At 40.1% G+C, this 144,179-nt stretch overlaps 3 protein-coding genes and 3 non-coding genes across 6 annotated transcripts; 2 read left to right on the forward strand and 4 right to left on the reverse strand.

Moving 5' to 3' along the window:
• Positions 1 to 24,555: 24,555 nt before the first annotated feature.
• On the forward strand, positions 24,556 to 24,664 carry LOC141645137 (small nucleolar RNA R71). The gene has a single exon (XR_012544724.1). It is a non-coding gene; the product is annotated as a small nucleolar RNA R71 (small nucleolar RNA).
• Positions 24,665 to 31,030: 6,366 nt separating this feature from the next.
• Positions 31,031 to 32,648, reverse strand: LOC141643152 (3-ketoacyl-CoA synthase 5-like). The gene has a single exon (XM_074452193.1). The coding sequence runs from the start codon at positions 32,587 to 32,589 to the stop codon at positions 31,228 to 31,230; it is 1,362 nt and encodes a 453-aa protein (XP_074308294.1). The 5' UTR covers positions 32,590 to 32,648; the 3' UTR covers positions 31,031 to 31,227.
• Positions 32,649 to 39,760: 7,112 nt separating this feature from the next.
• LOC141641484 (uncharacterized) lies at positions 39,761 to 40,963 on the reverse strand. Its single transcript, XM_074450143.1, has one exon. It carries the CDS (start codon positions 40,961 to 40,963, stop codon positions 39,761 to 39,763), a length of 1,203 nt encoding a protein of 400 aa, XP_074306244.1.
• Positions 40,964 to 47,344: 6,381 nt separating this feature from the next.
• On the reverse strand, positions 47,345 to 78,754 carry LOC141641485 (uncharacterized). Its single transcript, XM_074450144.1, has 5 exons — positions 78,569 to 78,754; positions 49,242 to 49,470; positions 48,697 to 49,076; positions 48,399 to 48,540; positions 47,345 to 48,297 (listed from the first exon to the last, which is right to left on the reverse strand). Exons 1-5 carry the CDS (start codon positions 78,752 to 78,754, stop codon positions 47,345 to 47,347), a joined length of 1,890 nt encoding a protein of 629 aa, XP_074306245.1.
• On the reverse strand, positions 52,030 to 52,136 carry LOC141644485 (small nucleolar RNA R71). The gene has a single exon (XR_012544100.1). It is a non-coding gene; the product is annotated as a small nucleolar RNA R71 (small nucleolar RNA).
• Positions 78,755 to 128,851: 50,097 nt separating the features above from the next.
• On the forward strand, positions 128,852 to 128,958 carry LOC141645517 (small nucleolar RNA R71). Its single transcript, XR_012544998.1, has one exon. It is a non-coding gene; the product is annotated as a small nucleolar RNA R71 (small nucleolar RNA).
• Positions 128,959 to 144,179: the final 15,221 nt, after the last annotated feature.

Raw genomic sequence — 144,179 nt, forward strand, 5'->3', positions numbered from 1 at the left:
ACTTGTCGAGGAAAAGTGGGAGATTGTTGGAATAAGTGTCCTCCGACAATAATGCGATCACAACTGTTGATCATAATGATCACATGTTCAAATCTCATTTTAAGAATACAAGAGGGATGTAATATTTTACAGTCAACTAGTCCACACATATCGGTAATGATTGGCTAACTAGAGTTTGACATTACTGTCGTGCGACGGTGGTGATCAGTACCTATAGGGAAATACTCTTAATTGATTATTTAATTAATCGTATGCCGATACGAGTTAATTAGTAATTGTGAATTACTAATTATTTTTGTATGTGACATATTTATTTAATATGATGATTTTTAATATGTTAAAAATGCATTATAATGTAACATGTCTTGTAACATGTCACATATGTCACAATTGACAAATGACAAAAATAAAATGGACTACCATTTTATGGGATAACCGGTTTTATGAAGGGAGTAGTGGGGTTGTGTTTTTATATTTTAAATGACTAAAAACAAAATGATTACCTACCTAATAGTAGCCATGCAAACCTATTTTCTTGGGAAGAAAATGAGCATCATGTATTGGCTCCCCTCCACCCAAGCCCACCGGTTTTCCATAAGGAAAACAAGAGAGTTTTTCTCTTATTTTTCATTATATAAGATAGAGAATATACATGATATATTTCTCTAGTTGTTATTGCATAATTTTCCTCTACATTTTGAGAAAGAATAAGAGAGCAAAAACCTCACAAATACTCCCCTCTTGGACCAAAATATTCAAGAGCAATTACAAATTATTTTTGTGTCAAATTTTAAGTAAGACTAATATTATTACTAGTTCATAATAATATTAGTTATTAAGAGTATTCCTTAGGTATATGCTTTTGGGAGAGGTTCTAACTTGAACCTTGTTCATCCATTGTTGGAAAGCTCAAGAACTAACAAGAAGGAGATCTTGTTGGTGCCCATATGGCCTAAAATAAGATGGTGAGAAATCAATTTTTCCATCTCTTTTTATTAAGTTTGCATGCATAAGATCTTGTATTTATTTTATGACTAAATAAATTAATTCATATATGAATATGTATACTAATGAGATTAATGAATCCTAACAGTATACTCATCTAACTAACTACACTCGTCTCGTGACTCATCAAGCTTATCCCGTCTCCCGCGTACTATCCAAACAACATGTACTTAGCCTACTCCCCATATGACCAAAGAATATCATATGGATCGACACAGGCCACCCCAAAAGAGACAGGTGATAATGCACAGACACACAAACGTCAGTTTCAATAAACAAATAAAGTGCGACACAACTCAAGTGTGTAAATATGCAACATGACTACTAATATGAATAAGACGCTATCAAACAACCACCACAACGGTACCGGGACACGCCCAGACGTACCCACTGAAAGATCATAGATCCATATTAGACTCTCTAATAAAATTAATTTATCTCATAAATTGTCATTTAGGTGATCTATGTAACATGCATGCTAATATGAAAGCATAAAAAGAAAGTATAAGGAAAAACAATTTCCTTACATTGAATTTGTGGTAAAAAGGGCACAAACTAGTTCACCTTACTAGCTTGTTCTTGAGCTTATTCCAAATGGAAGATCCTCCTTGCAAATTTTCAAAAAGAAGATCTCCTTCTTGTTGCACCCAAGAACTAACCCAAAATAATAACAAGTATTGACTAGTAACTTGTTAATTTTATACCCTTGATAATATTTTAATTTTAATAACTTTCTTAGTAAATATTAATGTATGTATACTAACAACTTAGTAGTGATTAATAATTATTTTAGAGAGATGAATAAAAATTGTTCACATGCAAGTAGGTAGAGTGAGTAAGTGAGGTAGTGTAAATTGTGAACAATAGATAGAGTATATAGGAAGGGAAGTGGCGGGTGAAGGTGGAGTGAGGGAGTGGAGAAATTTTGTCTTATGTTTTTATCTTACATCACATGTAAACACTTACATAAGATAAATTATGGAAGTATACAAAATAAGGTGAAATGATTATGTGAGTAATCATCCACTACTCTTATTTTACACGGACAACTTGACCATTTACGGGTCTATGTTGGTTCTTATATTTGTCGCACAAATCCGTGTAATTTGTATTTTAAACATCGTATCATGTTTAAATACTTCCATAATTAATTCGTCCAATTCACTCCGTAAATATACGTGTACCACTACACATATTATTTACGAACTAATATTAATCAATTAGTACAATGTTAGTAAATTAATAGTTAATTATCTAAAACCCGTCTCCCAAAACTTATTATTCAATTATCGCCTTACTAAATAATAACTGCCGCTTCTCGAGTTCGCAACTCGAAATCTCTCTAAAAATAATCGACTAACCTCTTAGTCTATAAATCAAGGGACTAAATAAATTGTATCTCATACAATTAATTAGTTGTCTATTGGGGTTCGTTCCTTTAGGTGTGACCGAAAGGGGTCAGTTGATCACCGCCGTCTCACGACAATAACGTCAAACTCTAGTCAGCCAACCGTTATCGATTTACGTTAATCAACTGATGAGGATCAAATAATTAAATATCTGATGATATTCCAGTAATGAGATTTATTATGTTAACGCACTATTGTAGAGGACACTAACTCCAACGATTTCCCACTTGTCCGACAAAAGGTGTGCGCTACCAATTCTCTTGTCCGTTTTAATCTCCCACTCAATGCAAGGTGTCTTTCAGGTCGCACTTGCACATTAACACATCGCGAGTGGTTTTCTTGATCGGGAGTGTGACTACCTGACCAGAACAATCTCTCACAGATTACTTCCGAGCGTGGCCACGCATTTGTAGTCATTAACTCCTCGAGTGGCCTTGAGATATAGTTACCCAACGTGGGTGGACAATTCATGTATGCCCTATCTATCCTATTGCACAATAAAGCTCACCATGACCTAGTAAATGCCCTTTTGGCCTCCTTTCACGGCACGACCTAGGACAAAAACCAAAGTCACTCGGAAACTGCACTTGCTCAAATAATAGTCTCCAGTCAAAAGAATCGACTCATTAGAACATCTTAGAGATCCCCGCCACGACCAGGCGTCTATAATAGAACTTAGGGACTCTCTAAATGGTCACTGTCCAGCAAAGTGTCACACACTCTGCCTATGTAATCGACTAGTCATCACGTATGACCTCATGGTGTTGAACAACCATCAATCGACTTACAATCTAGTCACTCCGAGACGTCACCTCATTAAGTGACTAGGGACAAAATACAATGTTCATCTTATTCACTTGAATAGCGTTCAACATTGTCTCCACAACTTATTCAGATAAACAAGGTATTAAAATTTAGTCACACTAAATAAAAGATTCATAAAAGAATGAATACGAAAACAATGAATGTGATTATCATATATATAATAAAACATACACTATCCAACTATTACATATCCATAATCTAAAGAATCTGGTACTCGTCTCAATCCCATAGCGACGACATGACCATCATGCTTAGCCTTTGATAAAGGCTTGGTTAAAGGATCAGCAATATTATCATCTGTCCCAACCTTACAAATGTCAATTTCCTTCCTTTCCACATAATCTCTAATTACATGGTATTTCATTTCAATGTGTCTAGATTTGTTACTAGACTTAGGCTCTTTGGTTTGAAAAATAGCTCCACTGTTATCACAATATAGAGTGATAGGATCTTTGGCGGAATGGACTACTCCTAGCCCCTCCATGAATTGCCTAATCCAAACAGCTTCCTTCGCAGCTTCAGACGTTGCAAGGCACTCAACCTCTGTTGTAGAATCCGCAGTAACACTTTGCTTGAAGCTCTTCCAGCAAACAGCTCCTCCATTTAGCATAAACACATATCCGGATTGGGATTTCATTTCATCCCGGTCGGTTTGGAAACTTGCGTCCGTGTAACCTCTTACACGCAGCTCAGTTTCTCCTCCAAACACTAAGAACGAATCCTTAGTCCTTCTCAAGTACTTAAGGATGTTCTTTACGGCTATCCAGTGACTCTCACCAGGCTTGGCTTGATACTGACTTGTCATGCTCAAGGCATACGCAACGTCGGGAAAGTGAAAATCATAGCATACATGATAGACCCAACAGCGGAAGCATAAGGGACGGTCTTCATGTGTTCAATTTCCTTAGGGGTGGAGGGAGACTGTGACTTGCTCAAAGTAATCCCTTGGACCATAGGTAGAAATCCTCTCTTGGAGTCTTTCATATTGAACCGGTCAAGAACTTTGTCAATATAAGCTTCTTGACTCAATGCTAGTATCCTCTTGGACCTATCCCTATAGATCCGGATACCCAAGATTCGTTGTGCCTCTCCCAAGTGAGTGATGGAACATCATTTCCAATGAGCAATATGTCACCCACATATAGGACAAGTAATGCAACCTTTCTCCCACTAAACTTCATGTATAAACACGGTTCTTCCACACTTCTAGTGAAACCGTATTATTTAATAACATGATCAAAGCGATGATTCCAACTCCTAGATGCTTGCTTAAGACCATAGATGGGCTTTTTAAGCTTACACACCTTCTTAGGGTTAGATGTATCCACAAAACCTTCAGGTTGTATCATGTACACCTCTTCTTCTAGAATCCCATTCAAGAAGGTGGTTTTGACATCCATTTGCCAAATCTTATAATCATGAAATGCGGCAACCGCTAAGATTATCCTAATGGACCTAAGCATAGCGACTGGAGCGAAGGTTTCATCATAGTGTAAACCATGAACTTGGGTGAAACTTTTTTCCACCAATCTAGGTTTGTAAACATCCACATGTTTATCCACGCCGAGCTTAATTTTATATATCCATTTACACTGAAGGGGTCGCACTCCCTCAGGTAAATCCACCAAGTCCCATACTTGGTTCTCGTACATGGAATCCATTTTGGACCGCATGGCTTCTAGCCAAAGCGAGGAGTCGGGACTAGACATGGTCGATTTGTAGGTAGTGGGTTCATCACTTTCAAAAAGTAACAAAACACCATCCTCTTCGATGTTACCAAGGTAACGGTCAGGTGGATTAGAAATCCTACTTGACTTTCTAGGAATAATTACCGTTTCAGAGGAAGAGGGGATGCTATCCTCCACGTTCTCCTCTACCTCATTCTCGGTTTGTGGCTCTCGAACTTCTTCAAGTTCAAATTTTCTCCCACTCTGTCTCCTAGAAATAAACTCATTTTCTAGGAAGACAGCATCACGAGCCATAAACACTTTGTTCTCGTGTTTATTGTAGAAGTAATAGCCACGTGTTTCCCTTGGATATCCTACATAAAGACATTTGTCAGACCTGGGTGCAAGCTTATTGTCAGACTTGATCTTAACGTATGCTTCGCAACCCCAAATACGCATGAATGACAAATGAGGGACTTTCCCTGTCCATATCTCATATGGAGTCTTATCGGCCGCTTTAGTCGGGCTTCGATTTAGTGAAAATACTGCAGACAAGAGGGCAAAACCCCAAAATGAACTAGGAAGCTCATTTAGACTCATCATTGACCGAACCATATCAAGTAAAGTTCGGTTTCTCCTTTCGGCCACACCATTTAATTGTGATGTGCCAGGAGGAGTCGATTGTGATACTATACCACAATCTTTTAGGTGTGAATCAAATTCAATATTTAAATAGTCACCACCACGGTCGGACCGCAGGGTCTTTATCTTTTTATCCAATTGGTTCTCTAATTCTTTTTGGAACTCTTTGAACTTGTCAAAAGCTTCACTCTTATTCTTCATTAAGTAGACATACCCATATCTACTTAAGTCATCAGTAAAAGTAATGAAGTAGTGAAAACCTCCTCTAGCGGTGATGGTTAATGGTCCACACACATCCGTATGTATGAGAGCCAAAACCTCACTAGCTCGTGTCCCTTTTCCCGCAAAAGGTGCACGAGTCATCTTGCCTAAAAGGCAAGACTCGCATGTACCATAAGATTTGAAACCAAATGGTTTGAGCACTTTTGATGAAGCAAGTCTCTTAATGCGTCTTTCGTTTATGTGGCCTAAACGACAATGCCAAAGGTAGGATTCGTTTGGATCACCCGTTTTGAGCTTTTTAGTTTCCACATGATAAACGTCATTAACATCATTTAAAACATAAATGCCTCCAATGGAAATGGCCTTGCCATAAACCACATAATTAAAAGAAAAAGTACAACACTTGTCCTTAATCATAAAACAAAAGCCTTCCGCGTCTAACGCGGAAATGGAGATGATGTTGTTAGTTAAAGTTGGTACAAAATAACACTTATTTAAATACAACTCTAAACCACTAGCTAAAGTGAGCACATAGGTCCCCACGGAAACGGCGGCTACTCTAGCTCCATTGCCCATGCGGAGATCCACATCACCTTTTGCTAGTACTTGCACGTCCCTTAAACCCTGCAAATGGTTACAAAGGTGAGAGCCACATCCGGTATCAAGTACCCAAGTGGAAGTACAAGCATAATTAACGTCTATCACATAGATAGAGGAAATCATACCAATAGGCGTCACACGCCCTTCCTTGAGATCCTCCAAGTATTTGGGACAACTCCTCCTATAATGCCCCTTCCCATTACAATGGAAACATTCGGCCTCGGAGAGCTTGACACTTTTTACCTTGGGATTGCCATTCTCAACGGCCTTCCCCTTTCCCTTGTCATGTTTCTTTGACGATTTCTTGAATTGGGACTTTTCTTTCCCTTTTCCTTTCTTAACTCCAAGAGTCATGTTCTTTAACTTCATGGTTAAAACATCTCCCTTTTCACTCCCACTAGCCTCCATATCCCTTTCCGCTTGGGCGGGAGTGCATGAATTTCATGGTAACTCTTATCCATGTCATTCATGTTGTAGTTTACCCTAAAGTGGGCAAACTTGGTGGGGAGTGAGTGAAGGATACGATCCACAACAAGAATCTTAGGAATCTTACACCCTAGACGCTCTAGGATGTCAACATATTCGACCATTTTGAGTACTTGGGGACCAACCTTTTGGCCTCTCTCAAGCATAGCTTCAAAGAAGCGTGCCGCCGCATCGTATTGATGGACTTTTGGTGTTTATGAAAACATAGTGATCATACGAGTGAAAATCTCGTACGCATTTAAAGAAATGCATGATAGCTTGAGCTTTTGGGATATTGACCATATCAACACATTCTTGATATCATTCAACATCCTCACATAGTCATCATAGGCGGTCCGCACCGCCGATGAAGCTCTTGCACCGGGCTCGATTGGAGGAGCATCGGTCAAGTAAGTGAGCACATTGTCGGACAACGCGGCACTTTTGATGTTGGATTCCCATTCAAGAAAGTTACTACCGTCATCTTTTAAAATACATTTGTCCATTACGGACCTTAGCCATGAATCTTTGCCTAGTGAAGTAGTCGATGGAGTTGATGAAGTTGTCATTGCGAATTAAAATGCTACAACAAAAAGGAAAAATTAACATTCATTGTTTTAAAAAAAATTACTTGTAAAAACATGTTTAGCAAGTTTTAGCATTTATATAATGACCTCCCACTAAATTATATAAATGATTCCAAGACCCAAATATTAAACAAAAATGAGCATCGCTTGGGCGAAACATCCCATAATTGCGTAAATTCGGTAAGTCACGTTGACTAATTCTACCTCTTGAACTCTTGGTCGACGAATTTCCTCAAATTCATCTACTAGCCCCGGAACACAAGACCGTCTTTTATCCCGTTGAGTCCAACCAATTTTAGCGTGTGATAACCGTTTACCACCCTACTTACCCAAGGTAAAAAGAGAACACCCCGCTTGGGCGAGCGTGGCTCTAATGAACAAGAGATTCATAGGTGTTACTAATTGGTAAGGCTAATCTCAATTTTAGTTATGTGAGAGATCTTGTCAATTTAGTCATAAATTCCTTATAAGTGAATTAATTCGGTGAATGTAAATGACGTGAATTGACAACCGCGAAAAAAAATGCATTGACGGATTTTCCGTCAGTATTAAAAGATTCCTGACGGAATTTCCGTCACAGTTCTTTTGGCGCCTTTGACTTGGTCAACGCGCCAATAGATACTGACGGACTCTTTTTTCCGTCGGTAGGGCCGTCAGTAAGCCGCGTTTTTCTTGTAGTGTGAATGGCGATTTTGGCATGCGCGAAAATAAAACAAGCAAACATGTAAGCATATGAATAAATCCTAGTATGGCCACCTAGTTAATAAAAACTAGTCTATTACATTTCGGAAACCAACTCCTTGGTCCCTTGCCTCTTCATTCCATAAGTGGCTCTTCCTTGTGGGATTTGGAACACCTTCCAAAAATAGACTCCGTCTCGTTGTAATCCGTCTTTTGGAAACGCCGGTAAAAATAACTATTACAAATGAATTACATAGCTATTCCTATTATACATTAATTAATAAAATAAATAAAACTATTAATTAATTACAACCCGACGATACGAGATCGTATTTAATTACAAACAAATTGATATTCCCATTCATTTCGGGTAATAACGATTAAAATTAACTAGGCCATACTAGGTACAACAAGATAAATACTTTAAATAAATGACAATCATTCCTTCAACTTAAATAAATATGCTTTAAATGCTGTAAAATGATGCCAAAATCGCCCTATCTAGCATTCGTTGGTATCCGTCTCGGTTTATGTGGATTTAATCGATTTTTAACATGTAAAAATCAATAATCAACTCTTAAATCTCATTTAAGTCCAAACTAATGGTCCAAACTGTTTTGAACCTCAAAATTAGTCCTCACTAATTTTATGATAAATTATTAGTTTGATTTGGTGATATTTTTTCTAATTTAATCGATAAAATCATAATATTTAAGTAAAAATCCAAAATAATTGAAAAATTACCCAAACAATTGAAACAAAAATTTTTAGTATTCTGGAACACTCCCAAGAACACCAAAATGGGATAAATTTTGTGAAGAAAAAGATCGATATTTATCGGTTTTTAACCAATTGATACCCGTCGTTGTGAGTACCAAAAATAAGATTTATAATTTCCTATTAAAACTAACCTAGGCTAGTGGTAACAGGGTCGAACCACAAGGAGGCGAATGTAATTAATAGCTGTCTAATTTAGTCTAAGGTAACGAAAGTGGGGGTTTAATTGATTTGGTCTACATACAATGACAAATAAAGACAATAAACAAAATACGGATGAAAATAGATAATAAAAGGGGTGCAAGGATGGTCGGTTCGTTATAGTTTGGCGGCAAAGATACTAAACAGTCTAAATCAAAACACATGAGGCGGGAAATAAAGAGGTCCTCTCGGTCCACTCTTAACAAATAGCATCTTTCGATCTCGCTATAAGTCCCTAATATCACTAATACTAACTTTCGTCCTGAAAAGTGACTTATAATCTAAACTTTACCTATCTTTCGATCTCAGCATAGTTTAGTCATTTTAATTGGTGATCTAACAACTGTCCCTATCTCTCGATCTAATGGGTCAGTCATATCCTAAACATTCAACTAGTCGTGTGCACTCGATTCGTCAAATTAAGAATTAAAACAATTAAAACGAAAATAAAAACCTCACGTGGTCAGTCGATCGACCAGGCATGGCGGTCGATCGACCAACACGCGAATCAGGCCGTGTTCATCATATTGCCGCCTACGCTATAATTCCCCTACATCCTAGCACAAACTAATTAGCTACTCATACTAACGATGATAACGACAATGAAATTAACGAAATAAGTAGAAGAATTCATGCTTAAAACGAATGAACAAACAATTAACAATAATGATAAATTGGGTTCGGGAGACTAACTAACAATTCTAAATCTATGAATGCGAATAACGTAATAAACTGGAATAAGAAGAATACCAAGATCGCAGAAGAATTGTAACGGAATGATTGAAAGCACAACGAAAATCCAATGCGAAATAGTTTCCCAAACCCTAATTATTTGATAAACTAAACTGATAAAGAACCTAATGAAAAACTGAATAATTGAAGTTCTTAGTCAGGTTACGTTATATAGCAAACTAACGTAACTAAATCCCTAAACCTAATATAGCTTTGGGCTTTGTATTTCTCGATCTTTATGTTTAATCCGCGTATCAGCTCGTAACTTGGTCGATCGACCATGTTGCTCAGTCGATCGACCAACCTATAATGAACAGTAGCTTCTGATCTCGTGCTCTGGTCGATCGACCATAAGCATCAGTCGATCGACCAAGGTTCTTTGTCTGAAGAGTGCATTCGACGAATTCTGCAGCAGCGCACCGATCTTAAAACAGCTGCCATTTCTTCGTTCCTTGGTCAAATCAGGCGTTCTACACGGCGTTGGAAAGCTAAGAGGATAAGCTTTCACCTCCAATTGGAATCACTCGATTATCAGGTTTAGAACTCGAGATATAGCCATCTGAAGCAGGCTGCAATGTCGAGAAGCACTTCTTCGCTTGTTAAACTCGTACGCACCCATGCTTTTGCTATCTTTAGGCCTTGAAACGCGCACCAAGCTCATTCCTCGAGTCAATACTTCATGTCAAATGCAATGTTAATTACTTAGGGACGGATTCGGCTCGATTTCCGCTCAATTCTTCATATTTCTGCAATAATAGACAAAAACACAAAAGTAGAGGAAAATAGGGAAATAATGGCATATATTGCACATTTGAGCTCTGAAATGCGTGTAGAATAAAGTGTGAAACATCATATTTTAGACACGCATCAATCTCCCCAAACCAAACCTTGCTTGTCCCCAAGCAGGAACTAGACTCGATGTAATAACCTAATGGAACGAGTTCAATCTCAGAGCGAAATGCAACCTGTCAAGCCTAAACCAGTTTAATGCATAGCCAACAATCAACTAGTGTATGAATCATGCAAACGAATTATAAAGTCGTTAAAAACAGCTGAACCGTCAACTGTAGAGACTTATCAAATTGGACTCTCGCGGGTCGCTCAAATCTCTCATAAGAACAGGTGAATATGTGAAAGATAGAAAGAATTAAATTTGTAAAGACTCTCACCTAACTATGACCTATGAAGACATGCCAGCAATAAAATATGAAAATGATCTCTTATAACCGTACATATGCATTCCAACCAACAGATGACCAATGACACATGCCGAGGTATAAATATGGAAATGTGAGGTATGGGTAAAAAGAGGCAAAACGTTTTATGGAAAAGTGGAGGTACAGGTGATCAAGCTAGTACCAAAACGGAACCAAATGGCAACATCCAACTTCTTGCTCATAATCAAACGAAACGGTGCTATAGCAAGCACAAGACTCACAATCTCCAAACTAACAAATCAATAAACTCCCCATAGGATATAGATGAAACATGGGAGCAAAAATCGCCAAAAGATAAGGATTAAATTATGCGAATTGACTTTTTTTTTCTCGGATCTTCAGTCGATCGACTAAAATTGGCAGTCGATCGACTGCCTTGAACAGTACAGAACTCTTTTTTTCTTTTTTTTTTTCTTTCTTTTTCGAATCTTTTCTCATTTTTTTTTTTCACTTTGTTTCTTTCCCTCCTTTATTTCATCTTCCCAATAACGTCTCAACAGAGCATATGCCACCAAAAATGAGTAACCACCCCAAGAAAACAGACTACTAGCTTGACAAAGGACAGGCTAAATGTAGGATGTAGTAAATGGGACAAAAAGGATATTTTTGGCAGTGTGGAGTTTATGGGCAAAATGAATAAAGGGAAACCTCTACCACATGTGTCGACAATCCACAAACCGAACGCATACAGGTATTAAGTAGATCAAGTTCATATTTATGCAAATTAAGGAAACATGTCTCATAAGGAGTACAACTCACATTCCTAGATAAACCGGTCATGAATGTCACCAGTTATAGGCTCTAAAACTCAGAAATATGATGTAGCTTGCCAATTTTCTAAGTCAGGTCTCAAGTCCAGCAAATAAATTAACGAAAACTCGTAGATATGCATAAACGATTCTACTAATAACATGTTAATCTAGCAAGGCTCAGGCAAAGCAGGTGTAAATGCGAAATCATCATAGAAATACTACCGTTCCGACTCGACCTATATGCTAAAATAGACGTGCATTTTATGGGAATTTTTTTTTGAAATTTTTTGAAATTTTTTTTTTTTTTTTTTTTTGAATTTGAATTTTCTGTATATATAAGAGAAATGAAATAAACAATGCAAAACAGAATTAAACGTGAATGCAAGCAAATGATATGCGACACAAAACCCTTCCCCAAACCAAATCGCACAATGTCCCCATTGTGCAAAATCATATAATGAAGAAAAGAGAAATGGGAATTTGCGAGAAATAAATAAGTATGACATGAAGTGGAAATCGGGAACTCACAAGACTTTGAGCGCAAAGAAAGGAAACCTCCCAAACCAGCGTGAGCTAGGAGGTTTCAAGAGAGATGATGCTACCATAAGTGCACGAAAAGACAGAAAAATACCACGCATAAGACTGAGAAAACAATTTTGGGACGGTGAAATCGTGCATACATGAGAGAACAGAAGAAATAAATAAATTTTACGGAAGATAAAAGGGAGTAGAGAACTCCCTTAAGTCCGCAAATCGACCAAACACAGCAGGGGAGAGGTCGTGAACAAATACAACAGCAGCAGTGGTCGATCGACCAAGAAGATCGGTCGATCGATCAAGTGGGCGTGAACAGTAGCTCCTGTAAACCTGCAAATCAGTCGATCGACCATATTAGCGATCCGATCGATCAAAACACCTCTTGCGACATCTTAATTCTTCGTATTAGCTCAATAACTAGAGCTACCGAGGTCTAAAACCTGCAAATGCACAATAATACGCGCCCAAAATTGCGCAAAACCCAGAATAAAGTCTAAAGTACTTAAAAATCCTAAATAAGCGAAATAAAATGCGAAGTCTCGCGCACACAAAATACTAAAAAGGAAGTCTAACAAAATGCAACAAAAACAATGTTTTATGAGGAAGCAATTGATCAACTAATAGTTGATCAAGAACGGCCACGGAATGGCCCACTACTAGGCTTCTGACTGAACGCAGTGGCTTCAGAAACCGTCAAATCTACTCCCGGCCTCCACAACATGGCAACGGAAGAACAACAACGTCTCGAGGCATCCGGATCCCAATTTTTCACCTCAGCGCACAGCTTCTTCTTAGACGGCATATCCTCATCAGGACCTCCTCCTGGATCATATATCCGGCAAAGTGCGACTTCAAGCTAGGAACACCCAACTCACCTCCGGGTCTTTGAACTTGCCAAGACCGTAGAAAGAGAAACAAAGCGATGTTCCTCCAATTTGTTCCCAAACCGGGACGGAGGCGTCAATCCTACAAAGAAGAAATGGTTCAATGAAGGAGTAGGAAGGTACACATAATCGACTAAAGGAGTGGAATTACCTCTAATCGGATAGGAGTGGTCTTCATTTACCTTCTCATCGTCATCCGGAATAGGCGTTGGTGACGATTTAACAATTCCCAAGGCTGCAGGGGTTGATCGAACAGCATCACTACTCGATCGAGTAGTTTCCTCCTCCAAAGATAATCGGTCGATCGACCATCGGTTCCGATCGATCGACCGCTCTTCCTTCGCAATGTCATTCGTTCGACCACACAAATCGCTTGATCGAATTCTTCATGTGGCACAGCATTGAAGTCTTCAATTGACGCTTCATCGTCCTCTAAATCATCATCCTCCGAGTCATACACATCATCGTTTTGCTCGGCAGCTACTTGAGCCAAGAGAAGCTCAAGTCTTTTGAAAGAAGCTTCTCTCTGTTCAGCGATTTCTTGCATTTGGAGTTTAAGCATCTCCATCATAGACTTCATTTCCGCACTCTCTTCAGAAGGAAAAGGGTCTTGCTGAGGCGGTGCAAAGGAGTATGAAGGCTCTTGGAAGCCTTGCTGGTAGTACGGATGTGGTGGCACATAATGACCTTGTTTATAATGCCAGTAAGCATAGACTTGGTCCATATCTGCTCGGCATATAGCAGAATCATGCCCCTCAGCGCCACATCTCCCACAAATCTCCACCTGCTGCTCCCAAGAATGGAACATGAGTGGACTCTCCTGAAGTACTGCAAATAGACAACACTAAAGAAGGAGATGAGAACTGCCTCAAGGTACTCAGTCTTCCCTTGAGGCGAAAAACAGACTAAAATAAAACAACTAAAAATTAGAACTATTGCCTCCCCGGCAACGGCGCCAAAATTTGATACCCGTCGTAAGGTGTCAAAAATAATATTTATAATTCCAAACTAAAACTATAGCTAGTGATAGTAAGGGTCGAACCACAGAGAGACAAGGTTGATTTCGTTTGCTATTTTTTCAGTCTATAAAGTAACGAAAAATTGGGGTTTTTGAAATCGATTGATTAACTGGCTAAATGCTAAATGAATATTCTTAACAAGATAAAAAGAGGATGGGGAATTTCGGTTCACCATGGCAAATAACAAGTCAGTCAAGCAGCAGAGATCTCATAATACGGTCTCAGGGAAAATAAGCTAGTCTTTCGATCAAAGCTCAAATAACCTCACGGTCTAATAATCCCTAGAATTTATCAAAGTTTTCACTCCAGAAAAATTCTAAATCTAGCGATAAATCAATTACCAATCTTTCGACCTAGCAAAGAAATCCATCGAAAGATGACAAGACCAATACGGAAGAACTCATGCTACACAACAATCCTAATTTTATACCATGGCTCACCTAATTCCCAATCAAAGGAGTTACCTACGCATAATCGTAACTACACTAATTGCGAAATTAATAATAAAGAACAACTTTGACATAATGAAATTTAATTAACACAAAGGGGAAGAAATCAATTGCTGAAATTAATTGATGAAACAGGAATTAAAATAACAAGCAAAAATAGGAAAAAGAAGAATTGCATAAAAGTCTTACTAATTGAATATCAAGAACAAAGCATTCCAATCAAAGGTTTCCGTCTCAAGCTAGATCTGAAAACTGAGTTTTTTCCAGAATGAATAACATAACCTAAAAGTTCTTTGCGTACTCGATAAAAAGATACTGAAAGTTAATTACAAGTTGGGCTTTTAAAAGTCTAACACGGAAAATTAAACATCAGCTCGAAATCAGGTCGATCGACTGGGAATGCAGGTCGATCGATCAACATGCGAATAAGAATTCTCGTCGAGCTCCAGTGGTCGATCGACTGAAAGGCTTAGTCGATCGACTGATAATGCTGTGCGGTGGCTCTTGATGCTTCCAAAATGACTCTTCACTCCTTGCACGCATCTCAAGGTGAGTGGATGAACTCTCCTTCCTCTTAGCTTCCTTGAACTCGCTTCCGGAGGATGAACTTGGCTTGATTTAGCCTACTTCCACGCATTCCTATAATAAATCATAGAAAATGCAAAGTAAACTGTTTTGGGAGAAATAGTAGCCTTCAGCTATCAATTATGCATGAAAATACGTGCCAAAACCGCAGATAAAGTGTATAGAATATGCACGTATCAAATCTCCCCAAACCAAACCTTGCTTGTCCCCAAGCAAGCACTATGACCCGTATGAAACTAAATGAAAAGGACTACATTTCAGAGCTAACTACAAGTCAATGCCAAACCATTTAATGCCCAAAGTCAACTACTGCGAGGCTTAAATCAAGCGAACAAATTTATGCATATCATAGAATTAAGTCGGGCGTTCGACCTTGCAAGACTCATACAATCGGACTCTCCCGGATCGCTCTTCTCTCAGCAAAGCAGATGGTAAGATATTATGTAAAGAGAGGGAAGAAAAATATAGTCTCTCACCTAGACTGCGACCGACAAAACATGTATGCCTGACTAGCATGAATAACGATTTTATTTACCGTACATACGCATAACCACCGTCAAGGACTATCACATGCCGAACCATTGCAAAATTTGGAAATGTGAGGCTAAGTGGGAAAGAAGAGGCAAAACAATTATGGGAAAGTGAAGGTAAGAGCCAAGCTAGTACCTAACGAACTATCAGAAACCGAATCCCGTTCTTCCAACTCAACAAAAAGAACATGCCTTTATCGACTAGGCAACACACAAATCCAAACGGACGCCTCCAAATCAAGAGGTAAACACATGAGGCGTGTTTTATTTCAGCCAAGACTTATTATTTTCAAGACTCTCTCTTTTTTTTTTCATTTTTCTATTTCTGTTCCTTTTTTTTTTTTTTTTTTTTTTTTTCGAAATTTGAACTGGTGGTCGATCGACCACTGAGGGCTGTCGACCGACCACCCTGCACACTTCAGAACATTCTGCCCAGGTAACAGCCTCCTCTTTTTTTCATTTTTTTCTGAATTTTTTTCTTCTTTCTTCCTTTTTTCAGGCTGAAGTAAATCCGTCACTTCTCAAAAATACCCGCTCCAACATTACAAGAGCGAACCAAAACAGCTTAAATCAACAAATTCCTCTACTACTCCCTAGCTTGGCACAATGGTAGGCTAATTATGGGATGTAGTTGAGGGCAACTGGCAATTTTGGCTTATAGTGGAGTTAGTGGGGTAAAATGAGAAAGGGGAGGATGCAAAAGTTCTCTAAACATGCAATACCGACCACAAACCAATGCGTATAGGCAATAAGAAATCAAAACTCATACACGTGCAAAACATGAAATGAAGGGAGTAACTACTCTCAATCCTAAATTAACCGGTCATAAATGTCACCAGTTATAGGCTCTATATCTCAGAAGGTATAAGTAGTTTGCCAAAAGTAATGAGTCAAGTCTAATTGCCCGAAATGGATTCCATAACGAAATTTGAGAGATCACTTTTAATTCTTGCTAAGCAGCTATGAAAGGGCAAGGAATGGCATATTTGACTAATAGAGCAGAATCATCATTAAAAACTCCAATCCGACTCAACTATATGCAAAAGTGAACGTGATATTTTTGGTTTTTTATGCATTTTTTCAATTTTTTCTTTGTTTTTTTTTGAATGGTGAAAATAAAAACAAATGCAAACAGAAATGCACAAAACATGTGACTGAAATGCAATAAAAAACAAATGCAGATGCAAAACAAAAGGCATATGCAAATACCCTCCCCAAACCAAAACGCACAATGTCCCCATTGTGCTCAACAGCAAATCACCAGCAGAAAAATGGGAGAATAAAAGCATAAAAGTAAAAGGAAGCGAAAAGAGAAAGGAAAACAACTCACAAAATACGACCTCCCCAAACCAGCCAAAAACGGGGAGGTCACCAACATCTAATCTCCACCCTCGTAGTCAGAGTCTCCGTCCTCGTCAGACCCCGACTCACTCTCCTCCTCCTCAGCAGCAGGTGTAGCTCTCCTGGAAACGGAGGGAGTGGCTCTCCGGGAAGTGGAGGGACCGGTAGAGGTGGTGGTAGGAGGGGGTCTCCTAGCAGCCTGAGGGTAGCCACCCACAGGAGGAACAAAGTAAGAAGGGTGAGCCCAGTCACCCTGTGGAAGCAGCCCCCCTCGAGCTAGCTCGCCGTAGACCGGGAATAGGGCGATGGCCGTGTCCAATCTGTGCTCGTTGAAGCTCCTGCATAAATCACCCAAAACACGTGACATCGCCCTCTGGTCCATGACCGGAGGGACAACCAAGGGAGTAGGTGGTCGAAAAGTGGAGGTGCCAGCAGTCGGCGTAGTGGAGGTAGGGGGTGCCTGTGAAGAGGAGGCATGAGCCCTCCTCGAAGTGCCAGCAGAAGGCGTGGCCGCCACCAAAGGAAGCCTGTAACTAGGCAAAGGTGGCCTAGCAGCCCCCTCAACAGTGGTGAGGGGCAAGACAGGAGGGTAGCCGGTGACAGGGATACGGTCACAGATGAAAGAGTCAATCTTCCACCGCATCTGTCTATCGACCCAATAGACACCCCTCGCGTAGGGGAGGTCCATAAAACGCAGCTCTGGGTCAATGGGATCCTCCTGTCGAGGGAAAAGTAAAACAAGACGGTTGGCGATACGTGTCACCAAACCGCCACAGGCAATGGTGGTCAAGGCGCCCTCACTTACAGTCTGAAAGTGAGCGGCGGTCAAGTAGGCAATGTTATAGATGCGGGCTCTCCGACGCTCAACGTTCAGATAACCCGCCAAAATTGAAAGCTCAATATTATTAACATTGTTCGACTCTTTACGGCCAAAAATGGTATTACCCATTAGCCGTAGAAAATAACGAAGAGGGGGCAAGTGAACGGAAGTGCTCGTTCTCCTCGACCCGTAAGTGTCACCAATGCAGGACCACATGGCCCGGTGAGTGTCAGAGGGGTCCGAGGTGCGACCCTCGAAGGACAGACCCAGAAAACCCGTAAAATCAGCAAGGGTCAGAGAGTAATTAACATTAAAAAGTCGAAAGGAAATGCAGGGGTTGGTCTCATCAGCCTCAAAGGCTTTGGTATCAAAAGCGTAAGAGGAAAAGAATTCGAGGGTCATGACATAATATGTGAACTCAGACATGTCCACAAGACCCGTCATACCCGTCCCATTTAGCGGGGACACGACCGGCTCAGAATGTGACCTAGTCTCTCCAAAGTGTCTTTGTGGAGAAACCGGGTAGTGTGACCTTTACTGCACGAAGCAAAGAAAGAGAATTTAGCGCGCTGAATAGGTTTTTCAAAGATAACCTGCGGATAGTCAGGTAAACTATCCGTAGTGGTTTCTATCATCAGAGGCGGTCCGTGCGGCCGCTTAGCAGGCCGTTGGCTCGACTGTCCCTCTTGCATTGGCGCTTTTCCCTTTGTCATTGTTATTCCTGCAAAAGAGTCGAATTAGCAACAACAACCAACTCAAGGTACAAATTCCGGAAACCCGCATCAAAATCAGACCATCTACCCAAATAAGGGTTTCGAAATTTTTAGGGCAGGCGGAATTAATCGCTCCTAGTTGCTAATTAGTGTCGAAAATCAAGGGGTAAAGGCTAGAATAAGCAATTAAAGCATGTAAATGAATAGAAATCACACCCTAAAATCATTTTCCCCAAATCGATTTTTTCGACTCAAGGGGTCAGTGCTCGAAAAATTAGCATGGATCTTCAGCAAAACTCGAACAAATAGCATAGAAATAAGTTTAGAAGCATACCGTGATGATTTCTTTGAAGATTAAAGTAAGAATGGCAGAGAATGAGGCGGATTTGCAAGAGAAAACGCGAAAAAGGGGGAGGGAAAAGGGGTTTGCTCTTTTCTGATTTTTTTGAACAATGAAAGAATGAGGAAATAAGGGTTGAAACTTCCCTTATCAAGCTGACCCTCGAACTCATGATCTGGTCGATCGACCGGTTTTACGATCGATCGACCGATCCTTCATAATCCTGGCTTGGACTCTCAGGTGGTGGTCGATCGACTATGTGACCCAGTCGATCGACCACTACCCTATGCACAGTAGCCTCTGTACTCCTCGCTTCAGTCGATCGACTGAACATCCTAGTCGATCGACTATTTAAGCTGGCAATTGGGATTAAAATCGTCAAAATTTATTTTGCCATCATAACTTCCTGTCTGTCTCTCGCAAAAATCCAGTAGACCACTTACGCACTTTGCATAAAATAAATTCCTGCATAAATTATCAAAGGCGTACAATTTTCCCAAACCAAGAAATTGCAAATGCATGAAAATAAAGGAAGCAAAACAAGAAAACTTAAAAGCAAATAGAATGAAACAACAAAACGGAAATCCTAAATTACAAAATAACTACAACCTGGGTTGCCTCCCAGTTAGCACTGGTTTAAGAGGTCCCGCACGACCTTGTTACCTCACTTCTCATCATCTGATATCGGATCGAAGTACAAAACCTCGACCTTCCCAACATATGCATCTGATCCATGGTAGTGCTTCACATATTGGCCATTTACCTTGAACCTTTCTCCAGCTGAGGTCTCCAATTCAACAGATCCGAACTTTGTGACAGCTGTGACCGTATAGGGGCCGGTCCACCTGGATTTCAGCTTACCAGGAAATAAACGGATACGAGCGTTAAAAAGAAGTACCTTATCGCCAATATGGAACTCGCGCTTTATGATTCTCTTGTCATGCCAGCGCTTTGATTTCTCCTTGTAGATCCTTGCATTGTCATAGGCCAGCAGCCTAAATTCCTCTAGCTCATTCAGCTGTGTCATGCGTTTCTCACGAGAGAGGTTAGGATCCAAATTCAAATCACAAATAGCCCACCAATACTTACGCTCTAACTCAACAGGTAAATGACATGTCTTACCATAAATCAATCGGTACGGTGACATCCCGATTGGCGTTTTAAACGCAGTTCTATAGGCCCATAAGACATCAGCTAATTTGAGACTCCAGTCTTTCCGTGATTTAGAAACAACTTTAGCTAAGACTTCTTTCAATTCTCTGTTAGAAACCTCAACCTGACCACTAGTTTGGGGATGATACCCCAAACCTCTACGATGTTGGACACCGAATTTAGTCAATAAAGCACTAAGTTGTTTCTCTTTAAAGTGCATTCCCCCATCACTAATGACAACCCGAGGGACACCAAAACGAGGGAAAATAATCTTTTTAAACAATTTAATCACGGCTTTTGCATCGCAATGGGGAGTAGCAATAGCTTCTACCCACTTGGATACATAATCTACAGCTACGAGGATATATTTATTACCTTGACTGCTCGGAAAAGGTCCTTGATAATCGATGCCCCAGACATCGAAAATATCGACCTCAAGAATGCCTACCTGTGGCATCTCATGTCTCTTGGAAATATTCCCCGATCTTTGACAAGCATCGCATTCAAAGAACAAAAGCTGCGACAACTGCATGCAAAGTTGGCCAATAGAAACCAGATTGGAGTACCTTAGCTACGGTCCTGGACGGACCGTGATGACCACCATAAGCAGAAGAGTGGCAAGCCTCTAGGATATCCTTCACCTCCCACTGAGGTACGCATCTCCGGATGAGACCGTCTGCACATTCCTTGAAAACATAAGGATCATCCCAAAAATACTGTCTAGCATCATAGGCAAACCGCTTCTTTTGCTGCCATGAAAGCTCGGGTGGTATCCTACCGTCACAAAGACAAAGTTAGCAAAATCAAAGAAACCACGGAGGTGGATAAGACCCTGAAGTAGTAATAGCTAACAAACTCTCATCGGGGAAAGGAATCATTAATAGGCAAAGAGTCCTCCCTTTCTCGTCACCGTGCAGACGAGATAAGTGGTCAGCTACCACATTCTCTGCTCCTTTCTTATCTTTGATCTCCAAATCAAACTCCTGCAAAAGGAGTATCCACCTCAAAAGCCTCGGCTTCGCATCTTTCTTAATAAAGAGAGTCTTCAACGCTGCATGGTCAGTGTAAACAATAACTTTAGAACCTAACAAATAAGACCGAAATTTGTCTAAAGCAAAAACAACAGCTAGAAACTCTTTCTCAGTGGTAAAATAGTTGACTTGAGCCTCATCCAGAGTTCGGCTCGCATAGTATATGGCATTCAAAGCTTTATTCTTTTGTGTCCCAGAACTGCACCGATAGCATAATCGCTGGCATCACACATGATCTCAAATGGGAGGTCCCAATCAGGCGGCTGAATGATTGGCGCAGAAACTAGGGCCTCCTTTAACCTGTTAAAAGCGACATGACACTCATCAGTAAATTCAAAGACAGCATCCTTAAGAAGCAATTGTGTAAGTGGTTTAGCAATTTTTGAAAAATCCTTAATGAAACGCCGGTAGAAACCAGCGTGACCTAGGAAACTCCTCACTCCTTTAACATTCACGGGAGGAGGTAATTGCTCAATCACCTGCACCTTTGCCTTGTCAACATGTATACCTTTATCAGAAATCAGATGCCCTAACACAACTCCCTCATTGACCATAAACTGACACTTTTCCCAGTTTAAAACAAGATTAACATCTATACAACGCTGCATGACTTTATCAAGGTTAGCTAAACAACGATCAAAGTCCTTTGCCATAAACCGAGAAATCATCCATGAATACTTCCATAATATTCTCTATATAATCAGAAAAAATCCCCATCATGCACCTCTCAAAGGTAGCAGGGGCGTTACACAATCCGAAAGGCATTCTACGATAAGCAAAAACACCCCTGTGGGACAGGTAAAAGTAGTCTTACTCGATCGTCCAGGATGAATAGGGATCCGAAAGAACCCGAATATCCGTCTAGAAAACAGAAAAATTTGTTAGAAGCAAGTCTTTCAGTCATTTGGTCAACAAAAGGGAGGGGGAAATGGTCTTTCTTAGTGGCGGCATTTAACTGTCTATAATCAATGCACATCCGCCACCCTGTCACTACTCGAGTTGGTATTAATTCATTTTTATCATTTTTAACCACGGTAGTCCCTCCTTTCTTTGGGACTACCTGAACTGGGCTAACCCACTTGGAGTTGCCAACTGTATAAATAATACCTGCATCAAGTAGTTTCATCACCTCGGCCATAACAACTTCCTGCATCTTTGGGTTCAACTTGCGTTGACCCTGTCTATAAGGCTTGTGGCCTTCTTCCAACTCTATCCTGTGCATACAAATATCAGGGCTGATGCCCTTAATGTCATCCAAAGAGTAACCCAAAGCCTTCCTGTTTTTCTTAAGTACACACATCAAAGCAGACAGCTGGTCATCGTTGAGCTTAGAGCTAACAATAGTGGGCATGACTCCGTATCATCTAGAAAAACATACTTAAGATTAGGGGGAAGTGGCTTACGCTCTGGCACCTTTACCTCTACAGCATAGACAGAATCAGCTTCAATGGTGTAGCAAGTGTTCACCAAGTTATCGTTGGCCAGGCTCAAAAGCATCTCATCTTCTTCCTCATTGAGCTCGTAGCTCTCCATTGAGGCAACCAAAGCATCTGGCTCCTCAGCATTCTCCACTGTATTACCTGCACACTCATCTAAATGGGTTAGATCAGCTAAGGGATCCTTGGCTAAGGATTCCCTCCAATTACAAGTAACAATCCTGTCAACAACATCAATAGAATAACACGTATCCTCATCAGCAGATTCAGTTGCCTTGTGAGCAAGACTGAACTCAATGGTGTCATCCCCTACCTCTAAGGTGATGGTTCTGCGTTTGACATCTATCACAGCCCTAGCTGTATGTAAGAACGGTCTCCCTAAAATGATAGGTATCTGACTATCCTCTGCAATGTCCAAAACAACGAAATCGACAGGAATAAAAAACTTGCCCACTCGAACGGGTACATCCTCTAGAACACCTATAGGTCTCTGAGTCGATCTATTTGCCATTTAACGGTAATATCGGTCACCTTAAGTCTACCAATGTTTAACCTTTCGCAAACAGAATACGGCATGACACTAACGCTGGCCCCTAAGTCACAAAGGGCCTTTCCAATTACGTGGTTTCCTATAGTGCAAGGAATTGAAAAACTACCCGGGTCCTTTAATTTAGGTGGTACATTAACTTGTGGAAGAACATTACATTCCTCTACAAACGCAACATTACCATTATCACGAAAATTTCTCTTACGATTCAAGATATCTTTCATAAATTTAGCGTAAGAGGGTACCTGGGTAATTAAATCAGTGAAAGGAACCGTTACCTCGAGATTCTGGACCATCTCCAGAAACTTACCAAACTTACGCTCCAGCTTGGTAGCTTTCAAACGCTCCGGATACGGGACTGCAACACTGGCCGTAGGATCAGTAACCTTCGGCTTCCGTAGGTTTAAAACCCCCGTCAAACCATCAATGAGTGATGAATCATGCAAACTAGTTGACGGATTTGCATCCTGCTCTGGAGATCCAGTAACCTTCGGCTTCCGTAGGTTTAAAACCCCCGTCAAACCATCAATGAGTGATGAATCATGCAAACTAGTTGACGGATTTGTATCCTGCTCTGGAGATCCAGTCGATCGACTGGTATGGGTGGTCGATCGACCATGTAAGCTGGGCGTGAACAGTTCCTGTTCAGAATTATCGTCATCAGGTGTCTCAGTCGATCGACTGAGGATGTTGGTCGATCGACTGGATGTGCTGGGTGTGAATAGTTTCTGATCAGAAACTATTTTGTCTGACAGTTCAGTCGATCGACTGGGAATGCAGGTCGATCGACCTGAATTACTGGCATTCAGACTCGTTTTTGCATCAGAATTCAAACGAGCCTCTTCATCAATTCCCGAGTCTTCCTTTGGCTTGTCGGGACTTTCATAAGAAAGGCCACTTCTGAGATTTATGGCATTGATCGTCTCAACCGGCCCTTCACATTTAATTGAAGAATTAGCGGCTTGCTTAGCCTCCATATTCTCCAATTGTCTCACAAAGTTCTGTGAGGACTCAATCCCGGCTGCTTCCATATTCGCCACTTGAACCAAAAGGAGTTGGACCATCTCCCTTAACTTCTCAATCTCATCTGAGTTTTGAATAGGAACTTCGACTTTCCCTTTGGAAGCTTCAGAAGTCTCGAGTTTCTCGAGACGGGTAGAAATGGAAGTTATAAGTGACACAACAATGATCATGTCTTCACTTTGCTTTCGTGACTTACCACGTGAACTTCCAAACTCACCTTATGGATCGCCATCTCCTCAATGGTGTTCCAACCTTTACTTTGACCGGTATTATTTTGGAACCTACCATTAGCAATTTGCATCCAAAATAACTTTGTAATCATCATATAAAGCATTGTAAAATAGATTGCAAAGATACCATTCTTTGAAACCATGATGGGGGACAGCTCGGACCAAACTTTTGAAACGTCCCCATGCTTCACAAAAATCTTCGTCGGCTCCTTGCTGAAAACTCGTGATTTTACTCTTCAAGGCATCGAGTCTTGAAGGCGGGAAGTACTTCTTGTAGAAGGCTAGTGCTAAAGATGTCCAATCGGTGACTCATTTGCTACTCTATCGAGGTAGCGATACCAATCTCGCGCCAATCCTTCAAGGAGTATAAGAACATGAACCCCTTTACTTCATCTTGAGTTACCCCCTCCGGTATAGGTATTGAACAACAATAGTCCGTGAAAATTTCCATATGTTTCAAGGGGTCTTCATCCGGTAGACCCATGAATCGATTCCGTTCCACTAAATCAATATAAGAGGAACGAAACTCGAATTTACCGGTAGAAGGGGTAGGTAACTGTTGCCCCTTTGGAAGGTGGTGCTCCTTTGGCTGAAAATTATCATATATTGTAGCCATAGCTTCCAAAATGAGAGTACTCAAGTCTTCCTCTCAAAAACCTGTCCTCTAACTGTGCAAAAGCAAAACTAGAAGCAAAGGTAAGCAACGGCCTCAAGGAACAAAAGTTCCCTGAGACAAAGAAAATAAACTAAAATAAAGCAAACAGAATTACACCGTCTCCCCGGCAACGGCCTCAAGGAACAAAATTTGATACCCGTCGTTGTGAGTACCAAAAATAAGATTTATAATTTCCTATTAAAACTAACCTAGGCTAGTGGTAACAGGGTCGAACCACAAGGAGGCGAATGTAATTAATAGCTGTCTAATTTAGTCTAAGGTAACGAAAGTGGGGGTTTAATTGATTTGGTCTACAGCTAACAGCAAATAAAGACAATAAACAAAATACGGATGAAAATTGATAATAAAAGGGGTGTAAGGATTGTCGGTTCGTTATAGTTTCGGCGGCAGCATACTAAACAGGTCTAAATCAAAACACATGAGGCGGGAAATAAAGAGGTCCTCTCGGTCCACTCTTAACAAATAGCATCTTTCGATCTCGCTATAAGTCCCTAATATCACTAATACTAACTTTCGTCCTGAAAAGTGACTTATAATCTAAACTTTACCTATCTTTCGATCTCAGCATAGTTTAGTCATTTTAATTGGTGATCTAACAACTGTCCCTATCTCTCGATCTAATGGGTCAGTCATATCCTAAACATTCAACTAGTCGTGTGCACTCGATTCGTCAAATTAAGAATTAAAACAATTAAAACAAAAATAAAAACCTCACGTGGTCAGTCGATCGACCAGGCATGGCGGTCGATCGACCAACACGCGAATCAGGCCGTGTTCATCATATTGCCACCTACGCTATAATTCCCCTACATCCTAGCACAAACTAATTAGCTACTCATACTAACGATGATAACGACAATGAAATTAACGAAATAAGTAGAAGAATTCATGCTTAAAACGAATGAACAAACAATTAACAATAATGATAAATTGGGTTCGGGAGACTAACTAACAATTCTAAATCTATGAATGCGAATAAATTAATAAACTGGAATAAGAAGAATACCAAGATCGCAGAAGAATTGTAACGGAATGATTGAAAGCACAACGAAAATCCAATGCGAAATAGTTTCCCAAACCCTAATTATTTGATAAACTAAACTGATAAAGAATCTAATGAAAAACTGAATAATTGAAGTTCTTAGTCAGGTTACGTTATATAGCAAACTAACGTAACTAAATCCCTAAACCTAATATAGCTTTGGGCTTTGTATTTCTCGATCTTTATGTTTAATCCGCGTATCGCTCAGAACTTGGTCGATCGACCATGTTGCTCAGTCGATCGACCAACCTATAATGAACAGTAGCTTCTGATCTCGTGCTCTGGTCGATCGACCATAAGCATCAGTCGATCGACCAAGGTTGATGTACAGTAGTGCATTCTGACGAATTCTGCAGCGCGCACCGATCTTAAAACAGCTGCCATTTCTTCGTTCCTTGGTCAAATCAGGCGTTCTACACGGCGTTGGAAAGCTAAGAGGATAAGCTTTCACCTCCAATTGGAATCACTCGATTATCAGGTTTAGAACTCGAGATATAGCCATCTGAAGCAGGCTGCAATGTCGAGAAGCACTTCTTCGCTTGTTAAACTCGTACGCACCCATGCTTTTGCTATCTTTAGGCCTTGAAACGCGCACCAAGCTCATTCCTCGAGTCAATACTTCATGTCAAATGCAATGTTAATTACTTAGGGACGAATTCGGCTCGATTTCCGCTCAATTCTTCATATTTCTGCAATAATAGACAAAAACACAAAAGTAGAGGAAAATAGGGAAATAATGGCATATATTGCACATTTGAGCTCTGAAATGCGTGTAGAATAAAGTGTGAAACATCGTATTTTAGACACGCATCACCAATAAACATCAAAACAAAGTGAAAACACACATGCAAAATCACTTTTGACATTTAAATAATATTATTAAATGTACATAAATTTATCATGGGCAGAATCAAAAGTTTCGAAATTATGATTAATTAATTTGGCTTTTATCGACTTTTATCTCATAAAATCAATAAACATGCAAAAAATTCGAACCAACCTTCAACCTTTTGCATACAAACAGTAGAAAACATGCATGAAATACCATAAAAAATCCATGCACCGAATCAACTTTTAACTATTTTTAGTCAATTTTTAACTAAAATGCGACATTTTGACTCGGTTTTCTACCAAAAAATCATTAAAAATAGCAAAATAACTTTAAAAATCACCAAAAAATTCCGCAAACTTTTTACTATCAGTAGGTATGCATGTCCCAAAAATTTAGGTGATCTAGGTAACATTCATGCTAATATGAAAGCAAAAAAAGAAAGTATAAGGAAAAACAATTTCCTTACATTGAATTTGTGGTAAAAAGGGCACAAACTAGTTCACCTTACTAGCTTGTTCTTTAGCTTATTCCAAATGGAAGATCCTCCTTGCAATCTTCAAAAAGAAGATCTCCTTCTTGTTGCACCCAAGAACTAACCCAAAATAATAACAAGTATTGACTAGTAACTTGTTAATTTTATACCCTTCATAATATTTTAATTTTACTAACTTTCTTAGTAAATATTAATGTATGTATACTAACAACTTAGTAGTGATTAATAATTATTTTAGAGAGATGAATAAAAATTGTTCACATGCAAGTAGGTAGAGTGAGTAAGTGAGGTAGTGTAAATTGTGAACAATAGATGGAGTATATAGGAAGGGAAGTGGCGGGTGGAGGTGGAGTGAGGGAGTGGAGAAATTTTGTCTTATGTTTTTATCTTACATCACATGTAAACACTTACATAAGATAAATTATGGTAGTATACAAAATAAGGTGAAATGATTATGTGAGTAATCATCCACTACTCTTATTTTACACGGTCCACTTGACCATTTACGGGTCCATGTTGGTTCTTATATTTGTCGCACAAATCCGTGTAATTTGTATTTTAAACATCGTATCATGTTTAAATACTTCCATAATTAATTCGTCCAATTCACTCCGTAAATATACGTGTACCACTACACATATTATTTACGTACTAATATTAATCAATTAGTACAATTTTAGTAAATTAACAGTTAATTATCTAAAACCCGTCTCCCAAAACTTATTACTCAATTATCGCATAATTAAATAATAACTGCCGCTCCTCGAGTTCGCAACTCGAAATCTCTCTAAATATAATCGACTAACCTCTTCGTCTACAAATCAAGGGACTAAATAAATTGTATCTCATACAATTAATTAGTTGTCTATTGGGGTTCGTTCCTTTAGGTGTGACCGATAGGGGTCAGTTGATCACCGCCGTCTCACGACAATAACGTCAAACTCTAGTCAGCCAACCGTTATCGATTTACGTTAATCAACTGATGAGTATCAAATAATTAAATATCTGATGATATTCCAGTAATGAGATTTATTATGTTAACGCACTATTGTGGAGGACACTAACTCCAACACCCACAACCACCACGGTACCGGGACACGCCCAGACATACCAACAACCACACTGGTACCGGGACACGCCAAGACATACCAACAACCACAAACAGGTACCGGGACACGCCCAGACGTACCGGGTCCAGAAGCCAACCGGATCCCCTGCCAGACGTCGTGTCTCAACCACACGCGTCCCTCCAAACTCAAGCCATTAATGTGCACACCCCTCTCGGAGTGGGAAGCTCCAAGAGGCGACTCAAGCGTAAGACGGTCTCCTAACCGTCTTACGTCTCCAAACAATCAACAACAACAACATATCCTCCACACACACAAATACAACCAATACATGAATTATAACCCAACATCTCATAACCATCCTCTTAATGATGAAATTAACTATTAAACATGTTTTAATACAAATGCCTAATTTATGTGAGACTAATTACAACATAAACAACACCACATTATTGAAACCGAGTAGGATTAACCTACCTTTTAGCATAATCCATAAGCTAGTCGAAATCACCAAGTATTCATCTCATAAAACCGCCTCATCCTACATAAATCACATAATAACTATCACAAATCATTCTATACTATAATACAACACAAAACCCCATATTATTACCCACTAATTATCCATATATTAACAATAATTACTAATTAATCAACCCAATCAAAAACCCCAAAAAGTTAGGGTTCATAAGACTAGAAAAAGGGGTAGATCTCAACTTACAAGGTGAAAGGATGATGGAGAAGGTGAAAAATCATCTAATCCAAGGTTGAATCCCATATAAATGTGTTTATGAGGATTTTAGAGATAAGGGAGAGAGTTTGGAGAGATAAGGAGGAAGGTGAAAATGATTTTAGGGTTAGGGGAGAAAGGGATAAATCCCGTGTTCTGAAAACAGCGGCACTCGATCAAGTGGAGAGTCTACTCGGTCGAGTGAACTTCACTCGGTCGAGTGCGACACAGTTCTCAGCAATGACCAGTTTTGGTAAAACATTCATATCTCAGTAGTTTCTTGGTCATTTAGGACGTGTGAACTACCGTTGGAATCGTAAGAGAATAAACTATTACCTCCAATTGGAATGACATCAGTAGCATGTCTAGATCTCAAGTTATGATAGTTTTAAGACGACCCTTCTATAAGCAGACATTATAACAACTCCACTAAGTTTAGTATTGGTTATACTCGGTCAACTCGGTCGAGTGAACGCCTTAGAAACTACGAGGTATTACAGTAATTCTCACCTATTTCTGGGGTGGCCTATGTCGATCCATATGATATTTCCGATCATATGGGGAGCATGCTGAGTACATGTTGTCTTTGGTAGCACATGGGAGATGGGACGAACCTTGATGACATCCGAGTCGAGTATAGTTGGCTAGAAGAGTATAGTGGTTATGAGTTGTACCTTTCCATTTATTTGTTTATAGTTATGTAAATCACTAAATACTTTATTTATAATAAATGTTTCTTGATTGTATCTTCGATTCACCGCCTCGGAAAACCTAGATGTTAATAACATCTCCCAATTACTTGGTCGGGTAAGAAGGGAGTGTCACAATCAGGTTGAAGGCTTGGATTATGGTGAAACATTTGCACCAGACGTAAAAATGGTGCCTATATGTGTTTCTTTAGATGTGGATGCAATTAAGAAGTGGGAAGTGCATCAGATGGGCGTACATAATGCGGCCTCTAAATCCTATCTTAGCAATTGCTTTCATATGAATGATTTAGGACCTCTATAATATTTTTTGGGAATATAAGTGGCACGGAATGCAGAAGGCAATTTTCTTAATCAACGCAAGTATACCTTTAGTATTATTTCTGAGACGGGTTTCCTGGGCTCCATGCCAGCACCTACTCCTATCGACAAACACCATCAGCTAGGTCGTGCTCAAGGAGCGTTTCTTGAGGATATTAAGCGTTATCAGCGGTTGTTCCGGACGGGTTTCCTGGTAACAATAATTCGGTTTTCCGTAAGAGAACGAAGCACATCGAAGTGGATTGCTATTTTGTACGAGATACTATTACAGACGGGTAAATTCGCCCTTCACATGTTTCGACGATGAGCAAGTGACTGCCATATACACTAAGGCACTTGGAACGCAACAATTTTGTTTTCTTTTCTTTTTCGCAAACTGGACATTCTTGATTTACATGCGCTAGTTTGATGGGGGTATTAGGCTTACATATTATGTATGTATTTTGCTAAGATGTTCTGCAAAGCCAAGTAATGGATCTCCTTACATAGTTATATTGTATCTATATATACTCTTTTGATAAATGAATGCAAGGCTAACCATTTAGCCGAAAGAATGAGATACGATAGGTCGGTCCTATTCCAGAGGATCAATTTAGTTTTCTTACCTTATAAAAAAAAAGGCTAAGTAATTATTCCCATCTTAACATTATACTACATGACCAAGCAAAGAGGAGGGAATCAATTATTAGATGACAAGTAGATCAAATTGTTCATCAAAGACATGTATGAAGCAGAAAGGTAAACAATTAACTAAGATACCCAAAATGGAATAGGTAAACAAATGACTGTGCGAGACAGAATAATATTTTAGATTAACAAATTACAATAAAGAACTAAATAATGGAAAGAGTTTACATTTGAGTTTTGTTGATAATGAATTGCTCTTAACATAAAAAAATCTTAGCAAACAATTTGTGATACACATCGTTTGTTTACCTCCTTATAACTCGACCTTATCAGGAATAGAAACAGGATACCTGTGAACACAATCTTTCCAAGGACCATACCCATCTACATTTGCTTCAATATTCCTGTTACACTTCCATACTACACTGTTACATTTAAATCCACTCCCAAATGCTATTTGCCAAACATGATCTCCCTTTTTCATCCTTTCTTTGGCTTCAATGTAACTTAATTCATACCATATTGAAGATGAACTTGTGTTCCCAAATCTATGTAGTACCATCCTAGAGGCCTCTACTTGATGGGCTGATAACTTAAGCCCCTTTTGCAGCTCGTCAATGACCGCCCGTCCCCCGGCATGAATGCAAAAATGATCAAACACTTTGCCAAAGTTAGGAACATAAGGCCCTAAATATTTCCTAGCTAAGAAATGGACTACGAATCGGATCTTTTCGGATACGGGTAAAACTAATGGTCCAAGTGAGGTTATGTTAGATTTGAGTGCCTCACCTGCTATGACTAATAAATCCTTCGATAGTGAAATACCCAAATAACCCTCGGTGTCCTCTTCTTGAGTTACACTATTATAGGCCATGTTATTGGACCCTAAATGGGTCCGAACTATATGGAGGAGCTTATACTTGGCCCGGTGTCTTTCGGAGGATTTATTAGTCAATAAAACTGCGCTACAACCCATACGAAAAAGGGCAGCCGGGATCAACATGGACCGTTCTGAGCCTAAATAACAATTAGGTGTTATAATCTCGGTACTAACGACTAATGCATACGAATTAGGGCAAACTTGTAGAAGTTTACGACCCAAATCGACCGAAATTGGGCTAGCACTACACCCCATCCCAGAAAGACTAAAACTCTTAATACTACTCCTCATTTTGTACTTGTTCACTATGATAGAAGATAGTGAAGGTGAAGGGCAAAAAAGACTACAATTTGTAATAAGTATGCCAATGTCTTTCGGCTTGATCCCGGTCTTTTTAAAAAGATGGTCGATCGCATCAAAAATTAGAATATGAGCCTCGTCACGAGCCATATCAATGGTGGGTTGGGGTGGTATGTAGTGGATTACAAGGGGAAGAGATGTTTCTTCACCTACACCGGCTCGTTCTAGGATACGCAATTGAAATCGAGCTGCTTTCGGGTTGTGTTTGTACATGATCATAGTGTGTTCAATGATGGCTGCAAAGGGAGCTCTAAATTCTATTGAAGGGAGAGAGCAAGCATAGTCTAGGAGGTAGACAACTCTTTGTTTTGTGTTAGAGTATAATATGAATATGAATATTAATAATAAAATGAGGAATATAAATGATGTGGAAATAATATGGGAATTATTACTAAATATATTAAAGGAATCAAGTATAATGGAGGAAACTTCCATTCTATTTTGCGTATGTTGTAATTTGCTACTTTTCTGTTTTTGGTTGGGGAGTATATGAGAACACGGACTCTCTATATATAGAATGTCTAGTGATATACTCCCGATCCATGGGAAGTTTTTATACGTATACAGTAATTTTCTTGTATGACGATTTTTTCCGTATTTGTTTTGTAAAATGTAACCATTTTTTTTGGTAAATAGTGACCGCTTTGAAAAACGTTGTCATTTTCTTCAATCCTAATCAGAGAATTTGTGATACATTTACTCATTGCTTGTCAGTTGTCACTCATTGCACAAGAGAATTTGGTATAAAGGGAGCCACGAAGATAAATATGTTGTTGAAATTAAAAGTTATATCATATAGATCAGACGTTGCTTTTCACTGTTTTCCTTTTGCTCGGGGTGGAAAGAATACTTACTATCATTACGAATGAATATGACATTTTACTTGGATGAACATATACACCTAACTATTTATTTTGATGAATATCATTATGACAAAAATTAAAGTATGTATATACGAAATTTGTCAAGAAATCATCTCAACCAAAAACTTAAGCTCATGCTTGGAGTGCCAAGATCGATCTTTTAGTCACATGGCTCTGATACCATGTCAATTAACCATCTCAACCAAAAAACTTAAGCTGATGGTTAGAATCTCAAGATTGATTTTATATTCTAACAGAAATTTGATGTAACGAAAATTGTAAAATAAACATTTGGAAATCTGAATAGTGGGTATTGTCTTATGGTTTATACAAATTTTATCAACTGCATTGTAGGAGTAATATTCCGTATAGAACATTTAAGAGAAAAATCAACTACCACAATTAAAATTGACAACTCAGAAGAGGCTTTAATTCTACCCGAAATACTGTGCTACTGCTTCTCCCCAACATACATTTCGTTCGTATATGTTGTAGTAGTTGGCAATTGGCATCAAAACCACATAATAAGATACACAGAAAGCGACTTTATGACCTAAATTATTCGACATAGGTTATAATATTAAATCAATGATTAGTCCGTACCCCGTAAATGCGTGTTCACTGAAACTGTTGTGGGAGAGCAATGCAGATATGCAAGCGTCATGATGCTAGGCGAAGTGGTGGAGTACTGCACCTATTTGGTTAGAGTCCAGTATCCCGAAGCATCATTAGCTTACTATGCTCTTACCTGAGTAGCATGGAGCATGTGACATTCTATGTTGATTTGGCTAAATAACTGAATAAAATTGAAATAATATACCTTAAATGTATTCAAATTATTTATTTACCTTTTTCTTTATTTCGTAATTCTTTATTAGATGTATTTTAGTTAAAATAAGCTAAAGATTGAGAATTTAGGACAAGGGAGTATTTGATACGGAGTATTGTAATTTGACAAATTATACTCCGTAGGTATCTTTATGAATTAGAATTTGTGGCATGTCATAAGTTTAATGTCCCATGATCAATTAAAATAATGTTAAAAAATCAAAGGTGATTATATGATGTTACAAGTCACGTCTCATCACAAAAAAGAATAATTGTACTCTTTCCGTTTCGGTTTCTTGTTTACCATTTTCATTTTATGTGTCTCATTCATTTGTTTATCTTTCTACCATTCTATATTAGCGGGTGTTTTTTATGAATATTTTGATCATTCACATCTATAATGATACATTTGTCATTCAAAAACACTAGTCTTAACCGGGACGGAGAGAGTATGAATTAACAGTTAGTCTTGCTTAAGACGGTACTATCCATCTCTAGTTTAAAACGAGTTAATATCACCATACATAAATATATAAGACAAACGTTTTACGTTTTCCAATGTATTTTACCTTTGTTTTACGTTTTACGTTTTCCAATGTATTTTACCATTGTTTTCCAATGTATTTGACCCATTTTAAGTTTAAGACGATATTACGTCTTAAACAAAAGGGTTATGATAAATACAACCCAATGAGTTATATTTAAGAAACTAAAAAAGGAAATAAATACTTAATTTATGCATTAATTATATTGATTCATGTGTAATTTATTCTCTAATTTCTAAATTAATACCAAATTTGGAAGGGTATTAAATGACGCAAAATCTCATTGAAGACGGCGATATTCGTCACAAGCTTGTGACGAATAACGTTTCCTCTCACAAAATACTCATGAGAGGTGAGTGGGGAAGCAAATGGGGTGTCCCACCTTGTCCCCTCTCCTTTTTTGTGAAAGGTCTTCAGCTTGTGATGGGATTAACCCATCACAAGCAAGACATTTTAATTAAATGATTAAATACAACCCATTAAATTGTATATATCATTTCCCTAAACAAAAATGTCTGATGAATTAATGGGGTGTTGGTTATAGTGGTCGCATATTGTGAACACCATTATTGTACGTCCCGATATATAGATAGAGGTCATAATGGTGACTTGATGAGGTCCAATGAGGGGAGGTTGGGAAATTACTAGCCAAGTTTTTCTACTTGTTTCTCTCGAGTTAGATATGCAATTATAGCATTCATTCGTAAAACCATGCATTTAAACATACACTCTATGGCCCAAGCAGCATTTAAAGTTAGAGGTGAAATATCGATTGAAAATTCACGGAATGGGACAGTAAAAATAATCGAGTAATTTATTAGACATAAAAATTTAACGAAAATTTCTCAAGGTATATTTGTGGTTTGTTACTTTGTCAATGATACCTTCATTTTTAAAAATGTGTTAATGGTATTCTTGAGGTTTGTTTTGGTAAATTTCTACCAATTTAGGGTTAAAGTGGTCTTAGTGTTAGGTCTATGTTACGATTTGAATGATTATTTTATGTTTTCCTATATGAACGACTTAAACGAAGAATACAAGCAATTTTAGTGACGCGGAAAACCCGATGTGGGAAACAACCGCGGGGGGAGACGGAATCCCACCAATATTTTCACTATAATTCGAGAGGAAATACAGTTCGTATGCTTGCTATGAGTGCTAGGGTGTAGATCTTGTATTTTCTGATGATCTTTCGTCTTTGCATTGAGGCTCTTTATATAGGGGAGCTCGTTGGACTAGGGTTTCTTGCTTTCCCTCCAAGTTATCCCTAATTTGACATTGGGTAGGACTTTCCTTCTTCGGATCTCGCAAGATGTTGGACTCTCATAAGCTTCTCCCGCGTGGACCAAAGCCCATATCCTACGCTGCTTGCTGACGCTGGCACCCTGACTCCCTGATACCCTGCATCCCGTAACGCTCCCGGGCTCTTTGCCCCAAGTCGGCCCCATATCCAGATTTTGGGCCTAACAGTTTGCCCCCAATTTTCTGCGAAAAGTGCAACCCTAATCATTTGAGCGGGAAATTGCAGTGTATCGTTGAGTGACTTCTCGCATACTCCATTTCAATTCACATTTCTGAAAACCCCAACTACCCCTTCCTATTTAATCTCATCCGCCCACCATTTTCTCTTTCATCATCATTTCGCCTCCTCAAAACCTTCAACTTTCCGTCTCCCCAAATCCCTTCTTCGTCAACGTCCTTTCACTGCCAGCGCCGCCTTCATCCGTCCTTTCAGGTACTTTCGCTTCTCTCTCTTCGTTTAACATGGCTAAGACCCGTTTAACATCATCTTCCTCCACCACCATCGACCTCGAAAACGATGACTTCCCTTCACAGGGAGTCCTCAAAAGACCGCATTCCGGCGACTCCCACCTAACCCAAGAGGATATACCTAGGATCAAAGCTCTGCTGGGGTTGGGTGACGATGTGGTGATCCTCATCCCCAAACCTGGCCAGAAAGAAGACGCCCTCCGCGCGGGGTGGATATGCTTGTATACCTATCCCTTCGCCCTTGGCCTTAGATTTCCTTTTCCCCTGATGATTCAAGAGTTCATTCGTTTGAACTCCCTACCCATGGCCCAAATCGCCCCTTATGCATGGAGAATCCTTTTGTCCACCGTTGCTCTGAACAATAGCCTGGGCGCGGAGATTGGGTTATCAGATCTGGCCCATAGGTTTGAGTGTCGGTCACTGGGGCACGGCCAATATACTTTCAGGGCCGTGGAGAAGACTGAAAACTTCCTCCAGTCGGCTGCTAAAGGGAAGGACGACGGGTGGTATGAGGATTTTTTCTATGTCAAGCTTGATTCTCTCCCCATTCATGCTGATTACCTGTTCGAGCGCTGGATTTTTGCTAAGAGTAAGTATATTTCGCATATCCATTTTTTATTGTTCTTGTCACTTACTGTTCTTACTCTTTGATCTGATGCAGAACTCACGAACCCCAAAAAATCCGAGGACGAGGATACTTCTGTTGCCAAGCTCTTTTCCACCCCTGAGGACCGCAGGCTGTTTCCCCTTTTGCTCTCTGGCCTAGCCGACTCTACTACCAAGGAAACCATGTCTTCTGGTAAACACCCTTCAATCTCCTGGAATTTCTTACCCCCACTGGTTCTTTAGTCTGATCCCCTGCGTTCTTGCGCCCCTGCAGGAAGTGCTAGACCGTCTGCCTCCGAGATCCTGATGCGCCATGCCATGAAAAGAACCGCTGATTCCTCCAACTCCCCTGCCTCCTCAAGAAGGAGCTCCTCCTCTAGGCCTGCTCCAGAGCCCATTGAAGTGACCCCGATATCGCGTGCACCTGGATCCCCTGTTCACACTGACGAGCTGCTGCTCCGCCTTCCCGCTGAGTTTGGGGACGCTGATCGTGCCAATTACTGGCCTGCACTGGAAAGGCTTCTGACCCCGGCTTGCTCCAAGGCGTTTGACTCGAACTCTCCCCAAGATATGACCGACCTGGCTGCGGAACACTGCTTCCTGGTGAGTCTCCTTTCACTGCTTCTTTTTCTTCCTTTACCCTTGTGCTTCCACAACTAACGTTTTTTCGTTGCAGTCTTTCCAATCCTCCCTCTATCTTCGTAAGATGCTGCAGAGGGCCAAGGGTGAATGTCTGGCCTCTGTGGGAAAGAACAAAGAGCTCACAGCTACCTGCGCTAAGTTGAGGGAGCAGCTCCATGTGGCCTTAAAAGAGAAGGAGGTAGCTAAAGACCAGCTGGCGAGGACCCAGGAGGCCAACTGCGTTCTGACTGCCGGGCTGACAAAGGCAGAGGCCCGCGCTGAAGAGATGGCTGAGCTAGCCAAAAATGTGGGGGCCTATACTGCTTTTGAGGGGCGGATTGACTGCATCCGTGCTTATACTGAGGGGAGGCACACGTCTGGAACCTGGAGGAGGAGCTGGCAGAGTTTGCTCGTGCATTTCCCAATGGCATGGACCTGAGCGCCCTGTTTCCACCTCGGGTCAAGCCGCTAACCCGGAGCCTGAGTATACAGCCATGGATATTTCTGGAGCCATCTCTGGGACTGTCGAGGAGATCCTGGCTGGGGAGGCTGGTGATGGCGCCGCTGCAACTCCTGGGGCTATTCAGGCACCTGCAACGGAGGAGCAAACAGAGCATGGGGAGCAGAGCAATGGTCAGGAGGCAGTTATCGAGATGATTGACCTCTCTTAAATTTTATTTCAAATTTTCTGGGGACTTGGCCCTGTGTGGCGCAAGTTTTGTAAAAAACTCTTTTTCATTTTCTTCCTTGTTTTGGTACGTTTTGTACTGCGGTGTGGAGTTTTTAACTTTTGATGGCGCTGCTAAAGGTAGCGGTGTGCCCTTTTTAAAGTAGCTCGGGCCCAGGTTTCAGGCCCTACTTTTGTTATACTGCGTTTTTGCCTTTGATTTTGGAGTTTTGATTCCACATAGATATACCTGGGAAGCGACTGGCCAGTGCACGGCTCTCTGTTTTCGGCGACAGACTTTTGATAACATATTTTACCCATGACGTAAAATATCTTATCACTAGGGTTAGCTAATTAGAGCGTACCTTCATTGAATGTTTCTGACTAACAAGGAATGTTGCGTTCGTTGTGGTTCCAGACGTTTGAAATCGGTGCGTGCACTCTTTGATCGATGACATAGCTATGGGATTACTGAGTTAACGTTAAGGTATGGGTGGTCTTAGTATGTCGTACCCTGCGCGCTACCTCGGCGTATGCTCTCCACGTGGCTTGACTTAAGATAAGCGTCTTCGTAGCCTCACGTGGCAGGGGCTGGACCCTCAAAGTGTTCCTCGTCTGACAAGTAACCAACATTAGTATCAAAGCCTTTCTTCGTAGAAGCATTTTAAGGTCCAAAGTAGCGCAAATTACCTGGTGCTATCTCATGGTGTTCCAGGGAAACACCTGGATCCAGGAAGCCACAGCCTGGACTACTTGGTTTAAAAACGACTCTATTTGACTAAAAAAGAAGAAAAAAGTTTAAGGAAAAAGGAACAAACAAAAAATTTTCTGAAACACACTGACACCTAAGGCATATACTAACCCCCACCCCTTTTTTTTTTCTTTTTTTTTTTTGCTTCACGGACTTTCGAAAGGTCCTTTGTACACTAAAGTTTTGGCACTTTGTCAGACAAAGTACCGTTTCAAGTGACGGATGTTCCAGGGTTTATCCAGGATTTGACCGTGCATGGTCATCAACCTGTATGCCCCATTCTTGATAACGCTTTCGACCTGATATGGCCCCTCCCATGTGTAGGCGAACTTGCCTGCTTTGTGGTTCTTAGTATTTTCGAATACCCTTCTGAGTACGAGGTCCCCTACTTCAAGGGTCCTGATTCTGACATTCTTGTTATATGTCCTTGCTACCGACTGTTTATATGATGCCGTGCGTATGTAGGCACTCTCTCGTAGCTCATCAACTGTATCCAGGCTTCTGGCCATTTCAATTTTGTTCTGCTCTGCCGTCTGACAGTCGTATCTGTGCGTGGGTACCAGAACTTCTGAGGGTATCACCGCCTCTGCTCCGTATACAAGGCTAAATGGAGTTTGGCCTGTTGCCATTTTCGGTGTTGTTCTGTCTGACCAGAGTACCGGTGGTAGTTCATCTGCCCATTTTCCCCCCAACTCTTCCAACCGTTTTCTGAGGTTCTCCACAATGATTTTATTGCTGGACTCGGCTGGGCCGTTGGTTTGTGGATATCCGGGGTGACTTTCTCGGTGTTATGTTCCATCATGCACGAAGCCCTTGGTGTTATCGATATGAATCGGGACCCGTTGTCGCATATGATCTCGGATGGTATCCCAAATCTGCTTATGCTGTTGCGCTTGATGAAAGAGATCACCTGCTGTTCTTTTACCTCTGTCATTGCCTCTGCTTCAATCCACTTTCAGAAATAGTCGGTCATAACTAACATATACACTCTGTTTCCTGGAGCCCTGGGCAGTTTACCTACTATGTCCATGCCCCACATCATGAATGGCCATGGAGAGATAATCAGATGCATTGGTTCCGCTGGCTGGTGGATTGCTGGAGCCGCCTTTTGACATGACTCACAGCGTTTAGCGTGATTTACGGCGTCTGCGCGCATGGTGGGCCAGAAATACCCTTGTCTCAAGATTTTGTTTGACAGACTCCGTCCTCCAGCGTGGTTCCCACATTCTCCGCTGTGCACATCTTTCAGTACCGTTTCAGCTTCCTCCTTGCTTAAGCACCTGAGGCATGGTCCTGCCAATGATTTTCTGAAGAGAATATTATCAATCATGATGTATCTGGAAGCTTTTATTCTGAAACTTTGTGCTTCCTTTCTGTCTTCAGGGAGTGTCCCATCCCTCAGCCAATTTAGGTATGGAACCCTCCAATCTGTATCCTGCTGGCCTACTGCGTAAACCAGTGTTCTGGCTCCTTGTGCACACTGCATGTGTACATCCTCTTTCATTGGTTTCTGATCTGGCTCTCCCTGGATGGTTGAGGTCAACACATGAGTAATCGGTATGTTTGACAGTTCTGCGGGCTGGAAGGTGGATCCCAACGTGGCCAGAGCATCTGCCTCCACGTTCTGCTCCCGCGGCACCTGAGTTATCTTGAATGTTCTGAATTTTGACTTTTGCTCTGTGGCTATTTTCAAGTAAGCTATCATCTTTTGATCACGCGCTACATACTCGCTGTTTACATGATTTACCACAAGTAAGGAGTCACTGTATACCCTCAGGTTCCTCACGTTGAGCCCTGACGCCATCTGCATCCCAAGTATAAGAGCTTCATACTCGGATTCGTTGTTGGTTGCCTTGAACTCACACCTAATGGCTTGCACTATCATGTCTCCCTTAGGAGATCGAAGGACCGGACCTACGCTAGCCCCTCTCGCATTTGAGGCTCCATCAATGTACAAGGTCCATATTTCACCATCCTGATTCCCTGTTATCGCCAGCATTCTTTCTTCTGCCTCCCTACGGGTGGCGGGGCAGAAGTCAGAGACGAAATCCGCTAGGGCTTGGGATTTTATCGCCGTTCTGGGTTCAAATTGCAAGTCATAGCCACTAAGATGTACTGACCACTTAGTCATTCTGCCTGAAAGTTCAGGCTTCCTCATAATAGTCTTTTGCGGGTAATTGGTTATGACATGGATGGTGTGAGATTCAAAGTACGGTCGCAGTTTATGAGAAGCAGTAACCAAAGCCAGTGCTAGTTTTTAAAGGAAGTGTACCTGGTCTCTGCAGGAAGCAGAGACTTGCTAATGTAATACATGGGATGCTGCACTCCTTCTTGTTCCTTGACCAATACTGCGCTTACAGCTGCTTCCGTGACTGAAAGGTACAAGAATAGAGGTTCCCCTTGCTCCGGTTTCGCGAGCAATGGTGGCGTGCTCAGGTAGCTTTTGAGTTCCGCGAATGCTTTTTCATGCTCCTCAGTCCATTCGAATTTTTGATTCTTCCTCAATATATCATAGAACAGTTTGCACCTATCTGAGGCCCTTGATATGAACCTATTTAGGGCCGCCACCTTCCCTGTCAGCCTCTGCACGTCTTTCGGCTTCTGGGGTGATTCCAGCTGGAGTATTACTCTTATCTGTTCTTTGCTTGCCTCAATTCCCCTCTGGGTCACCATATACCCTAGGAATTTTCCTGAAGATACCCCAAACGAGCATTTGGACGGGTTAAGTTTCATTTTAAACTCCCTTAATGTTTGGAAGGTGTCCGCTAAGTGCTCCATGTGCATTCCTGCTTTTTTGGACTTCACCACCATGTCGTCTATGTATACTTCCATGGTCTTTCCTATTTGTTGTTTGAAAATTTTATTTACCAACCGTTGGTACGTGGACCCGGCGTTATTTAGGCCAAAGGGCATGACCTTATAACAATATATGCCTCTTTCTGACATAAATGCTGTTTTCTCTTGATCTTGTGGATGCATCTTGATCTGATTATAACCGCTCCATGCATCGAGGAAAGTGAGTACCTCGTGTCTTGCAGTAGCGTCCACCATTGCATCGATATGTGGCAGTGGGAAGGGATCCTTGGGACAAGCTTTGTTTAGATCTGTGAAGTCTACGCACACCCTCCATTTGCCGTTCTTCTTGGGTACCACTACTACGTTAGAGAGCCACTCAGGGTAACTGACTTCTCTAATTTTATCTCTTTGCTTAAGACTGTCTACTTCTTTGTTGATGACCTCATTTCTTTCTGCCGCAAATTTTCTTCTCTTCTGCTGTACTGGGGTGCAGCTTGGATTCACGCTTAATTTATGCGAAATAACGGATGGGTCTATGCCCACCATATCATTGTGGGACCAAGCGAAGCAGTCCATGTTGTTCTTGAGAAATTGAACTAGCTGGCTGCGCAACTCTTCGCTGCAAGTTGCCCCAATCAACACTGTCCTATCCGGGCGTGCCTCGTCCAAGTGTATCTGATCCAGTTCCTCTGAGGGAGGCTCCTTATATTCTGTCGAGGTGCCCCGGTTCTGTAATTGCTATGAAGGGAGCTTGGTTGTAGCCTTGAGGGCTTGAGCGTAGCAGTTTCTGGATTCCTCTCGATCTCCTTTTACTGTGACTGTACCCCATGGTGTTGGGAACTTGAGACATTGGTGATATGTTGAGGGCACCACCTTCATCTGATGCAGCCATGGTCTTCCTAGTATCACGTTGTAGGTGGTTGGACCCTCAATGACTAGGTATCTTACTAGTTTGTTCACTCCTTCAATATATGTTGGGATGTTTATCTCACCCACTGAATGCGCGGTTTCACCACTGAATCCCACCAGGAGCACAGATTTCTTTATCAAGTTTTCTTTATCAAAACCCATAGTTTTGAGGGTTTCGAGCATGATGAGATTCACAGATCTCCCTGTATCCACTAATGCTTTTCTTACGGTGCAATTGCCAACGGATAACGTTATAGTCAGGGCATCATCATGTTGCTCTGCACCGCTTTCTATGTCAGTCTCATCGAAAGTTACCGGGGGTAAATTACTTTGGCTTACCCTATACGAAGTTTCTGGACGATCCCCTTTACTTCCGGTGGCCTTCCTCTTAACGGCGGAATATGTCAAACCTGATAGCTCGGATCCGCCTGTTATCACGTTAATAATTTTCGTGCATATGGGTGGAGCAGAAGGAAGCACCTGATTTGCTTCTTCCCTCCTATCCTGCTTGCCCCCACGTGATAGCAGGTGATCCAAGTTTCCTTTGCGTACCTGAAACTTTACTTCCTTTCGCAACCTGTAGCAGTCTTCTATTCTGTGACCTATGTCCTGGTGCCATTCGCATCTTTTGTTGTTGTCTCTGTCGTCTTTGGGTCGGTCCTGTGTGGGAGGCTTCAGCCACCTTACCTGATCGCCCAGGCTCCTCAGTGCTTTCAGCAGTCCTTCCATTCCCGTGTTGAATCCGTATTCAGATAGTTTAGGAGGATGTTGGGAGTCGTCAATTTCTTTGAGTTTTTTCGCTACCCCCTGCGATATTGGGTCCACATGCGGTTTAGCTCTGTCGTCTTTCTTTTCGTTGCAAACTTCGCTTGTCTTGTCGAAGCTTGCTATACCCTTTCTAGCCTTTGTATGTCTTCTTCTAACCTTAATGCCGCCGTAGCTCTCTTTGGACTTCATCGAATCTTTCACAAGGGTACATCGTTAATTCTTTGTATAGGCTGGATTCCTTATCAGTGCCCCGCTGAAGGCGTTGATGGCGGTGGGACGTATCGCGACCCGTATTGAGACTTTCTCTACATTGAACTGGTGACATAATCTTTGATTGATTCACCTATTTCCGGACGATCCTGCATGTGTCGCTTAATTTGCTTGGGTGTTCTCCTTCCGGAGAACTGTTGGTTAAATGCATTGACTAAATCAGCGAATGAACTTATGGTCCCGTTAGGCAAGCCAACGAACCATTGTAATGCTGCTCCGGTTAGGGTTGAACCGAATCCTTTACACATACATGCCTCCTTTGAGGCTCCCGTGGCGGTAGTAACCATCATCTTCTGCTTGAATTGACTGATATGATCACAAGGGTCTGTGGTTCCATCGAAGAGGGTCATCGTTGGGACGCTAAATCCTTTTGGTAAGGCCACTGTAGCTATATTGTCAGTGAATGGTGAGTCAGCATAGCTTTCTGGTGCCGCCATCTCCATAGGCAGAGGCATTCCTGGGACCCTCCGGAGAAGGCTCCGTAGTTCCTGTTACTGCTGTTCTATGTATGTCTCTCTCCCGGTGAGTCGCAGATGCTCCTGTGACTGACGTTCTGCTCCTCGTACGACGTTTTGCTGTTCCAGGACTTCTGTTTGACGTGCCTGCGATGTTGCTGCCGCCGGAGTGCCTTCCCAGGTATATTCAACTTGATTCGTAACTGGCATCCTGGTTATTGGGACCGCAACTACAGCCCTGCTTCTTTGATGTCCTACCGCGCCTGACGTAGGTGTAGGTTCTTGGCGTGCTGGTTCCTCATCTGGCGTTAATGCCCCCAGTCCTGTTGGGACTAAACCGCCTCTTGGCTGTGGTGTTCCATCCATGTCCAGCCTGAGTGCTACTTCACGTGGTAATACCCGTGGCGGCCTTGCAGATCTGTCTTCCTGCATCCAAGGGGCCGTACTAGCGGCCTGGCTCCTTAACTTGTTGATCTGCGCTCGGAGGAGATTGTTGTCTTCTTCCATCTGGGATCTCATGCTTCGATTTTCGCTTTGCATAGTCCTGATGGTCCTAGCTAATGTGTCCAACCCGCTTATCATGATGCTGGTGGGGCTTGGAGGAGCCTGAATCTGTTGCCTGGGTTATGCTCCTCTTTCAGACTGCACGACTTCCTGCTGTCCCTGGACGACTCCTGGATCTCTAGTCTGAGCCCTTCCCGAAGATGGGCTTTCTGCTACCTGGGAACTCTGACTTTGCCTGGCTGCTGGTATCTGAACAGCAGTGGTGGTCCGGACCGAAGTTGTACGTGCTGCCGCTGCTGCCGAGGGAGATGGTACCTGTGTCGCTGCTGTCGAAGAATATGGTACCTGTGTTGCTGCTGTCGAAGGAGATGGTACCTGTGTTGCTGCTGTCGAAGGAGATGGTACACCGCCGACGTTGCCTGAGGTGGTTTCCTTGTGTCCGGACATGTTTTGAATGTTGAGTAGACTTACTAACGAAGACGACCACTATGCCCCACGGTGGGCGCCAAACTGTTTTGGTAAATTTCTACCAATTTAGGGTTAAAGCGGTCTTAGTGTTAGGTCTATGTTACGATTTGAATGATTATTGTATGTTTTCCTGTATGAACGACTTAAACGAAGAATACAAGCTATTTTGGTGACGCGGAAAACCCGATGTGGGAAACAACCGCGGGGGGAGACGGAATCCCACCAATATTTTCACTATAATTCGAGAGGAAATACAGTTCGTATGCTTGTATTTTCTGATAATGTTTCGTCTTTGCATTGAAGCTCTTTATATAGGGGAGCTCGTTGGACTAGGGTTTCTTGCTTTCCCTCCAAGTTATCCCTAATTTGACATTGGGTAGGACTTTCCTTCTTCGGATCTCGCAAGATGTTGGACTCTCATAAGCTTCTCCCGCGTGGACCAAAGCCCATATCCTACGCTGCTTGCTGACGCTGGCACCCTAACTCCCTGATACCCTGCATCCCGTAACGCTCACAGGCCTGCTGCCCCAAGTCAGCCCATATCCAGATTTTGGGCCTAACAAGGTTCAATATTTATATCAATGGTACCCTTTTGGTCAATAATGCAAGTTAAATTAGACTAATATGGTATGATTAAAGCTTAACTAATTTTAACGGGTCAATAAAAATAATCGAGTTATTTATTAGACATAAAGTATGACTTCAAGGTTTTTGCTATTCCGGGATAAAATGTAAGGAAAGGATTGGTGATTACTCAAAATATGATACAACATCGTGCATTGTTTATTTTGCTGAATGAAATGCTAATGAGAATAGAAATATGTTTCCGACAATTCTTGACAATGCTTCATTTCATTCAAATCAAAGGTAAGGTTACACTTTTTTTGGGTGGTCTTCGAGCCGCTATTTTACCGTATTTTTCTTCATTTATACGTGTTTTTATTTTACAAAAAATAACATTTTATGAAAGTTTTTTCATCACAAATCTATCTATATATAAGTTTTGTCTTTCAAACTTTAATACTTTTAACGGTATTCACGATCAAAGTTTGTGAAGTTTGACACCTAAAAACTGAATGTACACTTTGGTTTGAATGAGAGGGTATATATTAATTCGCTGTTTGTTCTATCTTATTTGTTTTTTTTCTATGGTGTAAACCATTCGTTTTATTCTGGATCTGAGGTGGGTAAGACTACTTAATTCACAGTTCCATGCTTCCATGGATGCCTTGCTTTTACGTGCGGTGTATTGGAGTAAACTGATGTGGAAAAACTTTATTCTGCTTTTGTCTTATTCATTTCATATAAATATATTTAACCAGTTTTAATTTTATTAAAAATTATATCAGTCTAAAAGAAAATTGCATTTGACAAAAGAATAAAGAAGTTCAGTGGTGGTCATTGTCTTTGTGGTACATGTATCACATGTCCCAACATTTGATTTGTCTAGGATGAAATTAAAGATACTCCCTCCCATCCAGACCAAAAGTTACAGTTGTTTATCACACTTGTCGAGGCACGTTTTGTAACGTGCATATCTTTAGTTACACATTTTTAAAAATTATAAAAATTTGATATTCTTATAGCATTCATGACGATAAATCAAACAAGATCTCACATGACTATATTTTGTCTTATAGATTAAGAATAATATCAAAGATTCCCTACGACCATGAATAGTGCCAAAAAGCAACTGTAACCTTTGGTCTGGATGGGAGGGAGTACTATCTAATCTCCTTCTGTTTGTCTACAATAATAATGGTATCATCCGTCCCATTGTATACGAACACTACCAGTCTAAAACTATCGACGAATAGTGATCCTTTCATAAAATATAAGTAGGAGGGCAAGCGAGGAATTCATTTCCCACCCACTTATACTATTCACTCTCATTTTATAGGAGGAACATAATTCATGTACAACTTTAAATGGGTGTCCATTTAAAGTGAGAATTTGTGTAATGGTATAGGTGTGGTGTAAAAGAGGTGGTAAATTTTTTTTTTTTTTTTTTGACAGATGGACAAGTAATAGAATTACATATTAATGGCTCTCTGAGCTAATCTATGAGTCATTTTATTACAACTGCTAGGAGCATAACAAAAAGAAAGATAATGAAAATAACAGCCTACCCTCATAATGTCACTAACAATGACTTTAGTGTCAATGGTAACCGAAGAAAAACCCATTAATTGGGCAACAACCTGCAGACAATCCGAATAGACACGCACGTGGAGAAGTTGGCGTCTTTTAACCCAATTAAGAGCTTCTAGGATAGCTAAGGCTTCAGCTTCAGAGGCCGATTGCGCATAACAATTCGATTTTAAGTTCTCGGAAACGGAATGTCCAAAATCATTACTATCCTTAACAACTCATCCTAAACCCGAAGAAAAATTCGATCGCCAAGCAGCATCTGTATAGATAAGATAATGATTTTCACAGAAATCAAGGCCAATAAGAGGAAAGGTATTACCATTATGAAGAACTTTTAAATTAAAATCATCATCATCCAAAAGACAAGTGTTGTTCAAGTCTTTTCTTGAAATCGCTCTCTCTTTTTCCGCAGATATCATCAAGCTCAATTCATGCTCATACAAACGAATCGAGCCGAAAGGAGACAAGGGTTCATTGCTGAAGACGTGCGTATTCCAAGTGACCCATATAGTCCAAATAGTGCACATGAAAGAAATAACTCCATCAATACTATTTTCCTTTCTTAATAAGCTAAGCCAATTAGTAATCCATTCTTGAATGCTAATATTTGAGCCACTATTAGCATTAATATCAAGATGATTCGCACTCCATAGTCTCGACACAAACTCGCAATCCCAGAACAAATGCTCCAAAGATTCAACACATTCTCTGTCACAAAGACGACAAAAGAAACCATCACCAATACCTCTCTTTTCGAGTTCACGGCCAAAAGATAAAGTTTGTGTAAGAATTTTCCAGAGCAGAATAATCCATCTTTTAGGTTCAGGGAGATGCCACAACCATTTTTTAATAAAAGCCCTATACCTTGACGAGATACGAGACAAGTCCTTAACACTAGTCTTCAAATTCCAATAATCCTGCCAAACGTCAAAAGAGCCTTTCTTGACATAGTAATTACCATTATTTGACACCTTATAAAAAACAAAATCTTCTTTGTTTTCTTTACTTAACGAAATGGCGAGAATTTTAGCAATAAAAGAATCCTCAAAGTAGCACGTTACCATGTCAACATTCCAAGTACTGTTTGCAGAAATAAGCTCCTTAACTCTCAACTTACTAAGGGAAGATTCAACGAGCAGAAGGTCATAATGTTTCGGAATAGGGATCGAGCCTTCCACCCAAGAAGAAGTCCAAACATTTAAACTGGACTCAAAATCAACCATTCAGCAATGTGCTTAGTAAAAGTTTTAGCGCCCCAAAGGATTCTCTTACAGATCCATGAGTCCTTACTCCTGACAGTCTCAACGCGATTAATACAATTAGTCCAATCAAGATCCAACTCAACTCCAACGGTTTGACTAATAAGAGATGACGGATCACGAAGCATATTCCACCCGATTTTAGCAAGAAGAGCCTGATTAAAGCATCGGGTATTTTTAATTCCCAGTACCCCAAGACCTTTCGGTTGACTTAAAAATAATTTACTACACCAACTGATACTCTTAGACGTCCTAGATCCTCTCCACCAAAATTGTGACAATAAAGAATCAATCTTAGAAGTCACATTTACCGGCATTTTAAACATCGATAGAAAGTACGTGGAAAGAGAAGAGAGAATAGAAGAAATCAAAGAAAGGCGACCAACCGACGAGAGTAAAAGACCATTCCAGGAGGACGTTCTCTTCTTAACATTATCAATAAGAAAGTTGAAAATGTCTCTTTTAGACTTACCATACTCAGAAATACTAATATCAGTTGGAAGCCCCAAATATTTTACCATTTCAGCCGTAGGCGAGACAAGAAAATATTTGAAACAATCTTGTGGAAATGAGAGAGACGAGCTTGGACTAATGATAATGGCAGATATTGCTTCATTAATTCGTTGTCCTGAGGACTGAAAATAATTTGATATAGTAGAAGCCAAAGTCGAGCACGAAGAAGAAGATTTCCCTTCCAGGAAAAAAATGGAATCATCAGCAAAGAATAAGTGTGAAATATCTTGGTTTCCTCTGCAAATTTGAATACCCTTAATAGTACCATGTGTTTCTTCTTTACTAAGGCATTGAGATAACACCTCGGTACAAATCACAAAAATTTAAGGCGAAAGTGGATCACCTTGTCTCAATTCGCACTGAGGAAGAATCTTTTGAGAAGGAATACAATTGATCAGAATCTCATAAGAAACAGAAGAAATACACTTCATAATAAGTTCAATGGTCCAATCAGGAAACCCCATCTTTAACAGAGTAGCGCGAATAAAGTGCCAATTAATCCTATCATTGGCCTTACTCATGTCAGCTCTAAACACCATCTTCCGATATTTACCAGATTTAGAAGAAGAAATCTTGCGAAAAAGATCATTAGCAATAAGAATATTGTCACCAATATTACGACCCGGGATAAAAGCATTTTGAAATTAAACCTCAAGCTTAGGCATAACCTTATGATGTGACCATAATTGGCGCATATTTGGCCCCCGAATTAGCCTTGTTTTCATGCTTTTTAGTGCTTATTTGGGTAATTTCCTATCTTTAGTTCTTTGTTTTGCATATTCTTTGAGATTTTGATCCCTTGGTAGGAAAGGAGTAAGAATCTTGCATTTTCATGGCAAAACAAGACTAAATTGATCGAATTCAATGACCAAGCATCAAGGAGAGACAAGATTAGAAGGCCTTTGTACATATCATAGTAGAAGAGCAATGTTGAGGAAAGATCCTTGAGTCCCCAAGGAAATCCCCAAGGAATTTATGAAGAAAAGGGAAGAAAAGAAGAAGTTACTATCCGATCGACAATCCGAGCGGATTGTCAACAATCCGTCCGTCCAGCCCCTGCACAATCCGAGCGTCCCACGCCAGAATCCGCTCGGATTCCCCCTCAACAATCCGCCCGGATTTCTCAGAATCCGCTCGGATTCCACCGCCCAAATCCGTCCGTCCCGACCTTATTCCGCCCGGATTTCTTCACAGCACGGATTGTCTTCTTCAAGCTACGAAAAGAGAAGCCCTTCTCTCAGAAAATACCGGGTCCTCCTTGCTCAACTTAAAAAGTATAATTACTAGTTTAGCCCTTAGTTAACCCTAATGCATCCTCCCTAATTTTCACTATAAATACCCCATTAGGCTAATTAGAGGAGCATGTTCTTCTTATCAATAATTAGTGTAGTTAATATCAATCAAATCTCTCTTCAATATTGTAATCAAGTATTAATCAAGTTTTAATCCAAGTTTTAGTTCTTTAATCTCTCTCTTGTTCATCCTTTATTTTGGGTAATTGAAGATTATTTGGGTTATTATTAGGAGATTGACAACCTCTCAATCAAACATCAACTACTTCTTTTATTCTTGCTTTATTATTGGAATCATTAGTAGGTATAATCTTTTAATCCCCTTTTAATTATTGTTAATTACTTTCATTTATTCATCATGTTTCATATTGTTGGTATGATTGACAACCTTGCTAGCATGATCAACATGATAATGAGTGAGAAGTCTCTTAGCTAGGGTTAATGGGTGATTAGGGGAAACCAACATGGGGAATGATTCATGCTTAAATTAATATGCTTTCATGTTTTATTTGCTTGCTTGTTTTGATCTCAACTCATGCACATGTTATATTTGATGAAATGCTAAGCCTATGAATCCTTGCATTTACTATCATCTCCTATCTTTTCAATGAGACTTGTAAGACATAACCCAACTCGAGTCTCATTAGACCATGCATGTTGTTAAGTAGGGAAGATTAAGTCGACTTGTAGGTGTTGTACAATCTAATCGATTCGGCTCCGGGACCCAAACTTTCCTAGGATTGTAAGATATAACCCAACTCAATCCATCACAACAATAATTGCTTGCTTATAATTTGAGAACATGTTTGTATGATCATATCCCATGATTCCCCTATGATCCCATGACACCCTAGTGCCTTTAATCAATTGTTTACACCCCTTTTATTCATCTTGCTTGTTTATTTTCATTGTTATTCTAGTTTAGTAACCTTCTACATCAACCCAATTTGTGACACCCCTTAGACACCACTAGTTACAATAGAAATCTCATTTCAACTCCCGTCCCTTGGGATCCGACCTTTACTTGCCTCTTTAGTAATTGTAGAGTTGCTTGTGGAGCTATAAATTGTGTTTTGATTCGACCGTGACCAACGACCACATCTTGATTTGTGAACACTTAGCGGGATCGCATCAAAAATGGCGCCGTTGCCGGGGACGGTGTTTGTTTGACTTAGATTTCCTTTTTGTTATTAGTTGTGTCTTTCTTCGCCTTGAGGAAGTAAAACTCCTCAAGGTTTGTTCTAATTGTTTTTGAGGTTTTTGATATTTTGCATGTCTAGAAGGTTACAAGGTGATTTGTTACCTTTTGACCGTGAAATCGAAAGAACCTTGACGAACAATAGGAGACTTGTTAGGAGGAATTTGAGAGGTGTTGGTGAAGTTGTTCAACCCACTAGTGAGTTTGTCAATCCTTTCGCAATAGAAGGAGAAGAAAACCCATTACACAATACCCCACAAAATCCACCTACAATGCCAAAATTTCGTCACACTCGTACCCACCGAGGAGAATCTACCAAATGGTACTCCTACACCGCAACATCTCACCGGAAATTTTATTGCCAAGTCCGCCTTCATCCAACTAGTTGAGAGGAGCCAATTTGGGGGGATGCCTAGTGAGGATCCTCATTCTCATATGGAAACCTTTTGCGATTATTGTGATGCTATCTCTCAAACGGACGTGACTCAAGACCAAATTAGATGGGTCTTATTTCCTTTTTCCTTAATCGGACCGCTGAAGCAATGGTTGAAGGGCCTTGATAAGGCCACCCTTGGAATAGATTCTTGGAAGAAGTTGGCTCTAGCTTTCTACAAAAATTCTACCCACCGGAAAAGACCAACATGCTAAGAGCTCAAATTACGGGTTTTAAGCAAAGGGATGAAGAGTCTTTGTATGAAGCTTGGGAGCGGTTCAAAGGTATTTGTCGCTCATGTCCTCACCATGGACTTAGCGAATGGTTTTTGGTGCAACAATTTTGGAATGGTTTATATGAAGATTCTAGGAACATTCTCAATATGGGATCAAATGGAATGTTCACCGAAGTTGATGACAATCAAACATGGAACAAGATTGAGGAAATGGCGGTCCATAACTCACAATATAGTAGACCTCGCAAGGCTACTAGAGGAGGAAAGCATGAAGTGGACTCCGTTACTCAATTGGGTGCTCAACTTACTGCTCACATTGACACAATCAACTTGAAGTTTGAACAAGCTATGGCTAGACTTGAGGAAAACTCAAAATCATCGAAGCATCATGTTAATGCCATGACGGCATCCTCATCAATCCCAAGTGGGATATGTGAGAATTGTGGAACTTTGGGACATGACCAAGGTGAATGTAGGGGAACAAATGAACAAGTGAATGCTTTCCAAGCATACAAGAGTGGTACCCCTTATTCCAACTTTTACAATGAAAACACCAAATTCCATCCAAATCTCTCATACAAAAGCCAAAATGTTCAAAACCCTCAAACAACATACACTCCACCACCCATGAGAAACCAAAATCAAAGACCCTTTTACAATCAAAACCAAGGTTACCAAAATAAAAATCCATACAATCACCAAAATGACCAAGGTTTTGATGTCCAAAAAGCGGTCCTCCAAATGCAAAAGAATCAACAAGAATTTTTCACTCAAATGCAAAAAGATAGCCAAGCAAAGGAAACCACCATCAACAACATTCTAGCTCACACCAAGATGTTGGAAACACAATTGACTCAACTAGCATCTTCAAGCTCACAAAGACAAAAGGGGCAATTACCACCTCAAAGTAATCCCCTAGACATGAAAACAGATTAGTGCCATTCACTTGAGAAGTGGCACAAGGTATGAAGCACCGAAGAAGCAAGTTGAGGATGAAGTTGTGGAAGCTAGTGAAAAGGAAGAAATTGTGCAAAACTCCAAAGATGGAGAATCATCAAAAGAAGAAAGTTCAAAGAAAAATGAAGACAAGGCCAAAGAGAAGGAGCCCATTGTGATTAGACTTCCTTTTCCAAGTCGTCATGCCAAGCCCAAATTTGATGATCAACTTGGAAAGTTCATGGAAATTGTGAAGAATTTAGAAGTCTCAATTCCTTTCACGGAATTAATCAATCACGTTCCGGCCTATGCGAAGTACATGAAAGATATCCTCACAAAGAAGAAGTCGATCCGGAAACTTGAGACTATCGCCTTCACTAAGGTGAGTAGTGCAATACTTCAAGGGAGTTCACCTCCAAAGTTAAAGGATCCGGGAAGCTTCTCAATACCGTGTACCATTGGCGACACGACGATCAAAAAAACCTTATGTGATCTAGGGGCTAGTGTGAGTGTCATGCCATACTCGGTGAGTAAAAGGTTGGGGATGGGAGAGCTTAAATGCACCAACATCACACTCCAAATGGCCGATAGATCGACGAAGACACCATTAGGGATATGGGAAGATGTCCCCGTGCGAATTGGGAAGTTTTTCATCCCGGTGGACTTTGTCATTGTTGATATGGAGGAAGATTCCAACATTCCAATCATCCTAGGAAGACCTTTCCTACACACCGCGGGTGCGATGATTGATGTGAAACATGGAGAGCTCACTCTAGAAGTGGGAGATGAAAGCATAACTTTTAATCTTGACAAGACCATGAGAGCTCCTCGTTTGCATGAACCATGTTTCATGATTGATCATTATAGCCGAAAAGATGAGAAGAAGAAATCGGAACTCCAATGGAAGAAGAAAGTTGAAGATGCTCCATTCAAAGAGCAAGTGAATTGTGACAAGGAGAGTTTGCAAAGCTCATCAAAATCAACCAAGGAAGAAGAAGATGGCCTCATTGGCCAAGAGAAGAAATTGGGAGAGTTGTCTCCATCTAAGCAAGAGATTTTCAATGATCAACTCAATGAAGTTTGTGGTCTTTGGGACGACGAATTTGAAGGGATTTTTAATCCCTACATTGGACATGCCATCGATCATGATCAACAACAAGGGCCACGGTCCATTGAGAACCTCTACCATGATAATGAACAAGCTTTTGATTACTTCTTCAAGGTGTTGAGCAACATCAACAACACCTTGAACATGCCCCCTTGACATCTCATCAAGAATGAGAGTTTGGTGGAGTCCTCCCTAAACCACCACTTGTAAATATTTCTAACTCCCTAACTTACATTTCAATTCTTGTATTGCATTTTTGTCATCTTTGGATTTTTATTTACTTTGATCAAAATAATTGTCATGCTTGAGAGAAGTGAGGGAGGGACTAACAATTTCAATTGATGTGTTGTGCTTTACCTTAGTGTGGGGATGATAATTGCCTAGGCTATCCATGCCTTAGTAGTGCTCCCACAATGAAGAACACAAGACTTGAAGAAAGAATGGAAGAATGATAAAGGGAATGCGCTGTGCACGGGTGAAACTGGATCCGTGTACACAGAGGAAGAATCCGAGCGGATTCCCAAGAATCCGCCCGTCTTATGCAATCCGAGCGTCCTGCAGAAAAGACGCCCGTCCTGAACTGCGCTGAATTTTGAAATTTTCTTGACTGTTAAAGAATCCGAGCGGATTTCTAAAAATCCGCCCGTCTTGAAGAATCCGTCCGTCCTGGGAAAAATACGTCCGTCTTTGCAGCTGAGGAAAACAAGCAAATTTCTCGGGACAGAAATTCGTCCGTCTTTGAGCAAATCCGCCCGTCCCGTGTTCAGCAAATCCGAGCGGATTGTCACAAATACGCCCGTCTTTAGGCGAGCTTTGCAAAGCCCAGAAAGAGCAGAATCCGCACGGATTGTGAAGAATCCGCACGGATTGCCCCTGCAGATTCGAAATTTTCGGCCTCTTTAAAACCCCTCCCACCTTCATTCATTCATTCATTCATTCATAAACACTACCCACAACATCAAAACCCTCATCCTCTCCATCATAAAAACAAAAACCCTCAACAACATTCAACAAAAACAAATCAAACCACCCTTCCAACAACAAATTAATCACTCCTTCTTCAACAAAAATCAAAACCAAGAACAAAATCTTCAACCTTTGAGTCGATTTTTGTTTTCATAAAGGCAAAGCCTTTCACCTTCAAATCGATTTGGGCATACTACAAATTGAAGATTTTTCACTCTTTTCTTGGTTAGTTCATCAATGGTAAGGACTAAGGGAGCAACAAAGGCAACAAAGGCACCAAAGGCTAAGGCACTCTCACAAAGGCAAAAGGCTCTTCAAACAAAGAAAGCTTTGGCTATGGTGGTAGCAACACCAAACTTGGAAGTGCAACAACAACAACAACCTTCTATGGGAGCAACAACACCTTCTACTCCGGTAATTAATCAAGTTTTGCATTATCCGGAGGTAACTTTTATTTCCGATACCCATAGAAATACCTTTGTCAAGTTTGCTATGAAATCTATTCAATCCACCAAATTCATATGTGAGGATACCTTGGGAAAATTGGGTGTTCTTGAGCAAACAAAAGCCTTTTTCAAAGCCATGGGGTTGAAGAAATTGTTTGAAACAAAGGAATTGACATACCCCTCCCTTATCTTGGAATTTTTAAGTTCTTTGAAAGTCACCAAAGTTGAGAATAGGGAAAATCTCGAGTTTCGTCTAGCTAATGTTAGTAGACGCATTACCTTTAAGGAATTAGGTGAAATTTTGGGTCTTAGTGATGAATCGCGTTATCTTAAGCATTATGGAAAGTATGACCCCGAGCCTCTTTGAGAGGCAATCTCCGGGAAGAAATTTGAGGATTTTCATGCATGTCGTGCTCTTTTGGTCCATCATCCGGGCATAAGAGTATGGCACAAGGTTGTGGGAAATACCATAATTGCTAGGAAAGACACCAATCATTTCACAAGACTTGATTTTATTCTCCTTGAATCGGCTTTGAATATCGGAAGAATTCATACCAAGCCTTACAATTCTTTGAGGCTCTTGGTAGATAGATGGCTCAACGTCGATAGTGGGAAGAAGGGCACGACCGTTATTGTCAATGGCGGCCTAGTCACGGTCCTAACTAAGCACTTTGATCCTAACTTCAATAAGGATAACAAGTACAAAGCAAAGGAAGGTGGCCATCTTATTGATATGCATATTATGATTCACAAGTTCAAGTGGGTTGCCCAAAACCCCTTTGACACTAAGTATGGATGGCTAACTAGTAAAGCTAGATCGTTCACCTTGCCCTCGAAGATTTGTCGTCTAAGCGTCCACCGGACCAATTATCTACTTCCCCTTTCCGAAGAAGCCGAGTATATCATTCAACAACAAAAGGGTGATCTTGAAGCTCCCTCCTCTTCCATTGTCATACCACCTTACCCCTTTGAGTATGAAGAGTTCAAACCGGAAGGAATTGAAATTGGGAAAGACTATGTGACTCTTCTCATGCAAGCAATGCACAAGCAAGCCTATAAAGATCGGAAAAATGCTTATTTGGCTCAATATCCACCCCTCCTACATTTAGCTAGGCAAGGACTCCTTGATCCATCTTGTCCTTTGCCTAGTTGGGCGGATAGAGAAGTCTTATTTCCGGGTGCATCTAGGGGCGTTGTGGGTGGCAATGAGGTTGTTGGAAATGATGAAGAAGTTGATGATAATATTGAGGAAGAAGCAAGTGAAGGAGAAAAGGATGGTGAAGATGATGAAGATAAAGATGAGGAAGAAAGTGAAGAAGCAAATGACAAGGAAAGTGGCAATGTGACCACTTCTCATGAGGGAAGTGATGATGATAGCATGATGGAAGACTAGCAAGCCTTGGAGACTCCTACTCTCCCATGGTTTGTCTATATCTCTTTGTATTTTATTTCATTTTGATCATTGTTGGTTTAGTCCTAGCAACACCAAAGACTCACACCTCGGTACCATTGAGGTGTTCTTATTTTATTGTTCCCATTTGTAAAATCCAAAATGACAAATTAGTTTCATGCATAGCATAGTGTGTGCATGAACTATACCCATCCTTGGACATTAGCAATAGTGTCTCACTCGGTTTGGGGAAGTTAATGCATACGCAACGGGAGGTAATCTAAATTATCCTCTCCGTCATAACAAAAACCATGCATCATGTAACATAGCTTAGTGTAGATTGCATTTAGTATAAAAATCATGCATCATCTTTGCATAATTTCCATCATTTTGGCCATTGAGGACAATGCCCATATTAGTGTGGGGATGGGAATTCTAACATTTAACTCTTATTCAAAAACCATAAAAATTGAAAAATTTCAAAAATCATAAAAATTGAAAAAATTGAAAACCCAAAAACAAGTTCATTTCCTTTGTATATATTGTCTTGTATATATTGTGTTTGTTCTATCCTTGTTCACATTGATTGACTACGCCACATCCGAGACATGAGGATATTGAAGACCGCATGGTATGATCTTTCCAATCTCCTTTTTCCTCTTTATGTTAATGACTATGTGGCTTTATTTTGATTGATGCGGTATAACAATGTGAATCTAGGACTTGCATTTAGATTGTTTTTCATATTAGTTGGTAGAATCATTTGCATTAGGATGTTTATATGCTAGTTGCATCATGGCATGTAGTTGCATGTTAGAAAAATTTTGCGAAACCGTCTACTTGGGAAGCTTGACAAGTGTATATAGGCCCTAGTAGATGCTTTTTATTCTTAAAACTTTTCTTGTTAGAATACTTGTAAAACACCCTAGGATGTGTCATGCTAGTATCCTTTGACCCATGGTTTAAGGCCTAGTCAAGAGTACCTTGTGGTGTGATAACTCCTTGGCTACCGTTTATTCCAAGGTGACCCTTGAAACCATGCAACCATCATTCATCCATGTTCTACCACATTTTGTCATCAAAAAGGGAATGGGCACAAAAAGAGATCAATTTGAGTTCAATGAAATGAAAAGTGAAAGAAAGTTTGCAAAAATGCATCAAATGAAAAGAGGAGCAAAAATAGAACCCCTAAGCTTCAAATACAAGGCACCCTCGTTACTAATTGGGGTGACTTTGAAAATGTTCAAAAAGAAATGCAAAAAAAAGTTGTCAAGTATTGAAATGCCAAAAATCAAAAAGAAATGGCAAAGAAAGTGTTCTCAAATGTCAAATGCCACAAGAAATTTGGGGAGAAAAACAAAAACAAAAGCAAACTCCCAAAGTGAAACTCAAATATTTATTGATCCCTTTATCCATCGTATCCATTTTTGTGCATGGTAGAGAGGGGACGACCCTTCTTCTTGTCTAGGCAAGAGGGGGAATTCCGCGATCCTCCAGTGTTTCTAACACCATAGGGAGTCTACTCTTGACAAAAGCATTTAACGATTTAGGACAAAGGTACCCTAGCTTGACACAACTTGGAGGTGATTTATTGGTATCCTTCTAGGCTTAGTAGTTTGAATAAATTGCATCTATGAAGGAGTGTGTACCCTTGAATTGTTTCCCTTGTAGATAATTTCCGCCACTTGATGAGGGAGTGGCTATTCTTTTTGTAGATGCATCCATTATGTGATTTTGTGTGCTTAATGTTTGGATGTGTCGCCATTTTGGCAAGACCCACCTTGCCTTGCAAGAAGGCATCCTACCTCATGGTTGTCTTGTTGTGAGTTGAAGGGGCGGAGTGAGACCCGCTAATTGTCTCATATCGGCTATATTATTAGGATAGTTTAGTATTGGTCCTAGTCTTTCTCACCTCTTTACTCGGGACGAGCAAAGGTTCGGTTTGGGGATATTTGATGTGACCATAATTGGCGCATATTTGGCCCCCGAATTAGCCTTGTTTCCATGCTTTTTAGTGCTTATTTGGGTCATTTCCTATCTTTAGTTCTTTGTTTTGCATATTCTTTGAGATTTTGATCCCTTGGTAGGAAAGGAGTAAGAATCTTGCATTTTCATGGCAAAACAAGACTAAATTGATCGAATTCAATGACCAAGCATCAAGGAGAGACAAGATTAGAAGGCCTTTGTACATATCATAGTAGAAGAGCAATGTTGAGGAAAGATCCTTGAGTCCCCAAGGAAATCCCCAAGGAATTTATGAAGAAAAGGGAAGAAAAGAAGAAGTTACTATCTTGATCGACAATCCGAGCGGATTGTCAACAATCCGTCCGTCCGGCCCTGCACAATCCGAGCGTCCCACGCGAGAATCCGCTCGGATTCCCCTCAACAATCCGCCCGGATTCCTCGAATCTGCTCGGATTCCACCGCCCAAATCCGTCCGTCCCGACCTTATTCCGCCCGGATTTCTTCACAAAGACGGATTGTCTTCTTCAAGCTACGAAAAGAGAAGCCCTTCTCTCGAGAAATACCGGGTCCTCCTTGCTCAACTTAAAAAGTGTAATTACTAGTTTAGCCCTTAGTTAACCCTAATGCATCCTCCCTAATTTTCACTATAAATACCCCATTAGGCTAATTAGAGGAGCATGTTCTTCTTATCAATAATTAGTGTAGTTAATATCAATCAAATCTCTCTTCAATATTGTAATCAAGTATTAATCAAGTTTTAATCCAAGTTTTAGTTCTTTAATCTCTCTCTTGTTCATCCTTTATTTTGTGTAATTGAAGATTATTTGGGTTATTATTGGGAGATTGACAACCTCTCAATCAAACATCAACTACTTCTTTTATTCTTGCTTTATTATGGAATCATTAGTAGGTATAATCTCTTAATCCCCTTTTAATTATTGTTAATTACTTTTATTTATTCATCATGTTTCATATTGTTGGTATGATTGACAACCTTGCTAGCATGATCAACATGATAATGAGTGAGTAGTCTCTTAGCTAGGGTTAATGGGTGATTAGGGGAAACCAACATGGGGAATGATTCATGCTTAAATTAATATGCTTTCATGTTTTATTTGCTTGCTTGTTTTGATCTCAACTCATGCACATGTTATATTTGATGAAATGCTAAGCCTATGAATCCTTGCATTTACTATCATCTCCTATCTTTTCAATGAGACTTGTAAGACATAACCCAACTCAAGTCTCATTAGACCATGCATGTTGTTAAGTAGGGAAGATTAAGTCGACTTGTAGGTGTTGTACAATCTAATCGATTCGGCTCCGGGACCCAAACTTTCCTAGGATTGTAAGATATAACCCAACTCAATCCATCACAACAATAATTGCTTGCTTATAATTTGAGAACATGTTTGTATGATCATATCCCATGATTCCCCTATGATCCCATGACACCCTAGTGCCTTTAATCAATTGTTTACACCCCTTTTATTCATCTTGCTTGTTTATTTTCATTGTTATTCTAGTTTAGTAACCTTCTACATCAACCCAATTTGTGACACCCCTTAGACACCACTAGTTACAATAGAAATCTCATTTCAACTCCCGTCCCTTGGGATCCGACCTTTACTTGCCTCTTTACTAATTGTAGAGTTGCTTGTGGAGCTATAAATTGTGTTTTGATTCGACCGTGACCAACGACCACATCTTGATTTGTGAACACTTAGCGGGATCACATCACCTTACTAAGTCTATTCAAAATACACTTGGTAACAATCTTCATAATAACATTACACAACCGGGATGCTCACTTTAGGAATAAGACAAATCAAGGTGCGACTTAGCAAAAACACAAACTTCTCATAAAAAAGCCAAAATGTTCAAAATCCTCAACCACCATACACCCCACCTCCAATGAGAAATCCTACTCAAAGACCCTACTTCAACCAAAACCAACCTTCTTACCATCAATCCAATGACCAAGCCTTTGATGTCCAAAAAGCGGTCCTTCAAATACAAAAGAGTCAACAAGATTTCATTGCTCAAATGCAAAGAGATAGCCAAGCCAAAGACACTACCATCAACAATATCCTTGCTCATACCAAGATGTTAGAAACACAATTGTCCCTATTGGCCTCTTCAAGTTCTCAAAGACAAAAAGGACAATTGCCTCCTCAAGGTAATCCTCCTACAAGATATGAAACTATCAATGCCATCCACTTGAAGAGTGGTACAAGATATGAGGAACCTAAGATGCCAATTAAAGAGAATGTTATTAAAGAAAGTGTCAAGCAAAGTGATATGATGGAACCATTAAGGAGAAATCCTAAGGTAGTAGAGCCAACTACCAATGACTCATTGAAGAAGAAAAGTGATGAGAAGGCCAAAAAGGTTGACAAAGAGCCTATTGTGATTAGACTCCCATTTCCAAGTTGTCAAGCCAAGCCAAAACTTGAAGAGCAACTTGGAAAGTTCATGGAGATTGTGAAAAAACTAAAGGTTTCTATACCATTCACATAGTTGATCGACCATGTTCCGGCCTATGCAAAATACATGAAAGATATCCTTACCAAGAAGAAGTCCATAAGGAAGTTGGAAACCATTGCATTCACCAAGATAAGTTGTAATACCCGCCCTGTTTAAGGACCCTTTGACCGACCGTTTGACCAGAGAAGACCGTAGGAGGGGATAGGGGAGAGGATAAAGGACCTATGTATTGTTTACTCGACCTAGTAGGGCTACTCGGCCGAGTAGTGGTAACACTCGATCGAGTAGGGCTTACTCGGCCGAGTATGAAAGTACTCGACCGAGTATCGCCGCTGTTGACGCGTTATTATAAAACGCGAGTTGGTAAACTTTATTTCATTTTCGACGTTTCCCCATCTTTCTAACCCTAATATATCTCTCTCCCTTACCTATCAACACCGGCCTCTCTATGCTCTCTCACCTAACCTAGACACTAACCCAAGAAGGGGGAATGGTTCATCCTTGGAGTCTTCGAGTCGGGATGTCATCGTTGCCGACTTCGGTCCGCGTCTTAAGGTAAGGCGTTGTTACGTTGTTGTCTTTTAGTAGGTTTTTGGGGTAGTCTTGTAATAGGACGTGGTTACTATTTGTAGGATTCGTCTCGGAGTCTTGCCTGGCTAGTTGTCGGATGCATTTTCATGGATTAGCGATAAGTTAGGGTTTCCCTACTCGGTTTACTGTCTAATTGATTTAAGATTATGTGGTAATTGTTTGTACGATTGATATTGTGATTATTTGCTGTTGTTGGATTAGAGTTTAGTGTTGGTGTTGTGATGGTTATTGGTGATGTTCGCGAGGCGCGTCCCCGGCTAAGTGGAGTCACTTGCGGGAGTAGCTTCACACCCTTGATTCACCCTCTGTGGAACCATCCACAGGAGGAGATGTGCACATTAATGAACAAGGTTATCGCTCGTTGATGAGCGGGGATTTGGTAGGCAAGGCTGCGGCCCCCCACTGGCAGGGCTACACACTTTAGTGTGTAATCAGTTATGAGATGTGATTGGGAGTTGGAGGTGGATGGTGAACATCTGTTTACTTTTATCTTACTTGTCTTATTTTATTATGATGTCAACTGACCCCGTGTTGTGTTTTCAAAACTGTGGTGATCGATTCGGGGATGGTGAGCAGTTGGTTTAGCAAGTGCAGCTGGTCTTGATGCTTGCGGGGCTTGAAAGGGAATCGAGCCATCACGCTGCCGAACTAGATGTCACCGCCACTCATGCTTAGTAGTCTTATAGTTATTCATATTGTATCTTACCACGCTGTTCTACGATGTAAAATCTTGAACTATTTAGTAAATGTTCTTTTATTGTTTATTTGATCTACTACCTCGGGCAACCGAGATGGTAGCACCTTCATACACTGGGGTGGTCCTTTGTAAGGCACCTTGGTGTACGGGGGTGTTACAAAGTGGTATCAAAGAGACGATTTTGGAACCTGAACCAATGAACCAAATGAATATAGGGGTCAAATTAAAATGAACCTGGTGTATATGTGTTGGGAGCCCCTTATGTCGGTTTTGGGTGAGAAGGCGCCCTCATCTCAGAATCTCGGACCCAATCATACTTAAACCAGCCACCGTGGAAGGGTAGATGTATAGGAGTGTTTCTGTGTCAAGGGTGTGTGTCAGATGTGCATGTTTGTAGTAGCCTGTGTGGTAATGTGTGTTTAAAACTATGGGTGTGGTATTTGTAAATGGTGAATCTCGTGAGTTTGTTGGATGAAATGATAAGAGGATTGCGTAATTTAAGCCTGGTGATATATGATAAGGGAATTGCGTAGTTGCATATGATAGACCTCGCGCATGACATGTGCTTTTATGTGGTTTCCAAAAGCGTAACGAGGTATTGAATTTGTATAGAATTGCATGATAAGGTATGTTGACTTAAGTTCATAGCTCGATCCAATCTATTATGTAGTCAAGATTGATTGTGTATATTCGTGGTAGCATGAATTGTTTACTATGGTTATGTGCATAGAAACATGTGTCACTCATAAATATCGTAACGAAGTTCTATGATTTGTGACGTGCCTTGTTGTGGTAGAATTAGGGTCTAACGATGACGAGCTCAATTATGTGGAACTCTGAATGTTGTCTATTTTTTTGCAGGAAAACTCTTGATAACTTAAGATTTCGTTCCTGTTCTGTTGAACTCGGCTGAGTAGAGTTGATACTCGACCGAGTAGGCCATACTCGGCCGAGCAAAGAGGCACTCGACCGAGTACTCGGACTGGCAGATTACACGTGCTACTGATCTCTGAGTACTCGACCGAGTAGATTGAATACTCGACCGAGTGAGCTATACTCGACGAGTAAACCCGATACTCGACCGGGTACCCGTTTATCGCAGCCCAGCTCGGTTTATTTCGAAAATCCTACAACTCCTCTTTTCTCCATATTTCCGCCTCATTACCTCTCATATTCCTCAAAACTCTTCAAAATTCCTTCTCTCTCAAAACACTTGGGTGATTCTTGGTAGTGATTGCTTTTGGATTTTCTACTTGCTTGTTCAAAACCTCAATCAAGGTAAAGTACTCAATCAATTTCCTCACTTTTCTTTCAACATATGGTAAAAGTTCCTCAAAATTTCGAACCTCTAACTCTTGTAATCCCAGTTTATATGCATCTACTTTGATATTTTGGGTTCTAGTTGCTCTTAAACACTGCCTATGTATACTCTAAAACGGTTTTATGCTTGAAATCACCCATCTTATGTTACAAAATTTTTCTAGGGTTTGCTTCAAGGTTGATTTTTGGTCCCTTAGGTTGCCTTAGTGTAGATACCTCATTTCTGCACCTCCCACAAACCACCCGGTGATGATTGGGCCGCATGTTTGGTAGGCGAAACGATTTGTGATAGTTCGTAAGTTTATCGTCAAGTGATTGCTCAAACATTTATGTCTACCTCTTAATTGTCATCTACGCGCTGATACGGTCGTTTTGACAGTAATTAGATTACATTTGGAGTCCGGGCCTAAAACCGTCTTCATTTTCGGATAACCGCTAAAACCCGAGTCAGAATGTTCTGGAATGTTCTGGATATTTCAATTCCATATTTCACAATCTTTTAATCTTTGGTAAAGGATTTCCCGTAATATTCACACAAAATATTAAGGAAAATTAGATTAATCCGTTATTCCATAAACTAAACACGGAAATCTTTCTTCCGCAGGAGGAAACCACCTGGGAACAGACGTAGCAGGTGCTGCGCCTCTTCCAAGGGACGCAGCAACTGCTGCGCCTCTTCCCAGGTCCTTTTCTGCATATTTTTCGTATCTTTTCGTATCTTTTCGGGATTCACTTCCAAAGTTTCACCGAAAACCCTAATTCCTCCACGTGATTAGTATAAATAGGAGCCTTCGCTCCACATATTTCTCACGCGAGTGTCCGCCCTTTTCTTCTCCCTTTGCATTCTAGACCACGTTCTTACTTTTTGGCGTCTACGTGCTTGAACTTTCGACCACGTAAGCTCGGATCCTTCTGAGTACCAGCCTCGTTTTGCATGACCGACCAATTTGACCAACTTTACAATCAATCAACTTAATAAATCTTAATCGTTTTCCTCTTACGAGGGCACTTTCGTTACATTCAAGTCGAGCATCACTAAATCGTAAACTTAGTTCATCTCGTTTCGTCAAACATGTAAGTCTGAGGGTGTAAATCCTTCTTTATTTATTGTTATTTACTTTTTGTATCATTAATGTAAGGTTTATGTCGAAAGTACTACTAAAAACCGATTTGTAAAACCATGTTTAAAACCCTTTTTACGGATTACCAGAAGATGACCGTCGAGAAAGGACGCAGCAACTGCTGCGCCTCTTCGAAAGGACGCAGCACCTGCTGCGCCTCTTCGTGAGGCTGCCGCAGTTCCTGCTTCCTTTCTTCTTCCTTTGTCTTTTGATAATTCGATCGTTTTGTTTCGTTTTCAATTGTTCATTGTTTCTTTAACACGATAATTTTAAGCATAGTAATTTAACATATCGTTCATCACTGTTAGTATATAATTCATTGTTAATTCCCGACTTTAAATCCCTTATAACCAATATTTGCGGGTTTTCGTCATTAAAATCAATCCGGGTTGTAGAAATTCGATCCTTTCATATCGAGTTTCTGGAATTCGACCTTTGATATATTTCCATCTGTCTATTGTCATATCCGTCATTAGTTCTTCATTAATTCGTCATGATTCACCCTATTTAGTTCACCCGTGTCACTAATCAATCTTTCATTCATGTAATTATTTCGTTTGCATTCGTCTCATCCATGTTTTATCGCTTTTATGACTCATTCACGTGTAATTAATGTATTAAATCACTTTCATCCGAGTCGAATATCATAATCAATCATTAAATTCACCCGCGAAAATTAACGATTTGCAGTTCCGGCTTCACAGCCAGAACTCAGCCTTGGAACAGACGCAGCAACTTCTGCGCCTCTTCCAGAGGGCGCAGCTCTGCTGCGCCTGTTCCAGGTTGATTTCTGTCCCCGAACTCCCTTTCTGCCTCGACCTAGTTTTAGCTTACGTATTAATCTACTATTATTCGTATTATCACCCTAATTCCTGTTCGTTAATTTGTTTATTTATTTCTTTTTTCAAATTATCCGTTTTAGAAGTATTTTCGACATAAATCAATTAACCCAATGTAATTATTGTAATTTTCTTTATTATTGTAATTTTCTTTATTATATTTTTTTGTATGCCTTCACATGTAATCAATCTTAATTCCAACTTCGACCCAATTGTATGCTAAATTAATTGTTCACCGACATAGTATTAATTCTTCACATGCTAGGATTAATCTAATGGATGTTGCATTGCATGCATATAATCGACGATATATCGAGTATAGATAACTTCCCTAATCATTAGTAGAGGCCGCTATCGAGGCGGGCGGGATTAGGTGTTCGATCAAAAGAGCTTCCTAATACGTACCCTCACCCCTTACTCCAGATCTCTGTGAACATCCGTGTTCATTGGCATCCACGAGAGTCATTCTAGACATAGAATGCTAAGGGTAACGAGTTCTTGGTGTTCATATCACTACTTTGTGTCTTGACATGGCACGAGGTATTCGAACGGTTTCCAATTTTCCACAATAAATTGGTGGCGACTCCACAAATGCAAACGCTTGTTTCCCAAGCGCCCCCGTGGCCCATGTCCACAGTTTGGCGACTCCGCTGGGGATAATACACTTACGTGTAGCCAAAAGGGTGAAACTTGAACAAGGTTAGGAAATAGTTTGTACGAGACAATTGTCGGTTTTCATAACTCGGTCTTCCTAGATCGTTTCATTCGGCCTTCCTAGGCCCAACCCAACCCAACCCATTCGACCAATCGTCCCGTCTAAACAGTCCTATTTCTTATTTGGGCCTAAAGATGGATAGCGATTGACGTCATCCATACCATGGTGCTTACTCTGGTTTGTATCAAGGACTTTCACTACTTGAGGAAATGCACTAGGAATCGGCCTTACTCTTGTTTGGTACGAGCCTCTCCACAGACTTCGGGTTTGATTATTCGGTATGGTAACCCACCCTTTAAACCAAAACCCTTTTAAATGCACTCAGCATCCCGTTATAATGCTTGTATAAATGTTTGTACCTTACGTGATCACCATTTCTAAACGAAACCATGACGATTTTTGTAAAATCAAAATCCTTTTAAAGTGTAAATTTCGAAAAAAGGCCTATGATTAGCGCAAAACCGAGTCAAAACTCTGTCCATTTGTCGAGTCAAATTCCGGGCCCAAGCCCATTTCAAAACCTCACTTCGAGTCCACTCCTACAACTACACTAAAGTTGACTAGGACTAACATTTTCCAAATCTTGTCATTTCTTCAAAAACTCACTCAACACAAGTGGCACACACCCACTTCCCAAGTCAAAACATTTCTTTCTTAGTAAGTGTGTTAGAATGGTCGATCGTGTTTTGATTCGTCGTCGGTCTCTTATCCAGTTTCCAAGATGCCTGAAACAAGCGACGCGAACTTCAATCAACTCTAGGATGGTAATGATCGAGTCCTAACCGTGCTAGATCAGCTCCAAGTTACTCAAGACCAAGTGTATGATCGCCTTGACACCATCAAGGGCCGGATCTATACCGTAGAAACGAGGTTGCCTCCTCGGGAAAGTGAAATCGTTGATGACTTCGTGAATGACTTCAGGGATGAAAACACTCCTATGGGTATGACTGCAGCTGAGAAACGACTCCAATACTTAGACGATCAATTGATGTATCTTAAATAGGATGACATTTATAGGGAGAATAATCGCAAGTATGAGGCCGTGAGTTCCAAGTTACCAACCAACTTCAACATGACGGATATCCCTAGATTCAAGGGGCACGAAAACCCTTTGAATCACATCCGTGCTTTCAAGGACTACATGTCTATCAAAGGCATCAAACCCGAGATGTTCTTAAGGATCTTTCCTTCATCTCTTGACACCATCCCAAAGCAATGGTTCTACTCTCTAGAACACAAGAAGATCGCTACTTGGGAAGATGCCGTGGTCGAATTTGCCAAGCAATATGCGGATAATGCTGAGATCCAAGTTAACATGCGTACTTTAGAGGTTTTTACCCAAAATGACAAAGAAGGTTTCACCGACTTCCTAAGTAGGTGGAGGAATACTAGTACCCAACTAGTTGAACGCCCAGACGAAGCTACCCTTGTGGAGAAGTTCGTGGACAACCTAAAGCCCATCTATGCAAATCATTTGAGGTACCAAAACATCAAAACTGTCAAAGACTTAACCGTACTAGGAACGAGGATAAAAAATGACATCTGTAAAGGACTCTTGTCCAAAACGGTAGGGCGAGGATATCAAGGCTCAACAAGTCATTCTTACGGCTCCACTAGCAAGACCGATGAAGTTAATCTCCTCGAGCCATCTAAGAAGAGTACCCCACCAAGGAAATTTACAAATCTTGGGGACACCTACTCCAATGCTCTAAAAAGGTTAATGAAACACGGCAAACTCCAACCCATAGGCCCTACACCCGAACCAGAAAAGAAATCCAAGTTCTGGGACGAGAACTCATACTGCGAATATCATAGGGGTAAGGGGCATGACACAGAAAAATGCTACAAATTGAAGAATGTGCTTCAAGACATGATTGAGGATGGTCGACTACCAATACCGCCGGGAGGTAAGCCCAACAACACTCAGAATCCTCTTGGAATTCTAGTGATCACAAGTGAAGAATCTACCTTAGATTGTTCACACCTCATTTCTCCAGTCGAAGATGAGATCCACGCGATCGAGAATGAAGGGTTCTACTCTACCATTTCCCCTACCATGGCCGACTTCATCGCATGGGCAAGGAGTGTGGATAGACAAGTTTCGGAATTAGAAAATGTGGTGACAACTTTACACGACCCCAATGCAACACCTAAAGAACATGCACCACTAATCTTTTCCCAAAATGCTACTATGCAAGAAATAGTTGCCGTGGTTGATAAACTAGTCAACCAAATTACACAATTAGAGGACGAGATCATGAGAATGAGGGAACTAGCCACAGTCAATGGAGTATGGGCCGATGACGATGAGTATGAGTATCTCATTGAACACTCCCTAATCAAGGAAATAGTCCAAATGGTGAAGACCAAGATGTGGACCATCTGACTCGTTCGGGGCGTCCATATCAAAGTACTACTCAAAATGGTCCAACCAACGTTATCACACCAAATGATAACGAAGATGACTCTACTGATCATTTCCTCAAGAAATTACAGAAGACAAAGGCTAATCTTTCAGTCTGGCAATTAGTAGCAAGCTCATTCCCACATCGCCAAGCTTTACTGCAAGTTTTGGCCAAACTAAACGTAGCACATAACTCCACACCCGACGATGTAGTCAACTTGGTCTTCCAAGAATCACCGAAGCTAAGTAATCCTATTACTTTCTCAGATGAATATTTGCCACCCTTTGGCGCTAGTCACAACTTAGCTCTTTACATCACTGTCATTTGCTTAAAGAAGAATGTGCCAATGACCTTAGTAGATGATGGCTCCGCGGTCAACGTCATACCCTTGAAAACGGCATACAAACTAGGCATGAAAGAGTCGTATTGGACCCCTATAAATCAAGGTGTTCACGCATATGATGGTACACGACGAAAGGTAGTAGGACTCGTTAACCTAACCATAGCCACAGGGCCAATTGAGCGAAAGGTTAACTTCCAAATAGTGGACATTGAAGCTTCCTTCAACATACTTCTGGGAAGACCTTGGATTCACGCTTCCAAAGCGGTAACCTCCACCCTTCACCAAAAGATTAAAATCCCACTAAATGGCAAAGTGGTGACGATCACTTCGTCGCCCATTAAGACAATAATCGAAAAGAAGTCAAATAATCAAGTCCTTGCGGATCCAGTATATGAACTTGGGGGCTTTCAAAGCATAAGTGTCATAGAAAGTGAGTTGGCACCCATATACTATGATCCCTACTCCAACTTGGTGGTCAACCACATACTCAAATCCCAGGGATACTTCCCGGGAATGCCTTTGAACCCTACCCGAAGAAACACCTTCGTACCCTACAAGGAAGGGAACTAAAAAAGAATACCACTTGGACTAGGATAAAAACCCACTAAAGAGGAAGTTCTCGAGATGCTTGCTCAAGTTCAAAGCCGTAAGCACGTAGGAGTCCAAATGCGACCATATCTCCCTACCCTAAGTGGATACTTCGTTAGGGAAGGAAGTCAAGAACTCTTTCACGGATTTCCCGAACCTTGGCATTATCTCGAAAGGAAGCTAGCCGAAATCAAGATCTTTCACGATTGCTACTTCATTCCTCCAGAAACGGTTCCTACCGTCAAAGCTCGTCAAGCATCTTGCTTAGACGAACAAGCTGTTAGTCTACTATTTGGAGAAGATCGATTTATTAGAGCCGCGCAGGATGAGATCATTACCATGATACTTCAGGACGATCACTTCAACCCTACCACGTTAATCACAGAAACAAACGCGAACCAGCAGAAAGGATGGAGAAAATCAATCAAGTGGACCAACAATCAAGGAAGACTCTTCAAGCTCACCACTGGAGAAGGAGAGATGTTCAAGGAGAACCAGAAGACGATGAATTCGAGTCAGAGTCAGAGTCGGAGTCTAGAGAAGTTACTAGGAAGTCTCCTCCTGTCGTCATCCCCACTCCCTTTGTTTCTCCTAGCTTAGCCTCAAATAGTAACAGTAGTTCGGGAAATGTCCCAACAACTGTCCCTTTACCGCCGCTGACCACTGATCAGATGGCTTCTTTGTTTCAACTTTTCTCAAACTTTAATATGAATAAATCAGGTTCTGCTTACTCTTTGTGTTATCTTGAATGCAATCCTGTTTACGATGATACTGAGGATGACCCAGATCCGAACTCAATTGAGATACTGTTTGGGCTAAAAATAGCATAATAAAGAAGGCCCATTGGATAAGGTAAAGATTATGAAAGAAGAGGTAAGGAGGAAGGAAGCCCGCGGTCAGGAAAAGGGGAGATAAGCTTGAGAAGGATCAAGAGCCCGTCATAGAAGGTGCCCACGTTAAGGAAAGGAGTGTTAGGGAGAAGTCAGGGAGAAGTTAGGGAGAAGTTAGGGAGATTGGAGAGAATTGGTAAAAGAGTTCGGGTTTGGAAAGAAGTCCTTATGGAAATAATATTCCCTTTCCATATTCGAGGTAGGACATGTCTAGGGTTCTTACCCTATAAATAGCCAAGGAAGCAAATCAAAGAGGACATCCAAGACAACTCATTCAACACATCCGTATTCATTCATACAACAGCATTCAAGATCACATCTCGGCAAATAATATACACTCATTCTGGATCTTGCAGGTCTGACACTTAGGGCCAGCTGGATTAGCTACGTACCATAATTGTAATCATCCTCCAATTCATATAGTGCAATACTTGGCAGGGTATCGTCCCTCTCGCGGTTGTTCCCACATTGGGTTTTCCGCGTCACCAAAATCTTACGTGTCAATTTACATTACGTACTTTATTTTCCGTTTACTTATTGACATACGAATCATCATACAATCGACCAACGAATATAGACTACATTGACCCTAATTAATCGATTTGGGGAAAAATACCTGAACAGTTTGGCGCCCACCGTGGGGCATTGTGGTCGTCAATCGTTGATATTCTAGATATACAATGGAAAAACAAGTATCTGAAGCCATGTCAGGGAGCAGGCAACCATCGCCACCACCATCGTCTACCCAAAGTCCAACATCGACAGTGGCCACGCAAGCTCCCGGACACACCTCAAGAATCATACCGACAACAAAAGCCTCTCTACCTCCCAGGACCCCTGTTGTCTCAACTTAGATCAGATCAGACAAAGGAACATCAAGCTCAGGCGTCACTCCGCCGCCCAGTCCCACGCAAATCCTGCTCGCCGGCATGGAAAATCTTCAAAAAGCTATGGAAAACATGAGAGAAGACCAAAGGAGAGCAGATGCTGAGGTAAGAAGGATAGACAGAGAGCTCTGGGCACAAATTGATCTCCTGAAGCAGCAGTCCAACACTCCAGCAAACAGGACAGGTGAAGGAAGATCTCCCTTGGTGGATCTGACACAGGGAGCAGCAGGCTGCAGGCAGATACCAGCTGAAATAATTACAAGATTTGATTTGGCTACGATACCATCAGATGGAAGGATAACCCCACGAGGGTTAGGATATCTCACACCAGATAGCTGGCAGCCAGCTAGCTGCGTAGGGATACAAACAGGTGGCCTCCCCGTCGCAGACACAAAGAATCGATCGACACTGTAGCAGGATCCGAGTCAAACCAGCAAGTGAACTGGCAGCAGGGGACAATCGTCGCCATAACCCCCCTGACAGCCGGAACTTATCAGAATCTTCAAGAGCCCGGATGAGGAGGAATTATGCAGACAGCTGACAGGCGGACCCCAGATTCAGCCAATATAACTAATCAGCAGTACTTGGAACTAAAGGAGATGCTGAGAAGGGTCCCAGGGCTACCACCCCCACTCGAGAAAGCGACTCACAGACGTTATGCCGACTCACCATTCGTGGACACAATATCCGTCACAGCCATGCCAAAGGGATTCACAAACCCAAATATGCCTCTCTTCGACGGCACAGCAGACCCCTTTGATCATATCAGCCAGTATAAACAGAAAATGATGACGGTAACAGCCATATGACAAGTTAAAGAAGCCTGCATGTGCAAAGGATTCAGGTCCACCCTAACAGGACCGACACTTCGATGGTTCGTAAGCCTGCCCAACATGTCGATATCTACATTTGCTGAATTAGTAAACGCATTTACTCAACAGTTCGCAAGCGGCGAGAAAGCCACGAAGCACGCGGGAGACCATGCGAGAATCGTCCGGGGGCAGGAGGAGAATACAATACCGATTTAACAATGATAAGGTAGCAAAGACGAGAGTGTGATATCTCAACAAAGCAGTAGAAGCCTTGAAGAGGCCTCCACCACGACTCGACCTATACAAGCGGTGACTATGCATCCCCGCCATAGTTTCAAGCGATGCAGAGAAAAGCGTGCCGCGATCGACCGGGAGGAAGATATCCTAGCCGAGCCGACTTACAGAGCGCACCAAGTATTTCTAGTACTTCAGCCGTGGAGAAATCAGGAAGAAAGCAAACCACCAACAAGAAGGACGAGAGATACAGACCATATGGGAGGGGAGTCAACAGAGTCGAGGAAAACCAGCTACTCCCCACCCTGGCAGAGTATGGGTTCACCACAGGTATCGGAGGACTCTTGAAGGCACTCAGGGAGATGGGAGATGGAGTCAGGTGGCCTAACCCACCTGTAGGAGAGCAAGCTTGGAGAAAGGATATCAAGAAGAAGTGTGAATTCCATCGTGATATCGGGTACAACACTGAGGATTGCTACACATTAAGAAGAGAGATCAAGCGCCTGTACGAACAAGGAAAGCTGAGCCACCTGTTACCACGTGGGGGAAAGCGGCAGGATATGGTAGGTTCCGCCAAGCCGCCATACCCACCCACATGCACTAAAATTATAAACGTGATAACAGGCGGCTGAGACTTAAGCGGCCTGACATGCTCAGCAGCTAAGAGACATGCCACCGAAATCAAAAGAGACAGCCGGACTAATTCTTGTAGAATTTCTCACGGACGACTTTGAGTAAGCTTTGATGAAGGAGATACATACGATGAACGAGAACACCATGACGCACTTATTATCACCTTGTCAATGGCCAATTGCACAGTAAGAAAGGTCTTGGTAGATACAGGAAGCTCGGTCAACTTAATCATGCTGAAAACCATAGAGAACATGGGATTCAGCGAGAAGGATTTATAGAAGAAGACTATTCCGCTAGTAGGCTTCAGCGGAGAAACAGCCAGCTCGCTAGGTGAGATAATCATCCTTACCTATGTGGGAGGAGTCAACTAGCAAGTCAGGTACCTGGTTATAGATGGCCCCTCTACTTACAACGTCATCCTAGGAAGACCATGGTGCGCACCAGATGAAAGCAGTCCCTTCAACATATCACCAGTGCATAAAATTCCCCACCCCATGGGGAGTAGAAACGATAAGAGGAGATCAGGAGGAAGCTAGAGGCTGCTACAAGAAGGCACTCAAGTGCACTGCCAGCCCTCCCGCATAGCAATTACTGTAAGCGACCTATCCAGACGAATACATCGAACCCCAACAGAAGAGTGGATCGGATTAAACTGGACAAGTTGCACCCAGAGAGAGAACCGTGATCATTGGAGCAGGATGTACATGAAGCTTACGACAGCAACTAGTCAAGTTCTTACAAGATAACATGGATTGCTTTGCATGGTCACACGATGATATGATAGCATAGATCCATCCATCATAACACACAAGCTTAGCGTGGACCCAAAGTGTAAACCCATCCAGCAGAAAAGGAGAAAGTTTGCAGCAGAGAGAAATAAGGTAATCAACCAGGAAGTAGACAGACTGCTTTGCTGGCAAAGAAAGAAGATAAGAGAAGTGAAATACCCAGAATGGTTGTCTAATGTAGTGGTGGTGCCTAAAAAGAATGGGACGTGGAGAGTATGTGTGGACTTCACTGATCTCAACAAAGCATGTCCTAAAGATCCATTCCCGCTGCCTCATATTGATACAATGGTAGATGCAACAGCTGGACACGAGACGCTAACATTTCTGGATGCATGGAGTGGATATAATCAGATCAAAATGGATCCTGCAGACCAAGAGAAGACATCATTTATGTCCGAAAGAGGAATATATTGCTACAACGTCAAGCCATTCGGCCTAAAGAATGCAGGCTCCACATATCAAAGGTTGGTTAACAGAATGTTCAAAGAGCAGATAGGAAGAACAATGGAGGTGTATATTGATGACATGGTGGTGAAATCAGAGAAGGCCAAAGATCATATGCGGCATCTGGCAGAAACGTTCAGCACCCTCAGGGAATACAAGATGAAATTAAACCCATCTAAATGCACCTTCGGGGTATCTTCTGGCAAGTTCTTAGGCTATATCGTAACTCAGAGAGGAATAGAAGCCAGCATCGAGCAAATCAAAGCTGTCTTACAGCTGGAATCACCCGAGAAACCTAAGGATGTTCAAAGACTAGCTGGAAAGGTAGCAGCCCTAAACAGGTTCATTTCAAGATCTTCAGACAAATGCAGGCTATTTTACGACGTACTAAGGAAAAGCCAGAAGTTTGAATGGACCGCTGAACACGAGCAAGCCTTCAGAGACCTGAAGCACTATCTCAGCAGCCCGCCACTGCTGTCAAAGCCAAAGCCAAGAGAACCACTATTCCTATACCTAGCTGTCACAGTAAGTAGCAGTGAGTCTTTGTCTGGTCGAGAGCAAGAAAAGGAGCAGAAGCCAGTATACTACGTAAGCAAGTCTCTACTACCGGCAGAGACCAAGTACACATCCCTTGAAAAGTTAGTACTAGCATTGGTAGTAGCATCTCGCAAACTGCGTCCCTATTTTGAATCACACATCGTACATGTCGTGACAAACTACCCGCTAAAAGCTATCATGAGGAAGCCTGAACTGTCAGGAAGAATGTCTAAATGGTTTGTACACCTCAGTGGATACGATATCCAATACGACCCTAGAACAGCAATCAAATCACAGGCACTGGCCGACTTCGTGTCAGACTTCAGTCCAGCCATCCAGAATCTGGCAGATACTGAGATCCTCACTTTAAGCAAGCAGACAGAAGTCTGGCAGATGCATATCGACGGAGCCTCCAACCAAAGAGGGGCAGGTGTAGGATTAATTCTGCGATCACCACAGGGAGATCTGATAGCGCAAGCTGTAAGATGTGAATTCAAGGCAACCAACAATGAAACAGAATACGAGGCCTTGATATTGGGAATGAAGCTAGCTCGGAGTCGTGGGTCGACACTGCTCATATCCAGTGACTCCCTGTTAATAGTCACCCACGTGAATGATGAGTTGATAGCCAGAGATTCGAAGATGATAGCATACCTAAAAGTAGCAAAGGAATTAAAAACAAAAATTCGAAACTTGCAAGCTTAAACAGGTCCCCAGAGATCAGAACGTGGAAGCAGACGCCCTAGCAACCCTGGGGGCAACATTCAAACCAACAGAGCTGTCCAGCATTCCAATAGCACATATGCTGGAACCCTCTATCCAGAAGGTAGACGGAATAGATAGGGGTGAACTGGAGGATCCACAAAGCGAAAAGGAAATCCAAGCAATTACAGAGGAAGGCGAGAGCTCTCGGTCAAATAGGCAGACGCCTGACCAGGTAGCCGATCCAGCAGACGAATGGCGCACACCTTACCTAGACTGGCTGCGCCATAACAAGCTACCAGATGATAAGAAGGAAGTAAGAGCTTTTAGAATAAAGGCCTCCAGGTTCATACTTATTGATGATATATTATTCAGAAAATCGCTAGCAGGCCTCTACCTATGGTGGCTGGACAAGGAAGAAGCACAGACTGTGTTACATACTCTCCACAGTGGCGAATGTGGAAACCATGCAGGGGGCAGGAGTCTGGCAAATAAAGCACTCAGACAGGGATATTATTGGCCTTCAATGAAAGCAGATGCAGCAGAGTATGCACGAAAATGTGATGCCTGCCAGCGCCCAGCGCCCATGATCCACCAGCCAACAGAGCCTCTGCACCCTATCATATCTCCTTGGCCATTCATGGCATGGGGCATGGACATAGTAGGCCTCCTACCACGGGCTATAGGAAAAAGAACCTGGATGCTAGCAATGACAGATTACTTCTCCAAGTGGATAGAGGCAGAAGCATTCACGGAAGTAAAAGACAAATAAGTCATTTCGTTCATAAAACGAAACATAATTTGTAGATTTGGTATCCCATCAGAAATCATATGTGACAATGGCTCACAATTCATCTCCAACGATACCGAGGGATACTGTGCCAGGTGGAATATCACCTTAAAGAAGTCAGCACCTATGACTCCAAAGTCCAATGGACAAGCTGAATCCAGCAATAAAATTATTATGGACAATCTGAGAAGGAGGTTACAGGAGTTAGGAGGAAAGTGGGCAGATGAGTTGCCACTAGTGTTATGGTCTGACAGAACAACGCCAAAGATAGCAACAGGTCAAACACTCTTCAGCCTGGTGTTTAGCGCAGAAGTGGTCATTCCATCAGAAGTTCTAGTTCCCATTCACAGGTATGAAAATATGACAAGGGAACTGAACAATGCAGAGATGACCAGAAGCCTGGACACAGTTGACGAGCTGCGAGCAAGCGCAAAAATCAGTTTGGCTGCCTACAAACAGTCAGTGGCTAGGAGTTACAACAAGAATGTGAAAGTCAGGCTCCTGGAGGTAGGAGACCTGGTTCTCCGAGAGGTGTTTCAAAACACCAAAAATCGAAAAGCAGGCAAATTCGCCTACAAATGGGAAGGACCATACCAGGTAGAAGGAGTTGTTGGCCATGGCGCATACAGACTGATAACTATGGACGGTCAAATCATACAACGCCCATGGAACATACTTCACCTGAAGAGATATTACTTTTAAAAATAAGTAGACTCTAGCTTTCAGAATAATGTACTATGAGAAGCCAAATCATTTTTAAAGATAAAATAAAATTTCGGTAGTAGGCATACTGCCAGTTTCACTCTTATTTCTGGTATCTTTAAATTATTTTTGAAACTTTAAAATACTATTGGATGGTGTGGTCAGCGGCGTCACGGGACCACAATTGCTCCGGTACCCCATGAGATGGCGGCAGTACTTCACATCATTTTAATAGACTTTCTTATTTTTAGGCTTCTCTAAATACATCACTTTGAATTCTGGTATCTATGGTACTTTGAAAGGATGTCTAGCAGGACTGTCAACTGCCAACGCGGGGTGACAAGGCACACGGCACTCCAACATGCCCAACCTATTTTCTCCACAAGGAGCACCCTCACCAAAGTGATGTGGAACATACGAAAGGAGCCTGGTTGTGGTGAATACGCTTATCCAGCTACCCCCCCGATACCACCCCCCGGACGTAGCTCGCACTAATCGCACTTAATCAGGGCCCCATCATGCATGCAAAAACGAACATGGAACGTAGGGATATCTGCGCTACCAGAATCCTACAGCGTCTCCATCTGGTCCTAGAATGACGATAAACTTGCCTCAATGACGCCCCTGTTGGCATTAAACGAGATGAACACACCTTGCGTCATGAACAAGGTTAAGTAGTCCAAAAACTGCGGCATACGCCTAAATCAGCCATTCGGCTGACACGGCAGCTAGCTTGGTCTGGGTCAGTCTTTTCAGGCTGACCAGGCTGGTCTAAATCAGCCTCCTAGGTTGACACGGCCACTCCTCCTTACATTGCGGCATACGCCTAAATCAGCCATCAGGCTGACACGGCATCTAGCTGAGTCAGAACGTTATCCTTTTCAGGGTGACAGGACTCGCCTAAATCAGTCAAACAGACTGACACGGCACAAACTTCCTAAAAAAGGGAAGATAAACAAACAAACAAACACACGATATGTAACCTAAAACTTTGCCAAACTATGGCAAGGGGCATTTCAAAATATGGCCAAAAATACGGCCCCAAGTTTAACCGCCACCCTGGCGGAGCAAACACAAGAACAAGTTTAAAACTTACAAAGTCTGCCACCTCTAGGCCAGACTGCCAAAAAAAGTTTATCAACACATAAAAACTTAATTATCGATCACATTAATGACCTCCACCTCTGGCATCTCTTCTGCCTGCTGACCTCTCATTTCAGGTACTGCTTCAGCCTGAGCATCCTCAGCCCCCATAGCTCCCTGAGCTCCGTCAGCAGCATCCTGGGACATTCCAGCATCACCCCCAACAGCCTGCTCAGCCAACGCAGGAGAATTCACCTCACCAACCTCAGGCATCAACATACTCAGATCAGATTGAGCGGGGTAGAGCATCTCCAGCTGCTTCTCCTCTTCCTCTATGGTCTAATGGGTGGGAGCCTCCTCTAGGGCAGCACGAATCCCACTGATCTTTCCCCGCCAGGTAGCATATACAACAACATTGGTGGCCAGGGAAATCAGCTCACTGATTTTCTCATCAGAGCGCTTGAGGGAGTCAGAGAAAGTGCTGCACACGGCCTGGGTTCGAGCCAGCTGATCAGCCCCCTCCTTCAACTTTTTCTTGGTGACAGCAAGCTCAGTCTTCAGCTCCACCACACGCTCCTTCAGATCAACCCGCTGCTGCGCCAGATCCACGACAGTCTCCTTCAGCTCCTGATTCTTGGCACTGGTAGCACGGGTGGTCGTCTGCACTATGTTGATCATCTTCCTATTGTAGAGTGCAGACTGGAGGGTCTGGGGCAGAGCAAATCAAGAGTCAGCAAGGAAATCAGGAGGCAAAATCCAAGTAAACAGACAGACAGACAGGTAGAAAGTGAAGGATATTTACCATGAAGGCATTGTGCACATCGTTTTCAGCCATCTCCTCTGGGGTGAACTCCGAAAACGTTTCCTCAACAGGAGGAAAGACCAGCTGATCAATCTCCGGCCAGTACGACACCTTGTCCACATTCCCAAAGCCTTCTGGGAAATGAGCAATGATGCCCCCACTAGACGAAGCACGAGGACTGGCAGGAGGAGTGGGCGGATGGCGAGATAACGGATTAACCTCCAGGGGCACGCGTGCAACGGAACTGGAAACTGTGGGAGGAGTCTGAAAAGAGGCAGCCAGAGCACTCCTCTTGGAGGCAGAGGCCACATCAGGGCTGGCAGAAGGTCTCTTTATTTTAGCACTTTGGAGGATGAGTTCCAATTGATCAACTTTTGAACCCTGCAAGCACGCATAGCCTCAGGCAACAGAATGCTTAAAACGTCTGCAGAAATAGCATGCAAACAGAAGTGGTTACAGAAACCTTAACAGAAGACATACTGTGGGCTGATTGAGGAGGATTGGAGGAAGAAGCAGGTGAGAAACCAGGAAGCAGGTCTGGGAACTTTCTCTCAGACTCGAAATCTTTGAACGACTTGCTGCAGGCAGGGATCTTGGCGCCGATACGAGTGAGGTCACAGGGGCATGCACGAAGGCGATGAAGTAAGCTAGTAAGCAGTGAGATAAAACAAATCAGGTAACAGGAAGGCTACTTACTCGAAGTCAGAACCCATTTCTCGAAAATATAATCGGCAGGAGGCTGGATGGAGTCCTTCCTCACGTAGAATAAGTCCTCGAACCATTTCTCATCGCGAGGTTTTGACACATGTTTGAAGGGAGCCTCTCCACAGCCTCGGAAGGATAATTGACCCCTGCCCAGGGATCTGATGTTGTACATATGGGCCAGATCGCCCAGAGTGACAGATTTGCCAGTACTCTGACCAGCGGCCAGAGAATAGAGAAGAACTCTCCATATGGCAGCAAAAATTTGTGCCATAGCAAAATTGTTGGTGAAGATAAAATCTTGGACGAGTTTAGGGAAAGGAAAACGGAGGCCATATTTAAATGGGTACAGATAGAAACAAACCCACCCCGGACGGAGGGCGTCAGCTTTCTGTCCTGGTTTAGGGATGGCGATATCCACCCCGTCACCAAGACCAAGCAGATTCTTAATCATGGGGATGTCGGTCGGCGTTAAAGCTGAGTCACAGTCGTGAGGGTGCTTGAAAAGCCCCCGAGAAGGGAAGATGGGGTCCGGGTTACGATCAGAGGGTGTGGAGGATTGACGAGTTTTGCCCATGGTGGAGAGAGAAAATGAAGATTAAAAGAAGAAGAGAAGGTGGATTACCTGGTGATGAAGACGGGGGAGGGAAACAGTGAAGCCGGCGAGGAGTGAAGAAGAAGGAAGATTGAGGGTTTAAGAGAGAAGAGTTTTTGAAATGATTTGAAGTGATTAATGAGAGTGGAAGAGGGACGTTGGGGTTATAAAGAGGAGAGAGGGAGTTGGGTACGGAGAAAGAGGAGTAGGGCGGCTGTAAATGATGGATTGCATGGGAAGGAGTAAAAAGACGGCGTGGGGTTTTTAGCATTTGGTTACGTAAATTCCTTGCTCGATACTTTAAAGCGTACTTCACAAGAAATTTGGGGCAAACTGTTTGGGCTAAAAATAGCATAATAAAGAAGGCCCATTGGATAAGGTAAAGATTATGAAAGAAGAGGTAAGGAGGAAGGAAGCCCGCGGTCAGGAAAAGGGGAGATGGGCTTGAGAAGGATCAAGAGCTCGTCATAGAAGGTGCCCGCGTTAAGGAAAGGAGTGTTAGGGAGATGTCAGGGAGAAGTTAGGGAGAAGTTAGGGAGATTGGAGAGAATTGGTAAAAGAGTTCGGGTTTGGAAAGAAGTCCTTATGGAAATCATATTCCCTTTCCATATTCGAGGTAGGACATGTCTAGGGTTCTTACCCTATAAATAGCCAAGGAAGCAAATAAAAGAGGACATCCAAGACAACTCATTCAACACATCCGTATTCATTCATACAACAACATTCAAGATCACATCTCGGCAAATAATATACACTCATTCTGGATCTTGCTGATGTGGGTCGAGGTCATCACTCATCCAATCAAACACATTTATAATACTCAACAAACAACTAGTTAGCGGTAAGTCGAGGTCGATCCATGGGACGGTGTGCTTTGGGTTCTAAGTCTATCTATCTCAATTTATGCTAGTGTCACAATTGATGGGGTTTGTAGTTGTGTCTAGACTAATGCAAGCAATAAAGTAGAACGAGCAATAAAAGAAAAGATGTAAACAATTGATTAAAAGTTCTAGGATATCATGGGGTTATGGGGGATTCATGGTGTTGACCATACAAACATGTTTACAAGGTTGCAAGCAATTAATGTTGTGGAGGAACCGAGTTGGGTTATATCTTACGGTTCTTAGGAAGAGTTGGGTCTCGGAGCCGAATCGATTAGATTGTACAACACCTACAAGTCGACTTACTTTCCTCCTAATCAACATCTATGCATGGTCTAACAAGACTCGAGTTGGTTTATATCTTACGAGTCAAGTTGAGTAGATAAGAGATGGTAAAAATGCAAGGATTCATAGGCTTAGCATTTCATCAAACATAACATGTGCATAAAGTTGACATCACAACAAGCAAGCAATTTAATCATGTGAACATATTAGATTAAGCATGAATCAATCCCATATTGGTTTCCCCTAATTACCCACTAATCCTAGCTAAAGAAACTACTCACTCATTATCATGTTGATCATGCTAGCAAGGTTGTCAATCATACCAACAATATGAAACATGATGAATAAATGAAAGTAATTAACAATAATTAAAAAGGGATTAAGAGATTATACCTACTAATGATTCCAATAATAAAGCAAAGAATAATAGAAGAAACTTGATGATTGATGGAAGGTTGTCAATCTCCCAATAATAACCCAATAATCTTCAATTACCCAATAATAAACTTGAATGATAAACTTGAACAATAATTAAGAAGAGATTAATGTGTAATTTTATGGAAAGATTAAAGAGTAATCTATTCTAATCTACTCCTAATCTAATCTAAAGAAGGATTTTTCTAGCTAAAAAGATTGTGTTCAAGGATTATTACAAATGGGGTATTTATAGTGGAAATTAGGTGGATGCATTAGGGTTAACTAAGGGCTAAACTAGTAATTACACTTTTGAGATTTGAGCAGGGAGACTCCGGTATTTCTTGAAGGAAGGGCGTCTTTCTTTGAGGCTTGAAGAAGACGAAAATGCGCTGGGTTGGAATCCGGGCGGATTAAAGTGAATCCGGGCGGATTCTGAAAATGCAATCCGGGCGGATTTGGGAGAATCCGGGCGGATTTGGGAAATGCAATCCGGGCGGATTTGGGAGAATCCGCTCGGATTGTGGTTCACGTAGCAAGGGAAAGTTTCCTGTCCAGGAATACGCCCCGTCCCGAGCGAAATATGGGCGTCCTGGGCTTCAACCCGAGCGGGTTGAATTTGACCCGAGCGAGTTGAGCTGTATCTTGAGCTCGGATTGTAAAACGGACGTTATTTCCTCATCCGGACTCCTATTGGAGTGATTCAAAAGCCTAGATCACTTTATTGTTCGACACCGTTTCATCTAGCATACTTTCAGAGACAAAGGAGCAACCCTTGGTTTGGTTTTCGAGCGATTTCTTCATGCAATGCCTTCCTTCTCGTCATCCTTGCTTTTAACCCTTTGATCCTTCTATATACACTTTATTCCTACATACTTGGCCATCATTCTTGCCTCCTCTTCATACTAGTCCATATAATATCATCAATAAGCTTCCAAATATGCACGAAAGACGGGAATTTCCGCCTTATTATCTCCTTTTCTACAAAACATATGAAATGCGATAGAAAAGCAAATAGGAAGGTTTTGACGGATAAAATGGCCATAGAATGTTATAAAAGTATGGAAAATAGGTTCAATTAGGGGACTAAATGTGCGCAAATAATGTTCACATCAAATATCCCCAAACCGAACCTTTACTCGTCCCGAGTAAAGAGGTGACAAAAACTAGACCTTTATTTAAACTATCCTAATAATATAGCCTATATGAGACAATTAGCGGGTCTCACTCCGCCCCTTCAACTCACAATAATAAAACCATGAGGTAGGATGCCTTCTTGCAAGGCAAGGTGGGTCTTGCCAAAATGGCGACACATCCAAGCATTAAAGCACAACAAAATCAAGTAATGGATGCATCTACAAAAAGAGTAGCCACTTTCCTCATCTAAGTGGCGGAAATTATCTACAAGGGAAGGAATTCAAGGGTACACACTCCTTCATAGATGCAATTTCTTCAAACTACTAAGCCTAGAAGGATACCAATAAATCACCTCCAAGTTGTGTCAAGATAGGGTACCTTTGTCCTCAATTGTTAAATGCTTTTGTCAAGAATAGACTCCCTATGGTGTTAGAAACACTGGAGGATCGCGGAATTCCCCCTCTTGCCTAGACAAGAAGAAGGGTCGTCCCCTCTCTACCATGCACAAAAATAGATACGATGGATAAAGGGATCGATAGACATTTGAGTTTCACTTTGGGAGTTTGCTTTTGTTGTTGTTTTTCCTCGCAATTTCATGTGGCATATAACATTTGAGAACACTTTCTTTTGCCATTTCTTTTTGATTTTTGGCATTTCAACACTTGACAACTTTCAACTTTTCTTTGCATTTCTTTTGAACATTTTCAAAGTCACCCCATATGTAGTGAGGGTGCCTTATATTTGAAACTTTAGGAGTTCTATTTTTGCTCCTCTTTTCATTTGATGCATTTTTGCAAACTTTCTTTCACTTTTCATTTCTTTGAACTCAAATCAATTTCTTTTTGTGCCCATTCCCTTTGATGACAAAACATGTGGTAGAACATGGATGATGGATGGATGCATGGTTTCAAGGGTCACCTTGGAATAAACGGTAGCCAAGGAGTTATCACACCACAAGGTACTCTTGACTAGGCCTTAAGCCATGGGTCAAAGGATACTAGCATGACACATCATAGGGTGTTTTACAAGTATTCTAACAAGCAAAGTCTTAAGAAGAAAAAGCATCTACTAGGGCCTATATACACTTATCAAACTTCCCAAGTAGACGGTTTCGCAAAATGTTTCTAACATGCAACTACATGCCATGATGCAACTAACATATAAACATCCTAATGCATATGATTCTACCAACTAATATGCCATATAAACTAAATGCAAGTCCTAGGTTCACATTATTATACCGCATCAATCAAAATAAAGCCACATAGTCATTAACATAAAGAGGAAAAAGGAGATTTGGAAAGATCATACCATGCGGTCTTCAATATCCTCATGTCTCGGATGTGGCGTAGTCAATCAATGTAAACAAGGATAAAACAAACAAAATATATACAACAATATATACATGACTACACTATAAAGGAAATGAACTTGTTTTTGGTTTTTCAAATTTTTCAAATTTTTATGGTTTTTGATTTTATGAAATTAGAAGACATATTTTTGTGATTTTTCGAAAATTTTCAATTTTTATCATTTTTTGGAATATAAATTCCCATCCCCCACTTTATTTTGGACATTGTCCTCAATGTACATGTAGGAGTAGGAAAAAAGGAAATACATGTTTTTGGATTTTTGATTTTTTTTGAAATAAAGTACAAATGCAATGATATGGTATGAATGAATGCATGCTCTAACTAAATGCAATTCTATATGACATATATAACAAATGAATGCAATCTAAACTATACTATATGATGCATGTTTTCTAATAAACTATGGTCACTTATGATCAAACCTCCCCAAACCGATTTAAACACTATTTCTAGTGTAGAAATGAATAGGTGTGGCCATTAGTAACTATGCATGAATTCTAATCTATATGCAACTAACTACATGAAACATGTGAGATATATTACAATGCAACTATACTATATGAACTAACTAATGTAAATGCAATATGAAATATAATACAAATGCAAGCTAAATGTATATGTATATAACTAAATGCAAGTGGAAATGTAATGCAAAGTGAAAGGAAAGGATATCTTACAAATGGTGGTTTGAGGGAGGACTCCACCAAACTCATTCCTTGTTGCCATTATTATTGATGTTGTCCATGTTGCTTAATGCTCTCAACAACCGGTCAAAGGCTCTTGAATGGGCTTCATGTAGGCATAAATAGGAGATTGGTGATGTCAAAACGTAGTTTAGCCATCTTTGCTTGGAATAGAACTTGCCAAACACTCTCCCATTTGTTTTGCCCTTGGCACTTGACTTCTTCCAATGCTTCAAACCAACAAGCACATGATTCTTGTCAATACAATGTATGAAGTATTGCCCATATTCATCCGGAGGCTTCCACTCTTTACCATCTCTTTCAAATTCTATGATGATAGAGCATTGATTCATCAATCCTTCAATAGTAGAAGGAGAGTTCTCATTTCTTTGATGAGGGGATAGTTGAAGGATAAGATGTGGAGGAGTCAACTTCTCACCATTGAGGTCATTCATGCTTTCATTATCTTCACTTTTTTCTTGACCCTCCTTAGAACTTGAACAATTTCCAAAGAAAAGAGCTTCAATTTCTTCCAAACTATGATCAAAGATGCCAACATCATAGTTTTCCTCTTGGCCTCTCAATTCTCCAAAGATAGCAAGTTCAAATTCATCAACCTCTTCTTTCCAAGTTTTACCTTCACTCCCATAAGTGCCAAGGAAGCACACTTCCTCTACATGGGTCATAGAGGGAAATTGTGGTGGGAGGTCTTCCTCATCATCATCATCATCATAGGTATCCCAAATTGGAGAAGCAAGGCTAGTGTGTGAGTTAGATTCATTAGATAATTTAGACAAAGTGCTTGTCTCATAATTGGCCTTCAAATCACATTCATCATTGCTCTCCACCCCAACTTCATCATGCTTCAATTCATCATCCACTCTTGGTCCATAATCAATCAAGCACTCCCCTTCCTCAAAAGTAACATCTTCATATTCACATCTATCATGAATGTTTGTAAAGTTGGGTACAAGTTGGAATATGGGGTGTTCAATACTTATGAATTTAGGAGGTGGTGGGGGATTCACAAGAGTAGCTTCATAATGCCATCCAAATTCTTCTTCACCCTCATTATTTTCCCCTTCTTCTTCATTTAGCATTTGGGTGGCTTCTAATTGGGCAATTTGATTTGCCAACTTCTCACCATTTGTAACAATGTTTTTGAGAACATTGTCCCTAGCTTGGCTCTCTTCTAGCATTTTCATGAAGAGATTTTGTTGGCACTTTAACATTTGGAGAACCACACTTTGCATTTCAAGATTATGCTCATTCTCTTGTTGTGGGTACATGGGAATTTGTTGGTATGGGTGTTCATTGTAGGATGACATTTGGCATTGATTGTAAAGTGGGTTTTGGGAGGGTGGTTGTTGTGGATGTTGGATGTGGGGGCTTTGGTAAGAAAAGTTGGGGTAGTGGTTAGGACTTTCATTGTATGAGTTATAAGGTAGGTTTGTTTCAAATTGCTCCAAAAACTCCCCATACCCATGGTAGTCATACTCAAAAGATTCACCACATACTCCATGTGCCAAGCCTTCGGTCATCATCATAACTAGGACAAAGATATAACTACAAACAAGGAAACTACAAGAAAACGGTAAAAACAATCCTTGAGGAACAAGTTCCTCAAGGTTAAAGCAAAATCAAAATAGACAAACAAGTAAGAACTTAATCACATAGCACCATCCCCGACAACGGCGCCATTTTGATGTGGGTCGAGGTCGTCACTCATCCAATCAAACACATTTATAATACTCAACAAACAACTAGTTAGCGGTAAGTCGAGGTCGATCCATGGGACGGTGTGCTTTGGGTTCTAAGTCTATCTATCTCAATTTATGCTAGTGTCATAATTGATGGGGTTTGTAGTTGTGTCTAGACTAATGCAAGCAATAAAGTAGAACGAGCAATAAAAGGAAAGATGTAAACAATTGATTAAAAGTGCTAGGATATCATGGGGTTATGGGGGATTCATGGTGTTGACCATACAAACATGTTTACAAGGTTGCAAGCAATTAATGTTGTGGAGGAACCGAGTTGGGTTATATCTTACGGTTCTTAGGAAGAGTTGGGTCCCGGAGCCGAATCGATTAGATTGTACAACACCTACAAGTCGACTTACTTTCCTCCTAATCAACATCTATGCATGGTCTAACAAGACTCGAGTTGGTTTATATCTTACAAGTCAAGTTGAGTAGATAAGAGATGGTAAAAATGCAAGGATTCATAGGCTTAGCATTTCATCAAACATAACATGTGCATAAAGTTGACATCACAACAAGCAAGCAATTTAATCATGTGAACATATTAGATTAAGCATGAATCAATCCCATATTGGTTTCCCCTAATTACCCACTAATCCTAGCTAAAGAAACTACTCACTCATTATCATGTTGATCATGCTAGCAAGGTTGTCAATCATACCAACAATATGAAACATGATGAATAAATGAAAGTAATTAACAATAAGTAAAAAGGGATTAAGAGATTATACCTACTAATGATTCCAATAATAAAGCAAAGAATAATAGAAGAAACTTGATGATTGATGGAAGGTTGGCAATCTCCCAATAATAACCCAATAATCTTCAATTACCCAATAATAAACTTGAATGATAAACTTGAACAATAATTAAGAAGAGATTAATGTGTAATTTTGTGGAAAGATTAAAGAGTAATCTATTCTAATCTACTCCTAATCTAATCTAAAGAAGGATTTTTCTAGCTAAAAAGATTGTGTTCAAGGATTATTACAAATGGGGTATTTATAGTGGAAATTAGGTGGATGCATTAGGGTTAACTAAGGGCTAAACTAGTAATTATACTTTTGAGATTTGAGCAGGGAGACTCCGGTATTTTTTGAAGGAAGGGCGTCTTTCTTTGAGGCTAGAAGAAGATGAAAATGCGCTGGGTTGGAATCCGGGCGGATTAAGGTGAATCCGGGCGGATTCTGAAAATACAATCCGGGCGGATTTGGGAGAATCCGGGCGGATTTGGGAAATGCAATCCGGGCGGATTTGGGAGAATCCGGGCGGATTTGGGAAATGCAATCTGGGCGGATTTGGGAGAATCCGCTCGGATTGTGGTTCACGTAGCAAGGGAAAGTTTCCTGTCCAGGAATACGCCCGTCCCGAGCGAAATATGGGCGTCCTGGGCTTCAACCCGAGCGGGTTGAGCTGTATCTTGAGCTCGGATTGTAAAACGGACGTTATTTCCTCATCCGGACTCCTATTGGAGTGATTCAAAAGCCTAGATCACTTGATTTTTCGACACCGTTTCATCTAGCATACTTTCAGAGACAAAGGAGCAACCCTTGGTTTGGTTTTCGAGCGATTTCTTCATGCAATGCCTTCCTTCTCGTCATCCTTGCTTTTAACCCTTTGATCCTTCTATATACACTTTATTCCTACATACTTGGCCATCATTCTTGCCTACTCTTCATACTAGTCCATCTAATATCATCAATAAGCTTCCAAATATGCACGAAAGACGGGAATTTCCGCCTTATTATCTCCTTTTCTACAAAACATATGAAATGCGATAGAAAAGCAAATAGGAAGGTTTTGACGGATAAAATGGCCATAGAATGTTATAAAAGTATGCAAAATAGGTTCAATTAGGGGACTAAATGTGCGAAAATATTGTTCACATCACTTGCAGGTCTGACACCTAGGGCCAGCAAGATTAGCTACGTACCATAATTGTAATCATCCTCCAATTCATATAGTGCAATACTTGGCAGAGTACCGTCCCTCCCGCGGTTGTTCCCACATTGGGTTTTCCGCGTCACCAAAATCTTACATGTCAATTTACATTACGTACTTTATTTTCCGTTTACTTATTGACATACGAATCATCATACAATCGACCAACGAATATAGACTACATTGACCCTAATTAATCGATTTGGGTAAAAATACCTAAACAGATACCTCCCTACATAGCCAAGGAAATACTACAAGAGGGGGAAGGGGGACCAGTAATAGAGAACACCGAACCCATCAATGTAGGAACCGAACTAGAACCCCAAGAACTTAGGATAGGGACTACCTTGAGCTCCGCCGAAAGGGCCAGTTTTATAGATCTACTAAACGAGTTCAAAGACGTTTTTGCTTGGTCCTACAAAGACATGCCAGGGATCGACAGGGATATCACCGAACATAGAATCCCAATTAAGCCAGGTTTCAAGCCCGTAAAATAGAAGCTTCGTCGAATGAGGACATAATGGGCTCTCAAGATTAAGGAAGAAGTCGATAAGCAATTCAAGGCCGGGTTCATCAAAGTTTCCGAGTACTCTGACTGGGTAGCCAACATAGTACCCGTACCCAAAAAGGATGGGAGAATCCGTGTTTGTGTTGATTTTAGAGACTTAAACAAAGCAACTCCTAAAGATGACTTTCCTCTACCACATATCGACATATTGGTGGACAATACCGCAGATCACACGTTACTATCCTTCATGGATGGGTATGCGGGTTACAACAAAATCAAGATGGCCATAGAAGACATGCATAAGACCGCCTTTTTCACTCAATGGGGAACCTATTGCTATACGGTCATGCCGTTTGGATTAATCAACGCCGGAGCTACATATCAACGCACCGCAACTACACTCCTACATGACATGATGCATAAAGAAGTTGAGGTATACGTAGACGACATGATCGTCAAGTCCAAGGATAGAGAGGGACATATTGCAAACCTTCGCAAATTCTTCTCAAGGCTACGAAAGTACAACAGGAGGCTCAATCCTCAAAAGTGCGCATTCGGAGTAACATCTGGCAAACTCCTAGGATACGTCGTTAGCCAACGAGGTATAGAAATATACCCTTCTAAGATCAAAGCTTTGATCGAAATGCCACAACCTCAAACGGAAAAAGAAGTCAGAGGATTCCTGGGAAAAGTGCAATATATAAGTCGATTCATATCGAAACTCACCATGATCTATGAACCTATCTTCTAAAGGCTCAAGAAAACAGACCACACCATGTGGGATGATGACTGTCAGAAGGCATTCGAACGAATCAAGGAGATATTAGCTAAACCACCAGTGCTCATGCCACCTCAACGAGATCAACCTCTTGGTTTATATCTCACAGTAACCGAAACAGCAATGGGCGCCATGCTAGCTCAAACCATAGGAAAGGAAGAAAGGGCTATCTACTACCTTAGTAAGAAGTTCTTGGAGTACGAGTGTAAATACTCACAACTCGAAAAGACATGCCTCGCTCTTGTGTGGGCAACGAAGAAGCTACGTCATTACATGCTTAGCTACTCCGTCAAAATATACTCCAAAATGGATCTTGTCAAATACCTCTTCGAGAAACCCGTCCTCAATGGACGACTAGCAAGATGGACTCTGATGCTCTCAGAGTTCAATCTCAAATACGTACCTCTGAAAGTTATAAAATGGCGCACCGTTGCCGAATTCTTTGCAGAAATCCCATCAATGATGCACAAATAATAGGTACTTGGTCATTTCCAGACGAGGATATACTCCAAACCGATGTAGACTCCTGGGACCTTTACTTTAACAGAGCATCAAACTTAAGAGGATATGGAATAGGAGTGTTGCTCATTTCTCCTGAAGGCGAGCATACACCGATCTCTGTCAAACTCGACTTCGAGGTGACAAATAACGCTGCATAATACGAAGCTTGTCTCATTGGACTACAAGCGGCAGTGAGCTTAGGCATTAAAAACCTCCGAGTGCATGGGGATTCGTCCCTGATCATCAATCAAGTTACGGGATCTTGGAAAATCCGAAGCGAAAGCCTAGCGCCTTATCAAGCCAGAATAGACCAGGTTGCCCAATTCTTCGATAACGTGACCTATCTACACCTACCTCGGGAAGAAAATCAATTTGCAGATGCTCTTGCAAAACTTGCATCTTTGATTAATATGCCAGATGACATGGTGGAATGCCTTTATGCATCGAACGACGATCAGAGCCAGCTTATGTCCACCAAATCACCGATGAAGAGGAAATCACAGAGGAACCTTGGTTCCAAGCAATCCTAAATTTCAAGCTCAACGGTACCTATCCACAGGATATGGACAAAAGGGGACAACGTGATATACGCCTATTAGCTTCCCAATACGTTCTCATGCAAGGAGAGTTATACAAAAGAACACCTCTTGGTGTAATCCTACGCTGCCTTGATCATTCACAGGCGCGAAAAGTGATGGAAGAAGTCCATGATGGAGAATGCAGTCCTCACATGAGTGGGCCCACGATGGCAAAGAAAATCACACGTCTGGGGTACTATTGGACCACAATGGAATCCGATTGCATCAAATACGTAAGACATTGCCACAACTGCCAAATCTTCGGGAATGTACAACATGTCCCTCCTTCATTACTCTATACGATGACATCTCCTTGGCCATTTTCTGCCTGGGGTATTGATATAATCGGGAAGATAACTCCAGGCGGAACAGGAGGTCACTGTTTCATCCTCGTGGCAATTGACTATTTCACCAAATGGGTAGAAGCGGCTTCCTACGCTAGTCTCACGGCTAAAAATGTAGCAAAGTTCATACAAAACAACATCATCTGTCGATACGGTTGCCCACATGAGATCATTAGTGATAATGGATCACATTTCCAAGCCGAGACTGAGCACTTGCTAGCCAAATATAAAATTAGGCATCACCACTCTTCGCCCTATAGACCACAGACTAATGGCGCGGTAGAGGCAGCAAACAAGAACGTTGTCACAATTCTCAAGAAAATGATCGACAACTATCGAGATTGGCCAAGCAAAATACCCTTTGCTTTGTGGGGATATCGTACATATGTTAGGACGCCCACTGGGCCACCCCTTTCTATTTGACCTACGGCATGGAAGCTGTACAACCAGTTGAGTTAGAAATACCATCCTTGCGTATCTTACTCGAAAGTCAAATCCCGGAAGTCGATTGGAATAGGGATAGATATGAAGAACTCATCCTCCTGGATGAACGTAGGCTACGCGCATTACATAATGTCCAAACATATCAAGCACCTATCAAACGAGCCTTCAACAAAAGGGTCAAGCCAAGGAACATCAAGGAAGGAGACTTAGTACTCAAGTCGGTTAGAGCTCTTTTACCTGTCGATCCACGGGGAAAATTCAAACCTAATTGGGTCGGGCCATTTCTAGTCAAGTTCATACTTCCAGGGGTGCGGTTAGAATCACAGACCTAGATGGGAATGAATTTGCCAACCCGATAAAACTTGACCAACTAAAGCGGTATTATGCCTAGAATAGGAACAAAAACGCGCCTCGCGTAACCTCACGTGTCGCTCTTGTATCACTAAATAAACGGCTCCTAGAAAAGCTGAAATAAGCTAATGTCACCATGCTCTTGTATCTTGACAATCTGTCATCCTCATACCATCAAATAAACTAAATTGCACCTTAAGATTAAGTAAAAAGCTCATGCTTATTTTCTAAGTTCATTACAAGCTCTTGCTTAGAACAATTATTCTTTTACATGTACTCGAACTACGCGCAAGGGTTTGATTTCATTTTTATAATGAATACGTAGGCAATCCTTCACAGGATACAACCCATTAACTTCAAATGTAAATAGAAGGACATTTGCAGTTGCATTTGGAATTCGATAAGAATAATAAATAGAAAAATCACAACGGTTTCATAACCAATTAACCTCCTTTATTTCATTCAATAATAATAATACGTTACATAATAATAATAATTCTAAAAAAAATATAGGCTAGGATTCTAAAAACCCCACCTTCTTATTACAATAATAATAATAAATAATAATAAAGACTTGGGCTATTCCTCCATTTTCCCTTTGCCCTTGTCATTTTTGTCATATTTCTTGTCACGACCTCGAGCCGGACGCTCTTGCGCCACTTCGGACCTAATCACCAACGGTCTTTCTCGTGGTCTAACCTTCCCATTCTCGTCAATCACTTTGTCCACGACAAGAGAGGTCTTCAGTTTCTTTGAAGGATGAACAACTCGAAACCCGGCTTCCTCCTCTCCCTCAGTCAGATGCTTCTCTTTCTCCTTTTACACCTCGCGCACCTTGTAGTCAACGGGCTCGCGCTTCCTCAATCTCTCACGCTCTTCCGGAGTAGTAGCTTTCCTCCACCGCAGATAGGAGTCCGACACCCATAAAGCACTAACAGAAGAGTTCAAGAACCATACATTTCTTTGAGCCCATTTAATGGCCCACTCCCTTCGACTCTCAGTAGTAAGCGCCACGGCCGTCAGCGGGACATTGTCAAGCTTCAGGATTGTCTGCTTCAGTCCAACCTGTGTCATCAACCTCTCCGGGAAGATGCATACCATGAATTCCAAGCCAGGAATGCGCACAGATCAGGTAGGATCCAAGGAAGATACTCCAGTGACATATTTGATATGCCACCATGGTACAACCCATCTAATTAAGGGGCCATCATCACTCTTCAATTTGTTTTCCCAATAATTGCAGACTCGAGTGAAGTCCACCATGTAGAGCCTAGTCCTCATAGCAATTGAGCGAGCATGATAAGCAGGAATATTAACTGGGGGCTCGATCAATCGAAGACGCTCCATAAGCCAAACCTACCAAAAAGCAGGTGTAAAAAAAAAAAACAAAAAAACAAAAAAACAAAAAAAAAACAAAAAAAAAAACAAAAAAAAAACGAAAAAAAAGAAAAAAAAAGTGTTCTTTTACCTGCAAAATAACGGGACTTCCCAAATAAGGTAGGTCGCGATTGGCTTTCCTGTTATCCAAACCCAATAGGATCTCTCCTAAACATAAACAAGCTGGGCTCCTGCGCAGTTCCATTTGCTCAACTAGGCCCAGGAGACGGAGATCACCTCTCAAATCCTCATCAACGTGCCCTTGAAGGACATACACATGTAACAAGCAAAATCCGAATGCCCTTCGCCTAGCCACATAAGAGATGGTGGGGTCGGCCTTGTTAATGAATCGGTCAATAAAGTCCAACATTCGCACTCCTTTCGAGGTCACTAAACGGTCCACCTCAATTCTAGTCAACCCAAGCAAGTCTCTAAATTTGTTCTTATACCCTTGTGAAATAGAAGGAATAGCGGGCAAGTGTTCTGGGTCCCACCCACCAATCGCAGTAATTTCTTCAGGAAATGGGCAAATGTCACCTCCGGGAAAAGCAAAAACGTGATAATTCGGGTTCTAATAATCAAGACAAGCATCTAGGAATGGTTTGACTACCTTGATAAGCTTCAAACTCAACAACGATCCAAGATTATAGGCACCCATGTCATACTTCTCCATGCTAGAAAACTTATTGGTCCACTCCTTTAGACGAATTTCTAAACTATTCATGATGAAGGATTGTTTTGAGAGTTTTATGTAATAAGACGAAGGAAGAGACGAAAGAATTGTGTGAATAAAACCTCTATCGACGTCTCTATTTATACTAAAATCTGTTTCCTAAAATCCGCTAGGACGGACACACCGGGGAACAGGCGCAGCACCTGCTGCGCCTCTCCAAAGAGACGCAGCTCCTGCTGCGCCTCTTTCTCAGCAACGTTTCTGTGATTTTCCGCGTTGGATCTTTCCTAAGTTCCTTAACGAATAATTTCCTATTCATACGGGTTATTATTTTGGTAAATACGTCAAAGTTACCATATTTCGTGTTTCCTAATTTCGCGGATGCGCATTTCAAGACGATATCGACATTTTCATCATTTTAGCACACTTGTACACTTCTTTTTACATTTTCTTTTCAAGGAATCATTTCACTCTCCATTTCCAACTTATAGATTTCTATTTTTTTCATTTTTTTGGGGGTAATCCTCTCTACCGTCCGGTCATTTCCGGCAAATTTTTTGCATTTTTGCATTTTGCATTTTCGAGTCATTGTTTTGCGCTAATTTAGGCCATATGTATGCATACATGTTCTATGTGATTTCTATGTAAATTTCGGCAGCATGACGGCGTAAACCGTCATTTACCAAACTTGTTCAAAGCTAACCTGCAAGAACAAACAACGCAACCCAGCAGCAAAGGCACTCAGGCCATCATATATACAACCACAAGAGGGATACGTACAATAAACCGGGGGCTCAAGCCCCAAGCAAAATCCAAAATGTCCAAAATGTAGGTCCTAAAATGTACAAATGTGCAAGATACGGACAACAACAAAACAAAACTACTGCCGGTCGCCGCCTAACTCCGCAACTCTTGCCTCGAGAGTAGCAACCTCGACGTCGCGAACCTCGAGCTCCCTCAGCAAACGAGCTATCTCCTCCCGAGACTGGGCCAGCTCTCGCGCTCCCTCTGTAAAAAACAAATTGCCTCATGTCAATCATTTCAAGCAATTATAAAAAAATTAGAAAATTCAAAAAATGAAATAGACGAAAGGTTCATACCTGACGACCTCGACCGCCGACAAGTGCCTCGACGGCAGTAGCTCGCAGCCGGTTGGCTACCCTCCATAACGCCACAAACCGAGACGGCGCATCCTGCATTTTCAAATAAGAAGTTCTCAATAATTGGATAAGTTCAATCAAATGTGTTCTTACACAAAAATCATACAAATTAGAGGCTCACCCTCCAAATCAGATGCTGGCACTCGTCCAAGCCAGCATCCGTCACAGCCACGTCAAAGTCACGTAGCTCGGAGATCGTCATCCTCCCAGTCGCGTCAGTGTACTCGAGAGCCTCGGGGTACTCTGGGGGCTCGATGCCCGCCGCCTCAACCTCCTGCAAAGACAAAGGATTACCATTTATCGATGATCATTCATCATGCTTTCGAAATGGTCATAAGGAGAGTAAATACTTACCACAACCGGCCAGTACGCCAACCTCCCGTAGAGGAACGCCGAGTAGTCCTCACCAGGAAGCAGAAGGGCGTCACCACCAACGCCAGCCAACTCAGCCTCCCTCTCAGCCTCAGAAGGCTCACTGAATATCTTCCTAGGAGGATCGATGGGAACCGTCAAGACATCCCGAGAGCACTGACGAGCCAAGCGCTCGCCCAAGTACCACACAGGACCCATCGACGTCCTTAGTAGCAACCGGCTTGAGCTCCTGGGTCGAAGGACCTCAGCCACGAAAGGAGGAGCGCCAGCGCACTCCGCCCAAGGGCTAGGCACCCACTGGGAAAAGACAAGCAAGAATTCATTCTTATGATCGGTAAAAAGTAACAAAGAAGCAAAACGAATATAAGTGAGATGCTCACGCTGTCCAGCTGAAGAGCGTTCACGTCCCGCCGGTAGACACCGTGAGAGGAACGCTTGCTCTTCGTGCGACACATCACCCAATCCCTCACAACGGGGTATGCCTTTTCCAACGGCTCCGTCCTCCTGGGCGAGAGGCTCGGAAAGTAGGAGTACACCCACGCCTATGAAGCAAGATAGTCAATAACGATATTTCATAATTCGGTAAAGAAAAGAAGTGATTTTAGTTCAAATGAAGGTTCATACCTCCAACAGTAGTCCAGGGCCGACAGCACCAGGAGAAGTCCCCTTCTCCATCAACTCCGAACGAACCATGGCCCTCATGAAGCGGATGAGGACCGCAAAACCAGTAGTGACCCAGTCCCAACGTCCTAGGGAGCTCAGGTCAGAAAGGAAGGGAGGAAGCTTCGTCGACAGCCTATCTCCCTTGTCTCCGAGGTAGATCGAAGACAGAAACCACCAGAGCCACAAACGGGCCCTCTGCTCAGGTGTACGGGGAGGAGGAGCCGTCTCTCTCCCGTCAATCACCACCCGCGCCGGGGTCTTCCCCGCAAAGTAGTCTCAGACATAAGAACTAGGCACCAAACCAGGCACCAGAATGTGACCTTCGGCGCCAAGTTCCAGCCGATCAACCTCCTAGCCTCGGCCGAGTCCACCCTTATGGCAGTCTCCGGCCACTCCACCTCCTCGGTCCCACACGGCAGACCAGAGATCATGTCGTAGTCCTCCAGCGTGACTCCCACCTCACCAAAAGGCATGTGAAAAGTGGGAGTCGTATCCCAGAATCGGTCCAAGAAAGCGCGGACCAGGCTAAAGTTAGCCCGCACCTTCCTCTTCGTGATATCCCTCCCAGCCTGCACCAGGGCGCCGAATGCTCCCCGCTCGATCATGGCTCGCTCCTCCGCCGACAGCCTCTCGTAGGACTATATCGTCGTCGTGTTGCCCGAGAACGATCTGATGTTCCCGGCCTCCTATTGTGATTTGAAACAGAAGCTATCTTTAGTTTGAATAAAATTGGAAAAGAGATAAGCAAATGAAATGAAAGAGGCGAGTGATGGGTAGTGAATTCAAGATTACCAAGCTCTTTACCGCCCTATAGGACAGATGACCCTCCGCAGCCCAAAGCAAGTGCCTGCTGTCCCAGGTCTCAGCCCACGCGGGTGCTCCCCTCAGCTGACGACCGCCTCACCCAACGTTGGCCCGCCTCGGAGCCTCCTCCTCCTCCTCGAGGACCTCGTCCTCAGCAACCTCACCAGCTGCCTTAACCACAGTGAAAGCCTCCTCGAGAGCACGAGAAGCGTCAACGGCCGTGTCTATGTCCATGGGAGCTCTCCCAGAAGTAGAAGCCTCGTCACCTGCAACGTTAAAGTAATTGTAGACCGCGTCAAGTGACGACAAGCCTTGGTTAGGGGATTTTCGAGCTTTAGAAGCCCCGAAGTCGCTCTTTTCTCGCCATCTTTGGCCATATTCCCACAAACCCGATCACTCATGTGGTAATTTGGGTTGAGTCAAGCCTAAGTTGAAGCTTAGTCATGGGTTCGAGTCAGAATTTCGACAGCATTTCGTTATAACGACGATTATGCCCTAGAAAACTGTCCTGAAAAAGCCGTCACAAACCAAAATTACGAGATGGTAGGAAGTTTACCCATCATACAAGGATTCCAAATATCAAGTTTCATCGCAAATGGGCAATCCTAAGGCCATTTTCGAAGCAATTTACGGTTTAGCTGTGAAACCGTCTCAATTTCACTCAAATGCCCAAAACTCAACGAAAATTCAAAAAAAATACATGGTTATGATCCTCATACTACCAATTAGTCATTTACAAGGTCAATTTTGCAAGGCAAGATCATTTGGGGAAAAGCCCAAAATTTTCGACATTTTAGGGTTGAGAACCCTAAATTTTGTCGATCCAATTCGTCCATTATAGAATATTAATGCAAGAATGATATACATACATCGATTAGTCATGGCCAATGTAAGATTTTGGATCAAATTTTGATGGAAATGGTTGAGATTTGAGAGAGAAATTGAGGAATTGTGTTTCGAAACAAATGAAATGAACCCCTGTTTCATCGCGTTTTTACGCAGGAAAGAGACCTCCAAGTATAGACGCAGCAGGTGCTACGCCTCTTCCAAGAGACGCAGCTCTTGCTGCGCCTCTTCCTAAACTTCCCTTCATACGAATTTTCAAAAATTCGTTATGAGTTCGTTATTTGTGGGCCCATCTTTGGTGCGCCTCTTCCCCGATGCCATTTTATCTTTTCTGGTCCGTTTGACGATTATTCTTCGCTCAGACCCGCATTTCTAAGCCAACTGCAGACTATCGTACATTATTTACTGCTTCCAAGACCTTGTTTGTCACAACGAGCAAGTATTCTCTGACAGGTGTTTCGACACGCCTTCATTATATTGCCCCAGCGAGAGTAAGCGGATAGACAATCCCTCTCGAGACATGGAGATAAATTCCCGACATTGTTTCCCCAATGAGAGTTCACGATATACAATCGTCCTTATCTAGTTCTTCTGAAGTTTGTTTGAAGACGACCCAAGCAGATTTCTCCAGCAGTTCCCGCCTGTGTCCTGCTACTCACGATATTTCTTGTTTCCCCACGGAGTGTGATACAGGTGTCGTTCTCTAGAAGTTCCCATACCGGCAGAGTTCTTACACTCGAGCCTTAGTTACCCCTTAGGTCGAAATTATATTTGTGCCTCCTTCCCATTGATGCTTTCCTTTAGGATCCCACACCCTAGAACACAATCCTTATATATCTTTTAGGTCTTACCCTTAGCTCCTATGCTTACCTTTAGCTCCTGCGCTTAACCTTAGCTCCCATCCACCTCCAAAAGCATCATGAGAAAGAAGTTTCGGGTATGGTCTCTTCTTATAGCTGGCGAGCTTCCTTACGTAGTCTAATGGACTTTAAACGACCCTCCCCGATAGTCGACAGACTCTAAAATGTTCCCGACGACAGGTCCTTGGCTCAGACCCCTTGAGCCGCCTCGCGACGCCATAGTCGTCAGGTTGTAATCTTCGATTGACCTGATGGCTATACTTTGACTTTCGCCTTGTCCAAGCCTCAGTCAAAGTGGGGCCTCTGTAGATACCTCATTTCTGCACCTCCCGCAAACCACCCGGTGATGATTGGGCCGCATGTTTGGTACGCGGAACGATTTGTGACAGTTCGTAAGTTTATCGTCAAGTGATTGCTCAAACATTTATGTCTACCTCTTAATTGTCATCTACGCGCCGATACGGTCGTTTTGACAATAATTAGAGTACATTTGGAGTCCGGGCCTAAAATCGTCTTCATTTTCAGATAACCGCTAAAACCCGAGTCAGAATGTTCTGGAATGTTCCGGATATTTCTATTCCGTATTTCACAATCTTTTAATCTTTGGTAAAGGATTTCCCGTAATATTCACACACAATATTAAGGAAGATAAGATTAATCCGTTATTCCATAAACTAAACACGGAAATCTTTCTTCCGCAGGAGGAAACCATTTGGGAACAGACGCAGCAGGTGCTGCGCCTCTTCCAAGGGACGCAGCAACTGCTGCGCCTCTTCCCAGGTCCTTTTCTGCGTATTTTTCGTATCTTTTTGAGATTCACTTCCAAAGTTTCTCCGAAAACCCTAATTCTTCCACGTGATTAGTATAAATAGGAGCCTTCGCTCCTCATATTTCTCATGTGAGTGTCCGCCCTTCTCTTCTCCCTTTGTATTCTAGACCACGTTCTTACTTTTTGGCGTCTACGTGCTTGAACTTTCGACCACGTAAGCTCGGATCCTTCTGAGTACCAGCCTCATTTTGCATGACCGACCAATTTGACCAACTCCGCAATCAATCAACTTAATAAATCTTAATCGTTTTCCTCTTATGAGGGCACTTTCGTTACATTCAAGTTGAGCATCACTAAATCGTAAACTTAGTTCATCTCGTTTCGTCAAACATGTAAGTCTGAGGGTGTAAATCCTTCTTTATTTATTGTTATTTACTTTTTGTATCATTAATGTAAGGTTTATATCGAAAGTACTTCTAAAAACCGATTTGTAAAACCATGTTTAAAACCCTTTTTACAGATTACCAGAAGATGACCGTCGAGAAACGACGCAGCACCTGCTGCGCCTCTTCGAAAGGACGCAGCACCTGCTGCGCCTCTTCGTGAGGCTGCCGCAGTTCCTGCTTCCTTTCTTCTTCCTTCGTCTTTTGATAATTCGATCGTTTTGTTTCGTTTTCAATTGTTCATTGTTTCTTTAACACGATAATTTTAAGCATAATTATTTAACATATCGTTCATCACTGTTAGTATATAATTCATCGTTAATTCCCGACTTTAGATCCCTTATAACAAATATTTGCGGGTTTTCGTCATTAAAATCAATCCGGGTTGTAGAAATTCGATTCTTTCATATCGAGTTTCTGGAATTCGACCTTTGATATATTTCCATCTGTCTATTGTCATATCCGTCATTTGTTCTTCATTAAATCGTCATGATTCACCCTATTTAGTTCACCCGTGTCACTAATCAATATTTCATTCATGTAATTAATTCGTTTGCATTCGTCTCATCTATGTTTTATCGCTTTTATGAGTCATTCACATGTAATTAATGTATTAAATCACATTCATCCGAGTCGAATATCATAATAAATCATTAAAATCACCCGCGAACATTAGCGATTTGCAGTTCCGGCTTCACAGCCAGAACTCAGCCTTGGAACAGACGCAGCAACTGCTGCGCCTCTTCCAGAGGGCGCAGCTCTGCTGCGCCTGTTCCAGGTTGATTTATGTCCCTGAACTCCCTTTCTGCCTCGACCTAGTTTTAGCTTACGTATTAATCTACTATTATTCATATTATCACCCTAATTCATGTTCGTTAATTTGTTTATTTATTTCTTTTTTCAAATTATCCGTTTTAGAAGTATTTTTGACATAAATCAATTAACACAATGTAATTATTGTAAATTTCTTTATTATTGTAATTTTCTTTATTATATTTTTTTGTATGCCTTCACATGTAATCAATCTTAATTCCAACTTCGACCCAATTGTATGCTAAATTAATTGTTCACCGACTTAGTATTAATTCTTCACATGCTAGGATTAATCTAATGGATGTTGCATTGCATGCATATAATCGACGATATATCGAGTATAGATAACTTCCGTAATAATTAGTAGAGGCCGCTATCGAGGCGGGCGGGATTAGGTGTTCGATCAAAAGAGCTTCCGAATACGTACCCTCACCCCTTACTCCAGATCTCTGTGAACATCCGTGTTTATTGGCATCCACGAGAGTCATTCTAGACATAGAATGCTAAGGGTAACGAGTTCTTGGTGTTCATGTCACTACTTTGTGTCTTGACATGGCACGAGATATTCGAACGGTTTCCAATTTTCCACAATAAATTGATGGCGACTCCACAAATGCAAACGCTTATTTCCCAAGCGCCCCCGTGGCCCATGTCCACACTTAGGATGTTCCATAAGAGTTAGTCGATGATAAAAATGCTTCCTTTGGATAGTGTGACTTATATCTTGTGAGAAAAATCCGTCTTAAAAGTGCATAATTCGAAAAACAGTCCTTACTATGGCAAATTTTTTGGAAAAATCCTTGTTTAATTCATCTTTTTGCAGCATGCCAAAACTAAAAGCCCCAGCTAAGAAGCGGACTTGCGCCAATGTTCAATTGGAAACGGGTCAATCTAGCCAAGACCGCCGGAGGAATATCCATCGGTAATTTTCTCTGACTTTAAACAGCCAAATGCTTTTGTGACCTTGATGGGTCGGACCATAAGACCGACACGTTGTGTGAATCCCGACATCTTGGAGACCTTGGGGGTTAAAGGGGATATCATGCATATTTTTGAGATTTTAGGGATGAAGGGACTCTACCACCTACGCAAGAAGTCTTACCCGTATCTGACCCTGGAGTTTTTTAGCTCCTTTTTGTATGATGTAAAAGGGAAAACCATTTCTTTCCGCCTTATGAACGAGGATCATGACTTAACCATTGATGAGTTTGCCGGCCTCCTTGGCCTAGAGAGGGAGAAAGATGGGTACATTAGTGATGTGGCAAAGAATAGTGGGTCACCCCACTACCTACCTTACCTGACTGGCCGACCCGTTCCTAGCGCAAGTGCCATGTTGATCAATGACGTTCAGCATGTGTCCCTCCGTATGTTTCTTAGTATGATGACTTGCCTTTTGTTCGCGAGGGATGACGTGAGTAAGTTGAACTCTCATGAGGTCATGTTGTTGATGTCCTATCTTAACCTCCGCCGGGGGGAGCCTTTTTACTATAGTGCTCCCCGGGTCCTGTGCTCTAGTTTAGACCATATGGTACGGTCTTCGAACTGTCACATTTTATGTGGGGCTATAATGACACGCTTGGCTCAGAGGTTGACTGACTTTGAGGCTCCACCTGCGTCGGGTATATGGTTATTTGAGTCTGTCCCTATGATGGATGAGAGGTATTGGTGTCATAACATGTGGCTTAGGAAGTTAGAGGATGGGTCGTATGCATGGAGAGTGAGAGGATCCATGTGGATGGTGCTTCCCGATCCCGAGAACATACCCGTGATTGACCATTTGGCTGAGTATGACCCGGGGAGTAAGGAACCTAGACCTGAGCCTCAGTTTTACTTGATCGACCTAACCATCCTCCGCGACCTACCCGGGCCTATCTCCGTGACGGAGAAGCAGTCGATCGCTCCCCCCGCCACGTGAGCGCCGTAGAGGGGGAGCATCTAGGGTGGACGAGGTTGAGACTGAGCCTCCTTTCTCCACACCGAGCTTCTACCCATCGCAGTACTCGCACTACCCTACCGTCCACGACCCCAGGATGTAGGTTAGTGACCTGACTGAGGGGATATCCACTACCTTGGTGCTCCGGAACATGCACGAGATGGCATACAACCGGGTATAGGGACAGAGCTGGCATATCCCGTTTGGTGGAGAGGACCCGGAGTTGACACGTGAGTCTTCCATAGTTACGGAGTTGACCCTAGCTTCTGGAGACCACCAGAGGAGACCGAGTTTGACTGCCTCACAGGACTGTGGGGAGCCAACTATGGCAGTCAGCTAGGCGAGGTAGGGAGATGGATCGGTGATGGAGGATACTTATGTGGAGCTTTTCAGGGAGCCGGGACATCTGGAGCAGGTACATATAGCACCGGAGGTGGCGAGGAGATGGACGAGGGTGCGGATATTTGATTTCCGTTGTATTTCGGGATTTATTTCTCGGTTTGTTGTTAGATATTTGCTATACTTAGTCGCACTCTTTTTATTTTGGATGATTGTAACTGGCCATAAGGCCGCTACTTGTTTTCCGCACTACGTTTGAGACTTTTAAACCGGAACTTTGAGTTGGCGATGGAGTATCTCACTGTCTGCAGGCATAACCCTTAGTGTGTGTGTTTTAGATGTCGAAATTCACGTTCTACCCTGGAAAATAATACTCGGAGAGCATCGCGTACTCGACCGAGTACTTCAGGATACTCGACCGAGTATCCGTATATTACGGTCTTGTTGTTTAGAATTGCTATACAATTAATTGGGTAACTGTTTTGGTACGTGCATGCTTCAATGCCTTGGTGATGTATTCAGACTTCATGAGATGCGCCTTATTTATACAATAATGATATACGATCAAAATTTGAGATGCGGCGGTAATAGTAATATGAGATTTGGTAGGTGTGCGTTAGCGGTAGTAAGTATTGTTCGAAGGGCGATGGCATCATCATACTATTCGCATATCTCTATTTATGTTGCATGTCTTGTCTCTTTGAATTGCATGAATAAGGTGGTTGTTTACATACATTATGGGTGTGTCGTACTTGTCTTGCGATAGGATATGTGTTCCATGTTTGTTGTCTTCTTGCGTACGTATAAGTTGGTGGATCGGTAGAATGAACTTCGGGTTCGAAGTTCCTTTCAGAGGGGTAGATAGATAACATCGCGGTAAAAGTTCTAACGAGTTGACAAGGTTCTTATAAGCTTCATCTTTACTTTAACTTTCAAGTTCTGAGTCGTCACAAACGTAAGTAACACGTATCTTTGAATTTAACTTTGCTACGTAATAACTGGGCAGTTGTGTGCAGTAACGGTACAATGATGCATTGTGGTCGTCGAAGCCTTGTCAACGATGTTTAAAAACTTAACTTCATAGGTGTCCTATGCATCTTAAACTTTGAGTGGCGTTCCTGGTCGTGAAGTGATAGGTCTTTCTTTAGGTGTCCTTTCCGTTGTCTTTGGAAGTGTGGGATGAACTTCGATGTAACACCCCCTTCTTACCCAGCCAAGGTAATTAGGAAATGTTACCATCTCAATTTCCTGAGGCAGTGAAATCGGAATTACAATTAAGAAACTTCATTAAATAAATAACAAGTCTAGTGATAACAACATAAACTAATGAATAAATGTGAACTATACAAATTACAAGTCAACTACCATCTATGTCATCTATACAATGCTACTCGACTCCGAGTCCCAAGCGCGGCCCAAATTCCGATCACAACAACAAGCAAAACATGTACTTAAGCTGCTCCCCATATGATCCGAAATATCATATGGATCGACACAGGCCACCCCGGAAATAGGTGACAATTAAACAGACACAACAAACGCCAGTTTCAATAAATAAAGTGTGACCTAACTCAAGGTGTGTGAGTATGCAACAAGAATATAATATCGATGACATGCTATCAAACAACCACCACCACGGTACCGGTACACGCCCAGACATACCGACAACCACAATGGTACCGGGACAAGCCCAGACATATCAACAACCACAAACAGGTACTGGGATACGCCTAGACGTACCGGGTCCGGAAGCCAACCAGATCCCCTGCCAGACGTCGTGTGTAACACCCCCATTTATTTAGGAGCCTTTAGCAAGACATTCCTAATAAATAGGGCTGCTACCATCTCGGTTGTCCGAGGTAAATGATATAAATTACAACAAACCAAAGTACTTTAATAACTTAAACTGAAATATAGGTTTTATTGCATTGCCAACCGATTAAATTTAAACCTTAACATTACAATTTACTACGCAACGGAAAATACATAAATAAAGTTGTGTAAGTCAACTAAGTGATCTAGAGAGCAACTATGGTCCAAGTCGAGCTCACATCCTAATGCACCCAACTCAGCTAATCTTTAGTACCTGTCAAATATGCTCCCCATTATAGTTCATCACAGGTGTTCACGAATATACGGTTAACCACGAGGTTGAGTAGGAAACTAAACAATCAATAAGAATAAAGCAATCTACAATATCATTGATACACAAATAGATTCCACAATCACATTTCGTACACTTTACACCACGACACACATCCACAAGGCACACAACCACTTCTAGACACATAGTCATACTCCACTTCTAGACACACGGTCATACTCCACTTCTAGACAAACAGTCATACTCCACTTCTAGACACACAGTCATACTCCACTTCTAGATACACAGCTATACTCCACTTCTAGACACACAGTCATACTCCAGGACACACAGTCCTGCCTCAGACACACAGTCTGGATTCACACAAAACTCATCTCCCAACTTCAATAACAATCGATAATAATGACAGTCTCAGTAATATAACCAAACCAACATGATATAGAATAATGGCATAAGACAGAAAATCCAGCAAGATAATAAAAGATCGATATAAACAGTTAAGCTCACCCTTCACCAATTCACCACAACATACATTTAATCCATCTTCTAGAAATAACAGAAATAAGACAAGATTGAGTAGTTTCCTACCTGATAGCAAATCTTCGAGTCACAGGAGTCACACAAGCAATCAAATCGATCCTTTACAAATCCATAACCTACATAACATAATTATGTATAATTACTACATAACCAACCAACTAATCATGCACTTATCCTATGCCCATCACGTCCTAATCCTTTTGACAACTTTAATGTTATATCTCTAACTTTATCGTTTTCCAGCACAAGTCAGTCTCACTATAAAATTCATAATTAATTTAATAAAAAACCAAACGATGCAAGACTATTGGGGTTGGAACCCTAAGACTCATATCTACAGTTATTCTGAAAATAATTTTTCCTAAATTCCAAAATTATCAAGGTTTTCTTGAAAGATTTATAAATACTGACGAATTCCGTCGCATAAAAAGTATTGACCTCTAAAATAAGTTTAACAAATCCTTTTCAAGTGAAACAAAAGCCTAACATCATCTAAACTCTCCAAATTTAATGTATGCAAAAGACCCAACTCAATTTCAATTTATAAATTAGGTTTACAAAATAAACTTTAGACTAATAGTTCATTCGCGGATTCTCAGTCGACATGTTCATAAAGAATTTATTCTGGAAAATCTACACGTTCAATTGCTACGAAATTTTACAGGCATCAACTAGGCTTGAAAATAACCTAAGTCTATTCTTTATGTTTTCGAAGATAACAAATTTAAAATGGTCTGATAATTCGTTTAAGACAACTTACAGATTTATAGAATTGCTATAACTTTATTCTAAACTTTGAAAGATTAAAGATGAACTTACAAAATAAAAGATTATGAATTTCTCTTCTTTTTTCCCTTTTATTTCTCCATCTCTCTCTCTTTTATGTGATATTATCAGTTTTTATGTGGAAAGGATTTATGGTTAGGTTAGCCTTGCTTATATAGTAGTAAGGTAGATACAAATTAGGAAACTTCTTAGAATACAATTATATATTATACTCCCTTCTATTCTTAATAACCCTCCCCTTTCATGGAGGGCACGAGAATTAAGGGAGAGGAGTATTATATGGTAAAGTATTGTAGTGGGGTAGGAGATTGGAGAGAGGATAGATATTGTGTGATTAAAATAAGTATTGTTGTGGGGTAAGGTGATTAAAATAAGTATTGTTATGGGGTAAGGTGATTAAAATAAGATAATGTATGAGTATTGTGGGGTATTGTTGTGAGGTGGTGTGATTAAAATAAGTATAAAAGTTTGCCAAATAAGGAAATAGGGAGAGTTATTTAGAATAAGAGGGAGTATCATATTATTTTATTCTTATTCTTATTTCTTTTTCTATTAGATTATAACTATATCATTCTTGTAACAAAAATTCCCAAGTCAATTCATAATGATGCCCCAAGTCAACGCCCTCCGACTCATTTATTATTTTAGTATTTATTCCCGTCTCACAATATAATTCGCAATAGCTAATATATAATAATTAATCCATATAATTTATAAAATGTAACGTATAAAATATAACTAAAATACGGGGTATTACAGTCTTCACTCCTTAAAATGAACTTCGTCCCGAAGTTCGCCTAGAAATGCTTCAAAAAGCCTCTATGAGCATCCATACAACTGAGTACCATTTTACTCATTACCACTTAAACACAAGTAACCATTTAACCATTTTATTATCAACAATATAAACTTATCAAAATGTATCACAAAATAAACTCAAACGCGAAAATGTATCACAAAACATGAGGTGCCACATTCTACCTCCCTAAAAGTAAACTTCGTCCTCGAAGTTTAACAACACAATTAAAACTCTACTCACTTATAGCAACTAAAACAAATAATCCAAACAAAAGCATTAAAAGTGAGAACACCAACACCATAATATAACATCGTAAAATTTCAAAACGCCACAACCACCGAGATTTTACAATCCTACCCTCCTTAAAAATAAGGTTACGTCCTCGTAACCTTGACCATAATAAAGGTAATGTATAAATACCAATCAGATAAGGATAACAAAGTTTAAGGATCATAACAAAATTTATCACAAGCTTTTATTAGCACTATTATAGAACAACAGTTACTCATTTTGACATAAATCATAGCACACTTCACAGTCCCACATGTACCAACTTCGAGTTACGCGTATAAAACTAACCCTAGAATCAAAACAAGGTGCAATCAACTGTATCCTATTTTGACAAATTGCTGATCAATTTCTGTTTGGACCCACTGAATTGTAAAAAGCTTTATAAAATGGTTATCCGAGATTTGGACTCGATTCTTTTTCTTATGTTTCGGAAACTCCCTATATTTTCTGAAAAGTATAAAAACTCAAAGAGGAATGTAACGGTTATTTAATGGTGATTTTTGAAAGTTACAGCTTAACTTTGATTTCTGAAAACATAGGTTTTACCAAGGTTCAATATAAATGCTTTATCAATTCTTAACCTATGATAGTTGAGAGGTAGGGGTCACGATAGGGGGCCAAAGGAGAGGTACAGATCGCTTTATTTTGCTATACGCTACAAAACACAAACACAAGCTAATACTACTACACAAATATCATCCTCCATTCCTCCCTAATCGTCTCTCTCTGTCTTCATCTCCATCACTGTTGTCACCGTCTTCTCTCCCTCATCGTGTTTATCAATCAGGTATATATGTTTCTTATTAACTATTTCTTATTAAGATTTCCAAGCTATATATATATATATATATATATATATATATATATATATATATATATATATATATATATATATATATATATATAGGATTGTTCAATTTCCTGGCCTATGAATGTCGATTATTTTTGAATTTGTTGGGTTATTATCTAATTTGTTGATAATTTAGCTTAATTGATTTCCTGAATTTCGTTTATTTGTTTGCCTATTATTGGATTTTCTGAATTAGTTTCCTAAATATTACGAATGTAGAAAAATGACTGGAACTTGGATGATTGCTGCAAATATGAGTGAACCCAACTATAAGGATGGTTAAGTTGAATTTTATGAAGTCGTTGCGAACAATTTGAAAGGTTCTTCTAGTATTCCATGTCCTTGTGAAAGATGTGGTAATATTAGGTATATGGCTTTTCCGGACGTTAAAATACACCTAGAAAAGTATAGTTTTTAGTCGATCCTATACACGTTTGATTTTCATGGGGAACCATTAGAGGACGAGAATAGCTTTGAAGAAGATGATGTTGAGGTATACGAAAGGCTAACTGACGATCCTGAGTTTGCCGAGTTTTTTGAGTTGGAAGAGTTGGAAGCAGACAAGTTGAATGTTGGGTCTATAGATAATGAAGAGAATGATGATGATTCGAATGCTTTTAAAGATATAGGTGATGACACTATTAATTGGGATGACCTTAACAACATGTATGATAAGTTGTGTGAGTCTGAAGCACCTTTGTATCCTGGTTGTAAGTTCACAAAAATGTCGGCTGTGGTGAAGTTGCATAATATCAAGGGGGCAAATGGGGTGAGTGACACGTGTTTCACTAGTTTTTTAGCCTTGATAAAGGAGTTGCTTCCAGATGGTAATGTTTTACCTGTTAAGACATATGTGGCTAAAAACAATAAGAGGAGTGGGTATAAAATATGAGAAAATACATGCATGTCCAAATGATTGCATATTATATCGGAAATTATATCAAAATTTAACCAATTGCCCTAAATGTTTAGAGTGGCGTTATAAGGATAAGGAAGGGATCCCGGCTAAGGTGTTGTGGTATTTTCCAGTGATACCAAGATTCATAAGGATTTATGCAAATAGCGATGATTCAAAAATGTTAACTTGGCATGAAATTGGAAGAATAAATGATGGAAAGCTAAGACACCATGCAGATGGTATGCAATGGAAATCGCTCGACGCAAAGTATCCCGAGTTCGGCAATGAACCTAGAAAATTACGTCTAGCACTGTCCACTGATGGAATGAACCCACACGGAAACATGAGTAGCCAACATAGTACTTGGCCGGTAGTGTTGGCTATTTATAACTTACCTCCATATGTGTGCATGAAAAGAAAGTATTTGATGTTGTCGTTGTTAATTTCCGACCCTAAACAACCTGAAAATGATATAGATGTCTATTTGGAACCTCTTCTAGATGATTTGAGAATGTTGTGGGATAGTGGGATAGAAGTATTTGATGCATATAAGAACGAAACTTTCAATTGGAGAGCGATGTTATTGTGTACAATATCTGACTATCCGGCTTATGGCGACCTTTCTGGGCACACAGTTCATGGGAAAGAGGCTTGTCCATTGTGTGGGGAGGATATCGAGACTGAATACTTGAAGTCTTCTCATAAGTATGTGTATATGGGAAATAGGAGGTTCTTGTATCATGACCATTGTAATCGCAAGAAGCAGAAACCATTCAATGGAAGTCAAGAACTTCGTCAACCTCCTAGAATTTTGAGTGGGCATGAAGTTTATCAGAAAGTAAACCATATTGAGATAGATTTTTGGAAGAAAAGCGGCTCTAAATTGTCTACTCGTGGGTATAAGAAAAGATCCATATTTTTTGATAAACTTCCATATTGGCCTGACCTGGAGGTCAGGCATTACCTCGATTTCATGCACATTGAGAAAAATGTTTGTGATAATATTATCAATACCCTTCTGAATGTTCCCGGTAAAACAAAGGATAACGCCGCAACTAGGGAAGATATGAAAATGATGGGTATTAGGCTAGAGTTGGCACCACAAAAGAGAGGTAATCGTACATTTTTTTTACCGCGCCAGACTTATACCCTTTCACGGAATGAGAAAAAAGAGTTCTATGCATGCTTGAATGGAATTAAAGTGCCATATGGTTATTCGTCGAACATCAAAAGCCTAGTGTCGATGCAAGACCTAAAACTCACCGGGTTAAAGTCACATGATTATCACACTTTGATGCAACAATTACTACATGTGGCTATTCGTTCCATTTTACCTGAAAAGGTAAGATATGCTATAACTAGATTCTGTCTCTTCTTCCAGTCTATATGCGAGAAAGTCATCGATCCCGATGATGCGGTTTCATTGCAGGACCTCGCTGTAACCTCTCTTTGTCAGTTGGAAATGTACTTTCCACCCTCTTTCTTCACTATCATGATTCATCTGACCAAGTGTGATTCATCTGACCATTCACTTGGTTAGGGAGATTTTGTACCTTGGGCCCGTGTACTTGAGATACCAATATCCTTTTGAAAGATTGATGAAAGTCTAAAAGGACTATACATCTAATCGGTATCGTCCGGAAGGTTGTATTGCTGAACGCGCTATTTTAGACGAAGCTCTTTCATATTGTTACGCTCATCTCTCCCCTGAGGAGTTGATTGGCGTTCCTAAGAATCGTCATAGTGACTGGATGACCGGAAAAGATATTAGGGGCCGGGTTGAAAAAATTGTGACAAGTGAAATGTTGCATTTAGCACATACGTATGTGCTAAAAAACGAAGATGAGGTGCAACCTTATATTCACCAACACAAAGATGAGCTTAAATACGATCACCCAAACAAGACCGAGAAGTGGATTGCAAACGAGCATACGAAGACGTTTGGAGAGTGGTTTAGGAATATTTTCTTAGAGTATAAGAATCAAACTGGTGATGACATCTCTCCTAGGTTACTACGTCTTGGTTTAGGTCCAAATGCCAGAGTCACCTTTTACAGCAGTTTTGCCATTAATGGATATACTTTTTAACCCGCGAGCAAGATGAGTTGAGCACAATGCAAAATAGTGGTGTGAGTTCTTAATTTGAGGCAATGCCCTTTGCTACTTCAAAAGATAAAAAGCCTATTTGGGGAAAATGCCTTTATTATGGTGTTATTCAAGAAATATTGGTATTAGATTACATTGATTTCACAGTGCCTTTGTTTCGATGTAACTGGGTTGATAACAACATCCATTGTGTCCGAAAGGATAATATGGGATTTACGTTGGTCAATCTGGGTAAGTTTGGCAATAATAAGGATGATCCTTTCATAATGGCATCCCAAGCTAAAGAAGTGTTCTATGTCACCGATCATATGGATAAGACGTGGTCTGTTGTACTGTCTATAAGGAGTAGAAGGAGTAGTGCATCCGATAATGGTGATGATTATCAAGATGTCGTTTTTGAGGGAATGGATCAATCTACCACTGTATCTTATTTCGACGATGTTGACACTGATTATGAGGAAACTGAAAGCATTTATATGAGTGATGACCATGGTAAAGGTATTTGGGTTAACGAAGAAACTATGACATCCAAGAAATGTCCCCGATCCTGAGATGGTCTATAATGTAAGTTATTAGCTTTTATTTTTATTTTTATTTTTTAAATATATATATCTTCCTTTTAGTTTTTTTTTTAAATAACTATCTCCACTGAACAGATTTGCATTTAGGAACTGCATATTTAAAACAAACGTAAAGCACTGATACTCTCGACGCTACTTATACAACAATACTGGAAATCTTAAAAGACCACAGGGTTACACATTACCTTTATTTAAGTAGCCTTTTCATACAGGCCCACGACACTGCTTATGATAGGCGGATACAGACACACACAGTTTGACACTCAACAAATAACACACGACGTTGCTTTGAATTTTCAGCCACAAACACAGACACATTTTGTAGGGGTTTTAGGGGTACATTGCTTAGAAAACAGCCACAACCTGGTTGTAGGCATCAAGGCTTTCTGAACTGGCCGACTGCTGCCCATCAAAGATGGTCGCATATGGCACTTGGAGATAGTCCACGATATTCTTCAGAAGCTCGGCATCCTCGCCTGTGGCTACCCAGAGGTATGGTTCGAGTGTTGATCTATTCGGAGCATTCCAGTCTTTCCATCCATAACCTCTGAGTTGAAACATCATGTCAAGCTTAAATGCTGATTTTGCATGTGCAGGTGATATTCCAAACTAAATGAGTAGACTCCCTTTGAATCCCCATGGCCCCCATTGTGGCTTAATTCTGTTGACCGAGTATCCCATCTCAATAAGCTTATTCCTCAAAGGATTAAAGCTTTTGGCAGCAAATTTTCCATTGTCTATATCTATGTGGCATGAGGCATTCATCAGGACACAGTGATATGGACGACCAACATTTTGAGTCATTTTCAGACCAGTAATTTGATGGTTTATTTGTGAGTTGTGGGGAGCTAATGGATACTGAGCTAATGAAATGCCTCTTTTCTGAATTTATAGCAAGTTTGAGATGTGTTTCTGGAGTGTATACATGTTGTCTTTAGCTTTTGGTAGCTTTAAAAAGCCAATAGAAGCAATGTTCATTGTTAAAGATTCCAATATTTGGCATGGTAAATCCTGTATATATGCAGTATGCACTGTTGTTGTTGTCTTATTTTCTTGCTCTTATTATTAGATGTGGATGTTGTTGTTGAAATTGCTGATTAATGTTGCAGTATATAGTGCTTCTGCTGTTACAGTTGTGATGCTGCTGTATTGTTACAGGTTTGGACTGTAATGCAATTACATTAATTTAAAAAAAAAAGAGTTAAACAATAACAACGATTATATTGACATTACCCAGGAACCGTTGTTATTACTTTCAACAACGGGTTATAACACAGAAACCGTTGTTATTAGTCTATTAGATTAAAAAATGAGATAGGAAGTGACAACGGTTGTAGTACTTCTACCCGTTGTCAATGCTTTTTTTAGACATACATTTCATTTTGGCGCAAATTGGGTGAAAATATATTACAACGGGTATATTTTAACCCTTGTCATAAATTTATTACAACGGTTGAATTTTATTGACCCGTTGTTATTAACATATCACAACGTTTTTGTTTTAAGGACCCGTTGTCAATAGTTTGTCTTATAAAAAACTAATTTACAAACACATACACGTATACAGCATACCACACAAACACAGCACAAACACACATAATAGTTCAACCGTTGGTATCCTGAGTTTATTCTCTCTCCCCCGCTTTCTACATTCTCGTTGCCGGCCGTCGCCCAGTTTCCGACTCCTAGATTCCGTCGCCTTCCCTTATCATCCTGCTCATTCTCTTTATCATCATCATCATCATCATCATCATCATCATCAGGTATGTTCACTTTTGTGTTTCGTCATTAGGGTTTTAAGATCATCTTTTTTGTTTTTCATCTGTTTGTTTTTCGTCTTCTTTGTTATCTTTATCATCCCGCATCATCTACTTCATTACTCTTATTAGGGTTTTAGGATTTTAGAAGCTCAAACTGTTGTTTTAAATTTTCATTCCTCGTTAGGGTTTTAGATACTCTGCATGTCTTTGTTCATTTCCTATTTCATTCATATTTAGGGTTTTAGGATTATCATGGGTGAAAAACGGAAAAGAAGTCAAAAGGATAATAGGACTGGTGATAATAAGCCTGGTGAGAGGGGTGCTACAAAGTGCTCTGCAGCCCTTGCAGCTATAGCGGCTAAAAAACCGCTTAGTATAACATGGAACGCGAAGGGTTTGTCTACTGGTCCAAATACGAAGGATTTATCCACTTGGATTGGATGTGTAACAAGACAGTTTGTGCCTATCCATTTAGATGAAATGAGGAATTTGAATCCTGTATTGGAGAAGTTATTATTGGATTGTATAAAGGTATGATAACTTATGTAGCGAAACAACATTTTATTTTGGAGGTAAATTGAATGCTATGTAAATTGAATGATATGATGATGCAGGAAGCCTTTGATATTGTCGAATGCTATGATAAGTATTTAATAAAGAAGGCAGGAGCTGTCTTAAGGCAGTGGAAGTGTGACGTTGGTAAGTATTGGTTGTATGTGGACAAGGAGATGGGGGAGATGCGTAAGAGCCCACCGTCAAACAAGTGTCCCACCATCACTCAGGAACAATGGGATATTTTCAAAGCGATTCGAGCTAGTGAGAAGTTTGAGGTTAAGTATCCACGCCTTTTAATGATTTACCTATCATTTTTTTAATTAATGAGTTTTCTATAATTTTTTTATTATCTCATATACTTGCGCTTTTATATAATTTGAAGGCCATTGGCAAAAGAAATCGTGCTAACATTTCATGCAAGAAGGGGTTATGGTATGGTTCTTGAGGCGGTTACAGATTGATAGAAGACCAACTCGTAAGTAGCATCCCCTTGTTTATTTGATTTTTTTAATCACACTTGGACTTGATACACATTTATATATATAACTGTTACCATGTTAATGTGTAGGTGTCAAAGGGAGTGACCGACTTGAATCGGCACGTAACTTATAAAGAAGGCACACGCCTAAAGGATCTCGGCCGTGTGACAAATATGATCAGGAAGTGTTGGCCAACATAGTAAGCATTATTTTATTAAGACGAGTTCATTACTAACTTTATTATTTTAGTCACAAATATAATTTGAAGTTTATTTAATATATTATAGGAGAAGGTATTGAAGGAGGTACGTGAAGGGAAATTCACTCCCAATGGTCGTGATGACGTTCTTGCTAGAGCGATCGGCCGACCTGAACATCCAGGTCTATTGAGGGGCGTCCCGTTACATGTTGGATTCACGAAATATTATGGGACAACTGCCCCGAAAAAGAAGAAAAGGAAGGCTAAGGCTAAGAAGGCTGACATGGTACCATTTATTCTATTGTTTTCATTTAAGTTCACGTGTTATTGTTTTAAACAAATTGCTTAAACATTACATTTTTGGCACGCAGGTTCAGTTATTGGCATCCGTGATACTAAAGATGAATTCTGGAGGCAAGCCTTCCGAAGAAGAATTGAAGATGATGGAGGATGTCATTAAAGGGGGTAAGGTACAACAGATTGGTGAAGAGGCCCAGAACACTACTACCTTGGCAATACATGAGGAGGAAGTATCGGTCAACGAGATTCAGAAAGATCAGGTACCTAGTGCTTCTGAATTTTTAACAACTAAAGCCAATAAGGTAAATATATAACTTCCTTATTTTTCTTTTCTTTTTTTTGGGTAAGATCAGGGGTGTGTTCTCTGCCAGCTCTAATGCTATAACTTCTGACATCGTGCCATTGGTTAATTTTATTAGGTAAATGAGTCTAAAAAGGGGATGCAACTTGAGTTATCCGCCACAGCTGACAATAATCAGGGGATGCAACTTGAGAAGACGGCTGATGAAAAACAGCAGCATACATCCCCTTCAAATCAGTTCCCAGTTTTTGGCAAGGTATGCATGAAGTCTTTAGTGAAATTTATATGAATTTTATTAAATTTGGGGATATAATATATAATGTATGTGTATTCTTTAGGCCATAAACCGGAAGGTAGTTATTCTTACTGACCCTAAATCCCCGAAACTTGTGCGTGTTGGCCGGGGTCTCGTAGACTTGCCCACCAAATCAGCAGAAACTTTATTGGTTCATGGCGAACCACTTTTGCCGAATCATAGAAAAGTGGAGATAACTGAAGTCTTTAAAGGCTATGAAAAATTTCAACTGCCCGTCCCAGTTCGTGACGACATTACCATTCTGGCAGATGCGGTTGGAAGTTTCATCCAGTGGCCTATTTCTCACATCTTCCTGGCTCGTTCGTCTCCGTCTCAACCGAAAGCAGTTGGGGTTAGAAAAATACCTTTATATGTTAAATTTTTATATGTTAAATGTTTTTATATGTTAAATTTATATGTTATTTTTTTTTGTAGGGAACAAAAAACACGGATAAGCCGGATAAGCCTAAGTCCCCAGACATGCTAACTACCTCGTCGAAACAACAACTTGATGAGGTATTTAATTAACTTCTCCATTTTTTTAAAAACCTCTCTTTATTTATATTTTTTTCTGTATTTCTAAAAAGTATGAAAATTTTGTGTAGGGGACAAAAAAGACGGATAAGCCTAAGTCCCCAGACATGCCAACTACCTCGTCGAAACAACAACTTGATGAGGTATTTAATTAACTTCTCCATTTTTTTAAAAACCTCTCTTTATTTATATTTTTTATGTATTTCTAAAAAGCATGGAAATTTTGTGTAGTGGACAAAAAAGACGGATAAGCCTAAGTCCCCAGTCATGCCAACTACCTCGTCGAAACAACAACTTGATGAGGTATTTAATTAACTTCTCCATTTTTCTAAAAACCTCTCTTTATTTATATTTTTTCTGTATTTCTAAAAAGTATGAAAATTTTGTGTAGGGGACAAAAAAGACGGATAAGTCTAAGTCCCCAGACATGCCAACTACCTCGTCAAAACAACAACTTGATGAGGTATTTAATTAACTTCTCCATTTTTTTTAAAAACCTCCCTTTATTTATATTTTTTTCTGTATTTCTAAAAAGCATGGAAATTTTGTGTAGGGGACAAAAAAGACGGATAAGCCTAAGTCCCCAGACATGCCTACTACTGCCTCATCATTGAAAGAGCAGGTTGATGAGGTATTTAGTTAAGTACTCTTTTATTTTTATTACTCCAACTAGGATATGTTACCTTTGGATTTTTTATTATTTTATTTATCTACATGTATAGGCTGGTAGTAGCACAAAAAGAGAAAAGTATTATTTCCCCGAACTGAAAGATGTTAGGAGTATAACCTCCACTAATTTTTCTGGGAGCGAATACATGCAAAAAGTAAGAACGCTGACGATGAGGGAACTGTATTTGGAGGCTAACCGTCGCATAGCAAACGAGCAATTGATAAATATTTCGCTCGATGAGGATATTTTTGGGATTGAGCGCGAAGCAATTCTGTCATGGGAGCTGCTAGCCATTTGGGCTGGCCTTCTTGAGATTGATGTCCAACACCTATTTGTTTGGATGAAGTAAGTTTCTTAATAAATCATTTCATATTCTAATTTTCTGACTAGATAGCGTTATAAATACCAGAATTAATACCATAATAATGTAGGTTCTTGAAATCGAGAGTGATGCCTGAGAACAAGATTCCATGTGATCTATACGGATTCATGTGCCCCTATATTTTATCTATGCATATCACGTTGATTTCGTACGAAGATCTGGCAGATTATATTGCTCGGGAATTGGCGACAAACAAAAAGCTCATTTTTGCCCCTTATAATGAAATCGAGTATTAAACAAATTAATATTACGATTCCACCTACAATTGCATTTTCATAACTAATATATGTACTTGTTAATAATGATGATGTCTCTTGATGTAGGAGTCATTGGGTGCTAGCAGCCATCATGCCGACCAAGAAGAAAGTTTTTTGGTTGGACTCTTTGCATAGAGAACCAAGCGAGACTTTTAAGGGTTTGATTATTAAGTAAGTTTATAATACTGATTTATTTATAATAACATTAAGTTTCAATTTTTATTTATAGCAAAAAGCTCATACATCACCTAAAGTGCAAGATTCTGATGTGGGCCTTCTCGTCTCTTCGTTTTTTATGTAATAATAGGTCCCTCGCCAGCCGGATAGCATACAATGTGGATACTACGTTTGTCGGTTCATGTTGGAGGTTATTACGCGAAGATATATCCTTATTCCATAAAAGGTTAGTAATTTAATAATGTGTTTATTACTTTTTTTAAATTAGAGTTGATGTTGTCTTGCTTGCTGCTATACCATGATGTTGCTATGCTGAATGTATGTTGTTACACTAATGAACAATACTAATGCTGCTGTCAATCAATAATGTCTTGTCTTTGTTTTTTCCGCAGTATGTAATCAACGCGCCACAAGTACCTGAGTACAAAAGGCACCAAATAGACGAGGTAAGGGACTTGTTGGGCAAATACGTCTTAGGACATTGCAATGAAGACTAAATGCATGATACTTAGAGCTTAGACCAGCTTAGTAAATTTTTTGTTGAAGTTAGGGAATGATCTTTGTAGATAGAGCTAGGGGGATGCACAGTTTTAGGAATCTTAGTTCATGTAAAGTGATCAAATTGTTAGTATGAATTAATCTGAAAGTGAAACAAATTGTAAGTATGATGCTGCTGTTGTGGTTGAATTGTATCTATTGAGTTCTGATGAACCCAGCTGTGATTTATACTGCTGCTGATATATGCAGGATTTTGAATGGCATGAAACAAATTTAATTTAAAAAAAAATTACGAAAAAGTAATAAAAACGGTTACTAAAAAAAACCGTTGTAAATACCTATCACAAATACCCGCGCTAATATTCAACAACAGGTTTAAAAAGAAGAACCGTTGTAAATACCTTTCACAAATACCCGCGCATAATATTCAACAACAGGTTTTAAAAGAAGAACTGTTGTTACTAACAATTTCAACAACGGTTATGTTCCGTATACCCGTTGTTAAAAGTCTTCACAATTTTGGTGGAAAAGATACAACAACAGTTTTTTATATTGTAACCAATATATCTTTCCCACCAAAATTTTGTCAAACTTTCCACAACGACTTACTCGCAACAACGGCTTTTAACCATTGTGAATAATTTCCACAACGGTTTTAGTAAATAACATAACCGTAGTAAATACCTTTTACAACGGCCGCTTTAACAACGTCCGCTTTTTGTTTTAACAACGGTTTTTACCCGTAGTTATAGCATGTATTTGTAGTAGTGATGATACTACTATCACAAAACATCCAACCACATAATCAATATCGATTCACAAGTACTTTCATGCTCATAATCAAAACAAGTCATCATCAAATCCTCATTTCATCCATTAAACAATTGGTCGTGTTCCCTTGTGAGGTTTAGTTTTCGGTACTTGTCGTTAGGAGCACCTAGACCAAAACACAATTTATAACTTCACAAACAACACTACAATTAGTAAAGAGGCAAGTAAAGGTCGGATCCCAAGGGACAGGAATTGAGATGAGATTTTCAATTGCAACTAGCGGTGTCTAAGGGTATCACAATTTGGGGTTTGAGGTAGAAGATCAATAAACTAAATAGCAATGAAAATAAACAAGCAAGATGATTAAAAAGGGATGTAAACAATTGATAAAAGGCACTAGGGTGTCATGGGGTCATAGGGGATTCATGGGAATTGATCATACAAACATATTCTCAAATTATAAGCAAGCAATTATTGTTCTGATGGATCGAGTTGGTTTATATCTTACAATCCTAGGAAAGTTTGGGTCCCGGAGCCAAATCGATTAGATTGTACAACACCTACAAGTCGACTTAATCTTCCCTACTCAACTATATGCATGGTCTAATGAGACTCGAGTTGGTTTATGTCTTACAAGTCTCATTGAAAAGATAGGTGATGGGTAAAAAATGGAAGGATTCATAGGCTCGCATTTCATCAAACATAACATGTGCATAAGTTGAGATCACAACAAGCAAGCAAATAAACTATGAAAACATATTAATTTAAGCATGAATCATCCCCCATGTTGGTTTCCCCTAATTACCCATTAATCCTAGCTAAGGAAACTACTCACTCATTATCATGTTGAGCATGCTAGCAAGGTTGTCAATCATACCAACAAAGTAAAACATGATGAATAAATGAAAATAATTAAATATAATTAAAAAGGGATTAAGAGAATTATACCTACTAAGGATTCCAATAATAAAGCAAAGAATAATAGAACTACTTGATGATTGATTGGAAGGTTGTCAATCTCCCAATAATAACCCAAATAATCTTCAATTACCCAAAACAAAGGATGAACAAGAGAGATATCAAGGAAATGAAACTTGTATTAAGACTTGATTAAATGTTGATTACAAGATTAAAGAGAGATTTGATTGATATTAACTACACTAAAGATTGCTAAGAAGAACATGATCTTCTAATTAGCCTAATGGGGTATTTATAGTGGGGATTAGTTACATAGATTAGGGTTTACTAAGGGCTTAAATGACGATTAAGTCCTTGAGGAATCGCCGGTCTCAAGGGAGACTCCGGTCTTCTTTTTGCCGGTCTTAGAAAAATATGCGCATCCTTCATGAAATGTGTAGAAGACGAAAAGGCTGACACGCAATCCGAGCGTCCAGGGCATGGGACGGGCGGATTGTGGAGGTTCTGGCCGAGTGGATTCAAGGGAAGACGGGCGGATTGTGGTGGTTCTGGACGGGCGTCCAGCTGGGGAAGACGCTCGGATTGCCCTTGCTGGACGGGCGGCTTGTGGACAATCCGCTCGGATTGTCTTACAACTACTTTTTTTCTTCTTTTCTTCCTTTTTCTTCATAAAATCCTTGAGGATTTCCTCGGGGATGCAAGGATCTTTTCTCATCATTGCCCATCTACTATAGTATGTACAAAGGCCTTCTAATCTTGTCTTCTCTTTGATGCTTGGTCATTGAATTCAATCAATTTACCAAGGAAACAAAACCTCGAAGAATATGCAAAACGAAGGACTAAAGACAATAAATGACCCAAATATGCACTAAAAAGCATGGGAACAAGGCTAATTCGGGGACTAAATATACTCTAATTATGGCCACATCAAATATCCCCAAACCGAACCTTTGCTCGTCCCGAGTAAAGAGGTGACAAAGACTAGGACCGTTATTTAAACTAACCTAATAGCATAGCCGATATGAGATAATTAGCGGGTCTCACTCCGCCCCTTCAACTCACAACAAGACAACAATGAGGTAGGATGCCTTCTTGCAAGGCAAGGTGGGTCTTGCCAAAATGGTGACACATCCAAACATTAAAGCACATAAAATCAAGTAATGGATGCATCTACAAAAAGAATAGCCACTTTCCTCATCTAAGTGGCGGAAATTATCTACAAGGGAAGCAATTCAAGGGTACACACTCCTTCATAGATGCAATTTCTTCAAACTACTAAGCCTAGAAGGATACCAATAAATCACCTCAAAATTGTGTCAAGCTAGGGTACCTTTGTCCTCAATTGTTAAATGCTTTTGTCAAGAGTAGGCTCTCTATGGTGTTAGAAACACTGGAGGATCGCGGAATTCCCCCTCTTGCCTAGACAAGAAGAAGGGTCGTCCCCTCTCTACCATGCACAAAAATGGATACGATGGATAAAGGGATCAATAGATAACTGAGTTTCATTTTGGGAGTTTGCTTTTGTTTTTGTTTTTCCCCCTAATTTCTTGTGGCATTTGACATTTGAGAACACTTTCTTTTGCCATTTCTTTGATGTTTGGCATTTCAACACTTGACAACTTTTCAACTTTTCTTTGCATTTCTTTTGAACATTTTCAAAGTCACCCCATATGTAGTGAGAGTGCCTTATATTTGAAGCATTAGGAGTCTATTTTTGCTCCTCTTTTCATTTTATGCATTTTGCAAACTTTCTTTCACTTTTCATTTCATTGAACTGAAATCAATTTCTTTTTGTGCCCATTCCCTTTGATGACAAAAATGTGGTAGAACATGGATGATGGATGCATGGTTTCAAGGGTCACCTTGGAATAAACGATAGCCAAGGAGTTATCACACCACAAGGTACACTTGACTAGGCCTTAATCCATGGGTCAAAGGATACTAGCATGACACATCCTAGGGTGTTTTACAAGTATTCTAACAAGCAAAGTCTTAAGAAGAAAAAGCATCTACTAGGGCCTGTATACACTTGTCAAGCTTCCCAAGTAGACGGTTTCACAAAAATTTTCTAACATGCAACTACATGCCATGATGCAACTAACATATATACATCCTAATGCAAATGATTCTACCAACTAATATGCCATATAAACTAAATGCAAGTCCTAAATTCACATTGTTATACCGCATCAATCAAAATAAAGCCACATAGTCATTAACATAAAGAGGAAAAAGGAGATTGAAAAGATCATACCATGCGGTCTTCAATATCCTCATGTCCCGGATGTGGCGTAGTCGATCAATGTGAACAAGGATAGAACAAATACAATATATACAAGTCTACACTATAAAGGAAATGAACTTGTTTTTGGATTTTCAAATTTTTCAATTTTTTTGATTTTCTCGAAATTTTTGATTTTTTTAGGTTTTTTGAATAAAAGTTAAGTTAGAATTCCCCATCCCCATACTAATATGGGCATTGTCCTCAATGGTCAAAATGATGGGAATTTATGCAAACATGATGCATGAATTCTATACTAAATGCAAGATATACTAATCTACACTACATGATGCATGGGTTTTTGTTTATGACAGAGAGCGTAATTTATATTACCTCCCGTTGCGTATGCATGTACTTCCCCAAACCGAGATAGACATTATTTCTAATGTCCTAAAGTTGGGGGTAGTTCATGCACACAAGATGCAATGCATGAAACTATATATTGTCATTTTGGATTTTCAAATGGGAACAATAAAATAAGAACACCTCAATGGGGCCGAGGTGTTAGTCCTCATGTTGCTAGGACTCTCCAACTATGATCAAGATAAAAATAAATAAAACAAAGAAAGAATTAGACAAACCTCAAGAGGGTAGGAGCCTCCAAAGCTTGCTAGTCCCCCACCATATCATCATTGTCATCATTTTCCTCCATAGAAGCGGACTCATCACCACTTCCCTCTTCACTTCCTTGCTCACTTCCTTCATCATCTTCATTAGCCTCTTCTTCATCATCATCTACCTCTTCATCGACACCGTTATCATCATCAACCTCATCATTGACATTCTCATCTTCACCCGGTCTTTCACCCCTAGATGTGCTTGGAAATAAGACTTCCCTATCCGCCCAACTAGGCAAAGGACATGAAGTATCAAGTAGTCCTTGCCTAGCTAAATAAAGGAGGGGTGGATATTGGGCCAAGTATGCATCTACTCGATCATTGTAAGCTTGTTTATGCATCTCTTACATAAGTAGAGTCATGTAGTCATTGCCCACTTCAACACCTTCGGGTTTGAACTCTTGATATTTGAATGGATAGGGTGGTGTGACAATGGAGGAGGAGGGCTCTTCAATTTCGCCCCTTTGTTGACGGATAATGTACTCGGCGCCTTTTGAGAGTGAAAGTAGGTAGTTTGTTCAATGAGCACTCAAGCGGCATATCTTGGAAGGCAAAGTGAAAGATCTAGCATCATTGGTGAGCCACCCACAGTTGGTGTCAAGAGGATTATGCTTGACCCACTTGTACTTGTTAATCATGGCATCCATGTCAATGAGATGACCCCCTTTGATCGCCACATAGGTGTTATCCTTGTTGAAATTTGGATCAAAGTACTTGGCCAAGAGAGTAACTAGACCTCCATTTACAATAAAAGTGGTGCCTTCCTTACCACAATCAACATTGAGCCATCTTTCCACCAAAAGCCTTAGAGCATTGTAAGGCTTAGTGAATTACTTCCAACATTTAAGGCCGACTCAAGTAGAACAAAATCGAGCTTTGTAAAGTGATTAATGTCTTTTCTTGCAATTATAGTATTCCCGATGACCTTGTGCCACACTCTAATGCCCGGATGGTGGACTAATAGAGCGCAACAAGCATGAAAGTTCTCAAATTTCTTCCCGGAAATCGCCTCCCAAAGAGGAGCGGGGTCATACTTTTCGGACATCTTATGATAACGAGGTGTATCACTAAGACCTAATGCTTTACTCAAAACATCAAAGGTGATGCACCTATTCACATTGGCAAGGCGAAACTCGATATATGTTCTAGTCTTTACCTTAGTCACTTTCAATGAACTCAAGAATTCCAAGGTAAGGGAGGGGCATGTCAATTATCTTGTAGTAAACAATTTTCCCAACCCCATGGCTTCAAAGAAGGCGTTTGTTTGTTCAAGGACACCCAATTTGTTCAAGGCATTTTCACATATGAATTTGGTGGGTTGAATGGATTTCTTAGCATACTTGGCAAATGTATCCCTATGGGAGTTAGAAATGAAAATTACCTCCGGATAGTTTGATAATTGAGCAATTTCCGGAGTTGTTGTTGTTGTTGCTTCCAAGGGAGGATCTTGTTGTTGTTGAACTTCCAAGTTTGCACTAGCAACCACCATAGCCATTGAAGCTTTCTTTGCTTGAAGGCATTGTTGCCTTTTTGAGAGTGCCTTTGCCTTGAGTGCCTTTGTTGACCCTTTTGTTCTTGCCATTGATGATTATACCAAGAAAAGATTAAAAATCTTCAATTTCCAACTATACCCAAATCGATTTTAAGATGAAAGGATTTTCCTTTGTATTTCAAAAATCGACTCAAAGGTTGAAGATTTTGGTGCTTGGATTGATTATTGTTGGAAAAGGAGTGATTAATTGTTGTTGTAAGGAAGTTTGGATTTGATTTTGTTGAATTTGGTTGAGGAAATCTTGTTTTGGTGATGGAGAGGATGAGGGTTTTGGGGTTTTGGGGTTTATGGGTAGTGTTTTGAATGTAAGAATGAATGAATGAATGTGGGAAGGGGTATTTAAAACACCCAAAATTTTGAATCTGCAGGGGGAAGACGAGCGGATTCCCTTCGGGACGCTCGGATTCTGCTCAATCTGGGTTCAGGAAATCTCGCCTAAAGATGGGCGTCTTTTAGCGAAGACGAACGGATTCTTCAGTTCCAGGACGAGCGGATTTCCTTAAAGACGAGCGGATTCTGTTACAGGAACTTTTCTTATTCTGCACTGGCAAAAAGACGAGCGTCTTCTTGCAAAGACGAGCGGATTCTTTCAGACGAGCGTCTTCTTTGCTGGGACGCTCGGATTCTCTAACAGACCAAAATTTTCAATTTTGCAGCTCATTTGGACGGACGGATTATCCCATAGATGCTCGGATTCCCATAAGATGAGCGGATTCCCCTTAAGGACGCTCGGATTCCTCCTAGTCTACCTGGATTCAGTTCCATCCATGCACTTGCATATCCTGTGCCATTTTCATTCTTCAAATCTCGTGTTCTTCATTGTAGGGTTACTTACAAAGGCATGAGTAGCCTAGGCAATTGATATCCCCACACTAAGCTAAAGCACTACACATCAATAAAATCATTAGTCCCTCCCTCACTTCTCTCAAAAATGATAAATATCTTGATCAAAGCATAAAAATCCAAAAATAACAAAAAAATGCAATGTAAGAATTAAAATGCAAGTTAGGGAGTTAGAAATATTTACAAATGGTGGTTTGGAGAGGACTCCGCCAAACTCTCATCCTTAGTGAGATGTCATGGGGGCATGTCTAAGGTGTTGTTGATGTTACTCAACACTTTAAAGAAGTAGTCAAAAGCTTGTTCATTGTCATGATAAAGATTTTCAATAGATCTTTGCCCTTGTTGTCCTTCATGTTGGTCTTTATCGATAGCATTACCAATGTAGGGATTGAAAATCCCTTCAAATTCATCGTCCCAAAGACCACAAACTTCATCTACTTGGTCACTAAAGATCTCTTGAGTTGATAGAGACAACTCTCCCACTTTCTTGTCTTGGCCAATGAGGCCATCTTCTTCATTGCTTGACTTTGGTGAGCTTTTCAAGCTCTCTTTGTTACAATTTCCTTGCTCTTTGAAAGGAGCATCATCTATTTTCTTTTTCCATTGGAATTCCGACTTCTTCCTATCATCCTTCCGGCTATAATGATCAACCATAAAACATGGTTCATGTAAACGAGGAGCTCTCATGGTCTTATCGAGATTGAAAGTTATGCTCTCATCTCCCACTTCTAGAGTGAACTCTCCATGCTTCACATCTATCACCGCACCCGCGGTGTGCAAGAAAGGTCTACCTAGAATGATCGGAATATTGGAGTCTTCTTCCATGTCAACAATGACAAAGTCCACCGGGATAGGGTTGTTCACTCAGTGGTCCGGACCAAAGATCAGACCGGACCGAACCATTTGGTCCGGACCAGACCGGACCAAATTTTGTTTGGTCCGATCCACGGTCCACCTATTTACTCTACTTTGGTCTTTGGTCTGGTCCTGGACCAAACCGAATAGACCGCGGACCGGACCGTGGACCGAAGTTATGTAAGAAAAGAATTTTTTAAATCGTAATATTATTGATTTTACTTTCTACTTTGTTTATACGTATTATAATATGTGTAATTATGTAGTTAAATCTAGTAAGAAAATAATGTTGTTTATTTTGATCGTTACGAACTTCTCGAGTTCTAGTTTTATATGCTAAAACATGTCAATGATAATAATATTTGGTCTACTTTGGTCCGGTCCGGTCCGGTCCACGTATTTTTATGGTCCAGACTGGACCGGACCAATATTAATATGGTCCGGTCCTCGGTCCACCTCTTAACCCTTCTTTGGTCTTCGGTACAGAGAGTTTGGTCCGGTCCGGTCCGGTCCTGGACCAATGAACACCCCTACACCGGGATGAAGAATTTCCCAACTCTTACGGGAACATCTTCCCATATCCCCAATGGTGTCTTCGTTGATCTATCGGCCATTTGTAGTGTGATATTGGTGCATTTAAGCTCTCTCATCCCTAACCTTTTACTCACCGAGTACGGCATAACACTCACACTAGCCCCTAGATCACATAAGGCTTTGTTGATCGTGGTGTCGTCAATGGTACACGGTATTGAGAAGCTTCCTGGATCTTTAAGTTTTTGAGGTGAACTCCCTTAATGTATTGCACTACTCACCTTAGTGAAGGCGATAGTCTCAATCTTCTGGATCGACTTCTTCTTCGTAAGGATGTCTTTCATGTATTTTGCATAGGCCGGCACGTGATTGATTAATTCCGTGAAAGGAATCGAGACTTCCAAATTCTTCACAATCTCCATAAGTTTTCCAAGTTGGTCATCAAATTTGGGCTTGGCTTTACAACTCGGAAAAGGAAGTCTAATCATAATGGGCTCCTTCTCCTTGACCTTGTCTTCATTTTTCTTTGAAACTTCTTCTTTTGATGGTTCTCCATCCTTGGAATTTTGCACAACTTCTTCTTTGTCACTAGCTTTCACAACTTTATCCTCAACTTGCTTCTCCGGTGCTTCATACCTCGTACCACATCTCAAGTGAATGGCACTAACCGTTTCATGTCTTGGGGGATTACTTTGAGGTGGTAATTGCCCCTTTTGTCTTTGGGAGCTTGAAGATGCTAGTTGAGTTAATTGGGTTTCCAACATTTTGGTGTGGGCTGGGATGTTGTTGATGGTGATTTCCTTTGCTTGACTATCCTTTTGCATTTGAGTGAAAAACTCTTGTTGATTCTTTTGCATTTGGAGGACCGCTTTTTGAATATCAAAACCTTGGTCATTTTGTTGATTGTATGGAGTTTGATTTTGGTAACCTTGGTTTTGGTTGTAAAAGGGTCTTTGATTTTGGTTTCACATGGGAGGTGGGGTGTATGTTGGTTGAGGGTTTTGAACATTTTGGCTTTTGTATGAGAGATTTGGGTGGAATTTGGTGTTTTCATTGCAATAATTTGAATAAGGGGTACCACTCTTGTATGCTTGAAAAGCATTCACTTGTTCATTTGTTCCCTTACATTCACTTTGGTCATGTCCCAAACTTCCACAATTCTCACATATCCCACTTGGGATTGATGAAGATGCCGTCATGGCATTAACATGTTGCTTTGGTGATTTTGAGGCTTCTTCAAGTCTAGCCATAGCTTTTTCGAACTTCAAATTGATGGCATCAATGTGAGCACTAAGTTGAGCACCCAACTGAGTAATAGAGTCTACTTCATGCTTTCCTCCTCTAGTAGCCTTGCGAGGTCTACTATATTGTGAATTATGGACCGCCATTTCCTCAATCTTGTTCCAAGTTTGATTGTCGTCAACTTCGGTGAACATTCCATTTGATCCCATGTTGAGAATGTTTCTTGAGTCTTCATAAAGACCGTTCCAAAATTGTTGTACCAAGAACCACTCGCTAAGTTCATGATGAGGACATGAGCGACAAATTCCTTTGAATCGCTCCCAAGCTTCATATAAGGATTCTTCATCTCTTTGCTTAAAGCCCGTAATTTGAGCTCTTAGCATGTTAGTCTTTTCCGGTGGATAGAACTTTTTGTAGAAAGCTAGAGCCAATTTCTTCCAAGAATCAATTCGGAGAGTAGCCTTATCAAGGCCTTTCAACCATTGTTTTGCGGTGCCAATTAGAGAAAAAGGAAATAAGACCCATCGAATTTGGTCTTGAGTTACACCGGTTTGAGAAATCGCATCACAATAGTCGCAAAAAGTCTCCATGTGAGAGTGAGGGTTTTCACTAGGCATCCCCCCAAATTGGCTTCTTTCGACTAATTGGATAAATGCGGATTTGGCAATAAAATTTCCAGTTAAATGTTGTGGTGTGGGAGTACCATTAGGTAGGTTCTCCTCGGTTGGTACGGAATGTGATTAAAATTTAGGCATTGTGGGTTGATTTTGTGTTGGATTTTGTGTTGGGTTCTCCTCACCTTCTTTTGCAAAAGGGTTGATGAACTCAATAGTGTTTGGTTGAATATCTACAACCTCACCAATACCTCTCGAATTCTCTTAGCAAGTCTTCTATTGTTTGTCAAAGTCCTTTAAATTTCGTGATCAAAGGGTAACAAGTTACTTTGTGATCTTGTAGACATGCAAAATATCAAACAACTCGAAAATAATTAGAACAAACCTTGAGGAGTTTTACTTCTCCAAGGCAAAGAAAGACACAACTAATAAGAACTTAAGAAAATCTAAATCAAATTAACACCGTCGTTAGGAGCACCTAGACCAAAACACAATTTATAACTTCACAAACAACACTACAATTAGTAAAGAGGCAAGTAAAGGTCGGATCCCAAGGGACGGGAATTGAGATGAGATTTTCAATTGCAACTAGCGATGTCTAAGGGTGTCACAATTTGGGGTTTGAGGTAGAAGATCACTAAACTAAATAGCAATGAAAATAAACAAGCAAGATGATTAAAAAGGGATGTAAACAATTGATAAAAGGCACTAGGGTGTCATGGGGTCATAGGGGATTCATGGGAATTGATCATACAAACATATTCTCAAATTATAAGCAAGCAATTATTGTTGTGATGGATCGAGTTGGTTTATATCTTACAATCCTAGGAAAGTTTGGGTCCCGGAGCCAAATCGATTAGATTGTACAACACCTACAAGTCGACTTAATCTTCCCTACTCAACTATATGCATGGTCTAATGAGTCTCGAGTTGGTTTATGTCTTACAAGTCTCATTGAAAAGATAGGTGATGGGTAAAAAATGCAAGGATTCATAGGCTTGCATTTCATCGAACATAACATGTGCATAAGTTGAGATCACAACAAGCAAGCAAATAAACTATGAAAACATATTAATTTAAGCATGAATCATCCCCCATGTTGGTTTCCCCTAATTACCCATTAACCCTAGCTAAGGAAACTACTCACTCATTATCATGTTGAGCATGCTAGCAAGGTTTTCAATCATACCAACAAAGTAAAACATGATGAATAAATGAAAATAATTAACAATGATTAAAAAGGGATTAAGAGAATTATACCTACTAAGGATTCCAATAATAAAGCAAAGAATAATAGAAGTACTTGATTATTGATTGGAAGGTTGTCAATCTCCCAATAATAACCCAAATAATCTTCAATTACCCAAAACAAAGGATGAACAAGAGAGAGATCAAGGAAATGAAACTTGTATTAAGACTTGATTAAATGTTGATTACAAGATGAAAGAGAGATTTGATTGATATTAACTACACTAAAGATTGCTAAGAAGAACATGATCTTCTAATTAGCCTAATGGGGTATTTATAGTGGGGATTAGTTACATAGATTAGGGTTTCCTAAGGGCTTAAATGACGATTAAGTCCTTGAGGAATCGCCGGTCTCAAGGGAGACTCCGGTCTCCTTTTTGTCGGTCTTAGAAAAATATGCGCATCCTTCATGAAATGTGTAGAAGACGAAATGGCTGACACACAATCCGAGCGTCCAGGGCACGGGACGGGCGGATTGTGGTGGTTCTGGACGGGCGTCTAGCTGGGGAAGACGCTCGGATTGCCCTTGCTGGACGGGCGGCTTGTGGACAATCCGCTCGGATTGTCTTACAACTACTTCTTTTCTTCTTTTCTTCCTTTTTCTTCATAAAATCCTTGAGGATTTCCTCGGGGATGCAAGGATCTTTTCTCATCATTGCCCATCTACTATAGTATGTACAAAGGCCTTTTAATCTTGTCTTCTCTTTGATGCTTGGTCAATGAATTCAATCAATTTAGCTCTATTTTGCCATGAAAATGCAAGGTTTGCACTCCTCTCCTACCAAGGAAACAAAACCTCAAAGAATATGCAAAACGAAGGACTAAAGGCAATAAATGACCCAAATATGCACTAAAAAGCATGGGAACAAGGCAAATTCGGGGACTAAATATGCTCTAATTATGGTCACATTAACAATATTAATTCTCATCTGATGGCCAAGCCAACAATCATTCACAACACTTACCGTAATATTTCCCTGTAACAATGTTAGTAACTTCATATCAAATATCCTCTAAAATATACCTCATTATAACTATCCCATACTCTCAAGTATTCTCTCAGGGTTCCCGGTTCAAAACCGAGAGGGCCATGGTACGAATTAAGGGCGCCTTCTTAACCGCACTAAGAGGGGCACCTAACAGTTCTTACCCGGGGTTCATTTTATTAGACACATCCTAAATTCATTATTGTTCATTAGTTAGGCCTGAGGATCATTTTGCTCTGATACCACTTTGTAACACCCCCATTTATTTAGGAGCTTTTAGCAAGACATTCCCAATAAATAGGGCTGCTACAATCTCGGCTGCCCGAGGTAAATGATATAAATTAAAACAAACCAAAGTACTTTAATAACTTAAACTGAAATATAGGTTTTATTACATTGCCAACCGATTAAATTTAAACCTTAACATTACAATTTACTACGCAACGGAAAATATATAAATAAAGTTGTGTAAGTCAATTAAGTGATCTAGACAGCAACTATGGTCGAAGTCGAGCTCACATCCCAATACACCCAAGTCAGCTAATCTTTAGTACCTGTCAAAGCTGCTCCCCATTATGGTTCATCACAGGTGTTCACGAATACACGGTCAACCACGAGGTTGAGTAGGAAACTAAACAATGAATAAGAATAAAGCAATCTGCAATATCATTGATACACAAATAGATTCCACAATCACATTTCGTCCAGTTTGTTGGAAATCATATTTTAAATATCACATATTTTGGTTTAAAGTTTTAGTCATAAAAACTTAAAGATCTTATGCATGCAAATCAAATACAAGAGTGAAAAAAATCGGTTCCTTACCATTGAATTTTCGGCTATATGGGCACAAATGAAGTCTCCTACCTCACTTGTTCTTGAGTTATAATGAATATTAGGATGATCCTCCAAAAATCCCAAAGTAGAGATTCTCCTCTTGATTGCACCCAAGATTATCCCTTATCCCCCACTAAATAATATTTTCTAGATATTTGTTTAGTAGTTTACCTTAAAATTGATTACTAATACTCATATATTACACTAATAATTTTAGTAATATTTTATGAACAATTTGAATAAAAAATCTCATGTTTTGATGAAGAAAAGGATGAATATGTGAGAGAGGATAACTTTTGCATGTGTATGAATACAAGTAAAATTGAGAGAATAAAAATTCTCTTTTCTATCCTCACAAAACCGGTGGAGGGAGTATTGTGAGACCAATGCATGGTCTTTTCTTTTACTTTTGTTTTTATTAAGTAAAGTAGGTGTAAGACTACCCTACATTATATGTAATCATGATGTTTTATTTATCCATTAAACAAAACACCCACTCACCCAAATACCTCCAATATTTCGGTCAAATGAGATAAAATGGACCTCCATATTATTTTTCTCAATTTGTCTCTTGTCACACAATATGTCACACGTAGTATGATACATGTTATTAATTAATTTGATGCATATTTATCACATAAATATCATTTCATGAATTAATTAAATTGCGTACAACAAATTGACTAGTGATACTTGATCACATAAATAAAATGGGTCATTTAATTATAATTTACAACATCTTGTAATTATAAATAACCATTCATTCTTATCTCTATTGTTTCTCAAACAATAAACAATTTTAGTAACACGACATTTCAATTACTAAAATAAATCTAATCCCATTACAATAAGATATCAATATTCTCTCTCACAAATGAATTGTTCAATTTTAAGGAATTGATCAACTTGTATCGTCATACAATTAATCAACTTTACAGATAAGGGCATCATCCTTTAGGTGTGATCTTAAGGGATCAACTGACCACCACCGTCCCACGACAGTAACATCAAACTCTAGCAAGCCAATCGTTACCGATTAATGTTGATCAGTTGACTATAAAAAGAATCATCCCTTACGTATTCTTAAAATGAGATTTAAACATGTGATCAATATGATCGACAATTGTGATCGCATTATTGTCGGAGGACACATATTCCAACAATCGCCCACTTGTCCTCGACAAGTGTGTGTCACCAATTCTCTTGTCCTATTACTATCTCCCACTCAATGCAAGGTGTCTTTCGGGTCGTACTTGCAAGTGATCATATCGAGAGTGGTTTCCTCGATCTGGAGAATAACTGATTGACCGGAATTTATCTACCATAGATACCTTCCGAGCGTGGCCACGCATTTCCAGTTCATTACTCCTCGAGTGGCCCTGAGATATTGTTTTAACCCTGACAAGGGGGTGGACAATTCCTATCGCACTATTCCCTCGACTAGCCACAGCCATCATAACCCAAAATATGCCCATTTGACCCCATTTACGAAGGTCGTAGTAACATAAATCAAAGCTAATCTAAAACTGTGCTATCTTAGGCGAACAGTATTTAGTCAAAAGAATCGACTCATTAAAATACTATAGTAGCTCTCGCCACGACCAGGCTATATAAATTTGCCAGAACTCTATAAGCGGTCACCGCCCGACAAAGTGTTCCTAACAGTCTGCCTATGTGATCGACTAGTCATCTCACATGACTCTATGGCACTTGAACTTGCCATCAATCGCATCACACTCTAGCTAGTCACTTCGAGACGTCACCTCATACAAGTGATTATGGGCGAATACCATGTTAATCCGGGTTCACTTTAACGGGGTTCAATATTGTCTCTACAACCCGTTTGGATGTAACAAAGTATAAAAGGAGTTTTTAGATTTAAAAACTCGAACGACAAATGTGATTATCACATATGAATAGTCAATACCTGATTACTATTTCATATTCTATAATCTAATTTGATCTTTTATGTAGTTATTAATCTCAATCCAATTGAAATGACATGACTCATCATGTTAAGCCTATGAAAAGGCTTTGGTTAGTAGGTTTTATCAACTTCTTGTACCTAACTCAACCTTACTACATACTTGTTTTCCTTTGTAATGTATACATTTGCATTACAAAACTTTTTGAGTACGTGTCGAGATCCAATCAAGACATAGGCCCTCTAGCCTTAGAATAGCTCCCACTATTTTCACAGTGTGCGGGACTCATCCTTCTTGCACATCTCATGATTGTAAGTGTACTCAATTTCCGTTACAAATATTTCTCATTGTTCTTTATTGCCTAGAACGATTCTAGAAAATCTATTTCTTAAATAACATAGCCACAGTGGTATCTTAACCATCCTAATGTGTTTTGATTATGGTTTTGTCAGAAACCATGCGCAATCTCAATTGTCAATTGTCATTTGTGTAACATTCTTACACAAAATTGCATCAAAAACACTTTGCATTACATTCTTAATGCTTCTACAAGCGCTTAAAGATAATCTATATGGCTACTAGGTAACTATTACTTAAATTCAATTTGAAACAATTCATCATACTCAAAGTATATGAAGTGTTATACATTATTTCCTATTTAATTGATTCGGCAGCAGAAGCAAATGGAATCAGTCAAATATGTTCAACTTGATTGAACTAGTCATGAATCTTATCAACATAAGACTTCTTATTTGACGCTAATATCATGTGGATTTATCTCCATAAATCTGGATATTAAAGATGTATTATATATATATATATATATATATATATATATATATATATATATATCTCCAAGTCTTAAATCATTCCCAATGATCAATATGTCATCCACATATTAGATTAATTAAAATTTCCGTAACTCCCACTAAACTTCATGTATAAACCCAACTTCTCGACTTACTGGGAAAATTGTTATACCATGATCAAATCATTGATTCCAACTCTTTGATGTCCTACTTAAGACCCTCTCTTAAGTTTCACATTATCTTAGGATTGTAAGAATCTACAAAACTCATAACATGTATCGAATACATTCATTCTATGAAGAAGTGGGTTTTAGATTCATTCGCTATATGTATATCATCATAACAAAACACAATCCCTATGGAGATCCAAATAGACTTAAGTATTTCAACTAGTGCAAAACCCTTTGCAACCAATCAAGCTTTGAAATATCTCTTTATTAGTGCAAAACCCTTTGTCACTAATCAAGCCTTTTATTTCGGATTTTCATGGCTCTAAGCCTAGTATTGAGTTGTGACTTAAACACTCTCATGTAAGTCATATGTTCATTACTTTCCAGAAGTAATCAACTTGAATCAAACAATTTCTTTGTAAGTTGTAAGCTCTTTAGTTTCTTAAAAGTAACATGAATTCATCATCTTCAACAAGTGACGACTTTAACCTCCTAGGTTTTGAAGAAACAACGTCTTTCACAAAACGTCTCATGTAGCCAAGAAAGACCAGTTTCTTGCGACATAACATTCTTTGACATAATACAATTTGTGGTTTCTTGCGACATAACATTCTTTGACACAATACAATTTGTGGCTCTTGAATATTTTCTCTCACTCTGACTTCTAGAAATAAACTTGTATTTTAGGAAGACAGCTTCACGAGCCACAAACCCGTTGTACTCGTGATTATAGTAAGGAAAAATGAGCATTTTTTTCTTTTGAAAACTTACAAACATGGTACCCTACCATTTCATATCTCATATGATTCGTTTTAGATTTAGTGGAAAAATAATTTTAGACAAAATGATGAAATCCCCAAAAGGATCAAGTAACTCAAGGTAACTTGATTAAAGTCCAAACCCTATTGAATAGCGTTTGATTTCTTTATACAACCACACATTATCCCATAATGCGTGCTTAGAGAGATTAACTTGTGATACTATATCACATTTCCTTTGGTTTATATCAAAGTCTTCACTTAGATAATCCAATCACGACTAAATCGTGATTCCAGGAAATCTTTGAACTTCTTCAAAGATTTCTCTATTTACCTTATTAAGTGAACACATTAGCGTCAACTTAAATCGTTGGTAAAGAAAATGATAAACCTATTTTGGATCAATGATTTATAACCTCGATCTCCTTTTCAACCAAAAAGCACGAGACATCTTGCTTTGAATACAAGATACGCATATACCATAAGATCTAATGGTTTCAAGAGTACTCGATAACTCTTTGCGTTCATCATTCCAGAATCTAAGGTTCAATCTTGGGTTACCAATTTGAGTCTTGCATCATCTACATGATATGTCATTCTAGTTTGGTTTAGAATATAATCACCTTGATAATGGGCTAGCCATACATCAAATCATGGTGTATAGGGTCACAAAACTGAAACCTCTTTTGTATCTTAACAAGTTTATATTCTTATTTAGAGTTTATGCACTTAATAATCACAATTAAGTACAACTTTAAACCCAAAAACTAGATTGACTACACAATGACTCTATATCTCAACATCATTATTGCTAGTCGTCATATTCTAATCATCCTATGTATCAAATACAATGATGAAAACCACCATCGGTTTCTAATATTGACGAAGTAGTATTAGCAAAATTTATGTCAATCAAATAAACATTTAAAGAAGAAGGTCCCATTAGATGTCCCACAACTAACTTGTTGATTCTTCAATAATTTGGGGTAGTTTCCTTTCTAGCGTCCAACAATTAAGACAATGGAAACTTTATCGGTCGGGATTGATAGGTTTAGTATCGTTATTCTCAATAACTTTACTTTTAACATTACCTTGTATCAATTCCATTCTAATTTTACTTCTTTAAAACCTTATCCTTTTCTTAACGGTTTAAGAGAATTCTCCCACTCATTTCAATGAGTCTTTGCTAAGAGAAGCAAAATTGAAATTCATGAAGACTACTCTTCATTCGTTTGTTTAGTCTTAAAACTTTCATTGAAGTGGTTGCGGTATTTTGGTCAATTTTGATTTCAAACAAATCTAGTTACCAAAATGGCGTAGCGTTTCAAAGTACTTAACTCAATTAAGCATATGAGAAACAATTCATTGTAAGTAGATATGTTAGTCAAGAATCAAAAACCCTTTTGATCATGAATAACTTTTATCTATACTCTTCAAAAGAGATCCTTCCAATGGATAACACGAGGTTTTTAGAAGAAAATTCATATTTGTCTTTAGTTACGATGTTTTAATGGAGATTTGAATTAAAATCGAAATGATATCGTATATAAATTGAGGTAAAGAAATAGAACAATATGATAACGGAATAATGAAAACAAAACATTTATCGTTATAATAATACTTGTAAACAAGTAAAGCATTTACATAGTGACCTCTATCCAACTATGATAAATGATTCCAAGATCCAAATTCATATTAACTTGGGGCACGGTGTGCCGAAATACCCTTTATTAACATAACTCGGTGGATTAACTCTTTAATCGATTCTACTTTTAGAACTCTTGGTCGATAAAATTACATTAATATTTATTTCTAGCCCGAAACACATCCGGAAATCGTCGTGAATACTTTCGTTGAGTTCAACCCAAATTTCGAATAAATGTGTCCATGATCCAAACTCATATCAACTTAGGGCACGGTGTGCCGAAATACCCTTCATTAACATAAATTCGGTGGATAGACATTTATCACCCACTTCCCCTACGTAACAAGGTTTGTACCCCGGTGTGGCCGAGTGCACTCCCTCACGAAATAGGTTTTCATGGTTTCTACTTTTTGGTAAGGCTAAGTCTCAATTGTTTATTTTAGCGAGAGGTCATGTCAATTTTTTATCTATCACGTTTTAAGTGAACTAAAGCGGTGAACTACGATAATTGTAATTGACACGGTCGATAAACACGATTTAATGATAATGCATGTTTAAGTTATGGCGATTTAGCGATGCATGCAACATATATATAAAATGCAAAGCATAAATAAAATCCTAGTATGGCCTTCCTAAAATAGTAAATCTAATAAACTATTACAAATTCGGAAACCAACTCCTTTGGTCCCTTGAACTTCGGTCTTGGCACGCATTTCAAGGCAACACTTTCTTTAATGGATCGCCTTCTCGAGTGGCACCGTCTTCAAGGAACTCCGGAATAAATAAATTACATAATTTCCTATTATACATTTGTAATTAAAATAAAATAAATCTATTAAATTACAAAACGGTGATACGAGATCACAAGAAATTACAACCGAATCGATATTCCCATACATTTCGGGTAATACCAATTAAAACTAAAGCCATACTAAGTAAAATTACATAATTCAAAAAATTACATAAAATTAAAATATGACAATCATAAATAAAATGCAGCATTATAATATGTATGAGCATGCTCGATTTTATGCTAAATCGCCTTTAAAGAGTCAATATCGTATATTAATCGGTTTTTACGGATTTGCGTGATTTAACTTTTTCAAATCACAATAATTACATAAATTCATATTTATGTACAAGTTAATTACCCTAACCATCTTAGGACTCAAAATTAGTCTCCACTAACATTTGACAATAATTAACTTATATTTCTTAATATTGTTCATAAATGGACTCAAAATACAAAATTTTGCCATAAACTTCAAATTAAATCATAAAAATTTCGAATAATTTCAAAATTTGAAATTTAAACTCATGAACATTCTGGAAAAATACCATGACACTCATAATGTTCAAAACATAGGTTAAAAATTTCGAAAATTTATCGAGGAAAAACAATGTTGCGGTTTATCGGATTTATCAATTATTACCATAAAAAATACCAGAAAAATTATTTTTATCAACTTTTCACTTTTAGATCTGAAACATATGATAATTCCACATGTGACCTTTTTCCTTAGTCATGAAGTATGTTTTAGCATTTTTTACTAATTAAAGTCACTATTTATGTGATTTTTCATCAAAAATTCATAAATCATGGATAACGACTTCATCATAGCCTATTATTTTACACACATCTTGTAAAATTGCATGTGACAACATACTAAATTTCTATGACCATATTCAAAATAGTTCTCATATTAACCTATTTTTTTATTTAAATTCGATTTTTATCATGAAAAATCCATATTTCAAGCATAAGAACTGATAAAATTATGAAAAGTTACAGGTCATCTAAAAATAATATATGTGAAAACATATCCAAAAACCACTAGAAAATTCGAAGTTTAGCTAATTTTAGTCCGAAAATGACATTTTTATCCTAAAATCACATTTTTAATGCCATTATTTTATAATACGAACAATAAAAATCCATAAATTAACCAAAATATCCTAAATAAATTTTAGGACCAGAAACTTTAACATGCATAATTTATTTCGTGATATATCATAATAACACAAATTTATAAGTTTTATATGTTAATCGTATAACTCGGAAAAACTATAACCGATTTGCATGCAAACAACCTAAGGCTCTTGATACCGCTTGTTAGAAATCTATATCTCATTACTATACATATTCATATATGTGATTATTTAATTTAGTCATAAAATTAAACATTGATCTTATACATGCAAACAATAATAAAAATAAGGAAGAAATCATCAACCCTTACATTGATATTTCGGATTTTTGGGCACAAATGAAGTCTCCTACCTCACTTGTTCTTGAGCTATAATGAATATTAGGATGATCCTCCAAAAATCTCAAAGTAGAGATTCTCCTCTTGATTGCACCCAAGATTATCCCTTATCCCCACTAAATAATATTTGCTAGATATTTGTTTAGTAGTTTACCTTAAAATTGATTACTAATACTCATATATTACACTAATAATTTTAGTAATCTTTTATGAACAATTTGAATCAAAAATCTCATGTTTTGATGAAGAAAAGGATGAATATGTGAGAGAGGATAACTTTTGCATGTGTATGAATACAAGTAAAATTGAGAGAATAAAAATTCTCTCTTCTATCCTCACAAAACCGGTGGAGGGAGTATTGTGAGACCAATGCATGGTCTTTTCTTTTACTTTTGTTCTTATTAAGTAAAGTAGGTGTAAGACTACCCTACATTATATGTAATCATGGTGTTTTATTTATCCATTAAACAAAACACCCACTCACCCATACTACCTCCAATATTTCGGTCAAATGAGATAAAATGGACCTCCATATTATTTTTCTCAATTTGTCTTTTGTCACACAATATGTCACATGTAGTATGATACATGTTATTAATTAATTTGATGCATATTTATCACATAAATATCATTTCATGAATTAATTAAATTACGTACAACAAATTGACTAGTGATACTTGATCACATAAATAAAATGGGTCATTTAATTATAATTCACAACATCTTGTAATTATAAATAACCATTCATTCTTATCTCTATTGTTTCTCAAACAATAAACAATTTTAGTAACACGACATTTCAATTACTAAAATAAATCTTATTTAATCCCATTACAATAAGATATCAATATTCTCTCTCACAAATGAATTGTTCAATTTTAAGGAATTGATCAACTTGTATCGTCATACAATTAATCAACTTTACAGATAAGGGCATCATCCTTTAGGTGTGACCTTAAGGGATCAACTGACCACCACCGTCCCACGACAGTAACGTCAAACTCTAGCAAGCCAATCGTTACCGATTAATGTTGATCAGTTGACTATAAAATGAATCATCCCTTACGTATTCTTAAAATGAGATTTAAACATGTGATCAATATGATCGACAATTGTGATCGCATTATTGTCGGAGGACACATATTCCAACACAGTTCACCCCACGGTACACAGCCACAAGGCACACAACCACTTCTAGACATACAGTAATACTCCACTTCTAGACACACGGTCATACTCCACTTCTAGACACACAGTCATACTCCACTTCTAGACACACAATCATACTCCAGGACACACAGTCCCGCCTCAGACACACAGTCTGGTTATATTCTAGACACACAGTCCCGCCTCAGACACACGGTCTGGATTCACACAAAACTCATCTCCCAACTTCAATAACAATCGATAATAATGACAGTCTCAGTAATATAACCAAACCAACATGATATAGAATAATGGCATAAGACAGAAAATTCAGCAAGATAATAAAAGATCGCTATAAACAGTTAAACTAATCCTTCACCAATTCACCACAACATACATTTAATCCATCTTCTAGAAATAACAGAAATAAGGCAAGATTGAGTAGTTTCCTACCTGATAGCAAATCTTCGAGTCACACAAGCAATCAAATCGATCCTTTACAAATCCATAACCTACATAACATAATTATGTAGAATTACTACATAACCAACCAACTAATCATGCACTTATCCTATGCCCATCACGTCCTAATCCTTTTGAAAACTTTAATGTTATATCATTAACTTTATCGTTTTCCAGCACAAGTCAGTCTCACTATAAAATTCATAATTAATTTAATAAAAATCCAAACGACGCAAGACCAGTGGGATTGGAACCCTAAGACTCATATCTACAGTTATTGTGAAATATACCTTTCCCAAATTCCAAACTTATCAAGGTTTTCTTGAAAGACTTATAAATACTGACGAATTCCATCGCATAAAAAGTATTGATCTCTAAAATAAGTTTAACAAATCCTTTTCTAGTGAAACAAAAGCCTAACATTATCTAGACTCTCCAAATTTAATGTATGCAAAAGACCCAGCTCAATTTCAATTTATAAATTAGGTTTACAAAATAAACTTTAGACTAATAATTCATTCGCGGATTCTCAGTCGACATGTTCATAAAGAATTTATTCTGGAAAATCTACACGTTCAATTGCTACGAAATTTTACAGGCATCAACTAGGCTTGAAAATAACCTAAATCTATACTTTACGTTTTCGAAGATATCGATTTTAAAATGGTCTGATAATTCGTTTAAGATAACTTACAGATTTATAGAATTGCTATAACTTTATATTAAACTTTGAAAGATTAAAGATGAACTTACAAAATAAAAGATGATGAACTTCTCTTCTTTTTTCCCTTTTAATTCTCTCTCTCTCTCTCTCTCTCTCTCTCTCTCTCTCTCTCTCTCTCTCTCTCTCTCTCTCTCTCTCTTTTAAGGATTTATGGTTAGGTTAGCTTTGCTTATATAGTAGTAAGGTAGATACAAATTAGGAAACTTCTTAGAATACAATTATATATTATATAATATTATTTTATTATTATTCTTATTTCTATTTCTATTAGATTATAATTATATCATTCTTGTAACAAGAATTCCCGAGTCAATTCATAATGATGCTCCAAGTCAACGCCCTCCGACTTATTTATTATTTTAGTATTTATTCTCGTCTCACAATATAATTCGCACTAACTAATATATAATAATTAATCCATATAATTTATAAAATGTAACGTATAAAATATAACTAAAATACGGGGTATTACATCGTGTCTCAACCACACGAGTCCCTTCGTAACTCAAGCTATTAATGTGCACATCCCTCTTAGAGTGGGAAGCTCCAAGAGGCGACTTAAGCGTAAGACAGTCTCCTAACCGTCTTACGTCTGCAAAACAACAACAACAACTTCAACAAATCCTCCAACATATGTGATAATAACCAATACATGAACCACACTCAACATATCATAATCATTCTCTTAATGATGTGATTACCACTAAACATGTTATAATGCAAATTCCCTAATTATGTAAGACTAACTACAACATCAACATAAACAACATCACATTATTGAAACCGAGTAGGATTAACCTACCTTTTAGCATACTCCATAAGCTAATCCAAGACAACAAGGATTCATCTCATAAACCGTCTTATCCTACAATAATCACATAATAACTATCATAATACATCCTAATATATTATACAATACAATACCTCTTATTATTACCCTCTAATTACCCATAAACACATACTAATTGCTAATTAATTAACCCAAGTAAAAATCCCCAAAAACTAGGGTTAAGACTAATTAAAGAGGGGTGGATCTTAACTTACAAATGTTGAGGAAGCAAGGAAAAGGATGAAAAATCCATGAAACCAAGCTTGAATCCCATGTAAGAGTGTTTATGGAGGTTTTAGAGAGAAGGGAGAGTATTTGGAGTAAGAAGGAAGAAGATAGAACGAATGAGGATAAGGGATAATATTACCTTGTCCCGTGGTCTGATTCAGCGCTACTCGGTCGAGTGGCGAGTCCACTCGGTCGAGTGAACCTCACTCGGTCGAGTGCGACTCATTTCTCAGCAATGACAAGTTTTTGTAAAACAGTCATATCTCACTCGTTTCTTAGTCACTTTAGGCGTGTGACCTATCGTTGGAATCGTAAGAGGACAAGCTATAAACTCCAATTGGAATTACATCAATATATTTTCTAGATCTAAATTTATGATGGTTTTAAGATGACCCTTCTATAGACGAACATTATAACAACTCCACTAAGTCTAGTATTGGTTATACTCGGTCCACTCGGTCTACTAGGTCGAGTGAAAGCCTTAGAAATTACGAGGTATTACAATATTCCCTCCTTAAAAAGAACTTCTTCCTGGAAGTTCACCTCACTCTCTCCTTTCCTCGGGTCTCCTCAAGTTTCACCACCGATTCTCATGCACTCTCTCGTACCTCACATGTCTATTAACCGCATACGTTCTTTTATAAACATTGCACTCGTCCCAAGGTTCTTTGTTAAAATCTCATTACTTTCTCACATTCCATACTTTCTCTTTCTTTAACTTCCGAATAATTACATTCGGGGACGAAGTTCCTTTTAAGGGGGGAAGACTGTAATACCCGCCCTGTTTAAGGTCCCCTTGACCGACTGTTTGACCAGAGAAGACCGTAGGAGTGGATATGAGAGAGGATAAAGGACCTATGTATCTCTTTACTGGACCTAGTAGGGGTAACACTCGACCAAGTAGGGCTTACTCGGCCGAGTATGAAAGTACTCGATCGAGTATCGCCGCTGTTGAC

This window comes from Silene latifolia, chromosome 2 (genome assembly GCF_048544455.1).
Source record: "Silene latifolia isolate original U9 population chromosome 2, ASM4854445v1, whole genome shotgun sequence".
Lineage (NCBI taxonomy): Eukaryota > Viridiplantae > Streptophyta > Magnoliopsida > Caryophyllales > Caryophyllaceae > Silene > Silene latifolia.

Excerpts from the sequence above, each read along its gene's own strand:
- LOC141641484 (XM_074450143.1), bottom strand. The coding sequence starts at position 40,963 with ATGAGGAAGCCTGAACTTTCAGGCAGAATGACTAAGTGGTCAGTACAT.
- LOC141643152 (XM_074452193.1), bottom strand. The coding sequence starts at position 32,589 with ATGGAAGTTTCCTCCATTATACTTGATTCCTTTAATATATTTAGTAAT.
- LOC141641485 (XM_074450144.1), bottom strand. The coding sequence starts at position 78,754 with ATGTTGATGCCTGAGGTTGGTGAGGTGAATTCTCCTGCGTTGGCTGAG. Across the intron at positions 49,077-49,241 it reads TCAGTGCGAATTGAGACAAG|GGAAATCTTCTTCTTCGTGC; the intron begins GTGATCCACTTT and ends TTTTCCTGGAAG. Across the intron at positions 48,541-48,696 it reads TATCGATGTTTAAAATGCCG|GCTCTTCTTGCTAAAATCGG; the intron begins GTAAATGTGACT and ends TGCTTTAATCAG.